At 41.8% G+C, this 144179-nt stretch overlaps 4 protein-coding genes, 1 long non-coding RNA gene and 4 other non-coding genes across 21 annotated transcripts; 6 read left to right on the forward strand and 3 right to left on the reverse strand.

Moving 5' to 3' along the window:
- Positions 1-6641: 6641 nt before the first annotated feature.
- On the reverse strand, positions 6642-6713 carry TRNAE-UUC (transfer RNA glutamic acid (anticodon UUC)). The gene has a single exon. It is a non-coding gene; the product is annotated as a tRNA-Glu (tRNA).
- Positions 6714-10634: 3921 nt separating this feature from the next.
- Positions 10635-10707, forward strand: TRNAV-CAC (transfer RNA valine (anticodon CAC)). Its single transcript has one exon. It is a non-coding gene; the product is annotated as a tRNA-Val (tRNA).
- Positions 10708-22062: 11355 nt separating this feature from the next.
- Positions 22063-22134, forward strand: TRNAE-CUC (transfer RNA glutamic acid (anticodon CUC)). The gene has a single exon. It is a non-coding gene; the product is annotated as a tRNA-Glu (tRNA).
- A 2010-nt stretch (positions 22135-24144) lies between these two features.
- On the reverse strand, positions 24145-51895 carry LOC111750470 (myomegalin). Of its 13 annotated transcripts, none has more exons than XR_010321521.1 (9): positions 51294-51895; positions 46636-46762; positions 37025-37174; positions 35719-35943; positions 32742-32960; positions 31502-31737; positions 27716-27906; positions 27069-27313; positions 24145-25820 (listed from the first exon to the last, which is right to left on the reverse strand). XR_010321521.1 is itself a non-coding variant. In XM_064282505.1 (8 exons), the coding sequence occupies exons 6-8, from the start codon at positions 27891-27893 to the stop codon at positions 24382-24384; spliced, it is 438 nt and encodes a 145-aa protein (XP_064138575.1). In that variant the 5' UTR covers positions 27894-27906; positions 31502-31737; positions 32742-35943; positions 37025-37174; positions 46636-46762; positions 51294-51895; the 3' UTR covers positions 24145-24381. The 13 variants fall into 13 exon arrangements, 2 of the variants coding, with proteins under 2 accessions (XP_064138575.1, XP_064138576.1); XR_010321523.1 differs by having other exon boundaries at positions 35702-35943; XR_010321522.1 differs by having other exon boundaries at positions 24145-24396; positions 25676-25820; positions 32742-35943.
- A 62-nt stretch (positions 51896-51957) lies between these two features.
- On the forward strand, positions 51958-95787 carry LOC100654974 (high affinity immunoglobulin gamma Fc receptor I). The gene is made up of 7 exons (XM_064282503.1): positions 51958-52227; positions 86320-86382; positions 86775-86795; positions 87788-88042; positions 93033-93290; positions 94205-94486; positions 95332-95787. Exons 1-7 carry the CDS (start codon positions 52119-52121, stop codon positions 95463-95465), a joined length of 1122 nt encoding a protein of 373 aa, XP_064138573.1. The 5' UTR covers positions 51958-52118; the 3' UTR covers positions 95466-95787.
- On the forward strand, positions 52018-52089 carry TRNAH-GUG (transfer RNA histidin (anticodon GUG)). The gene has a single exon. It is a non-coding gene; the product is annotated as a tRNA-His (tRNA).
- Positions 95788-98206: 2419 nt separating the features above from the next.
- LOC135230792 (uncharacterized) lies at positions 98207-107315 on the reverse strand. The gene is made up of 2 exons (XR_010321530.1): positions 103083-107315; positions 98207-100071 (listed from the first exon to the last, which is right to left on the reverse strand). It is a non-coding gene; the product is annotated as an uncharacterized LOC135230792 (long non-coding RNA).
- Positions 107316-118881: 11566 nt separating this feature from the next.
- On the forward strand, positions 118882-120141 carry LOC135230789 (histone H3). The gene has a single exon (XM_064282509.1). It carries the CDS (start codon positions 119237-119239, stop codon positions 119645-119647), a length of 411 nt encoding a protein of 136 aa, XP_064138579.1. The 5' UTR covers positions 118882-119236; the 3' UTR covers positions 119648-120141.
- On the forward strand, positions 119672-121339 carry LOC100658765 (histone H2B type 2-F). Its single transcript, XM_023547402.2, has one exon. The coding sequence runs from the start codon at positions 120857-120859 to the stop codon at positions 121235-121237; it is 381 nt and encodes a 126-aa protein (XP_023403170.1). The 5' UTR covers positions 119672-120856; the 3' UTR covers positions 121238-121339.
- The last annotated feature ends 22840 nt before the right edge of the window (positions 121340-144179 follow it).

Below are 144179 nucleotides of genomic sequence, written 5' to 3' on the forward strand. Positions count from 1 at the left end.
TAACTCTTCTCTGAAAGTTTGGTAGAACTCTGCAGTGAAGCCATCGGGGCCAGGGCTTTTTTTTGTTGGGAGTTTTTTGATTACCGTTTCAATCTCTTTTTTTGTTACGGGCCTATTTAGTTGTTCTACTTCTGATTGTGTTAGTTTAGGTAGGTAGTGTTTTTCCAGGAATTCATCCATTTCTTCTAGGTTTGCAAATTTGCTAGAGTACAATTTTTCGTAATAATCTGATATGATTCTTTTAATTTCAGTTGGGTCTGTTGTGATGTGGCCCATCTCGTTTCTTATTCGGGTTATTTGTTTCCTTTCATGTATTTCTTTAGTCAGTCTGGCCAATGGTTTATCAATTTTGTTAATTTTTTTGAAGAACCAGCTTTTGGCTTTGTTAATTCTTGCAATTGTTTTTCTGTTCTCTAATTCATTTAGTTCAGCTCTAATTTTTATTATTTGTTTTCCTCTGGTGCCTGATGGTTTCTTTTTGTTGCTCACTTTCTATTTGTTCAAGTTGTAGGGACAGTTCCCTGCTTTTGGCTCTTTCTTCTTTTTGTATGTGTGCATTTATCGATATAAATTGGCCTCTGAGCACTGATTTTGCTGTGTCCCAGAGGTTTTGATAGGAAGTATTTTCATTCTCGTTGCATTTTATGAATTTCCTTATTCCCTCCTTAATGTCTTCTATAACCCAGTCTTTTTTCAGGAGGGTATTGTTCAGTTTCCAAGTATTTGATTTCTTTTCCTTAATTTTTCTGTTATTGATTTCCACCTTTATGGCCTTGTGGTATGAGAAGATGCTTTGTAATATTTCGATGTTTTGGATTCTGCAAAGGTTTGTTTTATGACCTAATATGTGGTCTATTCTAGAGAATGTTCCATGTGCGCTAGAAAAAAGAGTATACTTTGCAGCAGTTGGGTGGAGAGTTCTGTATAAGTCAGTGAGGTCAAGTTGGTTGATTGTTGTAATTAGGTCTTCTGTGTCTCTATTGAGCTTCTTACTGGATGTCCTGTCCTTCTCCAAAAGTGGTGTGTTGAAGTCTCCTACTATAATTGTGGAGGTGTCTATCTCACTTTTCAGTTCTGTTGAAATTTGATTTATGTATCTTGCAGCCCTGTCATTGGGTGCATAAATATTTAATATGGTTATATCTTCCTCGTCACTTGTCCCTTTTATCATTATGTAGTGTCCTTCTTTATCCTTTGTGGTGGATTTAACTTTAAAGTCTATTTTGTCAGAAATTAATATTGCTACTCCTCTTCTTTTTTGCTTATTGTTTGCTTGATATATTTTTTTACATCTTTTGAGTTTTAGTTTGTTTGTGTCTCTAAGTCTAAGGTGTGTCTCTTGTAGGCAGCATAGAGACGGACCAGGGTTCTTTATCCAGTCTGAGACTCTCTGTCTCTTTATTGGTGCATTTAGTCCATTTACATTCAGCGTAATTATAGATAAGTATGTGTTTTTTTGTGTTTAGTGTTGTCATTTTGATGCCTTTTTATGTGTGTTGTTGACGATTTCAATTTTCCACTTACTTTTTTGTGCTGAGAGGTTTTTCTTTGTAAATTGTGTGTTCCTCATTTTCATAGTATTTGACTTTATGTTTGCTGAGTCATTATGTTTTTCTTGTTTTTTATTTTGAGTTATGGAGTTGTTATACCTCTTTGTGGTTACCTTAATATTTACCCCTATTTTTCTAAGTAAAAACCTAACTTGTATTGTCCTATATCACCTTGTATTCCTCTCCATATGGCAGTTCTATGCCACCTGCATTTAGTCCCTCTTTTTGATTATTGTGATCTTTTACATATTGACTTCAATGATTCCCTGTTTTGAGCTTTTTTTTTTTTTTTTAATTAATCTTAATTTGTTTTTGCCATTTCCCTATTTGAGTTGATATCAGGATGTTCTGTTTTGTGACCTTGTGTTGTGCTGGTATCTGATATTATTGGTTTTCTGACCAATTTCCTTTAGTATGTCTTGTAGCTTTGGTTTGGTTTTTGCAAATTCTCTAAGCTTGTGTTTATCTGTAAATATCTTAATTTTGCCTTCATATGTCAGAGAGAGTTTTGCTGGATATATGATCCTTGGCTGGCAGTTTTTCTCCTTCAGTGTTCTGTATATGTCGTCCCATTCCCTTCTTGCCTGCATGGTTTCTGCTGAGTAGTCTGAACTTATTCTTATTGATTCTCCCTTGTAGGAGACCTTTCTTTTATCCCTGGCTGCTTTTAAAATTTTCTCTTTATCTTTGGTTTTGGCAAGTTTGATGATAATATATCTTGGTGTTTTTCTTTTTGGATCAATCTGAAATGGGGTTCGATGAGCATCTTGGATAGATATCCTTTCGTCTTTCATGATGTCAGGGAAGTTTTCTGTCAGCAGATCTTCAACTATTCTCTCTGTGTTTTCTGTCCTCCCTCCCTGTTCTGGGACTCCAATCACATGCAAGTTATCCTTCTTGATAGAGTCCCACATGATTCTTAGGGTTTCTTCATTTTTTTTAATTCTTTTATCTGATTTTTTTTCAGCTATGTTGGTGTTGTTTCCCTGGTCCTCCAGATGTCCCAGTCTGCATTCTAATTGCTCGAGTCTGCTCCTCTGACTTCTTATTGCGTTGTCTAATTCTGTAATTTTATTTTTAATCTTTTGGATTTCTGAATGCTGTCTCTCTATGGATTCTTGCAACTTATTAATTTTTCCACTATGTTCTTGAATAATCTTTTTGAGTTCTTCAACTGTTTTATCAGTGTGTTCCTTGGCTTTTTCTGCAGATTGCCTTATTTCATTTATGAGGTCATCCCTGATGTCTTGAAGCATTCTGTAAATTAGTTTTTTATATTCTGTATCTGATACTTCCAGGATTGTATCTTCATTTGGGAAAGATTTTGATTCTTTCGTTTGGGGGGTTGTAGAAGCAGTCATGGTCTGCTTCTTTATGTGGTTTGATATCGACTGCTGTCTCCGAGCCATCACTAAGATATTGTAGTGATTTATTCTATATTTGCTCACTGAGTCTTATCTTGTTTTGTTTTCTTTCAGTATACATGGATGGGCTACTAGATTGTGAAAGAATACAACCCTGATGCACACCTTTCCTGACTTTAAACCATGCGGTATCTCCTTGTGCTGTTCATACAACTGCTTCTTGGTCTATGTACAGGTTCCTCATGAGCACAATTAAGTGTTCTGGAATTTCCATTCTTCACAATATTATCCATACTTTGTTATGATCCACACAGTTAAATGTATTTGCATAGTCAATAAAACACAGGTAAACATCTTTCTGGTATACTCTGCTTTCAGCCAGGATCCATCTGACATCAGCAATGATACCCCTCATTTCACATCCTCTTCTGAATCTGGCTTTAATTTCTGGCAGTTCCCTGTTGATGTACCGCTGCAACCATTTTGGAATTTTCTTCAACAAAACTTTACTTGTACATGGTATTAATAATATTATTTCATAATTTCCGCATTCTGTTAGACCGCCTTTCCTTGGAATGGGCACAAATATGGATCTCTTCCAGTTGGTTGAACAGGTAGCTATCTTCCAAATTTCTTGGCATAGACAAGTGAGCAACTCCACTTCCCATTTATTGAAACATTTCAATTCGTTTACTTCAGTTCCTGGAGCCTCGTTTTTCGCCAATGCCTTCAGTGTAGCTTGAACTTTTTCCTTCAGTGCCATGGGTTCTTGATCATACGCTTCTTCCTGAAATGGTTGAACGTTGACCAGTTCCTTTGGTACAGTGACTCTGGGAATTATGCCCATCTTCTTATGATGCTTTCTGTGTCATTCAATATTTTCCCTGTTGAATCCTTCAATATTGCAACCCAGGGCTTGAATTTTTTCTTCAGTTCTTTTAGCTTGAGAAATGCCAACCATGTTATTCCCTTTTGGTTTTCTAACTCTAGGTCTTTGCATATTTCATTATAATTCTTTACTTTGTCTTCTCGAACCAGCCTTTGAAATCTTCTGTTCAGCTTTTACTTCATCATTTCTTCCATTTGTTTTAGCTACTCGATGTTCAAGAGGAAGTTTCAGAGTCTCTTCTGACATCCATTTTGGTCTTTTCTTTCTTTCCTGTCTTTTTAATGATCTTTTGCTTTCTTCATGTGTGATATCCTTGATGTCACTCCACAACTTGTCTGATCTTTGGTCATTAGAGTTCAATGAGTCAAATCTATTTTTGAGACAGTCTCAAAATTCAGGTGGGATATACTCAAGGTTATATTTTGGCTCTCATGGATTTGTTCTAATTTTCTTCAGCTTCAACATGAACTTGCATATGAGCAACTGATAGTCTGTTCCACAGTAGGCCACTGGCCTTGTGCTGACTGATGATATTGAGTTTCTCCACCTTCTCTTTCCACAGATGTAGTCAAATTGATTCCTGTATATTCCATCTGGTGAAGTCCACGTGTATAGTCACTGCTTACATTGCTGAAAAAAGGTTTTTGCAATGAGGAAGTCATTGGTCTTGCAAAATTCTATCATGAGATCTCTGGTGTCATTTCTATCACGAAGGCCATATTTTCAAACTAGTGATCCTTCATCTTTGTTTGCAACTTTCACAGTCCAATCACCAGTCATTATCAATGCACCTAACAGAATTCTTAGTAGTGTTTATTATCAACTTTAATCATGGAATAGTATGTTATAAATATGGTTTTAAATTGCTTAAATGTAATATTTCTTGGATTGTATGAATACTAACAGCAAAAATGTTTTGTAAAATATTTCTACATTGAATTACATTTTTACTTACAACATTATTTCTTAATGAACAGTAGCCTTTTTATTATTTTTCTGGCTCTTTTCCTTTAATTACTATTTCATTCTCAAAAAAGTTATTAATATAGATTCACAAATGTGAATTACCCCAATATCATAGCTAAAACACCAGAAAATTTGGCAAAACCAGCCACTATAAAAACACCAGCAGCAACAAAAACAACAGTGGATGCTTCTAGCAGATATTTCCAGGGCATGCAGACAAAATCACGTGATTTGAAGCATTATTATAACTGGGTAATAATGACAGCTCTTACCAGAGCACATTAGAAGTTTCAAAAAGTAAAATGGCATAGAGTTTTAGCTTTGTAGGTATATTGATACATGTAAGCTGGGCTTACAAAAATGTTTTTGTTGTAAGGGATTTTTTTTTTTTTTTTTGTACTTTAGATGGTTTACAGAACAAACTAGTTTTGTTCATTAAAAAGTTCATTAAACAGGACACATAATGTTTTATGACATTGGTTAAACAACCCCACAACATGTCAATACTCTCCCTTCTCAACCTTAGGTTCCCTATTACCAGCTTTCCCATCCCCTCCCACCTTCTAGTCCTTGCCCTTGGGCTGGTGTGCCTCTTTAGTCTCCTTTTGTTTTATGGGCCTGGCCAATCTTTGGCTGAGGGGGGAACCTCAGGAGTGACTTCATTACTGAGCTGAAAGTGTGTGTGTGGCGGGGGGAATACTCTTAGGGTTTCTCCAGTCTATGTCTGGCCAGCAAGTCTGGTCTTTCTTTTTGAGTTAGAATTTTGTTCTACATTTTTCTCCAGCTCTGTCTGGGACCCTCTGTTGTTAATTACAGGAATATGTTTTATAAAAAATAATAAATTTTTGCTTAAACATTGCACAAAAGTTTTATAAACAATCATTCTGGTGTCACCCCCTCTGATAATACCACTTGGCTTGGTCTGTACCTCATTCCCCACACAGGTCCCTAGTAATGCCACCATAAAACAGGAAGGTGTGATTCAAATACTGGACTGAAATTGAGTGGCATAGAAAAAGAGACACCTCAAGAGCCAGAGGTGGGACAGCAGAGAGGTCCTGAGGCCAAAGGGCTTGAGAGGAAAGAGGGCAGGTCAGGCCCCAGGCAGAGCACAGGGTAGGGCCTGGAGGGAGGGTTCTACTGGGGCGGGAAGTGTGGATCATTTTGAGTGTGTCTGATGAAATATAGAGCAAAACATATGCCTTTTCAACCATTTTATGTGCACAATTCAGTGACATTAAGTTCACCTTGTTGTGGAACCATCACCACTATCTGTTTTCAAATTTCGAAATGTACTGTGGAGTGTGCAATTAATTTTACTCAAAGGATTTGGTCTTTCGCACTGGTTCCCAGGAGGTAATCTCTAAACTCTTGAATTTCCCCAGTGATTGGAGTCTGTAGCTCATGGAAGGGGCTCTAGGTCACACCTCAGAGTGTGCAAGAGGGGCCTCTTCGAGAGGACAAAATGGACAGGTCTCCAAGAGGCTAGTTTAGAGGGATATTGCCAAAGGAAAACAGTAACCAAAACAATCATGGGATTATCTGCAAATTACTCTCAAATGTGGTAGCAAATACATACATATGGAGAGACTGACAAAGCTAATGTGAAAAATGTTCTTTGGTAAAACGTACGGGAAGAATATATGAAGTTAGTATTCTTTCAACTTTTTTTGTTTCAAAATTTTTTGCTAAGGAAGATTGGAGCTTTTGTCTCAGGTTCTACTTTGTTCTCTTGAGATGAAAATTCTGAAAGCGAAAGGTTACAACTGCTCATCGCCTTTCACTTCTTCAAGCCTAGGCAAGGCCCTGGCTGTTTAGCATTAAACGGGGCTAAAGAAGATTCCTGAGGAGAGACGTAGCAAAAAAGCCTTTTTCCCTGACCGGGAATCGAACCCGGGCCGCGGCGGTGAAAGCGCCGAATCCTAGCCACTAGACCACCAGGGAACTGGCAAATAGCTTTTTTTTTTTCTCCCTCCTCCTGACAGCACTGGGTTCTGGGTTCCTTTTGGCAATACCTCGCTTTGAAACAAACTCGGGGGACCCAGGACGCCTACTTTCTGGGGTGCCGCCCTCTCCTCCTGCGATCCTCCCCAAAGGCCCTTTCCTCCCCGCCTTCTCCAAAAGGCGAGCCAGCCTGCCGCACACCGAGAGCTCTCAGGTCGCCACAAGTCTCGGAGCGAGGTGGCTCTTCCCCGCCCTACCTCAGACCTGACCTAGACGTGCGCCTTTGCGTCGCGGGAGCGCGTGGAGACATGGTGGCCGGGACCAGGGCAGGGGCGAGCTTGCAGGGAGGGGGCGCCCAGGGTGGGAAGGGCGCCGAGCATGAGCCCCCGAGAGTCCAGTATCAAAAAGGGCTCTAACGGGTGCAGCCCGGACGGAAAACTCTTTTAAAGAGGGCCCCGGGACCGGAATTGAACTCCAGATCTTTCTCCTAAAACTCGCTGCACCTTTCCCATCATCGTTGAGTAGATTCTGAGACTCATAGCGGCCTTACAGGGAAGGGTAGATCTGCCCACAGTTTCCAAGGAGCGCCTGGTGGATTTGAACTGCCGATCTTTTGGTTAGCAGGCGTAGCTCTTAACCACTATGCCACTAGGACTTCCTTTCCCATCATTTAAAAAAAACAAACCGGTTCTCCTCCGGCACGACTCATGGCAACCCTATAGGACAGAGTAGAAACCCCCATAATATTTCCGAAGAGCATCTGGTGGATTTGAACTCGGATATTTCTAGTTAGCAGCTATGACCCTTAACCTCTACGCTGTCAGAGTGCCTCTCCCGCTTTAGTTGATGGGAGCTCCATCCTTCCATCTACTTAGACAAAAAAATCCCGAGCTCTTCTCGGCGCTGTTCTTTTCCACAGAACCCACATCTAAATAGTTAGGAATTTGTCCCTTCTTGGTCAGATGTGGACGTTGGCCTACACAGTCCCTCCCTTTCTTGAGCTCTGAATCTGGACCAACGACTCTCCTGATAAAGGCGGGACATCAATATAAGGCGCGACCCCGGGCTCGCTCAGACCTTGGGTTTCAGACCCTTAATCCCAGGGTCGTGGTGCTGGACTGCCTTAGCCCTTTTTCTTTGGCTCCGTCCCTCAAAATCAGCCTGTTCCTGGCATGTATTGGAGAGTCAGAGACATGCCTGAGACTCCTCCGCTCGACTTGTCTTAGGAGTCACGAACCCCCCACTCCTTTTGGGTTCTGCCTGCAGAGAAGCTTCCAAAGGCGCCTTTTTTCCGTTTCTTGAACCCGGAGAGGCGCAGGTGTGCGATGCGCCCGGACGCACGCGGTAGTTTGTGGTTCCCCAGTAGCCCGCTCTCCCCTCCACCTCTGTAGGGGAAGAACAACTGTCCCCTTTGTCCTGTTTAGGAGGGACCCAAAGGGTCCTGACGGAGCAGAAAGGCGTTGAATCCTCCCTCTCCTCTGGGTGGGCGGCGGAGGAGGAAGACAGATCAAGGAGGGAAGGAAAGAGGACAAGTACGTTATGAATTTCCGAAGTCAGCATCGTCTGGAACGCGGTCCTAGGTCGCTGGTGAGCGTGATGTGGTCCCATTGTATCCTCGCTTCCACTTTGAACCAGAAAACAAAGCCGCGCGCTCCGCGTCCTGGTTTCCAGTGAGCGGGCAAGTCTGCTCCTTCCCCAGGGTGGGAGCACTTCAACTTCGGGGTGAAGGCCGCTCGGTAAGCACTGCACCAAGAGCAGCAACTGCTAGAGAAAATAGCACGTTTTTCGCTAAACTTTTTTTTTTTTTAACTTTATCCCTAAAGGAAACCATAGGGAGAATAACATTAAAGTCTTTCAGCAAAAGAAACTCTTTGCCTAATGGTGGTTGCTGTGAGGCGAAGGTGAAAATCTGTCCAGACATTGTGGCTCTGTGCAAACCGCCTGCGTTAAAATTAGCTCTCCGTGACCTTGGGTTTTTTGGGACCTGTTCAGCAGAAAAATAAAAAAGGCAAGCAAAATGAATCTCTAGTGTTGAAACATAACTGTCCTTCAAAAAGAATCTCAAGACTGAGGAGGGAGAAAGCAAGCGATCCTGAACTCTGCGTGAGCTGCCCCTGGGTCCTGCGGTTTTTACTCGGCCTCCTGGCCTGGTGTTGAAAAGATTTCAATGCAGGCCCCGAGACTGGCTTGGCCTGTGTTGGTTTTTTTATATTTTCCAAGAGCCAAATGCCCTAAGACACGTGTTTCTGCCTTTGTTAAGGTAGAGCTAAGACATGAAGGTGTGAATAAAGTATTGGACTTGAGTCTCATGGAACAAGAGACCCTGCAAGTGTCCTGGGGAGGTGGGGCTGAGAGGTGCTGAGGCAAAAGGGCTTGAGCAGAAAGAGGGCAAGAGTGCAGGTCAGGCCCCAGGGGGAGCGCAGGGTAGGGCCAGGAGGGAAGGTTCTTCTGCTGTTCTGGGGTGGACTAGAAGTGCGGATCATTTGAGTTTGTGTGATGAAATATATAGCAAAAACACTTGTCATTTCAAACACTTTCTGTGCACAATTCAGTGACATTAATTAGGTTCACCATGTGTGGAATCATCCCCACTGTCCGCTTCCAAATTTCCTCATCATCCTAAACAGAAATTCAGCGCCGTTTAAGCAATAATTGCTGCTTTTTCCTTCCCACCCACTCTGGTAACCACTGAATAAACTTTGGTCTCTATGCATTTGCCTATTCTAGATATTCCATATAAGTGGGGTCATGTAATATTTGTCCTCTTCTGTCTGGCTAATTTCATTCAGCACAATTTTTCTAGGTTCATCCATGTCTTAGCATGCATCAGAACTCTCCTTTTTCTTTATGGCTGAATAAACCAAAAGGTCAGCAGTTCAAATTCATCATCCCCTTCTTGGAAATCCTATGGGGCAGTTCTACTCTGTCCTTATAGGGTTGCTATGGGTTGGAATTGACTCCACAGTAATGGTTTTTTAATGGATATACCGCGTTTTATTTATCCATTCATCTGTTGATGAACACTTGGTTTGTTTACACTTTTTGGATAATGTGAATAATGCTGCAACAAACATTGGTGTACAAGTATCTGTTTGCATTACTACTTTCAGTTCTTTGGTGTATATACCTAGTAGTGGAATTGTTGGCTCATATGGTAATTCTATGTTTAACTTTTTGAGGAATCACCAAAGATTCCCACAGAGGCGGAACCATTTTACAATCCCACCAGCAATGGGTGAGAGTTCCAATTTTCCACATCCTTGACAACACTTGTTTTCTGTTTCCTTGCCAAACGGTTAGCCACTCGACCATTAACCCATGCAGAGGCCCCTCAGAAGACAGGCCTGGCAATCTGCTTCTCTAGGGTCGCAGCCTTGAAAACCCTATGGAGCAGTTTTACACTGCGCTCATAGGTTCGTCATGAGTGAGTCTTAATGACTCTATGGCAACTAACAAGTGCAGGGGTGAATAACAAGTAATGACACTGAGCATTTTTCATAGAAAGCACGGATCATTTATCAAGAACCAAGAGCACTGACTACCAGCGCCCTTAAACGGCCACCGAGCCTTTGGTCCAAAGCTCCGGGGTGGCTGCGTTCACAGCCCCTGTGCGGTGGGGAACTGGAGAACCTCAGGGGTGCTTAGTTCTGAAAACGGAAACCCTAGTGAGCTGCGGGATCCCGAAGCCCGGTTGTGGGCTCCAGAGAGCCTCCCTTCCAGGGTAGGAGCAGAAAACAGTTGGGGCCTAATGGAACCTGCAGAGTCCTTTGCCTGAAGGGATGGTTGGTGTTTTTCCCGAGAGCTTTCTGTAGCACTTTGCTACAGAAATGTAGCTGAATTTCATATGTTGGACACCAAAATACTTGGGGACCGCAGGTCTTACGATATTGATGAACAGCTTTAGGTCCTCCACCGTCCGTGGTTTCCGTAGTGTAGTGGTTATCACGTTCGCCTCACACGCAAAAGGTCCTCGGTTCGAAACCGGGCGGAAACCGCTGACTTTTCCTGAAAGTTAATTGTTAGTCGATAATCTCCAAAAGGAAAAAAAACGAGGGAGGAGGACTCTCCTTACTCAGCACCGTAAACCGGACCTCATTTCTCTGCCCTAAATCAGATGGGAGACCAGGACACAATTATCATCTGGCTCTTCGGAGGCGGGTCACCAAACAAGTCCTCCTTAATATTAGTCTTAGTTCCGGATAGTTCTAAAGGTTTCCTTTCATCGCCTGAACCTTCTCCACAGGCTGAGGCTGAAACAGAGATTACATCTTTGAAGGCGCATTTCCTGTGAGTCCTGCTTGGCAGATTCCACCCTGAGCACAGTTGCAGATTGGATTGATTTGCGTGACAGAGCCAAAGAAAACAAATCTAAATCTGCATCAGGGACTCGTAGCGTCAATACTCTGTACTCACACCAATAAAACGTATGTTTTTTATATTAACACTTGTATGTATACCTCTATCCCAAAAAATCTGCTGAAAACTGTAAGCCTCCATGTGGCCATTTAGGTTACTGACCATTTTAATAAATACAATTCACCACGTATGGTGTAAAGACCCTGGAAGGCTCTCACTCCCTTGCCCACTTTTTTTCTGCTTAATACTTGCACCTCCCAATTCCTCCAAGACCAGTTCAGGGCCACAGCTTTGGACGCTTCCTTCTCTCGTGGATGCGCTTAGGCTTCCTGGCGCCAGATGGCGCTGTTGAGAGCCGCTCAATGGCGGGCACTGGTATATTTGGAGATCAGCCTCAGGGATCTGCCTGCCCTTTACGCACGCGAAAAGCGCAATAGCCCTCGTCACAGCTTCCTGCCAGCTCTATAGGGATTTTTACTCATAACAGTAGCCCTCCCCTGGATCCTAAGACAATGCCCCTAACATCTTCACCACCTTTGGAGTATCTGCCCTGCTCTTGATTCGGAGGTACTCTTCTTGAAGGTTCAGTTACTTGATCTCGCCTGCATAGTGCACCAAGGCCCAGGGCACGAATTACAGGTCAACAGTGACTTTATGATTTTTCTCCTGGACTTCATGGATTCGCCAGGAATATAGGCAAATGTGACAAGGATATTAGTTCTAAAAGCTCCATAATGCAGGAACACACTAGAACCTACTTCTCGCCTTGGAAGACAAGGCCTTCTGGTGTAGCTGTTGCATCTTCCAAAAAAACCAAACCAAGTGAATTTTGATCCCTACCTCCACAATAACCAAAATGATTTCCAAGTGGATTAAAAACGTAGATGTGAAATGGAACCTAAAATAAATTTAGTTGGTAGTTTCATGAACTCAATATAAGAAAAGATTTTTAAAAAATAGACAAAAAGGTTAATCATTAAAGAAAAGATTGTAAATTTGACTACCTCAACAATCTCTGTTCATCAAAATGGAGGCACTAAAAAAGGTCTAAAAACCACACTTTTAGACAGAACACTTTTTAAATTGAGCTTTAAGTGAAAGGTTACCATTCAAGTCAGTTTCTCATAGAAAAGCTTAAACACACATTGTTGCGTGACCCTAGTTGCTCTCCCTGTAATGTGACAGAACACTTCTCCACCCTGTATTTCCCCTGTCCTTCAAGCAGCTCCTGTCCATTCAAAGAGCTCCTATCCCCCTTTACCTTCTCGTCTCGCATCCAGACAGGAGCTCCCCATTTAGTCTCATGTGTCTACTTGAGCTAAGAAGCACACTTCTCACCAGGATCATTTTATGTCTTATAATCCAGTGTCGACTCAATGTCAGTGGGTTTTTTGGTGGTTAATCCAGCCAAATCTTTGTCCAAGGACTTGGCTTCAGGAGTGGTTTTAGTTTGGGGCTAACAGAGAGTCCAGGGGCCATGTCCTCTGGGGTCCCTTCAGTCTCAGTCAGACCATTAAGTCTGGTCTTTTTACTAGAATTTGAGCTCTGCACCCCACTTTTCTCAGGCTCCATCATGGACTCTCTGTTGTGTTCCCTGTCAGGGCACTCATTGGTGGTAGCCGAACATCATCTAGTTCTTCTGGTTTCAGGCTGATGGAGTCTCTGTTTTGTGTGGCCCTTTCTGTCTCTTGGGCTCATATTTACCTTGTGTCTTTGGTGTTCTTCAGTTTTGCTTTGCTCCAGGTGGGTTGGGACCCATTGATGCCTCTTAGATCTCTGTTTGCTACTTTTTAAGACCCCCGATGCCACTCACCAAAGTGGGGAGCAAAACATTTTCTTAATAAAATTTGTTACACCAATTGACCTAGATGTCCCCTGAAACCACGGTTCCCAGATCCCCACCCCTGCTACACTGTCCCTCGAAGTGTCTGGTTGTGTTCAGGAAACTTCTTAGCTTTTAGCTTAGTCCAGTTGTACTGACTTCCCCTGTGTTGTCCTTCCCTTGACCTAAAATAATTCTTGTTTTTTTTTATCTAGTTAGTGAATACCTCTCTCCCTCCCTCCCAACCCTTGTAAACACTAAAGGATGTTTTCTTTTGTGTTTAAACTTTTCTTGAGTTCTCGGAATAGTGGTCCATACAATATTTGTCCTTTTGTGACTGACTAATTTTACTGAGCATAATGGCTTCTAGATTCTTCCATGTTATGAGATGTTTCGAGGGCTTATTGTTCTTTATCGTTGCGTAGTATTCCATTGTGTGAATATACTGTAATATGTTCATCCATTCGTCTGTTCACAGACACCTATGTTGTTTCTATCTTTTTGCTATTATAAACAGTGCTGCAGTGAACATGACTGTGCATGTATCTATTTGTGTGAGGGCTCTTATTTCTCTAGGATATATTCCAAGGAGTGGGATTGCTGGATCGTATGGTACTTCTATTTCTAGCTTTAAAAGGAAGAGCCAAATCAATTTCCAAAGTGGTTGTACCATTGTATATCCCCACCAGCAGTGTATAAGGGTTCCAGCCTCTGCACAACCTCTCCAACATTTATTATTTTGTGTTTTTTGGATTAAGGCTAGCCTTGTTGGAGTGAGATGGTATCTCATTGTAGTTTTGATTTACATTTCCCTAATGGCTAATGATCATGAGCATTTCCTCATGTTTCTGTTAGCCGCCTGAATTCTTCTTTGGTAAACTGCCTCTTCATATTCTTTGCCCATTTTTTAATTGCATTATTTGTCTTTTTGTCATTGAGGTTTTACAGTATCTTGCAGATTTTAGAGATTAGACCCTGATCAGATTTGTCATAGCCAAAAACTTTTTCCCAGTGGATAGGTTTTCCCTTTACTCCTTTGGTGAAGTCTTTGGATGAGCATAAGTGTTTGATTTTTAGGACCTCCCAGCTATCTAGTTTCTCTTCTGGTGTTTGTGCATTGTTAATGATGTTTTGTGTTTTGTGTACTGTTTATGCCAGGTATTAGCGCTCCTACAGTTATCCCTATTTCTCTTCCATGATCTTTATCTTTTTAGATTTTGTATTTAGGTCTTTGATTCATTTTGAGTTAGGTTCTGTGCATAGTGTGAGGTATGAGTCTTGTTTCATTTTTTTGCAGATGGATATCCAGTTATGCCAGCACCATTTGTTAAAGAGATTGTCTTTTCCCCAACTAACGGATTTGGGGCCTTTGTCAAACATCAGCTGCTTATATGTGGTTGACTTTACATCTGGATTCTCAATTCTGTTCCATTGGTCTATGTATCTGTTGTTGTACCAGTACCAGGCTGTTTCGACTACGATGGCGGTATAACAGATTCAAAAGTCAGGTAGTGTGAGGCCTCCCACTTTGATCTTCTTCTTCAGTGACGCTTTACTTATCTAGGGCCTCTTCCCTTTCCATCTGAGGTTGGTGATTTGTTTCTCCATCTCATGAAAAAATGCAATTGGAATTTGGATCTGGATTGCATTGTAACTATAGACCACTTTGGGTAGGACAGAACTTTTCACAATGTTGAGTCTTCCCATTCATGAGCAAGGTATGTTTTTCCACTTACGTAGGCCTCTTTTGGTTTCTTGCAGTAGTGACTTGTAGTTTTCTTTGTATAGGTCTTTCACATCTCTGGTTAGATTTATTCCTAAGTATTTTATCTTCTTGGACGCTATTGTAAATTGTATTGATTCAGCGATTTCCTCTTGCACATTCTCTTTTTTGGTATAGAGGAATCTAACTGATATTTGTATGCATATCTCTTCTATTTGTTCCAGTAGTTTTCTTGTGGATTCTTCAGGGTTTTTTGCATGTAAGGTCATCGTTGTTGTTGTTGTTAGGTACCACTGAATCGGTTCCGACTCATAGCGACCCTATGCACAACAGAACGAAACACTGCCCGGTCTTGAGCCATCCTTACAATCATTGCTATGCCTGAGCTCATTGTTGCAGCCGCTGTGTCAATCCAGCTCGTTGAGGGTCTTCCTCTTTTCCGCTGACCCTGTACTCTGCCAAGCATGATGTCCTTCTCCAGAGACTGAACCCTCCTGACAACATGTCCAAAGTACGTAAGGTGAAGTCTCGCCATCCTTGCCTCTAAGGAGCATTCTGGCTGTACTTCTTCTAAGACAGAGTTGTTCGTTCTCTTGTCAGTCCGTGGTATATTCAATATTCTTCGCCAACACCACAATTCAAAAGCGTCAACTCTTCTTCGATATTCCTTATTCATTTTCCAGCTTTCACATGCATATGATGTGATTGAAAATACCATGGCTTGGGTCAGGCACACCTTAGTCCTCAAGGTGACACCTTAGCTTTTCGACACTTTAAAGATGTCTTTTGCAGCAGATTTGCCCAATGCAACGCATCTTTTGGTTTCTTGACTGCTGCTTCTATGGGTGTTGATTGTGAATTCAAGTAAAATGAAATCCTTGACAACTTCAATCTTTTCACCATTTATCATGATGTTGCTCATTGGTCCAGTTGTGAGGATTTTTGTTTTCTTTATGTTGAGGTGCAATCCATGCTGAAGGCTGTGGTCTTTGATCTTCATTAGTAAGTGCTTCAAGTCCTCTTCACTTTCAGCAAGCAAGGTTGTGTCATCTGCATAATAGGTGTCATCTGCTCATAGATGGATGAATTTACTCTGGATTCTCAATTCTGTTCCATTGGTTTATGCATCTGTTGTACCAGTACCAGGCTGTTTTGACTACGGTGGCAGTATAATAGGTTCTAAAATCACACAGTGTGAGGCCTCCTATTTTATTCTTCTTCTTCAGTAATGCTTTACTTATCCAGGGCCTCTTCCCTTTCCATATGAAGTTGGTGATTCGTTTCTCCGTCTCATTAAATAATGCCGGTTGAATTAGGATCAGGATTGTATTGTATCCGTAGAGCGCTTAGGCTAGAATTGACATTTTCACAATGTTGAGTCTTCCCATTCATGAGCGAAGTATGTTTTTCCACTTATGTAACTCTCTGGTTTCTTGCAGTAGTGACTTGTAGTTTTCTTTGTATAGGTCTTTTAGGTCCCTGGTTAGATTTACTCCTAAGTATTTTATCTTCTTGGGGGCTACTGTAAATGGAATTGATTTGGTGATTTTCTCTTCAAACTTCTCTTTGTTGGTATAGAGGAATCCAACTGATTTTTGTATTTTATCTTGTATTGTGATACCCTGCTGAAATCTTCTATTAGTTCTAGTAGCTTTCTTGTGGATTCTTTGGAGTTTTCTATGTATAAGATCATATCATCTACAAATAGAGATGCTTTTACTTTTTGCTTACCAATTTGGATGCCCTTCATTTCTTTTTTTCTAGCCTAATTGCCCTGCCTAGGGAACTCCAGCACAATTTTGAATTAGAGTGGTGTTTAAGGGCATCCTTGTCTGGTTCCTGTTCTCAAGGGGAATGCTTTCAGACTCTTTCCATTTAGGATGAAGTTGGACGTTGGCTTTGTATAAATGCCCTTTATTTTATTGAGAAATTTTCCTTCTATTCCTATTTTGCTGAGAGTTTCTGTCATGAATCGGTGTTGGACTTTGTCACAAACGCCTTTTCTGCATCAATTGATAAGATCATGTGGTTCTTGTCTTTTGTTTTTTTTTATGTGATGCATTACATCGATTTTTTTTTTTTTTTTTTTGATGTTGAATCATCTCTGCATACCTGGTATGAATCCCACTTGGTCGTGATGAATTACTTTTTGATATGTTGTTGGATTCTGTTGGCTAGAATTTTGTTGAAGGTTTCTTTGTCTATATTCATGAGGGATATTGGACTGTCATTGTCTTTTTTATGTGTGTGTGTGGTGTCTTTACCTGATTTTGGTATCAGGGATATGCTGGATTCATAGAATAGGTTTGGGAGTATTCCACCCTTTTCTATGCTCTGAAATACCTTTGGGAGTAGTGGTGCTAACTATTCTCTGGAAGTTTGGTGGAACTCTCCAGGGAAGTCATCAGGGCTAGGGCTTTTTGTTGTTGTTGGGAGTTTTTTTAATTACCTTTTCAATCTCTTCTTTTGTTATAGGTTTATTTAGTTGTACTAACTATTCTTGTGTCAGTTTAGGTAGCTAGTGTGTTTCTAGAAATTTGTCCATTTCCTCTAGGTTTTCAAATTTGTTAGCGTACAATTTTTCATAGTATTCTGTTATGATTCTTCTAATTTCGGTTGAGTCTGTTGTGATATCTCATTTCTTATTTGAGTTATTTGCTTCCTGTCCTGTTTTTCTTTTGTCAGTTTGGCCAATGGTTTATCAATGTTGTTGATCTTCTCAAAGAACCAGCTTTTGGTCTTGTTCACTCTTTCCATTGTTTTTCTATTCTCTATTTCGTTTACTTCTGCTCTTATTTTCATTATTTGCTTTCTTCTGGTGCCCAGAAGAAATCTGGTAAGATTGTTAGTTTCCTTGGTGGTTACCTTAATATTTACCCCTATTTTTCTAAGTTTAAACCAATTTTTAATTTTTTTATATCACCTTGACTTTAGCTCTATATGAAAAATCTATGACTACGTTTTTAGCCCCTCTTTTTTGTTTTAGTGTTGTCATCTTTTACATAAAGATTTCTCTGTTTCTCTATTTTAAGTGTTTTAGCTTTGATTTATTTTTGTGACTTTTCTATCTGGGTTGATATCTGGTTGCTCTGTCTTTTGTTCTAGCCTGGTGTTGTTATCTGATGGCATTGATTTTCTAACCGGAGGACTCCCTTTAGTATTTCTTGTAATTTTGGTTTGATTTTTACACGGTCCTTAAGCTTCTGTTTATCTGGAAATGCCCTAATTTCATCATCATATTTGAAAGACATTTTTTTCTGGACATATAATTCTTGGCTGGTAATTTTTTTGCTTCAAGGCTTTGTATAAGTCATCCCATCGCCTTCCTGCCTGCATGGTTTCTGCTTAGTAGTCTGAGCTTAGTCTTTTTGACTCTCTTTTGTAGATGATTTTTCATTTACCCCCAACAGCTCTTAAAAGTTTCTCTTTATCTTCAATTTTGGCAAGTTTGACTGTAACATGTCTTGGTGACTTTCTTTTGGGGTCTACCTTGTGTTGGGTTTGATGAGCATCTTGGATAGATATCTTTTCATCTTCCATGATATCAGGGAAGTTTTCTGCCAATCAATCTTCAACAATTCTCTGTGTATTTTCTGTTATCCACCCTTGTTCTGGTACTCCAATCACTTGTAGATTATTCCTCTTGTTAGAGTCCCACATAATTCTTAGGGTTTCTTCATTTTTTTAAAACCTTTTATCTGATTTTTCCTCACATAAGTTAGTGTCAAGTACTTTATCTTTAGTCTGACTAATTCTGACTTCCATTGCCTCAATTCTGCTCCCATGACTTTCTATTGAGTTGTCTAATTCTGAATTTTTGTTGTTAATATTCTGGATTTCTGTTTGCTGTCTCTCTGTGGATGCTTGCCTCCTGTTAAATTTGTCATTGTGCTCTTCTATAATCGTCTTAAGTTCCTCTATTGCTTTGTCTGTGTGTTCCTTGGCTTGGTCTGCATTTTGCCTGATCTCCTTCCTGATCTCTTGAAGAGTTCTGTATATTAATCTTTTGTATTCTATCTCTGGTAATTCGAAGAAATTATTTTCCTCTGGAAGATTTCTTGATTTTTTGTTTTGGGAGCTTGCTGAAGACATCATGCTCTGCCTCTTTATGTAATTTGATATTTGTCTTTGAGCCATCAATAAGGTATTTATTTATTTTATGTTTGCTTACTGTGTCCTAGTTTCTTGTTTTGTGTTTTGATATGCCCAAATAGGCTGCTCATGTGAGCTAGTTTGATTATTGGTGCCTTCTAAGCTCTCAGGTCCTGTCACCAGGTGGTTAGATCTGTTACTAGGTATGTGAGCCCAAGAGTACATTTACTTTTCGTGTATGGGTTCAGCTCAGGTGTCCAGGTAGTCGGTCACCAACTTGGTGGTGCAGGCTCTCACCTACAGTCCTAGATGGGCAGGGGTGATTGGTGTAGGCACAGGTATCTGGCTGCAGTAGAGGGCCAAGCACTGAGCAAGGCAGGGGGCTGACAGCTGCCCTTGTGTGTCTGGGAGGAAGCATGTCCCTGTTCCTTACAGTGCATAGGTGGGTGAGTATTGCAGCTGGACTATGGGCACCCAATGCTGTTAGCAGTAAGGACTGGGAGGCCCCACTCATTTTTGGATGCCTGTCGCGGGTGGCTTGGTGGCATGGGTGGAGTTACCAGTCCTCAGGCCCCTGATGTGGGTAGGTGAGGACCCTGCTTAGTGAGCAGAGCAGTGTCAAATGTCGTGAACCTGCCATTCCACCATATAGCTGATACAGTTGAAGTTGGGCCTCAGGCATATACCCTGTTGTACTGTTCTAATGAGGGCCTACGCTGCTGAAATGGGCCCACACAGGCCTATTCAGCGGTGAAAGGCATTCATAGTTTGTGAACCCGTCATGTCTATGCCTAGGCAAAGGAGCTGTGCCTGCCCTAAGTTTCTGGGTTAGGGGAGCTGGCAGATTACTTTTTCCTGTTTCTTAATTTGTTCCCTCTCCAAGGCCAGAAGAATGGCTCAGGGAGTGTGATGGGTCCTACTTTCCACTCTGGCAAGAATACTGTACATTTTTCAAAGACACAACTTTATTTACATAAGCAAAGTGAAAGCAAATGCAGGTAGCCCCCAACTAAGAATTTGACTTACTACAAACTGCCGTTACTACCCTCCTTTTCTTTCTTTTTTTTTGCACATCTTATTATTAATAATATGTACTACATAAACAATGTTGCAGCAGGTAATTTGCTGATGTTATCATTCTCATGTGTAACTTTTCCAACCCCCAAAGACAAATAAAGGTCAGATTTATAAAGATACTGATAATAAAAAGCAATTATAATGACAACTATAAAAAAAAGAAAGGCGTTTATTTTAAGTCAGAACGCACTGGAAAGGAACCCGTAGTAACTCCGGGACTACCCGTATAGTAAACACCTTAGACCCTGTGCCTTAGGAGTGGAGAAAGGGAGTGGGATAAACCTAGAAAATAATGAAAGACAGTAGTAGGAAAGGACTTTTCTCAGAACACCCACTGTCCTGTGTCCTGAATTATGAGCATAATTTCCTTAATCCTATGTGCCTGAGATCTAATAAATTATATTAAGTAATCAGTAGCATGGAGATTCAAAAAATGCTAGAGAAAAACAAAATTCTATCCAAACAGACCTGTCGGTTGAAAAGAGACAGGAAAAGTTTTTTTTTTTTTTTTTTTTAATACAATGAGGTGGTGGAAATAAGATAAACCATGTTTGGAGTCCCCAACACAAAACTAAATACTACTAATTATTAGTGGGTCTAAATCCTCCCAGATTGAATAGAAAAGTAAAATCCAGTTACAGCAGTGCATTAGACAGAACAGGGTTAAATATTTAGAGCAGTACAAAGCTGTACCAGGCAGTCATCCAACCGATTTCCATTCTGTTCTTTTACCCTTCCCTTGCTTGCTCAGTACTCTTAAGGGGTTTACTCCAGGCACTCTTCCTCTCTCTCTTTTTTTTTTTTTAATATGGACAGAAATCTGGGGGTATATCTAGGGAAATGGATCCGAAGAGAACAGAAGCAAGACTATACTGTTGGATCAGGCTGAGTTTATTTACTGTACAGGCGCACTAAATAGAATTTCCGGATCTATTGTGTTAACCTGAGCAGATGGGAGAGCTTCTAACTGTTCACTTGCTTGTTTCTGCTTTGGCACAATGGAGACGCGTATGCAACTAGACTACATCATGCTCACCAGTGACCTAGGACCCCTTTCCAGGAGAGTCTGACTTCAATGTATTATGGTAGCTTTAGATCAGGAAATTTCATAATGCACTTTTCCCTTTTCATTCCCTTCTTGGTCTATCTTCCGCTTCCCCCGCCCACCCAGAGGAGAGGATTCACCGTCTTTCTGCCCCATCAGGACCCTTTGGGATCCCTCCTAAGCAGAACAAAGGGGACGGTTGTCCTTCCATTACAGAGGTGGAGAGGGCAGCGGGCTACTGGGGAACAACAAACTCACCGCGTGCGTCCCGGTGCATCGCACACCGGCGCCTCCCCGGGTTCAAGACAAGGAAAAAAGGCTCCTCTGGAAGCTTTTTTGCAGGCAGGACCCGAAGGGAGTGGGGGCTTCGTGACTCCCAAGACGAGTGGAGCGGAGGGGTCTCAAGCATGTCTCCGACTCTCCAAGACCGGACAGGGACAGAGCTAAAGAAAAGGAGCAAAGGCAGCCCAACCCCACGACCCTGGGATTAAAGGTCTGGAACCCTAAGGTCTGAGCGAGCCCGGGGTCGCGCCTTAAACTGATCCCCCGCCTTTGTGATGAGAGTCGTTGGTCCAAATTCACAGCTCAGGAAAGGGAGGGACTGGGTAGACCAATGTCCACATCTGACGGACAAGAAGAGACGAATTCCTAACTATTTAGATGTGGAAAAGTAGTTTTAGATGTGGAGTCTGAAGAAAAGAACGGCGCCAAGGAGGACTCGCAGTTTTTTGTCTGAGCATACGGAAGGATGGGAAAACTGCAGGTGCAGCGGGATTTAGGGGTTCAATTCGGGGTCCCGGGACCAGGTTTGAAATATTTCCATCCAAGCTGTCTCCGTTTCCGCATCGGTCTGAGCCCTTTTTGATGCTGGAGATCTCGGGGCTCCTGCTCGGCGCCCTTCCCACCCTGGGCGCCCCCCCCTGCAAGCTCGCCCCCTGCCCTGGTCCCGGCCACCACGTCTCCACGCGCTGCCGCGACGCAAAGGCGCACGTCTGGGCCAGGTCTGAGGTAGGGCGGGGAAGAGCCACCTCGCTCCGAGACTTGTGGCGACCCGAGAGCTCTCGGTGTGCGGCAGGCTGGCTCGCCTTTTGGAGAAGGCGGGGAGGAAAGGGCCTTCGGGGACGATCGCAGGAGGAGAGGGCGGCACCCGGGCAGGTAGGCGTCCCGGCGTCCCCGAGTTTGGTTCAAAGCACTGCTCAGTCGGGTGAAGAAAAAAAGGCTTGTCTACAGCGGTTCCCTGGTGGTCTAGTGGCTAGGATTCGGCGCTCTCACCGCCGCGGCCCGGGTTCGATTCCCGGTCAGGGAAAGTCGTTTTGCAGTATCTTTACCCAAGAATCTTCTCCTGCCCCGTTTCAAAAAATTTTCAAACATAAAAAAGTTGAATAGTGACTTTGTATATCCTTCATGTACATTTGCCAGTGAACATTTTTCACCCGAGGGCAACTAACAACAACGTAAATGTAGGCACTACCTGTCTAGCCCTAGTCACTTCCGGCTCATGAGGTAGGGACCACTTCATTTGGAGTCTTTCTCTGGAAGGAGAGACATTACTCCTGGAAATACAAGCTCCGCTGTTGCTTTCCCTTCCAGTTCTGTGAAGCTCCTGCTTGCTACTCCACCTTCCTTTGCCCCACCTTCAGTCTGAGCTCTTGAAACTGGGCTTGAGAGGACTGAGCCTCCTCAGGCATCCCATTTCCTTGGAGTGCTCTGGTGAGCCTGGCTTGGAAAGGGGAACAGAGGAAGTGAAAATTTGGGTTCTTAACAATGTGGGGCTAAGTGTCAGCTGGACAGTGAGCCCAGCCATGTCCACACCAACATTGTGGTGTAATTCAAAGGTAAAGAGAAGGACCACTAACAGCCCCTGGTGTGACGTACAGTCTTCTGAGTTCTGTGAAATAACAGTGGGGTCTGAATCCCAGGAAACTGAACTTAGAGCCCAGGCATCAGGGGATGTGCCAGGTATATTTGTTTGTGTGTGCAGGCGGCACTGTTGAGGTACTGTGGGCTTCTTTGTGATAATCAACTGATAAGATAGCATCCAATAAAGACAAACACAGAAAAACCACACCATAAAATGATTGGTTTAAAAGATCAAGCCATGCATATCAATTACAGAATTGCAGAACTTTATGGTTGAGTTGTTCCTAAGATACCTAGTTCAGCAAGACCTCCTTTGAGGGATTTCCTGTCAGACATGCCTTGTGAAGAGGCATCTACTCTGGCCTTGAACACTTCCAAGAGCAGACAGAGCTCTCTTCTTAACGAGGAGTGCCACTTCTGTCGTGAACAGTTCTAGTTGTTAGAAATTGCTCTTCATTGAGTCCATTGAGGCCTTCCTGTCACTTTAACTCATTGGTGTTTATTCTGTCCTCTGCTTCTCTATAGAGAAAGTCTAATTTCACTTCTGTATGGTAGCCATTCAAACATTTGATAAAACTTGTGTTAATAACTGGATTTTTCTTTTTGGGCAACTTTTCTTCATAATATATTTTCACTCATCATGCTCTGAGAACTCTAGTTAAAACTATATCTCTTAGAAAAAAGTTGGGTGTCCAGAAGTTCTCTAAAACATGACCAAGCAGGGTACATGGGCCTAATTTACTTCCCTTGGCTCACTTGATGGCATAGTAGTTAAAAGCTACACCTACTAACAAAAAGGTTGGCAGTTTGAGTCCACCAGGGGCTCCTTGGAAACACTCTGGGCCACTTCTACTCATTGAGCAATTTCTGGGCAATTCCTTTGATCTGCTTATTTAGTGTGGCTTAAATTGGTCTTGGTGAACTTGTTCTGGGCATCAGTACCCATCTTTTCTAGGTGATTGCATAGCTGTCTAATGAATATTAATTTACTCTTAATTTACAAAATATCAAATAATGTACTTTTCTACAGATGTTAAAATATATTATTTTCATCATTTTTAAAATTTGACAATTGCTATTTTCTAGGCTTAAGGCAACTCTGTGATTGAGCTTAATGATTTCTTAATGTTTAATCTCACTGAAAAGAAGGCTCTATCATTCTCTTGAATGGAGTTCACCTGGGCCTGGAAAAGTGTCCTCATTTAAAACATTCGTATTTTCTCCTATTATCTTTTTACATGTGATAGCTTTTCTGTTCTTTCAACAGCTCTATTATCCATAAGTGTTTCTCACCTTGTCCCAGCAGTGGTTTCTCTTTTCTAGCCTTCTGGAACAGAGACAGCTAATAGAGAAAATTTATTTTTAACCTTTTTCATGAACTTTAGGCCATTCTGGTTTTGTTCTTTCCTACATGAATTTTATTCTTTATAGACATTCAATAGATATATGTCAACAATAATTTTTAAATAATAATTTATTAATTTGATCCATTTAAATAAAGGCAAGTCTGCTGTCTCCCAGTCCACACAGGAAATGATGTTGCACACCCAAGAATGCTATTGAATAGGACTGGAAAAGCTCTGGACAACGTTCTGCTAGACCATCCAGGCATTGTGTCACAGGAATTCTTGATCAGACCCAGAGGAGTGACTCTGAGTGTAGGAATGAGGGGTTGCAAGGAGGACATCTGGGGCTAACTGGGGAGTACCTGGAAGAGAGACAGAGCTGCAGTGAAGTCTGGAAAGACCTAACAGAATTCACTGTAGTATTGCTGCAAACAGAAACTGACATCGTTTCCCCTCCTAGTGCACACTCAGATGGAAGTGGGGAAGGCAGGGAGTGAGACACTAAGCCAGTATCCAGTTGACAGCCAGGGACCCTCTGGTTATCTCCAAAGATGGAGGAAGAGGATTATACATGAAATGTGGATTTCCCAAAGCTACTCACTCCTAGAGCTGCGAGTCTGGGACGTGTAGGTCGGACCATAAACAGATTGGGAATCTAGACTGAGAATAACTCTTCTAATTTTGGACTGTGTGGGTCTGGGAAATTTTTGTCCTCACCACCCTCCTCTCTTTGCTTTTGCCACAGATAAAAGGAATCTGGAAGTGTCCTCAGCTTGGGATTTGCCCTCGTAAGCCTGAAAACTCCAATTTACTGCCCTGAAAGTATTTTTCTTGTTTTAGAACTGGGGTATGGCCTCCAGGTCCTATCCATGGATACTGTCCCAGAGAATAAAAATAACCAGACAAGTCACACATTTGGGTAACAGGTGCTTTCAAAGATACACTTTCCTGTACCTACCAAAATGTCAATCCCAGCCAAGCAGAAAATCTGGGGGCCTCGTGCACTGGAACAACAGTGTAATGTGACTGAGGCTCAGTTTTTGCAGGGTACACCACAGGAAACTACATTCTCACAAGCAATATCCATGCAATGGAGAACAGGGTTTTTCCCCCTAACTGGCTGCTGCTGTGATGTTGTAGGTATCCTTGCCATCAGTCTTCTGTGCTTGAGAAGGGAAGTGGGATGGGGAGATATTGGCTTCCAAGTGAGATCATCCATGGAGAAGAGTGTGGGAATACCCAGGGAAGTGGTAGGTGATATCCACATGTAGTAGCAGCATGAGGATGGGATGTGGTCTTCCCTCTGCTGAAGTGGGCACCATGGAGGCCATGGGTCTACCACTGGACAATCAGGTCACAAGCCCAGGAGCATCACCAGGCAGTATATATGGAGTTACAACAAAGGGCATGATGTCAGACAACCCTGAGAAGGAGACCTTGCTCTCCTTGAGGGAATCACTCCTGAGCTCTGTTTCCTCATTTATGAAGCGGGGGACGATAGTACCTGCTCTACTTCCCTCTCTAGGCTGATTGCAAGGAACAAATGAAATATTGCACACCAATGAGCTCTCCCCTGAGAGCCCACTCCCTTTTGAGGCTCCCTAGACGTGGACAGAAATCAATGACTTTGGCCTTTCCTACATTTTCCTTGGTCAGCATTACTAAGCACGTGTTCCAGCCTCTCCTGCAGGCAGTCGTTGATGCAGACAGATTTCTCCAAGCACTGGCACAGGCTTTGGATGTCAGCAAGATTCTTTTCCAGCAGGTCGGCCCCTGTCGCGTATCACTAGAACATGGGAGAGGTGAGAGACGGGGAAGCCTCATCACTCATGGGCACATGTAGGGCCTGTCCAGGGCCTCTCTGAAAGATTCCTACCCATCTCTGTCCTTCTGTTAACTTCCTCCTCTCATCTGAGCACCCAGAGAGCACCAAGCAACTTTGTTTAAAGAGCTCCTGAGCTTTCAGTGGAGTACATCTATGGGAGGTGAACACTGGGCTGGAGAATAGGGCTGGGAAACTGTTAGAGTTTTCTTGGTAGGACTAGCCTAGCAATGGGAAAGCTTGGCTACCTCCTGGGTGTGACTTTAATAGCAACCTAGAGGAGCTATCTCTGTACCTCATATCCCTCCTATCTGCTGATCCATGATTGAACAACCTTTAACATCCACCACTCAAAGAGAGAAAGACTGAGGCAAGCACATATGAAGTTAAATCAGGCTGCTGAATAATGACTGGTGCTGAATGTTTTCCTTTAACTGTTTTTAGTGAGCAAGGAAGAACCTGGGAAGGTGTCAGGACCTGAAGATGGAACAGGGGAAAAGGGAGCACCTCCAAGGAAGGAACATGATGCACAAAGGAAAAGAGAAGGAAGCCAAGAGCAGGCTCCAGGACATTTTGCTTAAGGCCAGGTTTTTCTTTGAGAATTTCAGATGTCTTACTACGTGGGACCCAGGAACTAAGCTATTTCAAGCCATTTCCCTACCTAGCTGCACCCCTGGCCAGGGTTCCTGGCTCTGATCCCAATGGTAATGTTTGAGAGGGTAGGATTGGGTTACGGTGTGTGCACAGTGAGCATGTGTGTGTGTGTAGGGGTGGGTGGCTCTGTAGAAATAATCTTCCATAATATAATAGCTCTTAACCCAAGGAAGACCTTTCTCATGGAAGTCTGAGTTTGGCATTCTAGAACAGTCTAAATCTAGGCCTAAGAAGGTTGTGGCACAGAGAAGAGAACACACGAATGTGAGACAGTTCATCCTCCCTGGAAAGTAGTGCCTGAGAATGCCCCTGACCTCCTTTATTTTCCTGCCCAGGGTGAGTCCCTAGGCAGGAAGAATGGCAAGAAGCACTTAGAAAGTGTCAGCCCTGAGCTAGAATCTCACTCTCTGCCTGATCCATAAAGACATTGCACCTTCATCTCATCCACTTCTGTGAGCCAGGATCTAAGAGAGGAATTAAAAAATCCCCTGGTTAGGACAGGAATGTGTTGTTCTTATCATTGGGCCCTATTTCACCAAATGCTCTTTTCTGCTTTACCTGAGGGTTTGGAATTGGACGGTACAAAGAGAAGATGCATGGGTTCCCCGATGCGTTCATTTTCTGAGGCCTCATCTTGTCCCATGGGCCACTGCTGCCATGTTGCCCAAGTTCCAGTGTCCTGTTCAACGGAGTGGTCTGATGCGGTGTGGTACCACTCAGAGGACAGGAGGGCTGGGCAGATCCGGCTCCTGAACGGTTGCTAGGCAGTGTAGCTGAATCAGCAGGAACGGCAGGGCTGGCATCTGTCCAGGAAGGAACAAGAGTGAGAAACAAACAGGATGTCAGAAGTGTTTTATAGGTAATCCATTTAGCCACATTCACATCCTGGGTCTGAAAGATGACATGATTTTGTTGCACTGATGTGGGAGCATTTTCCCCCTCTTCTTTCCAACTCATGCTCCCCACCCCAGTCCAACATCATGCATGTGTTTGATGAATAAATAGAACAGTGGGGATTTGGTGACCAATGAAAGACACACAGGACTAGGAATGGAGAATAGCTACCCAGCACCCCTGGGGCCTGTGCTTGACACTGAGTTCCACTTCTGTGCCAAATCAGATACATCACAGTGGATCTACAGGGCCTAGCTGTGAAGCCTCCTCCTCTGGGCCTAAACAAAGGTATGAGCTGTGTGGGTACTCACTGGCTCCATCCATAGCAGGGTGAACTTCCTGTTCTTCAAACATGGAGGAGGTGGTGCTACTGGGAGGGCCAGGCATGGCGGTCTGGGCATGGCTGCTGGAGAAGATCTGGGGCTGTGTCTGGGACCTCGAATCCCGCGTGGTCTCTGGGACTCCATTCATTTTGTCCGTTTTATGCATCTTCCTTAAGATACTGGCGGGATAAGAAAGAATAAGTGCCATAGCTATACTAATCTGAGGCTCATAGAAGCCCCAGAAGCCAAAGAGACCACTCCTTCACAGAAGAAGCCAAAAAAATCTATTTCTGTTTGGGGGCAAAGAAAAGCAGAGTAGGGCAGGGAAGAAGACTGGTTGTCCAGCGCATTGGCCACAAACATCCTGTGGAAGAGAAAAGATCTTCCAGGCCCTTCAAATAACACTCACGGTTCATTCACAAGGCACCTGGAGGTTTATAGGAGTTCAAACCCCTCTGTGAACATAATCTGTTAAACATATTTGCAGTGGTCCATTTAAAACTGGCTCCTGAGGCAATGTAGTCTCCCGGGTGTCTTGTAGGGGATACCTCCTTTAAATATGTTATTATTGTTAGTTGCTGTCTTTTTTGTTGTTGTTGTAAAAATATATATAGCACAACATTTGCCGATTCAAGACATTTCAGATATACAATTCAGTGATGTCAACTATATTAATCATGTTGTGCAACCATCACCCATTATAGTTGCCAAATTTCCCATCACAATAAACAGAAACTCGCTGCTTTCTAAACAATGACTCCCTCTTTCCCCTTCTGGTAACCACTAATACACTTTGATCTCTGTCCTGGATTGAATTGTATCCTCCAAAAATATGTGTACCAATTTCGTAAAGCCATGATTCCCAGAATTGCGCGACTATCCACCATTTTGTCATCTGATGTGATTTTCCTGTGTGTTGTAAATCCTACCCCTATGATGTTGATGAAATGGAATTAGTGGCAGTTATGTTAATGAGCCAGGACCCCACCTACAAAATCATGTTTTGTCTTGAGCCAATCTCTTTTTTATATATAAAAGATAAAAGTGAGCAGAGAGACAGGGAGCTCTCATGCCACCAAGAAAGTAGTGTCAGGAGAATAGCACATCCTTTGGACCCAGGTTCCCTGCACTGAGAAGCTCCTAGTGCAGAAGAAGATTGATGAAAAGGGCATTTCTCCAGGGCCCACAAACAGAGAAAGCCTTCCCCTGGAGCTGATGCCCTGAATTTGGACTTCTAGCCTACTGCACTGTGAGAGAATAAACTTCTGTTTGCTGAAGCCGTCAGCTTGTGGTATTTCTGTTATAGCAGCACTAGATGACTAAGATAGTCTCTATACATTTGCCTATTCTTGTTATTTCATACAAGTGAGATCATAAAATATTTGTCCATTTGTTTTCAAGGTTCATCCACGTTGTAGTATCTCTCAGGAGTTCATTTCTCTTTATGACTGAGTACTATTCCATTGTATGTGTGTACTACATTTTGTTTATCCATGCTTTTGTTGATGGACATTTAAGTTGTTTCCACTTATGGCTGTCATGAATAGTGCTGTAATGAACATTGGTGTCCATGTGTCTGTTTGCATCCTTGCTTTCAAGTCTCTTGGGTATACATATAGTTAGGAGTGGAAATGCTGGGTCAGTAAGCTCTTTTTTCAAGGAAAATTTGTAGCTGTTTAACACCTGCCAGAACTCCTTAGGCTACCCTTGGATAAACCTGATACACAACTCACTCTGGCCTTTAAACAGCCAGGGCAAAGCAGAGGTGATCTTTTTGGGTTCCGGAGACTCCTAAGACCTAGGTAGTTCACATTTACATTGGCTCTATATTATTAAGTTGGTGAATTGATGTAAAGGTATGAACCAAAAGAATGATAAATAAAATAATAAATAGGAAATTAAACCATCTTGTCACTAAGGATACACAATGGTTTGATGAATAAATAAAACAGTACAATGAACTGTTTGGTTTTTACCGAGTGTTGAGGGTATTTTTTCTTGCTCCTTTGATTTTCTGGTCCTTGCTTTTGTCTTAGTTATCTAGTGCTGTTATAACAGAAATACCACAAATGGGTGGCTTTAACAAACAGAAATTGATTTTCTCGTAATTTAAGAGGCTAGAAGTCCAAATGCAGGGTGCTGGCTCTAGAAGGAAGGTTTCCTCTCTCTGTCGGCTCTGGAGGAAAGTCCTTGTCTTTATTGAGCTTCTGCTCCTGGGCAGTCTTCATGTGGCTTGGCATCTCTCTTCTTCCATCTCTGCAGCTTGCTTGCTTGCTTGTTTAATTTCTTTTACGTCTCAAAAGATGTTGACTTAAGATATATCCACACTAATACTACCTCATTAACGTAACAAAGAAAACCCATTCTCACTGGGATTATAACTACAGGTATAGAGGTTAGGATTTATAACACATAATTTTCGAGGGACACAACTTAATTCATAACACTTCTGAATTCTTCACCAAATTACATCTCTCATGATCCCTGAAAATCTGACATTACCAGAGGGTCTGCAGTGCCTGTCCTGCTTCACTCTTCTTACCTGTATAGTCATCTGAAAACCAAATTCAGAAAGGACCAGTCATAACTCAAGCAGATATCATTTCGAGGATCACAAGCAAAAACTGGATTCTATCTGGGGTAAGAGACATGACTACTTGACGCTTGAGTCCAAGATACTCTGAATTTTCCCGGGAGATCTCAGTTTGAAACCTTAGAGACCTTGCCTGGCAGGCTTTCCTGAGCCCACCAGAAATATCACCATCTCTGCTTCATCTGCCCTGAGTCAGAGCAAAAAGTTAAAAATGTCTTCCCCCCACCCCCCATAGGCACTGGGTTGTTTTAGACCATGGGACACTTGTCCAATGACCTCTGGACCACTCCAACCAGAGCCTTCAAGTCCTGCAACAAGGCGCTCCCCAGATCCTTCACAGCTTTCATGCAGAACCTACTCCTGTCACTAAGCCTGCTCCTACTATGTGCCTTCTGCAGCTCTCAAGGGAAGTTCTATGTAAAAAGCTCCTGAAATAACTAGTGTTCCTACTACCAAGTACTAAACGAGCCCAGTGGTGCAATGGTTTGAACCCACCCAGTGGCAATGTGGGGAAAAAATCTGGTGTTCTGTTCCTGTAAAGATTACAGCCTAGAAAACTCTAAAGCCTAGAAAAGTTCTACTGTGTCACATGGGGTCACTATGAGTAGAAATCGACTCGATGGCACCTAACAAGACCAGTACCAAGATACACAGGCATAACCATGACAAAATCAGCATGATTCCTTGTCATTTTCTTTTGAAGCACACTGATGAGTATTGCATATTTAATTCTTAGAACAACTATGAGAACTTCAGGGGCTGGTATCCTTTGACCTAATTTTACAGGTGAGGAAACAGATCACAAGGAATATTAATCTGTCCAGAGCTAGTCTGATAGGTCTTCAGATGTCTAGTTCAAGTCTCTCTTCACGAGCTGCCCCTGTTCCACCCTTATTTCTGCCAATTAGCTTCAGATAAAATGCCATTACATCCGATGTTGTATCCTGCCCTACCACCCATATTTCACAGGAGAAGCTGATGATCATCATGGCACGCGCCATGTGTTTCTTCTTGGAGCTCCTCACCAGCCTGTCCCGGCCCTGACATGAGCCCAAGGAGGCGATTACAAAGCAGGTTACCAGGTTGGAAAATCGCTTGTGGATGGGGCTAGGAGTTCATGTGAGCCTCAGTCAGACTTTGGGGGAGACTGAAGGCCTTCCCATGCCCCATGGACAACTCACCAGTGCTGAATTTGCTGGCGAGGCTCTCTGCCAGCTGGCTTCCCCTAGCCAGCTGCTCACAAAAGTGCTGTTCCATGTAGTGGCCAATGCTATTGCTGCTGAGTAGCTCCTCAAAGGTCTTTATTGTGTTCTTGACGTGCTGGATGAGAAGGGAAGAGACAGCTCTCCCAATCCTCATCTTCTGCCTTAGGTGAGTCAACTCTCGAGCCTGATTCTGAATTAAGGAATGATATTTCCTAAAGGGGGCAAGAAGAGGAAGAAATAAGAGTGGAAAGGAGTGACTGATAGATTATGGCACATGAGCAGAAGGTACTTAATGAGTATCACCAAAGGAGCCCCCACAGTGAATTCTAGCACATGGTTAGTGGCCTGAATGTGGTCAAAGGAATGAAGGAAGGAAAACAAAGCCTCCCCCTCTGTGAAAGATCCCTTCTAAGACTGTCATTCCCTCTGTCTCATACTTCTAAAAATTGAATCAGGCTTTCTTCTTTAATTCTCCTTTAAAAGCTGACCTCTCTTCAGCCCATAGCCATTTTCATATAGTAAACAAAGCCAGGTGTTCATTGAAAGTTGAGAGGAAAATCAACAAAAAGGTCAAGAAGAGAAAATTGTGGTGGAATTAAATGAACGAGGAGGTAATTAAGAATAAATTTTTCTCTGGGCAAATATGTCATCACATGATTTCATTAATCTCTAGTTATTTGATAAACATTTGTCATGCTCCCCAAACTTGACTACAAGCTCTGCGAAGGTAGATACAGTGCATATTTTTATGTGTTGAGCGGAACCCAGTACGGCATGGATGTATGCCAGGTGTCATTGCATCTTTAAAATAACATTATCCTAAGGCTGTTTTTCTTAAGGCTGTTTTGGAAACCCTAGTGGTGTAGTGGTTAAGTGCTATAGCTGCTAACCAAAAAATCAGCAGTTCGAATCCACCAGGTGCTCCTTTGAAACTCTATGGGACAGTTCTACTCTGCGCTATAGGGTCCCTCTGAGTCGGAATCGACTCAATGGCAGTTGGCTTGGTTTTCTGTTTTGTTTTGTTTTAAGGCTGTTTTACCACTTTTAATCATCTACCCAGCTACCATCTAGTTCTTGAAAACCCTCTATACTTTCATCACTAAGTGGTTGTCTAGAAGGTGGTTTTCAAATTCCTGTCTGTCATGGTCATCTAGTGCTGCTATAACAGATACACCACAAGTGGATGGCTTCAACGAAGAGAAATTTATTCACTCACAGTCTAGTAGTTCACAAGTCTGAATTCAGGGTGCCAGCTTGAGGGAAAGGCTTTCTCTCTGTCAGCTCCGGGGCAAGGTCCTTGTCATAAAACTTCCCCTGGTCGAGGAGCTTCTCTCGAAGGAACCTCAGGTCCAAAGGATGTCACTGCTCCCGGCACTGCTTTCTTGGTGGTATGAGGTCCCCCCCTCCACTTTCCTTTCCTTTTATCTCTTGACTCCTTAACCACAGGCAGAGATTAGGATTTACAATGTATGGGAAAATTACGTCAGTCACAAAATGGAAGACAAACACACAATACTGGGAATCATGGCCTAACCTAGTTGACACATAGTTTTAGGGGACACAATTCAATCCATGACACTGTCTTTAGACCGTACCACAAGGTTTCAGAGCATGTAAAGCCTTAAATGAGGAAAACAGGGGCTCCAGGTCTTATTCTCTCATCATTCAATACATATGTTTTATATATTTGTGCTTCCAAGAATCCATTTGGACAAATGAGTCCATGGCTGAAAGATCTGAATATAAATGCCGGTCCACAGCAAATTAATTTTTCTGTCACAGGACAGGTACTGAAATATAAATTTACAGAGTGATACAACTACTATTCTCCTCAGTAGTGTATTCAAAGCAACTCAAGGGAAAGATTGGCTTCCTTCCTTTCTACTTTCCTTTCTTCATTCCTCCCTCCCTCCCTTTCTTCCTAACTCAATCCAAAATCATTGGTCAGGCTCCAGTAGGGCAGTCCTCATGTCACAGCAGTGTGGCAGAGGCAACCCAGAGGGGTCAGAGATCGACTACATGCGGGGGTTGAACATTGTGGTGAAATGAGATCTTTTAAGTGGCTTTTCACCTTGGTTCTTTGGAAAAACAGCTTGGGAGATTTTCCCCTAAGCCCGGAGGAGTTACCTTTGCCCTAGTTTTCTACCCCAGAGGGTTTGTGGCATTTCCTGGGTGAGCTGTTAACAAGCTGGTTTGATACTTTTTGTCTGGTCCTGGTCTGGAGCCTGCCCTGTTACTGGTATGCACCTTGCAGGAATTAGTCAATAGTCTATGCAAACAAAGTGTCCTTCTAGAGGAGGCTGATCAGTTCCTGGCCCTAGTGGAAGATCCGTGCCTTGAAATTGGTGAGGAGTTTGTTTATACAAGCAGCCAAATCCACAGAGGTTTTTCAGTCAGAAAGAAACAGGAAGAGAAGCAGCAGGAAGAAAAAATTCAGAAGAAAAAAGAAGCAGAGAGAGAGGAGGGAAAAAACTTCCCCAAAGAGCTGTAACACAGGTCAAGCGCTATAACACTGAAGAGGGCAACAGGCCCAGAAGGTGCGGGCCCAGCAGTAGATCTGGGCCAACAGATGGCAGGGCCAAGAGGAGCCTGTCCTGAAGGGTGCCAAGGGGAGCTGAGAGAGCTGTCCTGCACTGAAGAAGGTATGCTTTGCCTAAATGCTCCCTGATCCTGATTCTGAGTTTTAGCCTGTTGATCCTGGCCCTGAGTTGTACCCTGTTAAAAAAATAAAAAAAAAAAAATTTTTTTTTTTTCCCTGTTACTCCCTTCAAAAACCACTTAACTGTAAGTACAGTCTGTGAGCTCTGTGTGACCGTTACAATAAATTATCAAACCAGAACAGAAGTAGTGAGTGCCATGGGAGGGACGGCTGGTGTCAGAATTGGTAAAAAGATTGGAGAATGAAGGTATCTCTGACCCCTACCTCTGAGGGACCAGCTTTGGGCTGATTCTGGTCATTATCCCCTCTGAAGTTAGGTTCTGATGCTACTATTACTATTACCATTTTACAAGCAAGTAAGTAAATATTTTCAAAACATATTCAAGCATGTATTTTCAAAATAGTGTATTGAAAATAATGGGAGTTTTCTCACTGACAGAAAAGGAAGGTACAAAAATGGAAATGGGAAAAGTTAGAATGAATTGTGTAGTACTGGATTACAATTGGAGCTATACTGTAAAGTCACATTGGGTCCCTTGCACTGGGGAAGCCAGCTGCCATGCCAAGCACACTCAAGCAAGCCAGTGATGAGACCCACATGGAGAAGAAGGGAGTCCTACCTACAGCCGGCACAATCTCGCCAGGCATGAGAGTGAACCCTTGAAAGTGGACACTCTTAGTCCCAGTCCAACTTTTGTATAACTGCAGCCTTGGCCATCAAACTGCAACCCTATGAGATGCCTCAAGCTACAGTCGCCCAGCCAAGCTGCTCCCTAGTTCCTGACATACAGAAAACCTGGGAGCTAATAGATAATTTTTGTTGTATTAAGCCACTAAGTTTGGGGATGCTTTGTAACACAGCATTAACTAACTAATAGAGATTTTCTGTGTTTTCTTTAAATGCCCTCAATCTCTGCGTTTACTCTGGCCTGTATCAGGCAGGGGAAGGTGATATCCACAGAGGGAAAATTAACTTCTCTGAACTCATGAGAAAGAGACCACTCGCTCCAGGCAGCGACCTATCCATGTTTTTTCTACAGATAGCCAAGGCTCAGTTGGCAACAGAAGTCTCGATGGTCCTTTAACCACTGTATACTATCACTTCCTTATCACATTGTGTAACTAACTAGCATAGTGCTTTGCCCTATGAACTCAAAAGAGTTTAAAATGATTGAACTAATTTAGAATATGTCATAGCCTGCCCAACAGGACTACTATTTGTTATAGAGAAGAGGAGAAGAGAGTGTACAAGTTCATCTTGTTCCTCAGAGAGACAAAGAAGTTAGGTGTCTGTAGCAGGAATCAGTAGACCTGGATATTAGCCCCAGAACACTCTACTCTGCCACTGCAAACTCAGGCCTGTCATTTTGCTACTTTGTACCTCAGTTTCCCCACCTGTAAACTGATGGTAAAATTTTTTTTTCACCTTTCTAGAAATATGCTAAGTATTGAAATTTACTTTAATGTTGGGATGAGTACTGCAGTCCATAAAGCATTTAACTTATCAAAAAGAATACAGATAATCACTCATTACTTTGGTCATGGTGAGTTTATAAGACCAACTTGTTGACATTCTCTCTGTTTTTCCAGCTGGTTGGCCAGAGCAGAACTATTATTCCTGATGCCATCATTTCTCTTGGAGATCTTGGCAGTGTTGCCCGTTTTGTGCCAGCAGCAAGCACAGGTGCTGGTTGTTTTCTGAGAAGCTGAAATTTGCCTGAGGCCCAGAGTTGCTCATCCGGAACAGGTCACCCAGGTGCTGGAAGGAGCCAAAGCAGGAATCAGGACAAGTGACCCGCAGATAGCATACAATTCCTCTTGAACCTTTTAAACCACCCCTACTTTATTCACACTTCTGTCGAACTTTTTTCATTTCATTAGGTGATTATTGGTTGCTAGAATCAGAGCAATTTCGATAAGCTCAATTTTTAAAATAAGCTTACAACATTGCCAAATAGCGGTTTGTTGGCTAAATTTGCCAGGCTGTCTTTAACGGCCCTTTTCAGATAATGTGGGATTAATCCATTGTACACTTATCTGTAAGTTCCAGTTACTAAAACGCTAAGTCATCACTTCCTTGCCTGTTGATTGGGCAACAGCTTTGGACACCTCAAATTCCACTTCATGCTCCATTGAGTTACTGCCCGATATGTACCAGTTAAATTTCACTGCCCCACAGAATAATGTTAGAGCTAAAATAACCTCAGAGCCTGCTAATCTCACTTCCTCATTTCAGAACAGAGAACACTCAGGACCAAAGAGGCAGAGTCACTTGATCAAAGTTGCACAATAGCCTTTGGAAAAAATAACATAGAGTCCTGGGCTCTCAACTCACAAAGCCTACATTCACTCTGTCAAATACATTAAAAAATTTTATATTCATGTGATAATTCTTAATGTAAGCCCTTTTTACCCTAAATCATGAGAAAATTGCTTGCCTGACTTAAGCTCTTAATAATAATCTCCGTTTCCTGTAAACTTGGTACAGATATGTTGGGCAAGAATAAGGCAGCTCTTTGCTCCCACATTCAAACTCTCGATTTAACCATATAAGGATACCATAATGAAACTCTGATTTGTTTAAGTGTCCAACCTTGAGGAGTGCTGATGACACAGAATATAGGCTGTATCTTATGCATAGCCTTACTTGTAACGTTAGAATAAAACCAAATTATTCTGAATAATATAGTTAACGATAAAAATGAACACTAAAGACTTTTCTCTAAAGAATTTCCTGGAAGAAAGCCCTAAAATTAAGGTACGGAGCCTGGATACAGACCCTGAAAGCCCCTGTGACAACAGTTCTGGCAGTGGAAGTCTCTAAGCAAGGAATCTCTTACCCGCTCTGGGACACAGAGGAGAATCCTATTTCCTTGGGCTGTGTCTTCTGCTCCTTCACTCCGCTCTCAGCAGTCCCCTTCTTCTCTAAGAGCTGATGCATCTCAGCCTTCAGTTAGAGCATTTTCTCATGACGAACACTCTTCTGTCTCCTTGGAAAGAAAGAATGGAAAAGAACTACATCTGGGTCTCCACAATGGCCAGGCTTTCCTCCAAAACTACCTAGCGGAGTTGAAACAAAATTATGGTTTAAAGAATTTAGATTATGAAAAGGATCTCATAGGAGGAAAAAATCAAAAGCACAGAATCTAAGGAGAAGAAAAAGAGTCAAGCCTACAATGAACCCCCTTGAAGAAGTACCTCCTCAGCAATGAGGACCTTGAGTTGGAGGACGGATGCAGCAAATAGGCAGAGATATTGCTATGAAGAGGAACAGGAGAGTCTGGAGGCATTTTAGAAGAAAAAACAAAACAAGAGAACAATAAAATAAATACAAATGGAGTTTAAATTGGGCTGAGGAATGAGTATTTTTAATTCTTATGTTTGACATCAAGTTCCCTGAGGATCCTTTCAGAAGCCAGGATGCCTTTTCATCCCCTTCAAGGTTTGAGAGTCAGAAAGGCAAAAGCAAAACTTGAGATGCCAGAGCTCAAATCCCAAGTCACTGCCTGTGGTCTGGATACCAACAAGAGTGCGGTAAGAAGGACTCAGACTGCCAGGTCTCCAGTCACAACCATAGACTTAGAATGCAGAGGTAGCTAAAGAACCTGAGGAAGTCCTGGCTGATAGCCTGGCATACTCAACACAAGGCTGCCTGTTTTTCCATGGACGTCTATATCAGTGGAGACCACCCCCTCACCAGACAGTTTTAGTATCTGTGTACCCTTTTTCTTTTATTTATTTATTTTAATTATTGTACTTTAGATGAAGGCTTACAGAACAAACCAGGTTCTCATTAAACAATTAGAACACATATTTTTTTGTGACATTGGTTACCAATTGTAGGACTTCCAGTCCTTGCCTTTGGGCTGGTGTGCCCCTTTACTCTTGTTTCATTTTATGGGCCTGTCTAACCTGTGGCTGAAAGGTGAACCTCAGGAGTGACTTCATTACTGAGCTAAAAGTATGTCCAGGGGCCATACTCTCAGGGTTTCTCCAGTCTCTGTCAGGCCTGTAAGTCTGGTCTTTTTTTGTGAGTTGGAATTTTGTTCTACGTTTTTCTCCAGCTCTGTCTGGGATCCTCTAATGTGATCCTTGTCAGAGCACTGGGTGATGGTAGCCAGGCACCGTCCAGTTGTGCTGGACTCAGTCTGGTGGAGGCTGTGGTAGTTGTGGCCCATTAGTCCTTTAGAATAATCTTTCCCTTGTCTTTGGTTTTCTTCATTCTCCCTCGCTCCTGATGGGGTGAAGCCAGTGAAATATCTTAGATAGCCACTCACAAGCTTTTAAGACCCCAGACACTACTCACCAAAGTAGAATGTAGAACATTTTCTGTGTAAACTATGTCATGCCAATTGAGCTAGATGTTCCCTGAGACCATGGCCCCCACAGCCCTCAGCCCACTAATTCATGTGTAAAAATTTTCTGATACTTCCAACTAATCAATTTCTTCAAAAAAAATCTAAATGTATTCGTTTTTGTTCAATCTTGCCTTTGTGTATTAAGACAACAATGTTTTCTCAATGCATTTTATCTTCTTGAAGACAGTCTCAACAAAACCAGTTTTTATGGTTTTTCCTAAATAAAAATTTTTTAACTTCTAGTGATTCTTACTGTTCTTCTCTAGGAACCCTTCAGCCTCCTCTCCCCACCCCCGACCCCCAATCCTTTTAAAACCTTAGCAAGCAAAACTGGAGTAAAGTACTCAAATATGACTAATATATTTAGCATAATGATAACTTACTTTTCAAGTAATATTGGCTTCTTTTCCCTTAGAGTAACAACACGTAGGGATTTCATTTAACATGAGGGTAATTTTAGCCTTCTGAACTCTCACCCCCACCCTCGCCCAACCTTGCTACTTGTAGATGATTGCTTTTGCATTGCTTTAAAATAAAATCTCTATAAATATTACACTTTGCTAATGTAGGAGCCCTGGTGGTGCAGTGGTTAAGAGCTATGGCCGCTAACCAAAAGTTTGTCTGTTCAAATCCACCAGCTGCTCCTTGGAAACCCTATGGGGGAATTCTACTCCATCCTACAGGGTCACTATGATTCAGAATCGACTAGATGGCAACAGGTTTTTGGTTTGCTAATGTACTTTTTAAATTTCTTTCTGGCTACGCAAGTTACTTTCCACTTGGTCAAAGTCCTTAAAATATCTTATGCCTATCTCCTTGAATACGAGTCATAGATGCTTCAAGTGGTACTGACATGTAAATCTGATGGTTTTATGATTTTATTCTGCCCTTGATAAAAAAAACTGCCTTAATTGCCTCAGTAAAATCTAGGCCAAGGAATGAGCAGATAGATAGAAGTATAAGCAATAGTTTTTAGTGTCCCAGCCTCTGAAACTGAAGAGAAGCACAGGGATGGGAGTCATTGCCTGACTTTGCTTCCCAACTCCTAGATGTCTACTTCAGTAGTGTTCTGATGTTCAATAACCAGAACTTCAGGGAGGGAAAGGCCAGATTTATAACATTTGCTTATTTCTGTGAGCCAATTTTAAGCTACCAACGTGACATCACTGAACATGAAGTTGGGAAAAAATGCACGGTAACACACCATTGTATAGTATTTCTACCATGTAAAGACAATAGATGTAAATAACTTAAAGAGCATAGATACTAGTAAAATGTTGTAAAATAATTAGGAAGTCATGAGTTTTGAGTGTTTATTACCTTTTTTAATGTAATTTATTTAACTATAAGTTAATACATTTCAAATTTTTTTTTTAATAATGGCTCTGTCTAACAACTGGCCCTCAGAATTCCTGTAAATTAAACAACAAGCTCTCATGAGCTGATACCAGCTGGCTCCATTCCCACCTAGGTGTTATGAGCCTGAGACTTGGGTGGGCTTCCCTAGTTCTCTCTCTCTCTCTCCCGTGGCTTGCTAGGCTTGAATGGGCAAGTGGTGCCACTTGGTGTGACCACAGCCACCTCCACACATCCTTTTAAGGATTTAAAGAAGATGAAGAAAGGAAGCCTGAAAAAATTGATTTTGAAAGTTGTTGTTCATGCCCAATCCTCCCCCTTACCTCTTTTAGATCGTGTGGTGATATTATGTGATGCTTGTTGGGCTTTAAATTAGCACAACCACTTTGGGAAGCTATTTGGCAGTTCCTCATAAACATACATCTACCCTATGATCCAGCAATTTTACTTCTATTTATTTCCCAAGAAAAATGAATGTATATAATCCAAAAAAGATTTTTACAAGAATGATCATAGCAGAGTTATTCATCCTAGGCAATAACTGGAGACAATGCAAATGTTCATCAATAAGAGAACTGGTGAATTTTTATATTAATACAATGGATTGTTGTTAGTTGCTGTCTAGTCAATTCCGACTCACGGCGACCCCATGTTACTACTCAGCAATTAAAATGATTAGACTACCTATGCTCATAGCATGCATAAAGCCCTCCAAAACAGTAGATTCTGTAAAAGATGCCTATTTAAAAGGAAGTTTTTGAATATCTAAAACATATCTATTTTAATGTTCCTGTGTGATACTCATGTATGATCCCAGTCATAAGAAGTTTCAGAAAAGGCAAAGCTAAATTGCAGAGACAGAAATCAGAAGAGCTTTGCTTTGTTGAGGAATTTTCACTGGAAATTGACATGAGGGACACTTCCTGGGAGGATGGAAATGTTCTATAGAGCTTGATCTGGTTGACGGCAACAGGATTTTTTTTTTATATACATTTATCAAGATTGACCAAACTGTATACTTCATGTATGTGCATTATACTGTTCATAAATTGTATCACAATAAAATATTGTTAGCATAAAAATAAAGTTAGTTATTTTAAAAACACAGATGAAATCACACACAAAACAATAGCTTTTGGCTTCATCCTGATACATATTTTTTTACTTGCATGTATTCTGTGAAATTAGAACAAAAGAGTCTAATATAAATGAGAACTTTTATCGTCCTAGACAATGCTGGGACTTTAGAAATATTAATTCAACTTATTCCCCTCCTGCCATTTGAGTTATTGTTGTCATTCATTTTATTTCAGCATGTATTTTAAATCACACAGACATTATTGTAACTGTTTTGGGCAGTAACATTTATTTATTTACCTGCCTATTTAACTATCCATTGTGTTCTTCATTCCTCCTTCATTTCCATGTTTCCCTTGGGATCATTTAATTCCTGCCTGAAGAACTACCTTTTGCATTTCCCTTAGTGCATGTCATAGTCTCTGAGTGGTGCACACCATTAACATACTGGTGTTAACCGAATGGCTGGAGACTGGAGTCCAACCAGAGCCGCTTTGGAATAAAGTCCTGGTGATCTCCTTCTAAAAAATCAGCCATTGAAAACCCCAGGGAGCACAGTTCTACTCTGACATGTGTGGGGTCAAAGTGAGTCAGAGTCGACTCCAGGGACACTGGGAAGTGGGGTTAGTGTGGATTTGCTGCTTATTTGGAAAGCACTTTATTTCACCTTTACCTTGAAAGATATTTTGTCAGGGAGTAGAATGTAGGTTGGAAATTATAGTATTCGGCCCTTTAATAATGGCTTTTTGTCTTCCTTTTCTGTTGTCTTTGTTCAGCTCCCAATCTTTGAACATAATGTGAATTGTTTCTTCTAGTACTTCTTTGACTTGAATTTTCAGCAGTTTTACAATCGTGTGCTATGGTATGGTTCTCTTGTTTTTATCCTGCTTGGAGTTCATAGAATTTTTTAAACATGTGGCTTAATATCTCATCAGGATTTTTTTTTAATTGGCCCTTAAACCAAAACCAAAACTAAACCCAGTGCCGTCGAGTCAATTACGACTCATTACATCTTTTAATATTGCTTCCAATCTAATTTTCATTTTCTGTAACTTCTAAGATTTCAAATACACATACATTAGGCCTTTATAGCATGACCCCCGTTTTTTTTTAAATTGCACTTTAGGTGAAAGTCTACAGCTCAAGTTAGTTTCTCATACAAAAATTTATACACTCATTGTTATATGATCCTAGCTGCCATCTCTGTAATGTGACTGTACTTTCCTCCTTTCCACCCTAGACTTCCCTGTCCATTCAACCAGTTCCCATCCTCTTCTGCCTTCTCATCTCGCCTCTGTATAGGAATGTCCATCTAGTCTTGTGTATCTACTTGTACTAAGAAGCACACTCTTTATGAGTATCATTTTATGTCTTATAGTCCAGTCTATTCTTTGTCTGAAGAGTTGGCACCAGGAATAGTTTTAGTTCTGGGCTAATACAGTCTGGGGGCCATGTCTTCTGGGGTTCCTCCAGCCTCAGTCAGACCATCAAACCTGGTCTTTTTTATTAGAATTTGAGTTATGCAGCCCACTTTTCTCCTGCTCCAAACATAACCAATTTTTATTCTCATTTCAGAAGTTCCATTTCTTTTAGTTCTCTATACTCTATACTTCAAGCCAGATATTTTATAATTATTTTCCAATTACTAATCCCTCTTCAACTTGGTTCAAACTGCTGTTAAACAATACACTGATTTTTTTTTTTTTAAGTTAGTTGTATATTTCACTTCTAGAATTTCCATCTGATTTTTAAAGAAATTCCTAATCTCTGGTGAATCTTTCCATCTTGTCATCTGTTTTCTTAAACATTATCATTTCTTAAATATATCTAAAGCATATTTTCTTAAACATATCTAAAACATATCATTTCAATGTTCTTATCTGATACTTCCAATGTTTCCATTACCTGTGAGTTAGTTTCTGTTTTTTTCTCTTGTTCTTGTTTCTTTATCTGCCCGAAAAGCATGATTGACCAATGGATCTGATGTGTAAAAAACTATGGAGGCTTCAGATAATATTATCTTTCTCTGGATATTATTCATCCTCTTTCCTGGCAGATAGCAGAGGGGCAAATCACCTCAATCCAATCGTGACTAAACTGAGATTTTCATGGAAAGTCTCAGTCTACATCTCATTTACCCACATTCCTAGGCTGTAGATCTTTATGCTCCCATCTGAGAAGCACCTGTCCTTTGGAGGATCCTCAACTGTAATTTATATCTATCTCCTTTGCACCATCATACTACTCAAAATTCCACTCCTCTTTCAACCACACTCTGTGTGCCTTCCTAGCCACTTCACAATGCATAGTTTACTTTGTAAAGCACTCAGTTTACTTCTCAGTTCACTCCAGGATCTTGGCTTCTCATGCCTGAATATCTGGACAGCTCCATCTGCTTTATTTTTTCTTCCTCCTCAGCCTCAGAAACGCTGGTGGCATAGTGGTTAAGAGCTATGGCTGCTAACCAAAAGATCAGTGGTTCAAATCCACCAGGTGCTCTTTGGAAACCCTATGGGGCAGTTCTACTTTGTCCTGTGGAGTCACTGTAAGTTGGGATAGACTCAGTGCAATGGGTTTTGTTGTTGTTGTTGTTTCCCCCATCTTTATAAGATTTCTTAGAGTGATGGTATTTCCTCTTCCTCTTATTAGTGGCTGCCCTCTACCCAGCTCCTCAATCTCTTGTCCAATTCTAAGAATTAGCAAATACCATAAGGAGAAAAGGCAGGGAGTTAGCCTCCTTTCAAAGAGCTTTTCTCTCTCAGGATCTGCTTATGTAGGTCCTAGCTGCATTCGTAGCTCTCCAAAGACTTCAAACAGAAATTCTTTAAACCATACATTATCTAGTTGTTTTGGGGATGAGATTTGGTTTGCTATAAATACACCAACATGATTGAAAAAAGAAATCTACAGATTTCAGGCAAGTTTCCTACCTTGATTTATTAAAAACAACAACAAAAAACAAGGGATCACTGGTACATACTTGGACTTTCCTCAAAATACTTGGGATACATCTGACTGGATATGAAAAGCTCTTGCTTGAATTGTGTGCAAAAGATTTCTACCATGAGCTAAACAGTTCTCATGGCTGTCCAAGTTCCAAGAATTTGATGAAGTTCGATCCAGTCCCCTGATGTACTGTCTGCACTTTTCATTAGGTCACCATCAAACTCTTCAAGTAACCAGTTTTCCAGATGCCTGGCCATTAATATGGGGGAGGAGGTTAACCAAACCATTTAACAGTTCTAATTTATTTTAGGGATGGTTGAAAGTCCTCACTAGTAAAGTTAGAAATGAAAACAAACAATTTTATAATAGTAGCAATGATAATAATAGCTTTCTCAGAGCATTACTGTGAGATCAGCATGGTTCCTAAGTGCTTTCCCATGTAATAACTTATCTAGTCCACATAACAAAGCTGCAAAGTATTGTTGGTTATTACCATCTCTTGCTGTAGATAAGAACATTCAGGCCCTGAGAGGTTGGGTTTACCTTTTCAAAGGCCCTTTCTCTATGATGGTGAGAGCCAGGACTCAGACTCAGACAGTTTGCCTCAAGAGCCTTTGCCCTTGAGCCATCATGCTCAGTGGTAACTGAGAAAACTTCACTAAAATTTATGTCCCTTCCTTCTTACTCAACCTCCAATATTTCTAAGAGAAAATGGAGATTAAAAGTAAGGCCTACAAAACACTCAGAGCTAATTAATGAAATAAAGAAGAGGAGCAGAAAGAGCAAACAAAACTAATTTGTCTTCCCCAGAAACAGAATACTTTTAAGATGTTCTTTTTAATCACTCATTTTCAGAAGTTTCGTTATAATATGTATGGGCATAGTTTTATTTTTATCTTTCTTGGGGTTCACTGAGTTTTTTGGGCTTAGGAATTAATGGTTTTCATCTATTTAAAAAAAAATTGGCTGTCATCTCTTCAAATATTTCTTTAGCCTCATTCGGCTTTTCCTCTCCTTCTGGAACTCCAATTACACATATATTAGATCATTTTATACTGTTCCAGAGATTTCAGATATTCTGTTCTATTCTCCATTCTTATTGTGTTTCTGTCTGCCCAATTGCTATTAACTCATTCAAATTCACTGATCCATCTATTGCTGTGTATAGTTTTTTGTTAATGCCTTTGAATATGTTCTCAATTTATGATATATTTTCATTTTGTTCTTTTTTATAATTTTCATTTCTCTTCTGAAATTTGTCACCTGATTACATGTATTGTCTATTTTTTGCTTGATAGTCATTACAGCATATTTCTTTTATTTATTTTCAAGTCCTTGTCTAATAGTCCAACACCTAGGTCACTTGGGGGGTTGCTTCTATTAACTTTATTTTTCTTGATTTTATGCCACTTTTTTTGCTTCATGTGCCTCTTGTAATTTTTAAATATATGTCAGTGTATATAAAACAACAATAGAAACAGAAGTAAATATTTACTCACAGGTATGGGTACATGGACTTTTCTATCAGGCTTCTAGTGTGGAGGGCTGAATGAATCTAATGTGTACTTTTGGTGGGTCTTGTCTTTGTTGAACTAATTAGATTCAGTTTATCACTGGTTTCAAATGTTTGGTGTTATGATCAGAACTTTTTATTTCAGCAGGCCTTGAGATCTGAGCACCAGTAATACTCATTTATTCTTTGCCAGCAACTAGCTTTCTGAAACGTGGGAGATATCTTTCTCTTTTACAGCCTGGATTCTAGCTTTTTAGCTTATCGTTGATATAATGACCACTTTAATCCCTGGCATCACTTGCGTTTGTCTGCAGCTCTGGGAAATATCAGTAACAGCAGCAAATTGTTGGTGGCCTTGATTACAATTTTGGGCAGAGATTAAGTACGTAGGTGTGAATAAGTTAATAATATTCTAGAAGACTCTGGAGCAGAATGACAAATCAGCTGGAAATATCAGCGGTTATTGCAATTATTTGATAAAGGAAAAGTAAGAAATTCAAAGAGCTTATAAGAAATAGAACTATGAATAAAAGGACAAAAATGACTATGGAAGCCACCTTGACAATACGTAAGACATTTAGAGAGTTTCGTTATTCTTAAAATAGAAAAGAGACAATGGTATCTATTATTAAAATGCTTATCAGTGAGGGAAATAAAAGAAAATAATTAAGCACCATTTGGTGCTTGGAGAAACATCTTTGCTGAAAATCTAACTAGCTCTGTGATACTTTTTATAGTTCAAGAGAACCTTCTCAGGAAATATACATTGCATTATTATCATTGAATTTCCTCCATTTTTTAAAAATCTATTTTAAAAGGATTTTTTCCCTTTTTGTGTAAAAGGATGAGCCAATTTATGGTTCTGCAAATTAATAAATTTTAGTTTATATAATTGTCAGAAGCTCTCATTTCATTAACATAATTGCCTCATTGTAATGATATAAATATCTTTTCTCTCCTTTCTTTAGCCAGATTTAAACAGTCCTGAAGTTGTTCTGTAATTTAAGATCTTCATCATACTACTAAAGCAGGCTATTGGATGCTAGAAATTCACTTTTCTTTCTGTTCTAAAATCTCTTCTAAGTACAGCGATTCATTAAAGTCGAGAGTTCTTAGGGGGCATGTTATGGATCGAATTGTGTTTACCTAAAATGTATGTTCCCCCATGTGTCTGTTAGTTTGTTGTACTTTGAGGGCTTACGTGTTGCTGTGATGCTGGAAGCTATGCCACCAATATTCAGATACCAGCAGGGTCACCCATGTTGGACAGGTTTCAGATGAGCTTCCAGATGAAGACAGAGTAGGAAGAAGGACCCGGCAGTCTACTTCTGAAAAGAATTAAGCAGTGAAAACCTTATGAATAGCAGTGGAACATTGTCTGATATAGTGCTGGAAGATGAGCCCCCCAGGTTGGAAGGCACTCAAAAGATGACTGGGGAAGAGCTGCCTCCTCAAAGTAGAGTCAACCTTAAAGACGTGCATGGAGTAAAGCTTTCGGGATCTTCATTTGCTGATGTGGCATAACTCAAAATGAGAAGAAACAGCTGCAAACACCCATTAATAATCGGAGCCTGGAATGTGCAAAGGATGAAACTAGAAAAATTGGAACTCGTCAAAAATCAAATGAAACATGTAAACATCGGTATTTTAGGCATTAGTGAGCTGAAATGGACTGATACTGGCCACTTTGAATCAGACAATCATGTGGTCTACTATGCCAGGAATGACAACTTGAAGAGGAATGGCATTGCATTCATTGTCAAAAAGAACATTTCAAGATCTATCCTCAAGTACAGCGCTGTCAGTGATAGGATAATATTCATACACCTACAAGAAGACCAGTTAATGCTACGACTATTATTCAAATTTATGCACCAAACACTAAGTCCACAGATGAAGAAATTGAAGATTTTTACCAGCTTCTGAAGTATGAAATTGATCAAACATGCAATCAGGATGCATTGATAATTACTGGTGATTGGAATGCAAAAGTTGGAAACAAAGAAGAGGACTCAATAGTTGGAAAATATGGCCTTGATGATAGAAAAAAATGCCAGAGATCACATGACTGAATTTTGCAAGACCAATGACTTCTTCATTGCAAATACATTTTTTTCATCACCATAAATGGCAACTATACTTATACACATAGACCGCAGCAGATGGAATATACAGGAATCTAATCAACTACATCTGTGGAAAGACTGTGGAAAAGCTCAATATTATCAGTCAGAACAAGGCTAGGGGCCGAATGTGGAACAAACCATCAATTTCTCATATGCAAGTTCAAGCTGAAACCGAAGAAAATTAGAACAAGTCCACAAGAGCCAAAGTACAACCTTGAATATATCCCACCTGAATTTAGAGATTATCTCAAGAATAGATCTGACATGTTGAACATTAATCATGAAAGACCAGACGAGTCGTGGAATGGCATCAAAGACATCGTACACGAAGAAAGCAAGAGGTCATTAAAAAGAAAGAAAAGACCAAAATAGATGTTAGAAGAGACTCTGAAACTCGCACTTGAATGTTGAGCAGCTAAAGCAAAAGGAATAAATCATGAAGTAGAAGAACTGAAGATTTCAAAAGGCAGCTGGAGAAGACAAAGAAAATATTTTAATGATACGTGCAAAGAGCTAGAGATAGAAAACCAAAAGGGAAGAACATGTTCTGCATTTCTCAAGCTGAAAGAACTGAAGAAAAAATTCAAGACTCATGTTGCAATAGTGAAGGATTCTGTGGGGAAAATATTAAATGACACAAGAAGCATCAAAAGAGATGGAAGGAATACAGAGTCATTACAACAACAACAAAAAAAAAGGTCCTCCTTCAACCATTTCAAAAGGTAGCTTATGATCAGGAACCGATAGTACTAAAGGAAGATGTCCAAGCTGCACTGAAGGCATTGGTAAAAAAAAAAAAAAAACAAGGGCCTGGAAATTGACAGAATGTTAGTTGAGATGTTTCAACAAACTGGAAGTGCTCACTCGTCTATGCCAAGAAATTTGGAAGACAGCTACCTGGCTGACTGACTGGAAGAGATCTATATTCATGCTTATTCCCAAGAAAGTGATTCAAATGAATGGGGAAATTATTGAACAATATCGGTAATATCACACACAAGCAAAATTTTGCTGAAGATCGTTCAAAAGTGGCTGCAGCAGTATATCGACAGGGAGCTGCCAGAAATTCAAGTCGGGTTCAGAAGAGGACACGGAGCCAGGGATTATCACTGCTGATATCAGATGTATCTTGGCCGAAAGCAGAGAATACCAGAAAGATGTTTACCTGTGTTTTACTGACTATGCAAAGGCATTCAACTGTTGTGGATCATAACAAATTATGGATAACATTGTAAAGAATGGGAATTCCAGAACACTTAACAGTGCTTATGAGGAACCTGTACGTAGATCAAGAGGCAGTTGTTCGGACAGAAGGGGATACTGCGTGGTTTAAAGTCAGGAAAGGTGTGCATCAGGGTTGTACTCTTTTACCTTACCTATTCAATCTGTATGCTGAGCACATAATCCAAGACCCTAGACTATATGAAGAACAACGGGGCATCAGGATTGAGGAAGACTCATTAACAACTTATGTTATGCAGATGACACAACCTTGCTTGCTGAAAGTGAAGAGGACTTGAAGCACTTACTGATGAAAATCAAAGACGACAGCCTTCAGTATGAATTACACCTCAACATAAAGAAAAGAAAAATCCTCACAAATGGACCAATAAGCAATATCATGATAAAGATTGAAGTTGTCAAGGATTTCATTTTACTTGGATCCACAATCAACACCCATGGAAGCAGCAGTCAAGAAATCAAAAGACTCACTGCATTGGGCAAATCTGCTGCAAAGGACCTCTTCAAAGTGTTGAAGAGGAAAGATGTCACCCTGAAGACTAAGGTGCGCCTGACCCAAGCCTTGGTATTTTCAATCACATCATATGCATGTGAAAGCTGGAGAATGAATAAGCAGACCAAAGAATTGATGCCTTTCAATTGTGGTGTTAGTGAAAAATATTAAATATACCATGGACTGCCAAAAGAACAAACAAATCTGTCTTGGAAGTACAACCAGAGCGCTCCTTAGAGGCAAGGATGGTGAGATTGCACCTTACATACTTTGGATATGTTATCAGGAGGGATCAGTCCCTGGGGAAGGACATCATGCTTGGTAAACTACAGGGTCAGCAAAAAAGAGGAAGACCCTCAAGGAGATGGAATGACACAGTGGCTGCAACAATGGCCTCAAGCATAACAACAATTGTGAGGATGGTGCAGAACCAGGCAGTGTTTCGTTCTGTGGTATGTAGGGTCGCTATGAGTCAGAACTGACTCGATGGCACCTAACAACAAAATGTATGTCAACTTGGTTAACATGATTCCCAGTGGCATGTGGTTGTCCTCCATTTTGTCATCTGAAGTGATTCTCCTATGTGTTGTAAATCCTACCCCTATGGTGTTAATGAGCCAGGAGTAGAGGCAGTTATGTTAATGAAGCAGGACTCAATCTACAAGATTAGTTTGTATCTTGAGTCAATCTCTTTTGAGATATAAAAGAGAAGCAAGCAGAGAGAGGGAGGGACCTCCTACCATAAACAATGAAGAACTGGGAGGGGAGCACACCCTTTGGACCTGGGGTCCCTGCACTGAGAATCTCCTAGACCAAAGGAAGATTGATGACAAGGACCTTTCTTCAGAGCAGACAGAAAGAGAAAATCTTTCCCTAGAACTGGTACCTTGAATTCGGACTTCTAGTCTCCTAGACTGTGAGAGAATAATTTCTCTTTCTTAAACCCACCCACTTGTGGTATTTCTGTTAGAGCAGTACTAGATACCTAAGATGGGGGGAACCATCCTGTACTGAGAACATTCTTTGCTGATATTGATACCTATTGAGCTCATTAGCATTAGACCAATAAAAATGAAACAATTACTAAATTCAGGCACAACCTGGAAGTAGTGTACTACTAGTAGCCTCATAAGAAATGAAAAAAATTTGAGGTACATAAAGGTTAAGTTATTAGTCCAAGGCCACACGAGGGGGGTTACACCAGGCTCTTATATCCTGTTTCAAGGAATTTCCGCGTTTCCCAACCGTAGAACTAAATTTATTCTCATTAGTTCTTCTGGGAGGATATGGAAGGATGTCAAGTGAGCATGAGTTGAGTGAGTGAATCTCTGGAAACAGCTTGGATGGATTATAAAATGCTTGCTCCTGGGCAGGCTCAAGAACACCAACCTTTTGGCTAACAGCCGAACACACTAACCTATTGCACCACGGAAACGTGAAAAGCTAATTTTACCAATAGCAAGAGAAGCTTAACAAGGCTCTGGTGGCACAGTGGTTAAGAGTTCCGGCTACTAACCAGAACGTTGGCAGTTTGAATCCACCAGCCGCTTCCCCGAAACGTGACCAGTGTCTTTTTTCAAGAGTGACCCTAGGACTCATTAACCGCTAGGCGGTGCCACCCGCCTCCTGCAGTACGGCTGTGCTGCAAAACCTAGGAAAGATGAAGAGATTGGGGATTCGAATCGTGTTGTTCGTCACTTTTGAAACCTGTACGTTGGGTGAAGGTAGAAAGCCAGCCAAATGATCTTTGCCCCTTCTTGCTCCTTGCGTGCCTCAAAAGCTAGCGCTCCCGGAGATGCTCGGGTCCGCGCCGCACCCGCCTCCCGGCCTGAGCTCAAGGGAGACTGAACGCCCAGGGCCTCCCAGGATGGCTCTTCTCGTTGTCTGCCCAGCCTTCACCCGACCGCCCTTCATCGCCAGCCCCCAGGCCCGGGATGGACGCTCGGCCTAGAGAGCGTGGAAGGACATACGCTGGTCAGGGAATGAGGGTTTGCCCACCTGTCGACCCACTTTCGGGGCGAGTGTGATGCTTCCATCTTCTGATTCCTCCTCTGTCCAGCGCCTGAGCTCCACGAGGGCAGGGGTCGAGGTGATGGTCGCTCTTGTGTCCTCCAGCCGAGAACAGGGTCTGCTGGCGCACACACCAGGGCGCTCAATTAGGACCTCTTGAATCGATACATAGTCATGTTTATACTTTTAGTCCTTTGAAGATCTCAGGTTCATGAAAGATTTTCAAAGGGAGAAGTTCTTTTTTGAAAGCCTTTATTTTGGTTCATCGATTTCGAAGCACGCAGTGTCCCGTGGGGCGGGGCAACCGGGAAAGCCGAGAGCGCGGTCTGCGCGGCTCTGCTCCTGGCGCTCAGCGCGGCTGCGTTGGACGAGGTCGGTGGGGTCAGCAGGGTCTGTGGGGTCGGCGGGGTCGGGGGCTCGGTGTAGGGGGAACGGGAAAGGGTGGGCCCAAAAGGGAGAGGACCGAAAGAAAACGGGAAGCGTGGACTAGAACAATGAACTCTCCCAGGAGGCCTGTGCCAAGGCACGGGCCAGATCCTGAAAGACGAGAATTGTTTTTATTATGTATCAGAATGGGGAAGGAGAAAGGGACATGAAAGAAAAAAACGCAAGGACCTGTAGCTGTCCAAAAACAAAGTAGGGCAACATTGTGGACTTTTCCAAATAAAATATGTGAAAGGAACAACAGCCACCATCAGGAGCTTTGTGGCGCGCCGTGATCGTATAGTGGTTAGTACTCTGCGTTGTGGCCGCAGCAACCTCGGTTCGAATCCGAGTCACGGCAGTACCTGGCTTTTGCTTTGGCAAGATTCGATGCGTCTTTTAGTTTTGTTTCTAATTCTGGTACGCGCGCTACGCCCTTTATCTGTGCCCAAAGAGCAGCGTTCACGGTGGCTCCCCAGCACGAAGCGGTCAGGAGAAGGTAAGAAAACCCCTCAGCGCACACACCTGCGGCCCGGTGATCGGGCAACGCCGGGCTTGCTCATGAGTATGAGCATGCGCAGAAACTATCCCCCAAAGTAAAATGCCATCTCCAGAAACCCTGGCTGTAACTTCTACTAATATAATGGTGAGGCCAAAACCCTTTTCTCTGGTTGAGATACTTCAAATGTCAGTGGGGCGTTTTTAGACGTAATGGCAACAGCTTTTTATGTGCATACTTTCGATTTATTTTACAATTAAATCGAATAATATAAAATCTACTAAATGTAAAGCCTAAACTCGATGCTTCCGCACCGCCCCCAATTTTTCTGCTAACAGTACATTATTGAAGTATAACTTAAATTTGAAGTATAACTTACATAGAGTAAAATGCACAAATCTGAAGCGCACGCCCGATGTATTTTAGTAAATGTAACCATCAACTCACAAGAAATCAGTTGACCCCTTTCCAGTCAATTCTCATCCCATCCTCACTTAGGCAAACCATTCTGATTTTTAGCTCCATAGATCAGTGTGGAGCACTCTTAAACGCGGGATTGCTTGTGCCGTAGTGGTTAAGCAGCTGAGCTGATAACCGGGAGGTTGGTGGTTCAAATCTGCTAGTTGTTTATTATTAGTGATCTGGTTCTACCCGGTCTACTTGGCCACTGTGGGTGTGAGTGTGTATGCTCTTCTGAGTGTCTGGCTTTTTTTTTTTTTTTTTTCATGTAACAGTGTTTTTGAGATGCAGCTATGCTGTTGAGTGTATTATTTTGCACTTATTGATGAGTGTTATTCCTGCGTGTGAACGCACTGCAATATTGGGCAATCAAGTTCTTTCTAGTTTTGACTATTGTGAACAAACCTGCTGTGAATATTCTCTTGCGATTCTTTTTAAGAGCTGCACATTCATTTCTCTTCAGGATATATGTTGTAGTGAAATTGTTCTGTCATGGGGTAGTTTTAAATTAACTTTTTAAGAAACTGCCAAACAATTTTCTGTAATGGTTGTCCTGTTTTACCCTCTCACCAGCAATGATAGTTGATCCACATTCTTGTCAGCACTTGGTGTTCTCTGTCTTTTAAATTTTAGCCATTCTGGTGGGTGTGTATAATGATATCTCATGATGGCTTTAATTTGTATTTTCCAAGGGTATTGAACATATTTTCTTATGCTTTTGGCCATTTGGAAATTGTCTTTTGTTAAAAAAAAAAAAAAAGCCTATTCAAGTATTTTGCCCATTTTTAAATGGCTTGGCTTTTATTGACTTCTAAAAGTTCTCTATGTATCCAAGATTTGAGTCTTTTTTTCAGATAACCATATTGAAAATATCTTCTCCCAGCCCGTGGCTTGCTTTATACCTTCTTCTGGTGATTTTTGATGAGTGGAATTTTTAATTCTGATGAAATCAAGTTACTTTATTTTTCTGTTATTTTTAAGGCCTTTTGGCACCCTAAGACATCTATTCTATCCCAGGATTGGGAATATAGGTTCTTATATTCTTTCCTAGAAACTTTAGTGTTATTTTTCATTTCGAAACCTATGATTCATCTCATGACCACAGCACAATAAACCACTATAGAGTTCATGGCTTGCTGACCAACAACCCAGCCACCCCAAGATCCTCTTTATAACCTTTGATGTAAAAACATTCACAACAGTTCCCTGTTCTGCTCCTTGACAGTTACCCTTATGTTTCCATCTATCATTCATCCCCCCTTTTGTCCCTTCTCTTCTTCCCTCTCTTCTTCACAACCCTAGCTGAGATAACCAGAAATATCTAAATCTGAGAGAAGAAAAGCCCAGTGTAATCTGTACACAGGCTCTGGGTTGTAAATCTAGTTTTGCCCTTGTGTGGCCTTGGACAAGTAACTTAAACTTTATGTGCCTCAATTCTTTCTTCTGTAAAATGGGGCTGATAAGGACAGTCTACTTCATCATGTTGTTGTCAGATGTGCCTGGACTTAATAGCTACTTGATCAATAATGTTGTAAGCAGCAGAATCATTGTCATCATTGTCATTATGCTCTGCACTGTTTTTGAAAATCACTGTGCTGATATTTTGCACCTTAAATTAGTCTTGATTCTTCTGGATGTTTCTGTAAATGGAATCGTGGACTATGTACGTTGTCATGTCTGTAGTTTCTTCCTACATAATGTTTCTGAGTTTTATCATCCCTATTGTCGAATATATATTTTTTTATAGTCAAATATATTAGTTTCCTATGGCTGCTGTAGTGAAGTACCACAAACTGGGTGGCTTAAAACAACAGAAATTTATTCTTTCACAGTTCTAGAGGCTAGAAGCCCAAAACTGTGCTGTCAACAGGGCCATGCATACTTCCTTGCCTCCTCATAGCTTCTGGTGGTTGCCAGCAATCCTTGGTATTCCTTGGTGTGATGGTTAAGGTTATATGTCAAGTTGGTTAGGCCATGATTCTCAGTGGTTTGGCAGATATGTAATCATCCTCCATTTTTGTGATCTGATGTGAGCAGCCAATCAGTTGTAAGGGGAGTTTCTTTGGGGGTGTGCATGCATCCAATATATGGATGATCTAGCAAAACTTGCTCTCTCTTGATCCTGTATCCAACTCGCCATCCTCTGTGCACCAGTTCTTGGGACATGAGCCAGCAGCCTTCCACCTGTCCTGACAATTTTGGGTTCATCAGCCACTGCAACCATATGAGTCAGGAGAAGCCTCAAACCTGACGTCTGAGCCATGGATTTGGGACTTGCCAGCCTCCACAATTGTGTGAGCCATTTCGTTGAAATAAATCTCTCTATACGTGTATTTATATATATACTTCACTGGTTTTGCTCATCTAGAAACTTGAGCCTAAGACATTTGGTACTGAGAGTGGGGTCTAGAGGAACAAAATCATAAGGATGAGTTTCCTGAATTGATTCTCAAGCCTGGCTAGACTTAAAGGCACTGATGATTTTGCCTCCAGTAGCAAAGAGCGTACCACTAATCCATGGCATGAGGTGGCAGTATAAATATGCAAAATATCAACATCATTGGGTCAAATATCTGTGAGAGACTAGGTTCTGGGTAACTGCACATTTGATACTTTTCTACAATTTTGTCAAAATGAGAAGTTTAAGGAAGCTGGTTGGTTGGTCCTACTTTCACTAGACAAAGTGGTGAAAGACAGGGATGAGCTTCAGAATCACAGCTCAAGAACTGCATACAAGACCTGAAAGTTGACACTTGTGCCCTGAAAGAAAGTCTTATTTCTTGTAGTAATAGAGCTGATATTGCTGAAAACAAAACTTAGAGTTTTATTGTAAGAGTGGTGAATTAAAATGCCAGTTGAATTACCAACTTAGAATGGTGTCTGATGTTAAAGTGAGAGCATTGATTGGGAAGAAATGGGATCCCGAAACTTGGCATGGGGACATATGGGCAGATAATCAGGAAGCTGGGGACACTGAGCCCCTAAATTCTGTTGAATCACTCCTGCCAAAAGAACCAGCCTTCTTTCTCCCATCTGAAGAGATTACTCCATCTTTCCCTGCTAAGTCACCCTCCCCAGTAAAACTATTATCCCTTCCACCCCCATCTTATGAGGTTAACACAGCTGTGTCTGAAGAGCCTTTATTTGAGATATTTCCTGGGGAGATGCCTCAGGCATCACCTGAGGCAGGTGCCATATAAGATGTTACTGAATGTCCCAAGGACTCACTCCACCAACCATTTTTGTTTCTAGACCTATAACTAGGCTTAGGTCCCAGCGAGCCTCCAGAGATGAAGTACAAAGTGTGATGCAGGAGATGGTATACTACACTCCAAAGAACTGCTTGATTTTTCTCATATATACAAAGAGAAACCTGGGGAAATATGTATGGGATAATAGTGCAAGGAATATAAAGTTGGATCAGTCTGAGTTTGTTGATCTGGGCCCACTAAGCACAGATTCTTCATTTAATGTTGCAGCTTGAGAGGTCAGGAAAGGATCTAATAGTTTATTTGGTTGGTTTGCTGAAGCATGGATTAAGTGGTGACCTACACTAAATCAAGTTGAAGTGACCTGCCTTGGTATACTGTAAAAGAAGGTATCCAAAGGCTTAGGGAAATTGCCATGCGAGAGTGGATTTATCAGGTTAAACCCACAGACTCACACATGGAATGTCCAGAGGACACACCTTTTGTCAAAACTGTGAGGAACAAATTTGTGAAAGGAGTGCCAGCATCTTTGAAGACTGCTGTGATTGCTATTTTGTGTAAGTCAGATTTGAGAGATTCTGTAGTATACCAAGGCAGGTCTGATACTACAACTTGATTTAGTGTAGGTCACTGCTTAATCCATGCTTCAACAAGCCAACCAAATAAACTATTAGATCTTTTCCTAACCTCTTGAACTGCAATATTAAGTGAAGAATCTGTGCATAGTGGGCCCATATCAACAAACTCAGGCTGATCCGACTTTATGTTCCTTGCACCATTATCCCACACCCTTCCCCACATATTCCCCAGGTTTATCTTTGTATATATGAGAAAAATCAAGCAGTTCTTTGGAGTGTAGCATACCTCCTCCTGCACCACGCTTTGTACTTCACCTCTGCCCTAACTGAATGAAGACACCAAACTGCCATGCAGAGCCATAGTAGCGCAGTGGTTAAGAATGCAGCAGTTTCTGCCTGACCTGCCAGTTCTGGGTCTGTCAACCCTTGCAACCATGTGAGTCAGCCGGTGCCTCCAGCCTGACACCTGACCCACTGATTTGAGACTTGCCAGCCTCCACACCTGCATGAGCCATTTCCTTGAAATAAATCTCTCCATGTATGTTTATATATATGCTTCACTGATTTCGCTTCTTTAAAGAATCCAGAGTAAGACACTTGGCTTATAGCTGCACCACTCCAATCTCTGCTTCCTTTGTCACGTAGCCTTTTTCTCTTTGTGTATCTGTCCCTGTGTGTTCTCTTCTTATAAGGGCACCAGTCATATTGAATTTAGGGCCCACTCTAACACAGCTCATCTTAATTACATCTGCAAAGCCCCTATTTCCAAATAAGAGCACTATCTGAGATCCCAAGTGGACATGAATTTTGAGGAGACACTATTCAGCCCAATACACTGAATGCCTGCAACACTCAACATTGAGTCTAGATTTTTCCTGGGGGGGGGAAATGTAATTCATTTTTCAGGCCTTTGGCCACAGGAAAAATTTTTCTTTTTTTATTATTTATGACCATGAAATACAATGTATAATTTGCAATTCTTTGCTTCTTTATAGGGAGATGGAGTCCCAGAGAAGGTCCCTAATGCACTAGGCTGATTATTGACAGTAGGATTGTAAAACGGAGGCTAAGGAAGAATTGACTGTTTCTACATATAAAACAAGATAGGGAAGATGCCGAGCAAAAGTGTAGAGAAGCAACGGAACCTGAAAACTGATTTTAGGGTCTGGCCATAGATGTCAGATTTTGTAGAAAGAGAAGTTAAATGAGTCTTGGTGGTACAATGGTTAAGCTCTTGGCTGCTAACTGGAAAGTTGGTGGTTGAACACACCCAGCCACTCTGCTCCACAGGGAGGAAAGACCTGGTGATCTGCCCCCCAAAAAACCACCTAGAAAATCCTATGGGGTAGTTCTACTCTGTCACGTGCGGTCACTATGTGCCAAAATTTACAGCGCCTAACAACTGCAACTAGCTTGAGATCTAAATCGTAAACTCTTAGAAAACCTAAGCAAGGACCAAACAACGACAGCAAAAGGGGAAAAAAAAAACCATAGAGGAAACAATCAATATTTAAAGTTCCCTTTCTGAGACTTTGCCATTTATTTGTATATCATCTTTCCCATCTTTATAAAAATGGTAAAAAGTGGGCTTCATGTGCTTGTTCTATAATTTTTGGAACATGCACTTATGATAAAAACTATTAAAATATGTATTCGTGAACCTCTTAGACTTAAGTTCCACCAACAGTGCATTTAAAGTAAAATGGGCCCAACCTGGAGGTGAAACCTAACAGGCTGATGTGCAGTTCCTGTGTGTGTGACATTCTCAACAATAGCTTTTTCCTAGCGTAATGGTTTTAGTGTTTCCCCCAACATCTGAAAGTCATCAGGTCAAAACTTGTCAGAAATCGTTTCCTTTGCTGAAGATTTTAAAGTATTCTTTCTTCAAGTAAGGATAGTTAAAAAAAAAAAGTTATCAATTGCATCCTTGGAATCCATAGAAAGCCTGGGGAGAAAGGTGCTACCAGTTCCCTCGCTACCCCACTGGGAGCACGAGGGGTTGCATACTCTCTGACAGCCAGGCCGTGGTTGTCTCCTTTGTCTCCAACTGGAGAGGGGAATGCAACTCACCTTCACCAACGACGGGAGGACAAGGTTCCGGAGGAGGCCGACTTTATCTTCATGGTACCTTCGGATCAGGGAATCACATAGGATTTCTTCCCTTTCCTGTGAACTATTTCCACTTCTCTCTTTCTGCCTTTTCAGGGCCGTTCAATCCCTTGTGGACTGAACCTAAAAGGGGGCAAGCGGTCCCTCCCTATGGGGATATCCGGAGCTCTGACTGACTCGGGACGTTAGTACCGGCCGGTGAGAACGAGAGGAGCAGGGAGGGCAGCGGCTGTACGGAGGTGGGAGGCACTTGGGCTTCACGGGGTTCGAAGAAACGGAATAAATTGCTGCCTGAAGTCTCCTGCAGGCTGAACTGGAAAGGTGTGGGGTTCCTGACAGAGAGAGGATCCGCGCTGAGAGGACCCAGCCCTGCCACTGGTGTTCGAGGACAGGTCCTGCAGAGGCTGGTTTTAAGGGGCAGAACCAAAGATAAGGCGCAACACGGCCCAACCGCACAGTTAAATTGATCTCCCCACCTTTATCAGGGGAGCCAGTGCTCAAATTCAGAGAGCAGGAAAAAGATTGATTGTACAGATCAAGGTTCATAACTCACCAAAGAAGAAACATGATTTCCTAATTAATTTGATGTGGTGTGTGAGAGAAACACCGGCGTCAAGTGTTTTGGCCTGAGCGTATCGAAGGATGGGTGGGGATGAAGGTGGGGAAACTGCGGTTGCAGATGCAGCAGGTTTTAGAGCGAGGACCCGGAGTTCAATTCAGGCTCCCGCGGCTCTGCTTGAAAGAGATTTCCATCCAGGCTGTCTCCATGTCTGCATCTTTCTGAGTCCTTTTGGATGTTGGAGATCCCGGAAATTCCTACACCGCCTCCTTCTCACCAGGGGGCCTTCCCTTCCACCTCCTCTCTGAGATCTGGTCCCCTGCGGAGGACCCGGCCACCACCTCTCCACATGCTGCCCCTGAGCAAAGGCGCATTTCTATCAGGTCTGAGGTGCGGCGGGAACAGCCAGTTCAGAGACCTGTGAGCCTGGCGGGCGCGCCCAGCGCAGAGCGCTTGATGCGTCGTCGCCTGCGGGCTAACGTTTTGCAGAAAGCAAGGAGGAAATGGCCTTAGGCCTTTGGGGACGATTCCTAGACGGGCCAGCGGCATCTACAAGGGCGTTCCCAGAGTTCAGTGAAAATGGTGCCACTGCCAGAAGGTATGAGAAAGACAGCCGTGGTGAAGTTTCCCGGTGGTCTAGTGGTAATAATTGGCGCTCTCGCGGTCGCGGCTTAGTAGGATATTCACAGCCTTGGAAACACTATGAGTTCTCTGTGAGTTGGAATGGACTCCATGGCAGTGGGTTTGGCTTTTTGTGGGTTAGTAAGATATTCTTATTCGTGGCTGCTCCTTGAGTTCGCTGTCTCCCAGATGCTGTGGCTTACTTTTCCCAAGACTCTGGGGGAGAAGTGGGGTTAATGTCCAGGCTAAAATTGAAACTATATAACTAGGATACGTTCCAGAAAGTGGGAACTGCTGGGTAAAATATAGTGTGGATTTAGATACCGATATGTACCGCTCTCCAGTACGTGCCAATTACGCGCCCCAAAGTGTTATGAGGCTTCATATTTTCCCACGCTTAAAACCAACGCTGAAAATTACCAATCTTTTAAATATAATTCTTTAACTTTCCCCTTGACTGATCTCTTCATAGACAAAGAGTTTAAGTCCACAGGAGATAAATAAATTGAAAGAACTATCTAGTATTTCAGCAAACTTGAAGTGGAGACTCCTCTTCTGTTTACCTTTTTTTCCCCAGTAAAATTGGTAGCAATAAAAATGTAAGCCTGGCGCTTTTGTTTGTAGTCTCAGATCTCATTGGTTCTGAATTTTGTGGCTGTGGGCCTGTTGCATGGATATTCTTACGGGTATACTTGACCTTTTGGAGCTTCAGAAATGTGATGCCCGGGAGGATCCTTAAATCCAGAAAGAAGTGTTTTCAGAATTTAATTTTCACTCTGGTGGGCACCTTATTTTGACAAGGACATTAGTGGAGGGACATTTCTTTATTGGGTCATTAATTTCTCCTTGGATTTTTGTTTCTCTGCAGGAAATTTGAGAAAATATTTTCACATCTTACATTATTCACTTTAATTTAGTAAGCATATGCTGTCATGTATTGTCCACTGTACAACGTCACCTGATGAATTAGGTTCAATTATGTGACTATATGTAATTAAAAAAGAGAAATACACTGGGAGGGTGTTCTCTTAGATAGTGTAGTCCTGAAATTAACTGGAATTATGCCATGTTCTCAAATACTTCAGAAGTTTTTTATGTTATAATATTAAAATGATGTTCCATGGCCAACTGAGAGTGCCCATTTTCCTGACCTAGCATGATACACAGAAAGAGTGACAATGGGAAGAAAATGGCCTTTTGAAAAAAAAAAAAAATGGAAGGACTTGCCTAATAAACCTCTCCCTTAGCATTACTCTGAATGACATCAGAGAATCAGAGGGGAATCTCTAACCCTTAAATCCCCCAAAAAGTGTCACTCTTTTCATACTTCTCACACCAGGACAGGTATTGAGCTTCTTATACTAATGGTTGGGGTCACAATACAGTAAAACTTCATAAAAGGAGTGTGGCTGTTGCTGCGTCATGGCTGGTGCTCACCACTTCATCAAGAGGAGCTTCCAACTCTGCATCCTCACCGCTCATCTCCCTTCTTTTTGGCCCTCTTTCTCATAGGGCTTGAATCCATCAAATTTGGTAAAGACTCCTTTTTGCTTAGACAGAAGGCAAACCCCCTAAGGCCTTGTCCTGAGCCATATGCTCCAGTCCAATTTTCTGGAATCCCTCCTTGGCCCTCCCCCATGTAGCATAAGCCCTACCAATAACACATGGTGACTATCCACAATTTGCCATTTTTCTTTGTCTGCATATCTTCCTCAGGAACCCCTCACCCGCACTCCAGGGAAAATACGTCAATGGCAAAACGAGATTTGGAAATTCTTTGAGCTTCTGACCAAACACCACCAGTTAGTACTCTAATCCCACTATTTTTTAAAAAAACAATATGTACCACATTTAAAATACTGTTTATTTTGGATAGTTCAATATGGAGGTAATGGAGATTATTACTTTTAATCTTATTTCTGTCTTTTTAGAATTTTAAGCAGAGACGTATTCAATTTAAGTTCTACTAAAAATATTGCAGATACAATAATTTTAACCCAGGCATGAATATTTGTTTATAATCAAATTTGCCCATCTAACCATTTTTGAATGTACAGTTCAGTGGCATTAATTATATTCACAATGTTATCCAATCTCACCACTATTTCTTTCCAAAATTTTCATCACCTCAAACAGAAACTGTGTACCCAATAAGCAATAACTTCCCATTCATCTCTCCCCTCAGCCTCTGGTAACCGCTAATCTGCTTTCTGTCTCTATGCATTTGCCTATTCTAGATATATCATGTAAGTGGATCCATACAATATTTGTCCTTTTCAGTTTGGCTTATTTCACTAAGCATAATGTTTTCAGGGTTCATTTATGTGTCAGAACTTCATTTTTATTTATGGCTAAATAATATTCCATTGTATGTATATACCAAATTTTGCTTATCCATTCATCTGTTGATGGACATTTGGGTGGTTTCCATTGCCAAACTGTTTCCCACAGTGGCTGAAATAAGACAGTCACAAAAGGACAAATGTTGTATGATCTCACTTATATGAAATACTAAATAGGCAGACGTATAGAGACCAGAGTTTATTAGTGGTTACCAGGTGTGATGGTTAAGATTGTGTGTCGAGTTGGCTGGGCCATGATTCTCAGTGTTATTATGTGATCACTCCCATGAGGGGATCTGCTGTGAGTAGCCAATCAGTTGAAAGGAATTTTCCTTGGGCAAGTGGCCTGCATCCGAATATAAGCAAAAGTTCTGGCTTTTTGCTCATTCTGGATCCTGTGGCTTGCTCCTGTTTGTATGACCTCCAGTTCTTGGACTTGAGCTAGCGATTTACCTGACAACTTGGGATTCGTAGATCTTCACAGCCTGTGAGCAAGAGCCCTGCTCTCTCACCTGCCCATCTTGGGTTTGCCAGCCCGTGCAGCTACATGAATCAGGAGATGCCTCTATCCTGATCCACAGACTTGGGACGTTCCAGTCTCTACAAACACGTGAGCCGTTTCCTTGACATAAATCTCTCTCTATATTTATATGTTTGTACACTTTACTGGTTTTGCTTCTCTAGAGAACCCAGCCTAAGACACCAGGGACAGAAAGGAGGAGGAAAGATGGAATTATTGCTTAAGGGGCACTGAGTTTCTTTTAAGGGTGATAAAAAAAAAATTGGAAATGGATAGTAGGGCAATGGTTGCACAACATGTTGTAACTGATGACACTGAATTGTACATGTAAGAAATATTGAAATGGCAAATTATTTTATATATAAACACATATAAATTGAAGTATTATTAAGTACATATTTCATATATATCCTGGAGAATGGCCAGTGTGCACTGGAGAAGAATGCGTATCCTGCTGTTGTCGGGTGAAATGTTCCATATATGCTTGTTAGGTCTAATTGGTTTATAATATTGTTCAAGTCCTCTATTTCCTTATTGATCTTCTATCTAGATGTTCTAACCATTATGAAAAGTGGTGCATTGAAGCCTTCAATTATTATTGTAGAATTGTCTATTTCTCCTTTCAACTCTGTCAGTGTTTTCATATATATTTGGGACCTGTTCTTAGGTGCATATCTATTTATAATTGATGTGTCTTCTTGACGAATTGACACTGTTGTTATTATATAATTTTCTTCTTTGTCTCTTGTAACAGTTTTTGACCTAAAGTCTATTTTTTTTTTTTATAGTAATATAGCCATCCCAGCTCTCTTTTGGTTACTGTTTGCATGGAATTGCTTTTTTCCATCCTTTCACTTTCAACTTATTTGTGTCTTTGGATCTAAAGAGTGTCTCTTGTAGACAGGACATAGTTGGATAACTTGTTTTTAATCCATTCCACCAATCTTTGCCTTTTGATTGGGGAGTTTAATCGATTTACATTTAAAATACACCTATTCCTCACTTATCTAACATTTCACATTTATGACAATAGTAAAAAATCTACTAGCCAACTATTTTCCACATTAATGACATATGTCTGGCAGTTACAAATGCCAAGGTGCAAGGCAAGAATAACATTGGCTGTGATGTTTAAGGTTATGTGTCAGCTTGGCTGAGCCATGATTCTCACTGGTTTGGCAGTTATGTAATGATGTAATTTTGCAGTTACATAATGATGTAGTCACCCTCCGTTTTATGATCTGATGTGGTCATCCTCCATTTTTGCATAACACCAATTTTCACATAAGGACCTAGTTTTTGGAACGAAACCATGTTGATAAGTGAGGAGTGGGTGTAATTACTGATAAGGAGGGACTTCTGCCATTTTGCTATTTGTTTTCCGTGTCTTATACTTTTTAAGTATTTTTCGGTACCTTATTTCTTTCAATACTACCTACTTTTGTGTTTAGTTGAGTTTTTGTAGTGAATCATTTTGATTCTCTTCTCTTTTTGTGTATATTTTTAGGATATTTTCTTTTTGTTTACCATGGAGATTACATTTAACATCCCAAGTTTACAACAATTAGTTTGACTTGATTCCAACTTACCTTCAATAGCATACAAAACTCTGTTCCTATGCAGCTCTGTCACTTCCCCTTCACTTTATGCTGCTGTTGTCACAAATTATATCTTTATACATTGTGTTTCCAGTAACATAATTTATAATTATTGTTTATGTATTTGTCTTTTAAATCATGTAGGACGTAACAAGTAGAGTTACAAATGAAAAATACAATAAAATTAGCTGTTGTTTTTGTCCATGAAATTGCATTTACCAGAGTTCTTCATTTCTTTGCATGATTTCTAGTTACTGTCTAGTGTCCTTTCATTTCAGCCTGAAGGACTTCCTTTACATTTCTTGGAGGGAAGTTCTAGTGGTAACGAACTCCCTCAATTTTTATCTGGAAATGTCTTAATTTTGCCTTAATTTTTGAAGGACAGTTGTCTTAGTTATTGTCTTAGTCATCTAGTGCTGCTATAATAGAAATACCACAAGTGGATGGCTTTAACAAAAAGATATTTATTTTCTCACATTCTAGGAGGCTAGAAGTCCAAATTCAGGGTGTCAGCTCCAGAGGAAGGCTTTCTCTGTCAGTCAGCTCTGGAGGAAGGTCCTCCCTGTCAATCTTCCCTTGTATTAGGAGCTTCTCCACGCAGGAATCCAGGGTCCAAAGGACACGCTCTACTCCCAGCACTGCTTTCTTGGTGGTATGAGGTACCCTGTCTCTCTACTTGCTTCTCTCTTTTATATCTCAAAAGAGATTGGCTTAAGACACTATCTAATCTTGTAGATCTCATCAATATAACTGCCACTAATCTTTCTCATTACATCATAGTGATAGGATTTACAACACATAGGAAAATCACATCAGATGACAAAATGGTGGACAATCCCATAATACTGGGAATAATGGCCTAACCAAGTTGACAGATATTTTGGGGGGAAACAATTCAATCCATGAAAACAATTGTCTAGTGCTGCTGTAACGGAAATACCACAAGTGGAATGCTTTAACAAAGAGAAATTTATTCTCTCACAGTCTAGGAGGCTAGAAGTCTGAATTCAGGGTGGTAGCTCCAGGAGAAGGCTCTCTCTCTGTCAGCTCTGGGGAAAGGTCCTTGTTATCAATCTTCCCTGGTTGAGGAGCTTCTCAGTGCAGGGACCCCAGTCCAAAGGACAGGCTCCCCTCCTGGTTCTTCATTCTTGGTGGTAGAAGGTCCCCTGTCTCTCTGCTTGCTTCTATCTTTTATATCTCAAAAGAAGTTGATTCAAGATACAGCCTAATCTTTTAGATTGAGCCATGCCCCATTAATATAACTGCCTCTAATCCTGCCTCATTAATATCATAGAGGCAGGATTTACAACACATAGGAAAATCATATCAGATGACAAAATGGTGGACAGTCACACAATACTGCGAAGCTTGGCCTAGCCAAGTTGACACACATTTTTGGGGGACACAATTCAATCCATAACAACAGTTTTGCCAGATATTGATTTCTTGATTGACAGTTCCTTTCTTTTAGCACTTCAAATATATCATCCATGGATGTCTGTCCTCCATGGTTTCTAAAGAGAACTCAGTGCTTCACCTTATTGGGAATCCATTGTATGTAACAATTCATTTCCTTCTTGCTACTTTCAAAATTCTCTTCACCTTTGTCTTTTTAGAATTTTATTATGATGTGTCTCGATGTGAATCTCTTTGAGTTTATCTTACTTGGAGTTTGTTGAACTTCTTGAATGTGTAGATTCATCTTTCCTCAAATTTGGGGCATTTTCAGCCATTATTTTTTAAATATTGTTTCTGCCCTTTTCTCTCTTCTAATTCTGGGGTTTCCATTATGTGTATGTTGGTCCACTTGGTGTTGCTCCACAAGTTCCTTAGGCTATGTTCACTGTCTTTCATTCTTTTTTTTGCTCCTCGGACCCAAAAGTTTCAATTGTCCTATCTTCAATTTTGCTGAGTCTTTAGTCTGCCTGCTAAAATCTGCTGTCGTATCCCTCCAGTGAATGTTTTCATTTCAGTTATTGTATTTTTCATCTGCAGTATTTCTGTTTGGTTCCTTTTTATAATTTCTATCTCTTTATTGATATTTTTACTTTGTTCATGCATAATTTTCCTGATTTCTTTTAGCCCTTTGTGTTTTCCCTGAACTCTTTGGGCGTGTTTAATTCAATTGTTTTAAAGTCTTTATCCAGTAAGACCATTCCGCAGGAAAGGCTTCTGTTGCTTTATTTTCTTCTTTTGAATGGGCCACACTTTTCCATTTCTTTGTATGCCCTGTGGTTTTTTGTTGAAAACTAGATATGTGAATTTTGTAAGTCGGTGACTCTGGAAATGAGATTCCACCCCTTCCCCAGGGTTTGCTGGTTGCTGTTTGTTTTTTATTGTTAAAAGATGTCCATTTGTTTAATGACTACCCTGACTATTTTTGCAAAGACTGCCTTCCTGATCTGGTATGGACACCAAAGTCTATTTTCTTTAATTTTTGTTTAGCTAGTGTTTTGACAGATATTTTCTTGAATGCCATGGGGAGAAAGAATGAAAGGAAGGAAGGAAGGAATGATGGATAGAAGGAAAGAAAGGCCTCTCTGTTATGGATTGAATTGTATCCCCCAAAATATATCAAAGTTCTAACCCCTATACCTCTATGTGATCTTGTTTAGAAAGAAAGTTTTTCTTTGTCATGTTAATGAGGTCTTATCAGAGTAGAGTAGATCCTAAACCTAATCCTTTCTGAGTGGTGTCTTATAAAGGGGAGTACAGATACAGAGAGACAAACACACCATGAGGTGGTGCATGTGAGGACAAAAAAAATAAACCAAACCCACTGCCATCGAGTGGGTCCCGACTCACAGTGACCCTGTAAGACAGAGTAGAACTGCCCCATAGAGTTTCCAAGGAGCACCTAGTGGGTTCAAACTACTGACCTTTTGGTTAGCAGCCATAGCACTTAACCACTACACCACCAGGATTTCCTGTGATGATGAAGTAAGGTGTATTTATAAGCACCAATGCCAGGGACTATAGCAGCCACCAGAAACTAGGAGAGAGGCCCACAGAAGGAACTGACATGGCCAAGACCCTAATTTGGACTTTTAGCTTCCAGAACTATAAAAAAAATATGAGAAAGTTTAAATTTCTGTTTTTTTAAAGCCACTTACTTTGTGGTATTTTATTATGGTAGGCCTAGCAAACTAAGACACTCTTCCAGCCTTCACTAATTGACTCAGTGCTGAGATACTCCCTCAACAATTAGCCAGGCTTGTACTGAGCCTAGGAATCAGGCTGAGGTCAGATAACAGGGTTTTCTCAAGTATTTTCTGATTAAATTTCTCCATATACATGGTGCTTTTGAATGCCCTGATTCCCAGAGAAACTCTCCCTGGCTTCCCCTCCCAGCCTTTAGGATCCTAGTGTATGCCTCTATTGTACTTTTAACCCCAGGCAGCTACATACAGTTACAGTTTTCAGGCATTACTTGCCACTTTTCAGCCCTGCGTGAGTTCTGAGATAGGCTAAACAGAGACCAGTCCCTTATTTCAGTCCTTCAGGTAGCCTCCAGACAGGTTAAAACAGACATATACAATAATTTATGAATAAAGTCTGCTCTGCTCCCTCTGGACCCAGAGACCAGAATCCCTCCTTAGGAATGCAGGCCACCACAGCTTTAAGACAGCTGCTGATCCAGGGAGGGAGTGAGGCATCACAGGTAGAAAACTAAAGCTTTCTTACTGTTTTAAAGTCACCTTTTCCTTGATTCAGCATTTGCTTAGTTGCTGTAACCCTTTGTCCAGATTCCAGAGTTCTGACAAAGTTGGTTCTGCCAGTTTCTGCTCTTTTGGGGGGGTGGGGGTGGAGGTCGGAGGGAATGTTTCTGTTGGAGGATGGGAGCATGGAACTGCTTATGCTGCCATCTTTCTCCAGAGTTCTATGCTATGAAGCTTTTACAAGGGATATTGGCTACTATGAGACATGTATTTTCTAAGCCAGGACAGCTACCACATCCGTTCAGTGTGTTTTGTTCCCTCACATATCAGCTATCTCTAGGGTGAGTGTGTAGTGGGGAAGGGGAGTAGGAGGAGAACCAAGAAAATTTCTCCTGGATGGCTGCGCTGAGTGCTGCATACACTGCTGCAAGGACTACTTCTAAAAAAGAAAAGTTCTTGTTGCTTCCCTTCTGTCTTAGTCATCTAGTGCTGCTATAACAGAAATAACACAAGTGGATGGCTTTAACAAACAGAAATTTATTTTCTCACTATTTAATAGTCTACAAGTCCAAATTCACGGCTTCAGCTCCAGGAGGCTTTCTCTCTCTGTTGGCTCTGGAAGAAGATCATTGTCATCAGTTTTCCCGTGGTCTGGGAGCATCTCGGAGCAGGAGCATCAGGTCCAAAGGACACGCTCTGCTCCTGGCACTGCTTTCTTGGTGGTATAATGTTCCCTTCTCTCCCTGCTTCCTTTTCCTTTTTACCTCTTGAGAGATAAAAGGTGGTGCAGGCCACACCCCAGGGAAACTCCCTTTACATTGCATCAGGGAAGTGACCTGAGCAAGAGTGTTACATCCCACCCTAATTCTTTTAACCACAGGCAGAGATTATGATTTTTAACATGTAGGAAAATCAGAAAATGGAGGACCACCACACATGGCCTAACCAAGTTGACACATATTTTTTGGGGACAGAATTCAATCCATTACACCTTCAAACAAGCTGTAGTGCCTATCCGATATCCTTGAAGAATCTTGTAACCCTGAATGTTTAGAAATCATGAAGCTAAGAAAATTCCCTAGTGGACAAAATTCTTCCAAGTTTTCGTTTGCTTCATAAACAATGTAGGCATCATTGTTTTAGAATCTTTCTGATAACTCCAATATCTCTAATACTTTGGGGAGGGGGGCAGTTTCTATTGCCTGTTGTATTTGATAATTCTCACAAATGGAGCCTGATTTCTTGTGTTCATTATTGTCTTTGCGTATGTGCTACACATTGTATTTTTAAAAATATTTTAAGGAGTAGTTTCAGATCTACAATGAAGTCTTTCTTGCCACGCATCTGGGGGCACTCCCAGTCTGGGACCACCTTGTTGTTGTTGTTGCTGTTAGCTGATGTCAAGTTGGCTCCAACTTATAGTGACCTTACATATATCAGAACCAAGTAAAAAGATGTGAAGGATGCTCTGATCTCAGACTACACTACACTACATTTCTAGTTCATCTGTATCCTAAGACTATAGTCATTTGGGGTCCTCGCTTATGATAGGAATGTTTTCCTGGTAAATTCCTCAACTTGTGCAGAGCCTAGTCTTTTATTTCTAATCCATTCAAAGCTAATGCCTTAATTTGCAGGATCAGGAACTGCCCTTAGCAAAAAAGTAGTTTCTATGCTTGTTTACAGCCCTGAGTTTTAGTTTTTCCTTTACTCTAAACCTGGTAATTATTTATTGTCTAATCATCACCTTGATGTTTTGAAGAATATGTTTTCTATATTTTATCCAACTTCTGTTTGTTTGCAGAAGGAAGGTTCATTTTAATATCGAGTTGAACAGACTCAATGACACTTGAGAACAATAGCCACTGTTATCAGAAATTTATCGTCAACTTTTAAAACATACTGAACACCTCAAAAATAAGATCACATTTTACTGCTGTGACTCTGATTTGAACCTAAGTTTCTGAGGCGACAGATGGAGTACAGATAACAGCACCACCACCATGAACAATGTCAAGTCACAAAAATACAGATTTTATTATCAATACAGAATTTTCTTTCTCCTCTTTTTCACAAGTCTTCCCAGCTATCAGTCTACTCTGGGCCACAAGATCAAAGTTTTTAATCTCAAAATCTAACATTTTTTTCCTTTGGTTCTCCCAACTGGCAACCCTATACCTGCTCAAACTTTACTTTGGAAAAGAGAATCAAGCCACATAATACAAAATCATACATATATGGTTTTTATTTTGTAGTTAGAAGAGTCTGGTAGGCAGATTTACGTGTGTGTATTGGCCAGAAATTGAGCTAAGTTTTCACAATGGGAATAAGAATGCTTTCATAGAATTATCAATGCCAAAATGTCTATCAATGTCAGCTTTACCTATTTAGAGATGGCATAGCCTAGTTTCATCCACTACTTAGAGTATACTCTTTGACATTTTCCAGTGGCCTTGCAATCTTTAACTACACGCCAGAGAACATGGAATTAATGAACACTGGGCTCCAGGTTCCATCAAGTGCTTTGAAATGGTAGAAGTAGGAATTTAAATAAACTGAAGTCCAATCTGCACAGGAAAGTAGCTCTGCTGCCAAAGGAATCTAGAGCACAGAAGCACAGGGTGGGATTTGTCTCAGGATTTCAAGGAAGTGATATAGGCAGCCTCCACTAGCTTTTATCCCAGAGATGCTTCTGGTGGTTGTGACCCTGTAGTGGGATAATCCTGGAACCTTTTCCAACTATAAGCATATTTTATACTTAGAGGACCAACACTAGATAATTTGGTACTAGAAGAATGGGGTGCTACAAATACCTACAATGTGGAAGTGGTTTTGGAACTGGGTAATGGATAGAGGCTGGAAGAGTGAAGTGCCTAATAGTGAAAGCCTAAATGTCTTGAGGAGATTGCTGGTAGAATTATGGACATGAAAGGCAATTCTGGTGGCGGCTCAGAGGAAGTGAGGAGAGCTGTAGAGAAAGTCTCTGTCTTCTGAGAGAATATATATGGTGCCAGCAACAGAATGTTGCTAGAAATGTGTTAAAAGTGCTTCTTATGATGCTTTAAAAGAAAATGACTAACATGTAACTGGACAATGGAATGGCATTTTATGCACTGGCAAAGAACTTGTCTGAATTACGTTCAAATGTTTGGTGGAAGGTAGAACTTGTAAGTGATGGCCTTGGATCTCTGGCTGAGGGGGTTTCTAAGCAAGATCTTGAAGGAACCATGTGGTTTCTCCTTGATGGCTCTAATAAAATGTGAGAGGAAAGAGATGAACTTAAAAATGCATGTGCAAAATGAAAACAAAACCTAAAGATTTGGAAAATTCTGTTGAACAAAGTAAGGACACATGTTCTAGAATGCTTACCAAGGATGTCGCTACACAAACTTTTGTTAAAGAGATTAAGCCTGTGACTAATGGATCTAACCAATTAGCACAGCAGAAAATCCATGAGCTTAAACCGAAGGGGAAAGAGAAGGAATGAAAGGAAAGGACACTATCTGCCTCTTGGGATTCTATAGGCAGGAAGAAGGCCAAAGAAGCTACATCTGTTGTTCTCCAACAAAAGAAAAGAACCATCCCTGGAGCAGCTCAGAGATCAACAAACCTGTTGGAAGGAGCATGGGAAGCAGGGTTTTCTTGTTTTTGAAGAGTAAGTTGTTTCTTCGCCAACTTGTTTCCAGAGTATAGGGCTGCCATTAAGGTATGCCCAGGGGATGGGGCTGCCTCCCAAAGCTGAGGGGGTGGGAAAGCCATGCCCAAGGGGCAGAAGAATGGGCTCTGCCGGGCCCAAGGGAGTCACCACTCAGATGAACTAGGAGAGTGGGGCCACCCAAACCAAGGGAGCAGAGTTGTCATCCCAATGGGCCTGGAGGGCAAGGCTGAAGCCCAGGGCTGAGGAATCTCTACCCAGAATTTAGAGGGTGCGGTCAACACCCAGAGCCTAGAGGGTTGGGCCATTGCCCACATGGTCTCAGAGAAGAAAGGATTATTTTCAAGCCTTGAGAGCCAACGTAATTTGTTCTGCTAGGTTTCAGACTTTCTTGGTGCCTGTTAGCCCTTCTTTCCTTCCAATTTCTCCCTTTTGTAATGGAGATATCTACCTTGTGCCTGTTCTACCATCGTACTTTGGAAGCAGGTAAATTGTATTGTAGATTTCACAGGTTCAAAGATGAAGAGGAATTTTGCCCCAGGATGAAATATGCCTAAAGTCTCACCCATATTCAGTTTAGGTGATTTAAAAGATGAGATTTTGGACTTGGAGTTGGTTTAAGACTTTTGGGATGGTGCGATAGGGTGAATGTGTTTTGACTGTGGATGTGGGAAGGACATGAGTTTTTGGGGGGGGCAGAGGGTGCACACAATCCAAGAATCTGGACTGTATGAAGAAGAACGCAAAGACATATCAACAACCTGTGATATGCAGATGACACAACCTTGCTTGCTAAAGTGAAGAGGACTTGAAGCGCTTACTGATGAAGATCAAAGACCACAGTCTTCAGTATGGATTACACCTCAACATAAAACAAAATCCTCACAACCGGATCAATAAGCAACATCATGAAAAAAAGAGAAAAGAGTGAAGTTGTCAAAGATTTCATATTACTTGGATCCACGATCAACACTCATGGTAGCAGCAGTCAAGAAATCAAAAGATGTATCGAATTGGGCAAATCTGCTACAAAAGACCCCTTTAAAGTGTTAAAAAGCAAAGATGTCTCACTAAGGTACACCTGACCCAAGTCATAGTGTTTTCAATCACCTCTTATGCATGTGAAAGCTGAACAATGAATAAGGAAGACTGAAGAAGAATTGACAGTTTTGAGTTATGGTGTTGGTGAAAAATATTGAATATACCAGGGACTGCCAAAAGAATGACCAAACTTGTCTTGGAAAAAGTACAGCCAGAATGTTCCTTAGAACCTAGGATGGCAAGACTTCATCTTATATACATTGGACATGTTATCAGGAGGATCAGTCCTTGGAGAAGGACATCATGCTTGGTAAAGTAGAGGGTCAGCGAAAAAGAGGAATACCCTCAGTGAGATGGATTGACACAGTGGCTGCAATAATGGGCTCAAGCATAACAATGATTGTGAGGATGGCGCAGGACTGGGCAGTGTTTGGTTCTGTTGTGCATAGGGTCACTGTGAGTCGGAACCAACCTGATGGCACGTAATAACAGCAACAAAGGGTGAAATGTTACGGATTGAATTGTGTCCCTAAACTATGTGTTGCAAATCCTAATCTCTATGCCTGTGGTTATAATCCTATTATGGATTGAATTGTGTCCCCAAAAAACGTGTGTCAACTTGTCTAGGCCATGATTCCCAGTATTGTGTGATTGTCCATCATTTTGTCATCTGTTGTTATTCTCCTAAATGTTGTAAATCCTACCTCTATGATGTTAATGAGGCAGGAATAGAGGCAGTTATGTTAATGATGCAGGACTCAATCTACAAGGTTAGGTTATATCTTGAGTCAATCTCTTTTGAGATATAAAAGAGAGAAATGAGCAGAGACACAAGGAGACCTCACACCACCAAGAAAGTAGTGCCAGGAGCACAGCATGTCCTTTGAACCCAGGGTCCCTGTGCTGAGAAGCTCCTTGACCAGGGGAAGATTGACAAGGACCTTCCCCCAGGCCGACAGACACAGCCTTCCCCTGGAGCTGACACCCTGAATTTGGACTTCTAGCCTCCTAGACTGTAAGAGAATAAATTTCTCTTTATTAAAGCCATCCACTTCTGGTATTCTGTTATAGCAGCATTGGAAAACTAAAACAAATTCCATCTGGGAAGGGGTTGTCTCTGTTATGTTAATGAGGCAGGATTAGTGTAGGGTGTGTCTTAAATCAGTCTCTTTTTGAGATACAAAAAGAGATTAAATGCAAGCTAGCAAGCTGAGATGGGGGAAGATGAGATGCCATGCCACATGAAGATTGCCCAGGAGCAGAAGCTCAGAAGGGACAAGGACCTTCCTCCAGGGCCAACGGAGAGAGAAAGCTTTCCACTAGAGCCCAAATTCGGACTTCTAGTCTTCTAAATTGTGAGAAAATAAATTTCAATTTGTTAAAGCCATCCACGTGTGATTTTTCTGTTATAGCAGCACTAGATAACTAAGATAAGACCCAAGAAACTGAGTTTCTGGCACCACAGCCATCACAGGCCCTTGCATTATCTAATGTTGAATCTTGGAATGATTATTGCCATTGTTTCCTATTTGAATGGTCATCACATTTCCTGTTTCAAAACTGATATCCAGAAGTTAAGATAAATGACTTTCTATACATACGGCTTGGGAACATATTTTCAATTTTTAGGCGGAAGTAGTCCCCAGAGATATCAGATGCAATAAATGCTGGTACATTTTACTCCAGGAGAAACCATAATTTTCTCAGGATAGGAAAGAAGAAAGTTGATGAGTTACACGTTTATAATACCCATCAGATAAGAGTGAAGGATATGAACTGGGGGTCAAAAAAGGGAGAGTGTTTTCTTAAGAGATAGAAAATAGATATACTGAGCAATTGAAACTATGCTATCTATCCTTCATAGCCTATGCAGGAGAGAAATTCTTGCCTTACAGACAGCTGCCAGCAGTGGATACTAAAAAGAAAAATAAATTATGGTCTGACTTAGTTCCCTTCTGATTCATATACTCCTGAAATTTTGAAAAATTTGAAAACATTTCACTCTTTTATTTTTGGCTTCGATTTGGATAATTTCTTTGACCTATTTTCAGGTCCAAATTTGTCCAATATTGGCAATTTCACACGATTCAACCTAATATATTAACCAAATGGGCAAAAATTAAATTTTCTCAGGTACCGCTAAATAACATTCCAATATAAAGGCTTTACCAATTTACTCCTATTGACAGTACATCATACTATCAATAATTTTTACTTTTTCCAATCTGGTGGGTGAATGGGATATTTAATTATTTTGATTTGCATCTCCCTTATTACTGAATAATTTGTGTTCCTTTTCTTCGTCCATTTATTCTGTTTATTTTTTTTTAACTCTTACTAAAACAATAAAAATAAAACCAGTTGCCATTGAGTCAATTCCTACTCATGGTGAGCCCATATGTGTCAGAGTAGGACGGTGCTCCATAGTCAATGGCTGATTTTTCAGAACTAGATTGTCATGCCTTCCTTCTGAGGTACCTCTGGGTAGACTCAAACAGTCAACCTTTCGATTAGGAGCCAGATGCTTAACTGTTTGCACCATCCAGGGACTCTATGACACTTAGTACTTACTACCTGATACGTTTATTTACACTTTATATATTTACTTATCTATTAATTATTTTACTCTCTCACTAAAGAGTAAGCTTCATGAGAGCATAGACTTAGCCTCTGTCATGGATTGAATTATGTCCCCCTAAAAATGTGTGTATCAACTTGGTTAGGCCATGCTTCCCAGTGTTGAGTGGTTATCCTCCATTTTGTGATTGTAATTTTATGTTGAGAGGATTAGGGTGGGATTGTAACACCACCCTCACTCAGGTCACCTCCCTGATCCAAGGTAAGGGGAGTTTCCCTGGGGTGTGGGCTGCACAAACTTTTATCTCTCAAGAGATAAAAGGAAAGGAAAGCAAGCAGAGAGTAGGAGACCTCATACCATGAAGAAAGCAGCACCTGGAGCAGAGGGGGTCCTTTGGACCTGGGGTCCCTGTGCCTGAGAAACTTCTCGACTAGGGGAAGATTGAGGACAAAGACCTTCCTCCAGAGCACACAGAGAGAAAGCCTTTCCCTGGGGCCAGCGCACTGAATTTGGACTCGTGACCTACTAGACTGTGAGAAAATGGATTTCTCTTTGTTAAAGCCATGCACTTGTGGTATTTCTGTTATGGCAGCACTAGATGACCAAGACAGTCTCATTCACCACTGTATCTCCAGTACCTAGAACATTCTGTGTACTCATTAAGTATTAATTGAATAAATTAACAAACGAATGGATGGATGAAAGTTGTAGAGGTGCCTGTAAAAGTGGGTATTAGCTAAAGTCCCAGAGATTTACTCCTGTCCTGATTCTCACATTTTAAGCTCTAGTAAGCCTCTAAAACAACACAGCTCCAGATCACCCCTTTCGAGTGATTCCTGTTCTTAAGTCTCAGGCCTCGTCTATTCATGAAAAATGGATATATCACTTCCTGTGAAATTTCCTATATTGTTTCCATAGTGAATGTTGATGTTGTATTTCATTGGCCCCTCATATAATGATTATTCGGCTAATGACCTTTTTTTTTTTTTTTTTACCATAAAGGCTGTTGAAAAGTTGTACCACTTTTTGGGCAATGACTCTCTTTTAAAAAATATAATGGCATTTTTACCTCAAAATAAATGGAATAAAAATGCTATCTCTCTCTCTCCCTGTGCAAAAATGCTGTAAGAAATTATATTTTCATGTCATGGTTTCAAGCAAAGACCCTGTGTAGAAGGGTTTGTATGGACTCGCCTCTATATTCTCCTTTTTGATGCTGAAGCTAGGACCCTGCAAACCACATCTTTTTTTTATTGCTGATTGTTAGTTTCTTCTAACAGGGGTGTGTTGAAATGAAACTGAGAGGCTAAAGAAGTCATAAGAAACTTCCTGTTTTGCTTCTTGTTCCTATCAGCATGACACCAGCAATGATTTTTCACCCTGGCAGCAACAGTTGTTTCTAGCTTCTTCTCTTTTTTTCACAATTGCAGAGCCAGCATCATTGCATCCCCTTGTAGTGACCGGCAGCAGCCAGCTGGCACACCCTCTTTAGGTTTCAGAGTCCCAACTCCAAAAGGCTCTTCCTCTGAGTTCTTGAGGCACCAAAATTCATTGCTGTCAAGTCGATTCCAATGCGTAGTGACCCTGTAGGACAGACTAGAACTGCCCCATAGGGTTTCCAAGAAGCACCTGGTGAATTTGAATTGCTAACCTTTTGGTTAGCAGCCGTAGCTCTTAACCTTGAGGTACTAACTAGCACCAGTTAAAAAGCACTTCCTCCTCAGAAGTCAGAATCCCAGCTATATGGGAACTTTCATTGAAGTTTCTAAGTTCTAATAACCCCAGCCTCTTACCTCTGTCTCTGGAAGCCTAGGGTTGATACTGCTTCCTACAGGCACCATCTCTATGTCTCATCAGTGCCCCTTTTGCCTTTTCAGACTGCCAATACCTGTTTGATTCCTTGTATTAAGTTCTCTCTAGTGTACTATCTGTTTTCCTATTTGAACTGTGAATGACACAATAACAAACACCAAACCCATTTCCATTGAGTCGATTCCAACTCAGAGCAACCCTACAGGACAGAATAGAACTGCCCCGTAGGATTTCCAAGGAGCAGCTGGTGGATTTGAACTGCCAACCTTCTGGTTAGCAGCCCAACGCTTAACCACTGTGCCAATACTACTCACCAATTTGTCTGACGTAACAGGTTTTAGTCAGAGGATATCAAGTGGAACAACTTTGAATTGCATGCCATGTTTGGATGAACCCTAAATATTATGCTTTGTATACACATGCCAGCCAACAGGGATGAAGAGGTTGCATCTTCTATGCTGCGTGTGCCCACCATTTTCATGTATTTCAAATGTTTGGCCTTGATTTGGTGATAATCTTAACAAAAAAGAAAATATAATCAAGCACATTTAAATCTGATGTTGAATGTCAGCCTGAAAGTCAATCACTGAATCTTCATCACCTTTAAAAAAAAAATCCCCTCACACCCCTCCTCCAACAACCATCATCTACCCTCAAGTCTTCTTCCCCTTCTTTCCTGAGTACAATGAATCTTCATATGTAGCAACTATACTTATTTTTTATTACTTATAAATATTTGATTTAATTGTTTGATCTTTATGTTTTCCATCTGCTGGATATCTTGGGTTAGAATAGAAAGCATCATAATTTTTCCCGTTAAAATAATGGAAATTTTTTGTTTTTTGCTCAACATCTTTTCATTTGGTGGTAGAGTTTTCAGATATAAACTATAGTCATTAAGCAAATATTTGTGTATAAGGCACTTGGATCCGGAAACTGCCAAGATAGACTGTATCATATTTATAATTTTGGATATAAGCTGCCCTCAGGATACAGAAGGGCTGAGAGAACACAAAATGCCAATCAATTATGTGTGTGTTTATTCATTATCAAGTATTTATTGATTATATGAATGTCTTTATAAGCAAGATACAAATGAAGTAAAAGCAGCAATTCCTCCCCTAAAAGAATGTACACGCCAATTAGGGAAATGAAATATGTCATGTGTGTAACAAATAGACCATAAAACAGAATACATGCTAGTCTAGTCCTCCAAACCAAAAAGCCCAGTGCCATCGAGTCGATTCCAACTCATAGCGAGTCTATAGGACAGAGTAGAACTGCCTCGTAGAGTTTCCAAGGAGCGCCTGGCGGATTCAAACTGCCGACCCTTTGGTTAGCAGCTGTAGCACTTAACCACTATGCCACCAGGATTTCCAGTCTAGTCCAGGCACTGTACAAATAAGAGCAGTTCTGTTATGGATTGAATTATGTCCCCCAAAAATATGTGTTGTAAATCCTGGCCCCTACACCTGTGGATGTAATCACATTTGGGAATAGGGTTTCTTTGTTATGTAAATGAAGCCGTATGAGTGTAGAGTGTATATTAAACCACTTGGTATTAAATCACTTTTGAGATATAAAAGAGCAGATTAGTCACAGAAGAAAGCAGACACAAGGGAAGACCTACACTATCTGACAACATCTGAGGCAGACCAGTATACAAGCCCAGAAACTCCAAGGATGGCTGGTTAGAGAAGCTGAGACAAGTATTTCCCCTCACACCCAGCAGAGAGAGAGCCTTTCCCTAGAGCCAATGTCCCAAATTTGGACTTCTAGCCTCCTAAACTGTGAGAAAATGAAATTCTGTTTATTAAAGCTACCCACTCGTGGTATTTCTATTATAGCATGAAATATGTCAAGTGTGTAACAAAAAGAGAATACATAATACTGTAGCCCAAGCACTGTACAAATAGAAGCAGTGACATAGAAAAGGCGTAATAAGAGAGGGGCTTAAAAAATCAAGAGGCCCTCTTAAACAAGACCGTAAAGAAATTTATGAAGATGAGCTGACCCAAGGAAACAGGGAAGCACGTGAGCAAATTGAGGCTGGGTTCTCTAGAGAAGCAAAACCAGTGAAGCGTGTGTGTGTGTGTGTGTGTGTGTGTGTGTGTGTGTAGAGAGAGAGATTTATCTCAAGGAAATGGCTCATGCTGTTGTAGAGCCTGGCAAGTCTCAAGTCGGTGAGTCAGGTGTCAGGCTGAAGGCTGACCAACCCAAGATCTGCAGGCAGTGCAGCAGGCTGCTGGCCCAAGTCCCAGGAACCGGAGGTCAGATCATGATGAGCCAGACGCAGGATCCAGAGTGAGCAAAAGCCCACAAACTTTGCCAGAATGTCCACACACCCCTGAGGAAATTCCCCTTACAACTAACTGGTTGGCTGATCACAGCATGGAGGTGATTACACTATACCACAAAATGGAGGATAACTACATCATTACGTAACTGCCAAACTACATCATTACGTAACTCCAACCACTGAGAATCATGGCGCAGCCAAGTTGACACACAACAACCTTAACCAGCACAACCCCCAATTCCCCTTCACCATTATGTCTGCATTACCTTCCCCTGCCTTCCCTAGCCAACACACCAAAAAACCAAACCAAACCCATTGACATCAAGTTGATTCTAACTCATAGCCAGGGGTATCAGTAGGGTTGATGTCACTGAGCACAGGAACTCATGGCATCACCTCCTCCCCCATGGACCTCCTCGCATACCAAACCATACAGAATCCTTAGTAATGCTGATTATCAATTTTAATCAAAGAATAATATTTGGTAAATATAGTTGTAAATTGCTTAAATGTAGTGTTTCTTAGAATACTAACAACAAAATTGTTTTGTAAAATCTTTCTGTGTTGAATTTCAACAGTATTAGTTACATTGTAAGTAAATGAGCATAAGCCTTTTTTTAATTTTTCTTCTTTTAATCACTACTTCAGTTTCAATACAGTTATTGATATAGATTCACAAATATTAATTACCACAATATTGTAGCTAAAACACCAGAAAATGTGGTAAAAATCGATGACTATAAAAACACTGGTAGCAGCAAACACAAAAACAACAGCGTGTGGTTGTAGCGTTGTCTTGTAGCGCTGTGCTTGTAGAGTGCTTGTACCGGGTGCACACAAAACCACGTGATTCAACGAGTTGTTGTAGTTGGATAATAATCACAGCTCTGACCAGAGTGCTTTAAAACCAAAACCAAACCCACTGCTGTTGTAACCGAACGCCACTCGGGTTCTTGTCCTGTCTTATTAGCCATTGAAATAAGACGGACACTGATTGCAACGGAAACAGAAAGTGGCAAGTTTATTGTCTGCGCATACAAGGAGAGCGTGAGGTTTAGTGACTTTAAGGCCACGTGCTCGCTGACTAAGGGGGCTGGGGACATTTTTGTTTCCAACGGCGTCAGGGGATTGGGTTTGGTACCTGGAATTTTCTGCCTTTAGCCCTCCCATGCCTATATTGGGGGGGGGGTCAGTTGAAGGATGTGATTTCAATCTGTGCCTGCTTCAAGGTGTAACCAGGGCTAGTGAGTGGATGGAGCCACTACCTGCTGCAACTTCCTGCTCAAAACAAGCTTGTGGTTAGCAAGACAAAGAGGGGGGAAGGGGTGTTGATTGGGGTTTTCAATATGGCTGAGCAGCCTGTTTCACTGTCAAGTTGATTCCAACTCATAGCAACCCTATAGGGCAGAGTAGAATTGCCCCACAGAGTTTCCAAGAAGTGCCTGGTGGATTCCAACTGCCGACCTTTTGGTTAGCAGCCATAGCACTTAACCACTACACCACCAGGGTTTCCAGAGCACTTTAGAAGGTTCAAAAAGTAAATTAATATAGAGTTTTAGCCTTGTAGGTAGTGATACATATAAACTGGGGTTATGAAAAATGTTTTTGTTGTCATAACTAACTACAGGAATATTTCTGTAAAAAAAAATAATAAATTTCTGCTGAAACACTGCACAAAATTTTTATAGACAGTCATTTTGGTGTCACCCCCTCTGACAGCATCACCCAGTGCAGTCCACACACCCCTAATAAAGGCACTGCTCATACTAACACTGTAGGACAGAGTAGAACTGCCCCCTAGGGTTACCAAGGCTACAGATCTTTACAGAAGCAGACTGCCACCTCTTTCTCCCATTAAGTGACTAGTGGATTGGAACCACGGACGTTTGGATGCTTCAACCACTGTACCACCAGGGCTCCTCAACTAACCCACAGACATTAAAAAATTGTTGAATTGTTATTTAACCTAAGAAGTTTAAATATAAAGAACGACAGGATGATTTTTATTTTAGCTATGACTCGTTCCAGCAGTAAGTGTTTGTAGTCTACTGGAAATAAGTGCAAAGAGGAAGTATCCACATCAAAATGAGAAAGGAGAGGGACTAGGGAGTAGGCGATGTGCGTGTGTATGAAAAAGAAACCTCTTAAACTCGGAAGACTGGGTAAGAGAGCATCCCATGAATCCAACATACAGGAAATGACCTTTCTACCTGTGAGTTTTCTGAACTGAACCAACCTTCACCTATTTGAGGTACCAAAACCAACCAAACCCATTGCAGTCCAATTGATTCCAACTCATAGTGGCCCTATAGGGCAGAGTAGAACAGTTCTGTAGGGTTTCCAAGGCTGTAATTTTTTTAATCCATACAGGTTACTTAAAGAGCTCGGTTAGCAGTTCGAATCCACCAGCCGCTCCTTGGAGTAGTTCTACTCTGCCCAGTAGAGTCGCTATGGGTTGGAATCCCCTCGCCCACAATGGGTTTGGTTTCCCAGGCTGTAAATCTTTAGGGAAGCCAACTGCCACCTCTTCTCCCACAGAGCGCCAGGTAGGTTTGAACTGCTGACTTTTTGGTTATCAGCCTAGCACTTAACCCCTGCACCACCAGGGCTCCTTCTATTTGTGTAGGATAACAATAATCCTAACCAAAGCAGGAAGAATGATAATATGATTGATATCTGCTAGTCACTGCACAGAGGAGCCTAGGTCGCGCAGTGGTTAAGCCCTTGGCTGATAACGGAAAGATCAGCAGTTGGAACTCATCAGCAGCTCTTCGGGATAAAGAGGTGGCAGTCTGCTTCTGGAAAGATTTACGGCCTGGGAAATCCTATGGGGCAGTTCTAGTCTTTCCCGCAGGGTCGCTGTGAGTCGGAATCGACCCCACGGCAATAGATTTAGTTTGGGTTTAATCCTTGCACACCCAGACATCTAATCTGTTCTGCTTTGTTTGACCTCGTGGTCCATAGTTCTTAAACTGTAGAGGAAGGACGAAAATTTGGGCCATGTTAGGGACAGTGATACTTCAAAGGTTAAAAGAACCAAGACTTGGATCTAAAAGGGAGTAGTGGAATAGGAAAGAACGTGGTTGCGACTTAGAAACCACCTAAGGCCTCCTCAGTTTAGCGTTTGTCATCTCCTTCTTGACTGATGATGGTGACCTTCTCCATTGCTTTTTTCCACAGATGTAGTCAACTCACTTCCTGTGTAATCCATCCAGCAAAGTCCGTGTGTACAGTCATCGACTATGTTGTTGGAAAAAAAGTATTTCTGTTGAATAAGTTCTCAGTCTTGCAGAATTCTATTATGCAACGTTCAAGCTCACTTCTGTGGCCTAGGCAGTATTTTCTAATCACTGATTCTTCTTTGTTTCAAACTTTCACATTCCAATCACCAGTAATTATCAGTGTATCTTGATTGCATGGTCTATTAATTTCAGACTGCTGTAGTTTTTAAAAATCTTCAATTTATTCATCTTTGGCATTCATGGTTGGTATATAAATTTTCATAATGGTTGCGTCGACTCATCTTCCTTGCAGGCATGGATATTAACCTATCACTGACAGTGTTGTATTTCAGGATAGATCTCAAAATGTTCTTTTAATGATGAATGGAACACTGTTCTTCAATCTATCTTTCTTGGCATATGAAACCGTATGATTGTTGTATTCGAAATGCGGATACCAGTCTATTTCAGCTCACTAAAAGCTTAGGATATCTATCTCTAAGTATTCCATTTTACTTTTGATGACTTGCAGTTTTCCTTGATTCATACTTCATACATGCCATGTTCCAATTACTGTTAATTCTCATTTTCAGTTACGCCACATCAGCAAATGAAGGCCTCAAAGGCTTTACTCCATCCACGTCATTATGGTTGACTTTATTTTGGGGAAGCAGCTCTTCCCCAGGGTTATTTTGAATGCTATCAAACCATCTTCCAGCACTATATCAGACAATGTTCTGTTCTTATCCATAAGAGTTTCATTGGCTAATTTTTGGAAGTAGATCACCAGCCCTTTCTTCCTAGTGTGTCTTGGTCTGGAAGCTCCACTGAAACCTGTCCACCGTGGGTGACCCTGCTGATATTTGAAATACTGATGGCGTAGCTCCCAGCATCATAGCAACATGCAAGCCACCACAGTATGACGAACTGACAGATGGGTGGTGGTGTCTAAGTCTACCTTAAGTGAAGGAAGTGAGATACTAAAATGTTGCATCTAAGTAAGGATGAAATTTATAAATCTTACTAATGAAAAATAAAGGTATACAAAGGCAATCTGTTTCAATTGTTTAAGAGATGTTATACAAAACATAATAAGCAATGTTTTGCAGTAAACGGCTCTATACAATTTTTTATACAAAACTTAGTGGTCCATTTGAGCACTTCCTAAAATATATGACCACTAAGGAAGAACTCGAGAAGGAAATGAAAGGTTACTGCCTGCTTTTTACTCACAAAGAGTGCAAAAATAAAGTTAAATTTTGAGTAATTCTTCATGAGATTTAGGTTATCTTGAAAAATCAAATCTGTTGCCATCAGGTTGATTCCAACTCTTAGTGACCCTATAGGACAGAGTAGAACTGCCCCCTAGAGTTCCCAAGGCAATAAATCTTTATGGAAGCCGACTGTCACATTTTTCTCCTGTGGAGTGGCTGGTGGGTTCAAGCCTCTGACCTTTAGGTTAGCAGCCAAGCGTTTAACCACTGCATCAACAAAATATATCAAGTGATTTTTCACAAATAACTTTCTAGGGTAGAGAAGAGAGCAATTTTCATTAAAACGGGCAAATATGACTTTGCACCTTACTTTGAGAAAAAGTGTCAGTGAAGTGTTTTTAGAAGTATGATGCCTATGAGTATGAAGGTGTTAGAAAAGATCGTCAACGTGTGGAAATCCATATAAACATACGGATACAAAGTCTCCTAGTGGTTCTGTGAGCATTAGGATTTTCATTGGTTATTAACGCTGGAAGCTACTCTAACTGCATTAAAAATGATATTTGTCCTGTTATCCCAGTTCTTTTTACATGGATTCAAACTCACATCAGTGGGTATTTCCTCAACATTTGGAAACTACGGATACATTTTTTTCTTTTTTTAAAGTATTTCACCCCTCCAAGTCATGACTCTCTTTCATTTCTCTTCCGCAACAATACCCATTCCCCGTGTTATCCTGATCAATGAAATACATACACTGGTTTTTGAAAGCAACAGCTATTTTACTGCAAAGCGGAAATCGTGTGGGGTGGGGTGGGACCTAATGTTTTACTCTACTGGTAAGAACGTAGAGGAAATCAGACTCCCTGGGTTTGAACCTTGCTTCTATTTTTACAAACTTTGACAATTTACCCAACTCCTCTCTGACTAATTTCCTCATTTGTAAATGGAAATCTCAAGGTTTCCTGCCCATAGATTATTGACATCATTAAATAAGACAATGTGTGTTGAGCATATTTGCCTGGCACATAAAAAGCATTCTACAAAAAGATGCAATGATGATGATGATGATAGACAATCTAACAGCATCGACCCAAATAAAAAAACCCATATTCTTTGAGCAGTGCTGATTCTAGGAGTATGTCCTAAGGAAATAATAAGTCAAGTGTTTAACATAGGCACAAAACTATTCGTAGCAGTGTTGGTAATAACAGTAAAAACTTAGAGAGGAGTTGGTGAAATAAATTGCATCCATACTGTGGAAAACTTTGGAGACGAAATCGTGTAAGCGCTATGAGTCTGGGCTCTGAACATAAATTTCAGTGAGATGAGGCTTCTCCTGTCTCTCTCAGAACATCCTGAGTTCTCCCCAGACCCTTGCTTTTCGTTTGTATCAGTCAGCTATTGCTCCATAACACTCTCAAAATTTCAGTGACATACAGCAATAAGCAATTATTTCTCACTCCTACGTTTGCAGGTCAGCTGGGGCAGCTCCACTTCAGACCACAACGGCTGGGATGGCTCTGCTTCACACCATGGCTGGCTAGCCAGAGCGTGGTCTTGTCGTGACAATGGCAGAAGCCCAGGAGAGTGACAGATAACATGTGAATCTTCCTAAGGCCTAGGCTCAGGATTAGTACAATGTTGTTTCCACACACATATCATTAGTCAGTGAAAGTCACATGGATGAGACAAAGTCAAGGGCCAGGGAAGTACACTCAGCCCCTCATGAGTTTGTGAGGCAGTATAGGTTCTGGGAAGGGTGAGGAATTGTAGCCAATAATTTGATGTACAACACTGTTTGTCATCATTTAAAATTTTCTCCCTGTGGGATTGCTACCCCAGTCTCTTTGCATTCACTGAATTCATTCTAGTTTCTGAGTTTTTTTTCTCTCTTAACAAAATACCTAAAAATATCCTTATACCTTTACAACTTTTCCTCAGGAGCCAACTCACTCTGGTGAGAGCTCCCCGCCTGTACTCTGAAACTCCCTTTTTAGGGACATCTTTGCCCATACACATGAGTAATTTTTCTTTTCTATATTATTTTCATAAAACAGAATTTTATTTCCCTTTAATTTCCTTGGATTTAGCTCAGAATTCATAGTCTTTCTGGGAAATGTCATTTTTTACAAAAATTGGAGGTTGGTCCTCCCTGTGTTCCTTGGAGGAACAGAGGCTGGTTTGTTTTAGGGCAACTTTTGCAGATGAATAACTAACTCTTCACATGCGCCAGTAGAGGCTGGTCTGGAATCATCTGGATTCACATGACCAAGCTTGGGAGGCCTTAGCCCCCTGATTATAAAAATGGGGATTTGCCATGTTCTAGCCCCAAGGAACAGAAGTGGTAGAGGGAGAATATAATCAGAATAGAGTGTCAATAAAACTTTAGCCCCTCCCCTGGATTCAGAAATGTACGTAATCCCCAAAATCAATGCTTCAGACTGGGGGAGATGGGTTAGGAAGCACGGGGATGGGAAGTGCGTACTTCAAGAATTGAGATGTATTTCCCAGAAAAGGAACATGATGAAAGCGGTCAGAAGAAGCAATTTCCTTCCTCTTTCTAATCTTAACTCAGAGCCCCCTGCAGAGCCCCTTCCATGTCTTGCATGTTACAGATTTCACTGTTCCCATCGGCTGTGGAGATAAGATGTGGCTTCTGACTGCTCTGCTCCTTTGGGGTAAGTTGGGCTAAGGGGGTTAGCTAGAAGGGTACAGGCTCTGCCGATAAGGATTCAAAATTTTTCTCACCTTCCTTTGGTATCCTGAGCAAGAATTTAAGATTATGGAGACAACTGTGTGTGCGCTTCCATGGTTTGTTGGTGTTTACTATATCAAGAGGGTGGGAAGGGGGACCGTAAGGTAGCATTAAGCCTAGAACCCCCACGTCAATAGTCACCTTTGGGTTGTTCAGTTCTCCTGCTGCCCTGATTCTGGGAAAGGGGGATAGAGAAAAACTCAAGAGACATAAACCTGGCCCCTCTGAGTCTATATTTATCACATCTCCCCATCTCTCCCTTCTTCAGTATCTCCCACTGACCAACTAATGTCTCTGTTCTCTTGTCTCTTGCAGTTCCAGTTGATGGACAAGTGGGTGAGTGATCTGTAACTTAACTTCTCTTCTTCTGTCTCATTCCTGCTTCCAAAGGATGGGAAACGTTATCCTGAAGAAGGGAGTGTAGGGAGAGGATAGAAAGGAGAAAGATTTAGAATTTATTTTAAATCCCCTATTTCAAAGTAGAGTCCTGGGTGGTACAAATGTCTAATGCTCTCTCTGCCAACCAAAAGGTTGGAAGTTCGAGTCTACCCAGAGGAGCCTCAGGAGAAAGGCCTGGCAATCAACTTCCAAAAATATCAGCTGTTGAGAACCCTGTGATGCAGATGTTTGTTCTGACACACTTGAGTCTTCATGAGTTGGAATTGACACTATGGTAACTGGTTTATACTCAGAGTGTGATTTTGATAAACCTTGATTTTTAAGGTTTCTTTCTAAAGTTTTGTGAATGAGCCCTGACCTTTGGAAGAAATACCTTAATGTATATACAATAGTAGGGAAGGGCCAGAAACCAAAAACACAAAGGGAACTTTGCTAGGTTTCCCAACATCCCCCATCCAGTGTCCTTTACAAGAAAGCTGAATACTTTTTCTTCTCCTCAGAGACAGCCTGGCAGGTACTGAAGGCTCCAAAGTGAGGAGCTGGAACTTTAGTTCCCAAAGCAAATACTAGTTAAGGCTTGTGTTTAACCCTCGGGGACAGTACAGCACCGAGGACAATGATCCAATCAGTTTGTCCTATCTTAAAACCTGGCTTCGTTGCCTATCAAGGATGAGCCCTAAAGCAGTAATTTAACCCTCAACAACCCTAGATCTCCAACATCCAGATGAAGATTTAATAACAGGAACAGAACTCTCTACAGCAGGGTCTGGACACTCTTAAAAGTCAACTTTTGTAGATTCCCACTTACCTATTTTCCAATCTAATCTAAATATATCATTTTTGTTCCTTGTTCTAGCCACAAAACCTTACCGATTCCCCAGAGCCCTTTCCTTTTAAGCCTCTTGGTCTTTTTTTAAATTCCCAAACAGACTCCACGAAGGCAGTGATCACCTTGGACCCTCCATGGGTCAATGTGTTCAACGGAGAAAGTGTAACCTTACAGTGTAAGGGGCCCGGGCAGCCTGGAGACGACTCCACCCAGTGGTTTCACAATGGCTCACTCATTCAGACCCTGACTTCCACATACAGCTTAACTGCTGCCAGCGTTAACGACAGTGGTGAATACAGGTGCCAGACAGCTCTCTCAATGCGAAGTGACCCTGTGCAGCTGGAAGTCCACACAGGTAAGTATGGGATGGAGCAGGAGGGCTGAAACCACAAGGTCTTCTTTTGTATTTTCTCCTTCCTGGGTGCTGGGTGTGTGTGTCCATTTATCTAACTACGAGTCCTAGTCCCTATGTCTTACCAGGTGAAATCAAATACCGCATCTGGGTCTTAAACTGTGTCCCAACAGCACCCCACCTGGGTAGGGTGTCTAGAGTAAAACTCAGGTGGCACAAACAGTTAAGCACTCTACTACTAGCCTAAAGGTTGGAGGTTCGAACACATGCAGTGGCTCCCTGGGAGAAAGACCTGGTGACCTTCTTCTGAAAGGTCACAACCTCGATAACCCTGTGGAGCAGTTCTACTCTACACACACGGGGTCTCCATGAGATGGAATCAATGTGACGGCAAATAACAACAGCAACACTAAGAGTAAAACTCAGGCCCTAGGATTTTATCATTATTCAAAATTATCTCATTTTTTGTTGCTGAAAAAAGTCATGCCTGTACATAATAAATGGTAATACAGAGAAATGTACAAATAATGTACAATGAGAAGTGTCCCTCCCACCCCAAACCCCTAATCTTGAAGTCACCTCCCACAGAAACAGAACTGTTAAATAAACCTTTTTTTTTTAAAAAAAAAAAAAAAAAAACGAACTGTCCCACGCCTTTCTTTTACCAGTTAAAATCTTTTGGAAGTCTGTTGTCTTAGTCTGGATTCCCTAGAGGAACAAAACCAATGAAACATATATGAATATATATAGAGAGAAAATTATTTCAAAGAAATGGCTCACACAATTGGGAGGAAATGGCTCACGCACCTCTGGGGGACAGGAAGTCCCAAATCTGTGGGTCAGGCAACAGCTGAAGACCGCTGCTGGTTCCTGTGATTGCAGGAGCTGACAAACCAAAAATCTGCAGGTCAGGTGGCAGGGTGGAGGCCTCTGCTGGCTCATGGGGTTGAGAGGGATGGAGAATCCCAAATCTGCAGGTCGGGCCAGGAGGCAGCCCACATCTCAAGAACCAGAGGTCAGGCAACAGGAAGAGTGCAGGGTTGAGGAAAACAAGGTGAGCTTTGCCAGAACATCCATTTATTTACTGGAGGCAGACCACACCTGCGAGGAAACTCCCCTTTCAACTAATTGGCTGCTCACATCAGATCACAAAAAGGGGATTACATCCTGTCTGCCAAGCCACTGAGAATCATAGCCTAGCCAAGTTGATACCTAACATTAACCACCACATCTGTTTCTATCCATGGAGAGCTACCTCATACTTTGAAAGTACGCTGTACCGTAATTGATTTGACCATTCTGCCTATTAGTCTAAGGTGCTTCCATCATTTTCCTTTTATAAACAATGCTGCAGTAAACATCTTTATACATATAGCTTAGGGCACATTTCATTGTGTATATGTAAGATCAAATTCGGGACATGGAATTACTGTGAGACCTTAAGTGTTTTAAACTTTGATGAGTAGAAGTGAAAAAAACTCAAACCCACTTAAAATCTGTAAGAAGTTTTTATTTGGTTAAGAGATGAAGATTTCAATACTCTTTAAAACAAAAGGTTTCATTATTCGGGGCAAACTATCCAAATGGATTATTTAGTTATTTGAAAAACAATGAGTTTTTGTAGTTGATAATACAAAAGCTAATCCATGTTGGAGGCAGAATTATATTTCTGAGTACTAGGTTGCTTTGGGAAATACATTTTAGCCAAAGAAATGGAAACGTCGGATGGAAGGCCATATTTTGCACCTACCAATCCTCCTTCTTCCTTTGCAACTTTCACATTCCAATCATCAGTAATTATCAACACATCTTGATGCATGTTTGGTCAATTTCAGACTTGCAGAAGTTGGTAAAAATCTATTTTCTCATCTTTGGCTTTAGTGGCTGGTGCGTAAATTTGAATAACAGTCATATTAACTGTTCTCCCTCGTAGGTGTATAGATATTATCCTCTCACTTGACAGTGTTGTACTTCAGGATAGATCTTGAAATGTTCTTTTGACAATGAACATGACACCATTCCTCTTCAATTTGTCATTCCTGGCATAGTGGTCCATATGATTGTCTGATTCAAAATGGCTAATACCAGTCCATTTCAGCTCACTAATGCCTAGGATTTCAATCTTTATGTGTTCTGTTTCATTTCTGACAACTTCCAATTTTCCTAGATTCATGCTGCATGCATTCCATATTTCTATTATTAATGGATGTTTGTAGCTGTTTCTTCTCATTTTGAGTCATGCCATCTTAGGAAATGAAGACCCCAAAAGCTTTACTCCATCCACATCATTAAGGTCTACTCCACTTTGAGGAGGCAACTCTTCCCCAGTCGTTTCTTGAGGGCCTTTCATCCTGAGGGGCTCATCTTCCGGCCCGATATCAGACAATGTCCCATTGCTCTTCATAAGATTTGCACTGGCCAATTTTTTCAGAAGTAGACTGCAAGGTTCTTCTTCCTAGTCTGTCTTAGTCTGGAAGCTCTGCTGAAACCTGTCCACCAAGGGTGACCCTGCTGATATTTGAAATACAGGTGGCAAAGGTTCCGGTATCACAGCAACACACTAGCCACCACAGTACGACAAACTGACAGACGTGTGGTGGTCAACTTGAGTAGATGTTATAAATTCAGACCTCATGTAAAAACTGCCTAGGTTTTTTCAATTTCCTGTTTTTTCTTCAGTAACAATCCTAATCAGACAACAAGCTTCCTTGCAACTTTTTTAGGATGGCAGTTAGCGTTTTCTAGAGTTTCTAGTTCCTTTTCAATGAAGCCTCCTTGAGTCTCTAGAATAATGCCAGTGGACCATTTCTAACACGCACACCTCTTTCATCACACTTGCTATTGCCAAGTGAGTGTTAGAGCCCTAGCTCCCATCTGGACTCCCCAGCCTCTGCGTCCAAAATCCTGATGGGTGAAGTACAGACTGAAGCCTTCCCAATCTGATTTAAATTTCTATCTGTATTTATGGCATATGGGAATTTCTCTTTCTTTCTTTGAGTTCATCTATACTCAATAATTCTTGGTTATATTTTATTCAGCATATCTTTCTGTGGAATTCAGGTTGCAGGAGTCAGCATTTCTATTACCTAAGTCATAAATAGTTTTAATAGTGTGAATTCAAGAGAAATTTTCCACTTTCTGCTGCAACAAAGCTACATCCAATATATCTATTAGAATTAGCATTTGAATAATGCCTTTTCAACTTATAATGTAATATTCAAAACCAAACCCTTTGCTATGGAGTTGACCCTGTAGGACAGAGTAGAACTGCTCCATAGGGTTTCCAAGGAGCAGCCAGTGGATTCAAACTGCTGACCAGTGGGCCACCAGGGCTCCAGTGCAACATTACTCTTGCCATAAAGTTGCTTTGTTCTTAAAACAATCCTATGATGTAGGTAGTAACAGAAATAACTAATTTTTTCTAGCTCTTTATGTCTGCAAAATATTTTCACTTACTTAATCTCATTTGATGAGATGCCCTATAATACATTCCTTTGCAATAAAATATTTATATTTCTCTTAACATAGCAGGCTGTTTCACATTGCCATGTAAAAGACATCGAAAGGAACATATGATTCTCGCTACTGAAAATGTTCTTCTCTGACTTGTCCACTTAGTGACTTTTTATTCATCATTCAAAACACTGTTCTGGCAAAGAACAGTCTTTGCCTACTTCTGGGAGGAATGGGGGACAGGACGTGAAGCAAAGATATCTATGTGTTTGGGCAGTGTAGTCTTTGAGCACCCCTTGGTTGGGATAGGAACAAGGGAAGGGAAAAGTATTAGCTATATTTAGATGCACCATGGCAGCATCCACGATTGTAAAAATTATGCTACAAATGGCCCTGGAGTATCTGACTTCCATTCTTAGATAAGTCCTGGAGGAGAAAAAGCACTGCTGTCTCTTCTCTTCCTTTGTCCTCTAAGAAACTTATTTTATTTAGCCAAGCCAACTGCCCTTGGGGAAGGAAAAAGTAGAGGAGGCATTTTTGGTTTTACGTAGAGACTTACATCAAAAGGGAGGGTCCATTTGACCTGGAGCTTGTTTTCACTGAGCGTATCACCTATCTGCATATATCTGAGTTTTCCTATCAATTTAGTATGGTATACACATCTGGATATGTTTGCAATTCTGTGTGTCTTAGTATGCGTGGCCCCATTAACAAGTTTGTCAGGAGTTAGAGTGTATTAGTTTCCTATGGCTATGTAACAAATTACCACCAACTTAGCTTAAAACAACATACATTTATTATCTCACAGTTTCCATGGGTCAGGAGTCCAGGCATAGCCCAACTGGGTGCTCTGCTCAAGGTTTCACAAGGCTGCAATCAAGGTGTTGACTGGCCTGTGTTCCTTTCTGGAGTTCTTCCAAGCTCATGTGGCCAGTGACAAAATTTAGTTCCTTTCAGTTGAAGGACTAAAGCCCCCACTTTCTTGCTGGCTGTTAGCCAGGGACTATTCTCAGATCCTAAAGACCCTGATAGTTCCTTGACACATGGCTGTCTTACAAGCCTTCCCACAACATGGCAGCTCACCTCTTTGAAGCCAACAGGAGACTCTCTCAGTCTAATCGGCTGAGACAGAGTCTTATATAGCACAATCATGGAAGTAACATCCCATCACCTTTGTCATATTCTGTTGGCTAAAAGCAAGTCATAGGTTCCACCCATATTCAAGGGGATCATACAGGAGCATGATTCATTGGGGTCGCCTTAGAATTCTGCCTACCACATAAACTGTTGTTGTTCTAGCCAACTTTCAAGATCTGGAAAGGGATGAAAAAAAGGGGTTGTGTGTTGGCTGCTGGTGAAAGATTACTTTTCTCCCCAACAAAGCCAAAGCTTTTTGAGGAATGAGACACAGGCCTTAGAGTCAGCAGAGCTCTGCAGCTAGAATGTTGGGAGAAGAAAAAAATAAAGGCTCTGGGGCAAGCGTTGGGATATTTGTATCTCCTCCACTGTCTGCATCCATTTCGGGTCTGCATTTTTTCAGGTTGGCTGCTACTACAGGTCTCTAGCCGAGTCTTCACTGAAGGAGAACCTCTGGCCTTGAGGTGTCACGGATGGAGGAATAAGCCAGTGAACAATGTGGTTTTCTATCAAAATAAAAAAGGCTTTAATTTTTCTCATGGCACTTCTGAATTCAACATTCCGAGAACCAACATGAGTCACAATGGTATCTATCACTGCTCAGGAAAAGGAGAGCAAAGCACCATGTACACATCAGCAGGAGTATCTATCACTGTGAAAGGTATGGCATCTTAGTGGTCATAGAGCTATAATTATAAGGACTACAGGCATTATCATAAATCATCTAAAATCATCGCTTCAATATACAAGTAAAGAAACAAAGCTCCAGAGAGATAAACTAACTTACTGAAGGCCACATAATAACCAGAGTGACTGGGCCAAGCCCAAAACTGAGGTTTTCTGGGTTCTAGTCCATCGCTCCTTCTAACATACTGCAGTACCTGACCTGTAATCCCGGGAGTCAGTATTGAGGCCAAGGCAATGTGAGGATTCATCTCATCAGTTTTATTTTAGTTGCAAAGAATAAGACTCATTCAAGGTAGCTAGGAGGGTTATTAGAAAGTAACCCAATAAAACCTTATGAAAGTTTCACAGAGCTAGAAACTAGGAAAACATTAGGAACTGGGTGTACTTTTTGTCTATCTGTCAGGGACAATATGGCCTCTCTGGTTCCGCTTCTCTCTGAGCATCTGATAACTGAGCAGCTTCCTCTGTGCCAGTTTGCACATGGTCTCAGACCTCTCTCTTTCGTGGTCTCTCCTCCTATACTTACCAACCATTAGCAGCTTTTTTTTTTTTTTTTTTTTTTAATCCCTTAGCTAACTCTTGTGGGAAAGAAATTATTGTCCCAGGTAATCTTTTAAGCCAGGATCACAAGTAATAAGTTATGAACTGGCTAGCGAATGAGTCAGTGTCCACTCTGGTTGACCACTGCCAGACGGGCAGGATCATGTGACGTATACCATGGCCATTTAGGGAAGTATGAGCTGTGTAGAGGTTTTTTCCACAATAGGGTGTGAGCAATTATGGCGAATGTAATTATGTCTATAGGAAACCCCAAGAAATGCATCTTTGCCAGAAGTGGGAAAAATGTCTTATAGATGCCTTCTTGTCCCCTGTCAACTTTCTCTTTAGACCTGTTTCCACCCCCAGTGCTGACGGCAACCTTATCCTCCCTGTTAGAGGGGAATCCAGTAAACCTGAGCTGTGAAATAAAGTTGCCCCCACAGATGCCTGGTTTGCAGCTTTACTTCTCCTTCTACATGGGCAACAAGATCTTGAAGGGCAGGAACACATCCTCTAAATACCAGATACTAACTGCTAAAAGAGAAGATTCCGGGTCATACTGGTGCGAGGTGGCCACAGAAGATGGAAATATTGTTAAGCGCAGCCCTGAGATGGAGCTTCAGGTGTTTGGTGAGTGAGAATTATTAAGAACAGACTGACACAGGAGAAGCTGCTCCCTTTTCTTTGATGAGACTGAGATTTGCTCAAGGGGATTTCTTGGCCCAGCATGGAAGAAGAAGGCTCTTCAGAAAAGCCCATGAATGGGCCTTTCCACCCTTGATTTAGAACTTCACTCTTTTTCTCATAAACTTCATTACATTTCCTTTCTTTTGTTTTACTTTTATTCCTCTATTTCCTTTCTCCCCTCCTTCCATCCTTTCTTCCTTGTCTTCTTTTTTATTTTCTATCTCTTCACTCTCTGTCTCTATTGTTCTCTTCTTTCCTCTGTCTCTCCCTGTCCCTCACCAACAATATACTGTGTTCCTCCTGTGTATTGTCATCGGTCTGGGGATATAAGGACACTGGGGTGCAGTCCTTGCTTTAAGGAGCCTACGTGGGGCGTTGATGAGCTAGCGATTTTGTGGGTAGCACATTCCCACCTGCTCAAGTGTCTATTTTTAACAAAGGTGAAGAGATTGTGAGCTCCAGAACAAAAGAAAAAGAAAAATTGTTCAAAGAGTTCCAACTCAGCTCAAGCATTTAATGGCATAAGGATAGCAGTTGTCTCTGAAACTAGGGAGAAAGTCTACTGACTGGCCCTGGCAATTAAGTTCTTGCAAGGAGCCTGCCCTCTTGTCTAAACACTTTATAGCCCAGTTGGAGCTGCCTCCTTTCTGCCCCATGAAATTAACAGCCCCTCCATTTGAATCAGGCGTATCAGAAAGTCTCAGTCAACCTTCTCTTCCAAATATATCTCAGCAGGACCCCCCTGGTTTCTAAGTAGTATCGCTTATCTTTGTCTTTCTTTGTTTCAGGCCCGCAGCCACCAATTCATGCCTGGTTTCATGGCTTTGTCAGTGTGGCAGTGGGAGTAACATTCTTGGTGAACACTGTTCTCTGTGTGAAAATACAGAAGGACCTCCAAAGGAAGAGAAAGTGGGATTTATAAATCTCTTTGGCTTTTGGGTATGGGAGTAAGGCAGCTTCTTACCTTCAAAAAGAGAGCTATCTAGAGGAAGAGCTGAAGCGTCAGGAACAAGAAGAAGGACGGCTATCAGAAAGGAGAGACCAGAAGAAGCCCCAGGAGAGAGCAGCAAAGCAGCAGCTCAGTGGGTGGCCATAGATCTGGACAGTCTGATACCCCTTCCTCTCTGTGTAAGCACCAGGGTACAAGCATCCAAAAGTTGAAAGACACTAGAACTATGGGTCCCATGGCATCTGATTAACTCTTAAATAAATCAAATAAATGAACCAGCTTCAACTGAGATAAACCTGGTGATCAGGAATGATTTGAGGTGAGATCTATCTGAAAGAAATTTGTAAAACTTGGAAGTCAAGTCTAGCTTGATTATCCTAATAGGTAGCTTAAGAAGTAGTATATTTTTAGGGACAGGGTAAAAAGGTAAGTGTGTGCAAATGTCCAAGAGATAAGGACTGAATTAAAGAGAGAATGAATATAAGGCAGACCAGAGGGAATAGTATAGACCAAAAAGAAGGAAAGGAAATATAACTTGAGATTGACTTCTGAGAGTCTGTATGAGTGAGAAACCTCACGCTTTTGGTCTCAGGCTGGTCATTTCTTTGCTTTTTGCTTTTAGCCACTCACAGGGAATGCTTCCATACCTCTTACAGACAGACAGACAGACACAAAGTAGTATCACACAGTGAGAAACGGAGGTGCATCGTTCTCTCCCTTTCATTTAAAGCGGCCTCAAAACCTCTCTGTACCCAGAGGCACCAGAGGTCCTGACTGTCCCAGTCCCCTGCCCTACAGGGAAGCAGAATGTAACTGCTGGTTTCTTTAATAAATTAAACCCAGATCGCCAAGTCTGGCGCTGCAAAGAGAAACTTCAAGCAGGGAGGGGCAGAGATGTCAGAAAGCTGCAGCTCTTGCTTCCAGAGATTTACTTTCCTCTTCCGGGTTTCTGGATGATTACTAACTAGCTTCAAGACACACTGATTCCCCACTCTGCTTCTAGCTGGAAGACAAATATTTTCCTTGCTACTCCGTAACACAACTGAGATGAAACTGACATACATGACTAAGACTGTACTAAAAGCTTAGGAAAAACCAAAAGGGGTATAAACAAACCTAGCAATAGGATTCTGGGTTATTTGGCTTACAAAATGTAGCTTATCTGTCAAACGAGGATGCCTCCTGGCCTAGCCCCTGTCTTGGCTTCATATGGCAGAGCTCACCTTTAACAACCATCACCTAGAACACCCCCAAGCAACTTGGGACTTGAAATAGATGCAAGAACACCTGAGCCCACTCCTTCCCTAATCTGTGGACAATGAGAATGTTCTTCTCCCCTTCACCTTCAGAAAAAAACTATAATGATCATCACTGCAGTAGGAGGACAACAACTCCAACATTTGTATCAAAAGAAATGGCCACATATAATAGCAGGGGTTATCAATCGCACAGGATGTTTGGTCTCGTGGCCTGGGTGGGTAGGGAAACAATGAGAACTGAAGTCCTAGAGGAAAGAGACATAAAGACTCTCCATAGAGGACTCTAGCTTGAAGAATATGAAACCGAAGCAGGAAGCGGCATCCACACTCAGAGGACAGACCTCTGCTACCCTCAGAGAGCAGGCAGAATTTCAGGGAAGGGGCTGTCTGGGGACAGGAGGAAGGGCAGACATGGAAATAGAGCACCTGGGGCACTTAGGACTAGAATAAGGCCAGTCGTTGCTAAGGCAGGAAACTCTGGTGGCGTGGTAGTTAAGAGCTATGGCTGCTAACCAAAAGGTTGGTAGTTCAAACCCACCAGGTGCTCCCTGGAAGCCCTATGGGGCTGTTCTACTCTGAGCTATAGGGTCACTGTGAGTTGGGAATTGACTGAATGGCAACACGTTTGTTTGTTCTTTTGGGTTGCTAAAACATTGCGAAGTGCTTATGAAGTGCTTTCTCCTTCCTTCCCCTTTTGTGCTTCCTCTACAGGTTTTCCCATGCTTCTATCTTTGTCACAGGGAGCCCTGGTGACAGTTGGTACCCACCCAGTGGCTTCTCAGGAGAAAGACCTGGCAATCTGCTCCCATAAGGATTACAAAACAACAACAAACCCGTTGCCCTCGAGTCAATTCCAACTCATAATGACCCTATAGGACAGAGTAGAACTGCCCATAGTTTCCAAAGAGCACCTTGTGGATTCAAACTGCTGACCTTTTGTTTAGCAGCTGTAGCTCTCAACGGCTTTGCAACCAGGGTTTCCCCATAAATGTTACAGCCTAGAAATCCGTAAGGGGCAATTCTGTTCTATCACATCGGATTGCTTTGAGTCGAAATTGACTTGACTGCACCTAACAGCAGCAACGGAAACCTTGGTGTCATGGCGGTTAAGAGCTATAGCTTGCTAAACATAAAGGCTGACAGTTCAAATCCACCAGCACTCCCTGGAAACCCTACGGGGCAGTTTTACCCTGTACTGTAGGGTTGCTACGAGTCAGAATTGACTCGATGGCAACGGTTTTGTTAACAACAACATCTTTGTCTCAATTATTTCTTTTATGTACTTAACGATTAAATAATTGATTTTTTGAAATCAATTTGTTAACTGACACTTTGCAGGTTGTCTACACTTATTTCTGGCTTATAGCTATGCCAGGAATAGGTTCATGGGCTCCCCAAACCTGCCTGTTCTCCAAGCCTCAGAGCTAAGTCTAGTCAAGGCCTGGTGGCATCTCATACTTCCTCCAGGTGGGTGCCCAGCCCTCCAACGTCCATACAGTGGAGTTAGGTGCCCTCTCCCTGGCACTTACCCATATTAGCTAAAGGCTCATTTCTCTTTATTTTTTACTACATCCTGTACTGAAAGAGAAACGCTGGTGGCATAGTGGTTAAGAGATAAGGCTGCTAACCCAAAGGTTGGCAGTTTGAATCCACCAGGTGCTCCCTGGAAACCCTATGGGGCAGTTCTAGTCTGTCCTATAGGGTCACTATGAGTCGGAATTCACTTGATGGCAACAGGTTTGGCTTTTTGGTTTGTACTGGAAGCACACACTGGCATCACTTGACTCTGTTGCGGAAAGAGACCCAAAGGACCTTGCGTCCCTTCTTTGCACTGCCGACCCCCACCTTTAGGGAAAGCTTGTATGTGTGGGGCGGGGGAGGGGGGAGGCGTGGTGGCTAACTCCATTTGGGGACAGGGAAACCATGGGAAGAAGTGGAAAGTTCTCTAAGTTCTAGAGACAAATAAACAGTTACAGGGAAACTTTACCTTACAGTCTCATTTTGGGGGATCCCTAAATTCACTTTGTTTCAGACATAAAGACAAATGCACCGATTTGTTCTTCACATCAGCTTTTCAGTTTCCAGGGAGGGGCAAGGCTGAAAAGTCAGAGAGCTAGCAGCTCACCCGAGCCTTTGGAGCAGGATTCTCACTGGGGAAGAGCAGTTATGTCTCCTGTGGTTCATGTGCCACCACCAGTCAGTCCTGTATGCTCTCGGCATTCCCCGGAGTCACCTGCAGGCAGTTCTCCTGAAGGTTTCTAATTCTTGATGCCTGTGCAGGCAGCATCCAGGGCAGGCCAGGCTGCCAGGGAGTTAAAGAGCCATGGTGGGTCCTCAACAAATAAAGGTGGAAGTTAACAAATAAATATCCCCACTTCGTTACCCCTCAATGGGGCTATTCTGTGGTGTGTTCCACACAGTCTCTCAGAGGGCCCTGTGGGACTGAGCCCCAGGTCCCCACGGTGGTAGCCGGCCCACTAGGGCACCCTAGAGTGACTTTCCTCCCTTCCCTGTTAAGTTTCTCACTTCCCTTTGTAACCGAACGCCACTCAGGTTCTTGTCCTGTCTTATTACCCAATTGAAATAAGATGGACACTGACTGCAACGGAAACAGAAAGTGGCAAGTTTATTGTCTGCGCATACAAGGAGCGCATGGGGTCTAGTGACCTGAAGGCCAGGTGCTGGCTGACTAAGGTGGCTGGGGAGATTTTTGTTTCCAATGGCATCAGGGGATTGGGCTTGGTACCTGGAATTTTCTGCCTTTAGCCCTCCCGTGCCTATATTTGGGGGTGGGGGGGCCAGCTGAAGGATGTGATTTCAAACTGTGCATGCTTCAAGGTGTAACTAGGGCTAATCAGTGGCGGGAGCCACTACCTGCTGCAACTTAGTGCTCAAAACAAGCTTGTGGTTAGCAAGATGAAGACGGGGGGAAGGGGTGTTGATTGGGGTTTTCAATATGGCTGAGCAGCCTGTTTCAATCCCCCCTTTTTGTTGTAGGTTTCTCAATTTTGGGAAACAGGGCGCCGTGTCTCTCTAGCTGCTTCTTGTTGGATGGGGGCGTAGAGGTCTAAGGGCTAGAAAAATGGAGCTTTTGTGTTGTCTGAGTTAAACTGTTTTATCTCTCTTTGTACCTATAAAAAAAAAAAACCTATAGTGGCCCTTTATTAGGCTCTTGTCTCCCTTCTTGATAGGGGGATGGGTTGAAATTTCTGGGCAACCATCACTTGGAGCCGGAACTTTTGAATCACTTGAAATGACTCTACTCTTCAGGGGAGAAGGCATCAACTCATTAAGGCATACACCAAGACACATAAGCTTATCTAGAGAAACAACACAAGCAAAGGTTAAAATAGAAATTAGTAAAATGTCTAGAGCAAAAACAATTTCTTAATACTTTTATAGTACTTATTGTATGATACTGATTTACTGGTCTTTGTTTCATCTCTTGAATAGCCACTTAAGTTTTTTCACTGGTACATATTTTTTAAAAAAGCAAAAGTGGGAAGTAGACAAGCATGTTGTTAGAGTCATGTCTTTTCAAGTCTTAAGAATATTACCAGGTGTAAAATGAGCAAAGCCATTGAAAGCTTCACCTTTTCACAAATTGGCTAGAACCTGTGATCTTATATTCTGAATTGCTTTTTTAATGACCATTGGTACAGGTTTCAGTAACGACAGTCAGGAGGATCTTCGTTGGTCCAACAAATTTCTATTTACTAGGTGTTAAGAAAAAAAAAATAGAAAAAGATAAGGGTGGAAAGTCTTTTGTGTTCTGGCTTATGTGAAAGTTTCTCTACAAGACCTTTTCTAAGATGATTCTATTGTTTTTATATCTCAGAGCCCAGTTGATGTGTCCTTGTCAGTCCAGCTCTAGCTGGGTCACATTCCCTATGCTCAAGGACACGTAATAATGACTCAAATATTATTTCTTAAATCATTTCTTCTTTTTGGCTGGAGATTGGAGATACCACATAGATGATCAATACCGGGACTTAGTCAAGCTCCTATAGTCACCATGGCAGGTTCTTTAAACTCACGGTGCTGGTTTTCCACCAGGATCTTAAGAGCGAAGTTCTCATCAATTGTATTGTTGAAGTGAGCAGACTCAATGTACATCAACATTTTAGCCCGAGGCCTTCTTTTGTCTTTTAGGTGTGTAAGAAAATAGGATAAATTTTTATTACGCCTAATACTACCAGGATGTAGACTAAGAATATTACTTGCAGTAGTACAAATAAATCTGGTGTTTGCAAGGGTGTTACAGTGTGTGACCAAGTAGCTTGTTATTCAATGTTATGTATATCTTGTTCTATTTCTCTTGTGTTATTTATCTAAATGTAACAAGAGGTATTTGCTGTAGTACACATTACACTTTCTTGGACTAATACCTAAAAATTTAAGGCTATTTTGTTATCTCATATCACCTTGGCTTAATGAGGTAGCAATCACTGTGGTGTATCTATGTCACTAGCAACATCACTGTGTCTGTTATTTGTCACATAGTGATTGATAAATTTCCTAAAAAGATTTTTCTAATTTAAATATATTGTAAGTAGGAATTAAATTCACTAAACATACCTTGAGTGTTGGACTAATGGGCTTTTTTCTGACTCTCATTTTATAAAGGATGACAAATTAACATTACCTTTCTAGTATTTACTAGGACTATCTAAAGATAATCTTAAAGTTTTCAAAGTGTTTTCATTGCCCAGATTAGCTAGGAATCTAAACAAGAGATTGTCTATGTAAATTTACTATTAGTTGGAAAGGGATCATCTAAATTTGTTTAGTTGAATCTACCACACAAAAACATATCATCTATAAAGCACACAAAGTTTGTCTAGAGAAAACAGAAGGCATAGAAAAATTTATATATGACAAACAAGTTTCTGTTAAAGAATACATGATTAGTAAGATAATACAGGATGGACTTCTCCTGTTGGAGCTCTCTAGTTAATCTGTCTAAAACATATTAAGTGTTTTCCCTGAGGGCAAGCTGTGTCTCTTTGGTTTACTTATTAAGTCATGGGTCACTTTCTCAAAAGCAGAAGTGGAATTTAAGACAAAATGGAGTCTGAGTCATGAGGTTGAGTGGAACTGCCCCATAGAGTTTCCAAGGAGCCCCTGGTGGATTCAGACTGCCGACCTTTTGGTTAGCAGCTGTAGCACTTAACCACTATACCCACCAGGGTTTCCATTTTAAGCCTGTATACCATAAAACATAACAAATTGAAATAAAGTTGCTTTAAATATTCCAAGTTTTCACTTTTACTATTTCTCATTTTTTTTTTCCAATCTAATTTTAGCCCTTAAAGATATCATCAACTGGCTTTGGAAATCACAAAGTCTCAGTTTAATTGACCAATTCATTGATATGCATATAACGTTTACATCTCTGGCTAGGGTTGGAAACATTTTTCTAGGCCAATTTGAGTGTGTCATTCTGATTTTTATTTGACCTTGGTGGCTGAGGGTAGGGGGCTGAGGAGGCCTGATTTTGTCCCACCCTACCTACCTTTTAAATCCAGGTAGAAGACAAGATTAGGTCCTCCTGATTCATTTCCATATGTTTAAGTGCACCTAGGCATTTTGAAAGGCAAAACTATTTCTTTCTCTTTCTATCTCAGAGTAAACTTGGCAGGTCAGTTCTACTAGCCAAGAGATTTTTAACCCTATACTTCTTTCAGTTTTTGAAGCTTTCCTTTTAGCGTAATAGGAATTTATTTGTCTCACGCACTGCAGCCAAGAGTTTTCTCAGCTCTGGGAGAGAACCTCTTTTGAAAATCTTAACACTGTGCCCAGGGTGTTCTCTGTATTGTGATTCAGATCCCAGTCTAGACTGAAAATCTGTTTTCGTCATGTATCTCTCTCTCTTTTTTGTTTTTTTTTTTAAGAAAAAAAAAAAAAAAACTTTAAGGCCACGGAGGGACTCTCAAGCTTATTTTCTTGGGCTATGCTCAAACTGAGACCTACATCTACAACCCACAGCTGGGGTTGGTAATTCTTGGGATTACAGTCTTCTCAGGGGTGAACAAAGAAACCCACCCTTTTCTACATGGAAAGAAAGAGGGAATAAAATATGGAGAGCAAAAGAGCAGAGTGGATACTAAGATGAGAAAGAGGAGAAGAATGTTCCGAAATACAGCAGAGGGAGTTGAACCCCCCAAATCACCAGTGGGGCGAGGGCCCCTTAATTAGGCTAGAGTGGGTCCTAGTGGGCCACAACCCCTATTTCCCTCGTTATGGGGTCTGGTCTTAGGATTGCGCTTGGCTACCCTCTTTTTGCCTAATTCCCCGAGACCAGTGGAACAACCTGGTCAAGCCCGCTTACCTGAAGTTAGAGGCCTCTCCGGTTCGGTTTCTGTTCCGGAGCTGAGGTGGGGACACGGCGGACTTTGTCCTGAGCGGGATCGCGGCAGCCGCCCAAGACTCCTTACCGATCAAACGAGATCTGGGCGCGCCTGAAGGGGTATCAGGGGTCCGGATACTCACCGCCAGGATTTTGCAGTCAGCCATCCGGGCAGAATCGCCAGAATTTGTAACCTAAGGCCACTCGGGTTCTTGTCCTGTCTTATTAGCCGATTGAAATTAGATGGAACTGATTGCAACGGAAACAGAAAGTAGCAAGTTTACTGTCTGCGCATAGAAGGAGCTCATGGGGTCTAGTGACCTTAAGGCCACGTGCTCGCTGACTAAGGGGGCTGGGGACCTTTTTGTTTCCAATGGCTTCAGGGGATTGGGTTTGGTACCCGGAATTTTCTGCCTTTAGCCCTCCCGTGCGTATATTGGGGGGGGAGGTCAGTTGAAGGATGTGATTTCAATCTGTGCCTGCTTCAAGGTGTAACCAGGGCTAGTCAGTGGCCAGAGCCACTACCTGCTGCAACTTCCTGCTCAAAACAAGCTTGTGGTTAGCAAGACAAAGAGGGGGGAAGGGGTGTTGATTGGGGTTTTCAATATGGCTGAGCAGCCTGTTTCACCTTCACGATGCTTTTTAGGATGACGTCCCAAATAAATTACTGGCACGCAAATTTCGGCCTCAACGTCCTCTTTTTGGGGAGCCCAAACTAAGTCAGCTTGGTTGTTTTAACTGGGCCAACTCAGGGACTTCAACGACTGGATTTTATGTTATCTTTTGTCCGTCGCTTTCATGTAACTTGAGCTTTTACGTCCTGAGCCTTCAGCCTTGTTTGGTAAAACAAGACAAATGTGTGGCCTTCCTTAACTTGTGAATTCCTGCTCATTCTTTAAGTCTATTTTCTTTTAAGTTTTTCTGAACCCTCCAGGAATGACTGATCTCTCCCTTTTCTTTGTCCCCAACATTGCTTTGCCCTGGATGCTTGTATAAGGACATTTCAGCGGAGTTTAGTCATCCCACTGTGCTAGCTTTTGGTGCTGGTGGGTGATATAAAAAGATGGAGTGGGGGGCGGGGAATAACCTTATTATCTCAAGGTACTTAAAACTTGATGTGGAAGCAGAAAGTCACAAACACATTTTTATTACTTGCGTGTCTTAATCCTGCACTAAGTTCACAAAGAGAACAAAGGGGGGAGTACACATAGACTGTCTCTCCCTTTCCTTCCTCTGAACTTTCTCCCTCCTTCTCCCTCCACAGGTCGTTAATTCTTCGGCTTTCATTTGTAATTTAAAATTCATTAAAATCGTTACATATTCTTCCTATCGTTTTAAAATTTACTTTTAGATTGCACCATCAATACATAAATCTTTTTTATTCTGCATTTACTCCCAAAATCTCTTCAACCTAGCCATTCCTCACTAGTCCTTCACCTACACCTAGAGCTACCCCAGTGCCATCGAGTCGATCCTCACTCATGGCGATCCTATGGGACACAGCAGAACTGCCGCATAGGGTTTCCAAGTCTGTAACCTTTAAGGAAGCAGACTGCCACATATTTCTCCAGGGGGGCTGCTGGTGGACTCGGCCACCCACCACTCGGTTGCACTTTAGCCACTGCACCGCCAGAGCTCCTTAACCTAGAACTACTCCAGTAGAAATATAATTTTGTAAAGGTGACCCAGACAGCTGTTGGGAGCTAGTGGAATGAGGAAGCCCTAAACCAAGAACTCCTTATCTACCCCCTGGACCTCCTGGGACCAAGGAAACTCCAGCTCAGGACACCCCGCGCCCAGCCCCACCTGCCACAATAAACCGAGGAAAGACTCTGCGAGAACTTTCGACTGAAATTTGCAATGGTCATTATTTGGATTATCTAGGCAAGGCATGAAGGAGCCCTGGTGGAGCACTGGTTAAGCGCTCGGCTGCTAACCAAGGTAGCAGTCTGTTTCCTAAAGGATTATATAGCCTTGGAAACCTTATGGGGGCAGTTCTACTCTGTCCTATAGGGTCGCTATGAGTTAGAATCGATTTCACGCCAATGGGTTTGAGTTTTTTTTTTTTTTTTTGCGGGAAGGCATCCTTCGTGATACTATGAAAAGACTACTCCAGGTGAGACTGGAATTCCCAACCTGACATCTCCGGAGGTTCACAACCTGACATCTCTGGAGGTTGCAATCTAAATCGATAGCGCCTCTAGAGCGCGCCAACTACAGGGCCTTTCAGCACACCGGTTTCGCGCCAGGTGTGTCTCCACTCAGCGGGGATTTGATGTCACAGACATTCGCCCTGCAGAGCAGTGTGACTGAGAGTGAAATAAATGAACCAGACTCAACAGGTCTTCATCTATATACTTCCGCAAATATTTCTCCAAAACTCTCCCTCAGTAAAAAGGAAAGAAGAAACAAAACTGAAAGTCGTGGCCCAGAGCGAGTTACTGAGACCTCCCAGCTGGCACTGGGGAGGGAAATGCAAGACCAGCAGAAGCCAAACTCCCAGTTTCAGGTTATATCCCGGCTGAGTTTAAATGGATGGAAAAACAGACGGATAGAGCGGAGCAGCAGCCGCGAACAGCCGATACGTTGGATAGTAGTCGAGCTCTTAACCACTGCGCCACGGCACTGCAGCATAGCCTTCTGCTGAGCAGAGCCCAGGTAACGCCGATTGGCGGAACCTGAAAGTGACGCTGCTCTGGGGGAACCAGAGCGCCATCTAGTGGAATGCGACGGGTTGGAACTGCGTGCTGCGAGGAGGTTCTGTGAGGCTCGCGTGCCTGAAAGGGAAGAGGGCAGGGCCTTGGCAGGACCGGTTCCAGGATTTACCCTGCAGCACTGTTGGAACCCTGGGGGCACAGTGGTTAAGAGCTCTGCTACTAACCATAAAGTCAGTAGTTCGAATCCTCCGGCCGCTACTTGGAAATCTTAAGAGGCAGTCTTATAGAGTTGGTAACAGTCAGAATCTACTTGATGGCAACAGGTTTGGTTCTCACTTTTAATACAGAATAATGAAAACAAGGAAATTTTGATACATTAAAGGTGCAAATACTTAACTCTGGGATAAAGTTTCAGAATGACTATTTGAGAAGAAAGCCTTACGCTTTGTCCCTTTCATCTCCTGCCTCCTATCACCGTTCACTCCCATCTAGATCTCATCACCTCACCCAAGGTATAGGCAGGTAGTTAAAGAGTGGACCTGGAAGGGACAGAGGGGGGTGATGAGGACCAGTCCCGGGTCTGGCCTGAGCCCAGAACTCACTATTGCTCAAAGCCTAATCTCATTTTGAAGCCTAATTTTGAACCTTATTTCTCAGCTTTTCAGAGCATAGTGTCTCTATTTCTGATATCACAGCAGTTTACAGCTAGGCCTTGGTGTTCTCCTGTTGAACAAAAACAATTTCACAGAACATCAGCCTTAGACAAAGGCGCTCTGTCCATGATGAATCAAGACCAAAAGATGAACACTTAGTTGAGATATAACTGATACACAGAAGCTGCACATATTTAAAGCATAGAGTGTAATAAGGCTTGTCATTTGGATACATCCATGAAACCATCACCACCAGCAGGACAACGAACACATTCACCAAACCTCCAAGGTTCCTTGTCACCCTTTGTAATCTGTGCATCCCAACCCCTGTCCATCCCCAGAGCAACCACTGGTCTGTTTTCTGTCATTGTAGATTAATCTGCATTTAGTAGAGTTTTATGTACACGGCATCAGGTGGTACGCACTCTTTTGTTTGGCTTCTTTCATTAGTGAAATTATCTTGAGATTCATCCACATTGTTGTGTGTGTCAATAGTTTATTCCTCTTTTTCTGAGACTTATTGCACTGTATGGATATGCCGCATTTCCTCTATTCTTTCGCCTGTTGATGAATATTTGAACTGTTTGCCATCTTTGGCTACCACAAATAAAGCTGCTTTGAACATCCATGTGCAGGTCTTTGTAGGACATAGGCTTTCTTTTTTCTTGGGTAAATACCTAGGAGTAGAATGACTGGAACACATAGCAGATGTATGTTGACTTTTTAAGAAACCACAAACTGTTTTCCAAAGTGCTGGCAACACTTTACATCCCAGCAGTGGTCTCTGAGAGTTCCCATTGCCCCACATTCTCACCAGCACTTGGTGTTCCATCATTTTAAACTGAAATGTCTTTTTGGGCAAAGCATCCAAATCTATTGCCCACCCTCCCCCCTCCTTGAATTACTTGTTTTATTATTGAGTTATTAGAGTTCTTAATATTTTCCAGATGGAAGTCCGGATATATGCCTTGCAATTTTCTGTCAGTATCCTGTTTTTTTATTCCTTTATAAACTCTAAACAGTGTTTCTTGAAAAAGCAAAGTTTTAAATTTCCTAAATATGCTTTATTTTTTAGAGCAGTTTTAGGTTTACAGAAAAATTGTGCAGAAAGTACAGAGTTCTCATGTGCCCCTCATGCCACCCCTGTAGTGTTTCTTATTCTCACCACCTTGCATTAGTGTGGTACATTTACTACTATTGAACCAATATTGATACCTCATTAACTAAGTCCATAGTTTATACTAGAGTTCACTCTCTGTGTTATACAGTCCTGTGGGTTTTCCTAAATGCATAATGTCCTGTGTCCATCATTACGGTCTCATACAGAATAGTTTCACTGCTCTTAAAATGCCCTGTGCCTCACCTACTTATCCCTCACCCCCCACTCTGACCCCCTGGCAACCACTGATCTTTTTACTTTCTCTATAGTTTTGACTTTTCCAGAATGTCATGTAGTTGGAATTGTATCGTATATAGCTTTTTCAGATTGGCTTCCTTCACTTAGCAATATGCATTTAAGGTTTCCTCTGTCTTTTTGTAGCTTGATAGCTCATTTCTTTTTATCACTGTATTCATTGTATGAATGTACCACAGTTTGCTTATCCATTCACCTGTTGAAAGGCATCTTGGTTGCTTCCATATTGGGGGCAATTATGAATAAAGCTGCTATAAACTTTCATTTACAGGTTTTTGTGTGGGCATACGTATTCAATTCATTTGGGTAAATATCTAGGAGTATGAGCGCTGGCTTCTATGATAAGCTGATGTTTAGCTTTGTAAGAAACTGCTAGACCTTCTTCCAAAGTGGCCGTACCATTTGGCATTCCACCAGCAACGAATCAGAGTCCCTCTTGCTCCACATCCTCTGCAGCATTTGGTGTGGTCAGTGTTTTGGATTTCAGCCATTTTAATAGGTGTGTAGGAGTCCCCAGCTAGTACAAAGAGTTAAACTGCTCGGCTACTAACTGAAAGGTTGGAGGTTCGAGTCCACCCAGAGGCATCTTGAAAGAAAGGCCTGACAATCCACTTCCAAAACATCACACAGAGAAAACCCTGTGGAGCACACTTCTACCCTGACACACATGGGGTTGCCCTGAGTCTGAAGGGACTTCAGCAACTGGTACTGGTAATAGGTATGTAGTGGTATCTCACTGTTGTTTTAATTTGCAATTCCCAAATGATATAAGATGTTGAGCATCTTTTCACATGCTCATTTGCCATCTGTATATCTTCTTTGGTAAGGTGTCTGTTTAGATCTTTTGCCCATTTTTTAAATTGGGTTGTTTTCTTATTGAATTTTAAGAGCTCTTTGTATATTTTGGTTACAGGTTCGGTATCAGATATGTGTTTTGCAAATATCTTCTCAGTCTGTGGCTTGTCTTTTCTTTCTCTTAATTAAGGGCCATCAGTTTTTTGTTTTTCTCACAGAAATTGACATATATTCCAGGTGTGGGTTTTCCTTTCCTGCCCAAAGGCCTCAGACAGCACCACTATCCAGAGGCTTACAGAGAGCCTGGTCCCAGGAGTGGAATCCTACACAACAGAGCAGCTAACCAGGGGACACACTTCACAGTAAAGTGCAAGAGTCGGTCATGACCACAAGATCCACTGGTCAGGTCACACACTCCAGCCCAGAAGTGACATACAACATTTTTGACTTAACTCATTTGGTCAGAAGTAGTTAGATGACTCCACACAACCACGCAGAGGATAGTACATAAAAAGGTAAGTTGGAAATATTGTGGGAGTGCTTAATACTATCACAAAGAATATTTAATACATGTAAAAAGCATGCCGGGAAAAATCAACTGGCTTCAAAGAGCAGTCTCCCTGCATCGTCGCCATTCTCAGTAATGGGGAAGGGTTGGAAAGTATCTCATTTACCGGTAACTCAGCCTGTTTCTCAATCGCATTTTCAGAATGATTTCAAAAAGATATGTTATTTTACTTCTGACAAATCAGCATAACATCTCCAAGCAAAAGGAATGTATTAAGGTAAGTCGGTGTTTTATATTTTCTTGCACAATTTAGAAGAGGGATGTTGAAAAAAACAAAAACAAAAAAAAGTACTGGCTACAATAAATCCGTTTTCATATTTTTATGCGTTCCTGAAATGTGTAAGCCGATTCTACCGTAAATAACGTACTTAACAACGGTCATCAATACCTTATTTTCGGCTCCACGATTGCTAGTGCAGAGAAACTGGTTCGGGGACACATAGACCACGGTGTAAGTTCGGCGGAGGGATGGCGCTCCAAGTGTATCTCGTGGCGGGCCGTTGGCGCCACCTGGTGGTCACCTGTGCGGCCTTTCCCAGCTGCGCGGGCCGCAGCCGCCAGTGCACGGGGACCGAGAAGACTCGGAAGGCGATGAGCGCTCGTAATCTTGCAACCTCTTCCAGAACCCTCTGAGGGTTTATTTGCTTTCCCAGGACCAGCAGGGGCGAGAAGTGGGCTCTCCAGCTGGCCGACGGCAGGAGGATCGCGCTTGTTCGATTCGTCCTCCAGCTCGAGGGCGACCCCCCAAAAGCCCGGGGTGATTACTTTGCTTACTCGGGGCGGCAAGGGTGAGAATTGGACGCCCCAGTGGGCCAGGTGCAGCATGAAGGAAGCCTCGCAGGAATCCAGGGTGCTGGTTGATCCGCGGCCTCCTTAAACCACAGATTGGGCGGCTGCGCCACCCGGTGGTCGCCAGTGCACATTGCAGCCTTTGCCGCCTTGCGCGGGGGCTGCTGGGAAGAGAGGAGAGGCGCGGAAGTGTGCGTGCTGGGCCGTGGCATTTGGGGACATGTGGGCTAGGAGGCCGGTCACCTGGGTTGGGGAGATCGCTGCACAGCCGTCCGGCGGGAGTCACTAATTCTCGACCTGCCAGGCAGATACATATGACACTTTCCCCCACCCCGACCTCCCCGCTGGTTCCATCATGATCAGAGCCAGAAAGGGACTGTGGCCGGCAGGGCCAGCGGACTGGCGGGCGGGGAGCCCTGAGGCTGTTCAAGGACTGTCCCAAAGTGTGTATTCAGGAACCACCGAGCCTTACCCAAGAGTACAAGGCCTATCCTGTGGTGGCAGTAGTTTCCAGGGCTGAGGTCAAGGCCCCTGAACGGAGCTGATGGGACATGTAGCTAGTAGGGAGGAGGGTCGGTGTTCTTTTATTGGCCCCAGACTCAGCAACGTCAATCCCTAGGGCCTGTTGGACCTAGGGAGGGTTCTCTTGGGAAGGTCCGGGGCCCATTCTGTAACCTTTAGGACCTCCAGGCCTGAGAATTAGGGGTTCTTTCTTACCTTCCAGGCTTGATAGGGAGAGCCCTAAACTCTTTTGAGGACCACAGGGGCTTTTCCTAGGAGAGCCCACTTCTATTCTGGAACACCCAGAGCTTCTTAGTCTGAGGAGGACAGAAGTGGGCCGACAGGTTTGGGGTAGAACAGGAAGATTAGAGTTGATTCAGATCTTTCCTGGCTCCCTAAATCAATAGGGACAAACCCCAGTGCCTTCTGGATTTAGGAAACTTTTCCCAGGAGGGGCCAAGGATTAGCCAGACCTACCAAGGTTCTCCATCTGAGAACCAGACTGAATGGAAGCATAGCTGGAAGCTCTCTGGGAGGGGTTTGGTGGATTTGACAGTCTTCACTGCCAAATTCTTTGGATGCTTCCTTCTCATTCAATAATTTCCCAGTAGAATCCTTCAATATTGCAACTCAAGGCTTGAGTTAGAGTTTTGTTCCACATTTTTCTCCAGCTCTGTCTGGGACCCTCTATTGTGATGCCTGTCAGACCGGTCAGTGGTGGTAGCTGGGCACCATCTAGGTGTACTGGACTCAATCTGGCAGAGGTCATGGTCCATTCTTTAGTTTTCTTCATTCTTCCTTGCTCTCAAAGGGGTGAAACCAGTGGAGTATCTTAGATAGCTGCTCTCAGGCTTTTAAGACCCCAGACGCTATTCACCAAGGTAGAATGTAGAACAAATTATTTATAAACTATGTTATGCCAATTGAGCTAGATGTTCCTCGAGACCATGGTCCCCACAGCCCTCAGCCCAGTAATTCATTCCCTCAGGGAGTTTGGATGTGTCTATGGAGCTTCCATGACCTTTTCTTGTACTGGTTGTGCTAGCTTCCCCAGTGTTGTGCACTGTCTTAACCTTCACCAAAGCTACCACTTATCTATAGTCTATTTAGTGTTTTTCCATCCCTGTCCTTCCCCTCCCTTGTAACCATCAAAGATTGTTTCTTTTTGTATGTAAATCTCTCCATGAGTTTTTAAAGTAGTGGTCTCATATAATATTTGTCATTTTGTGACTGACTTATTTCACTCAGCATAATGCCCTCCAGATTGATCCACGTTGTGGGATGCTTCGAAGATTCATCATTGTCCTTTATCATTGCGTAGTACTCCATTGTGTGTATGTACCATAGTTTGTTTATCCATTTATCTGTTGATGGGCATCTAGGTTGTTTCCATCTTTTTGCTTTTATGAACAACGCTGCAATGAACATTGGTGTGCATATGTCTATTCATGTGATGGCTCTTATTTCTCTAGGATGTATTCCTAGGAGTGATATTTCTAGCTTTCTAAGGCTTTCCAAAATGGTTGTACCGTTTTGCATTCCCACCAGCAGTGCATAAGAGTTCCAATATCCCCTCAACCTCTCCAACATTTGTCATTTTCTGTTTTTTTATTTTGTGCCAGTAACTGGGTGAGATGGTATCTCATTGTGCTTTTGATTTGCATTTCTGTAATGGCTGGTGATCATGAGCATTTTCCCATGTGTCTGTAAGCCACTTGAGTGTCTTCTTTGGTGAAGTGTCTGTTCATTTCCTTTGCCCATTTTTTAATTCGATTATTCGTCTTTTTGTTGTAGAGGTGTTGGATTTTCCTGTAGATTTGAGAGGTTAGACCTTTGTCAAATTTGTCATAGCCAAATATTTTTTTCCCAGTCTGTAGGTTTTCTTTTTAACTCTTTTGGTAAAATCTTTTGATGAGCATAAGTGTTTAATTTTTAGAAGATCCCCATTATCTAGCGTATCTTCTGGAGTTTGTGTGTTGTTAGTTATGGTTTGTATTCTGTTAATGCCATGTATTAGGGCCTCTAGCATTGATCCTATTTTTTAGTCTATGAACTTCATAGTTTTTGGTTTTATATTTAGGCCTTTGATCCATTTGGATTAGTTTTTGTGTATGGTGTGAGGTGTGGGTCCTGATTCATTTTTGTGTGTGTGTGTGGCTGGACGTCCAGTTTTGCCAGCACCATTTCTTAAAAAGACTGCCTTTTCCCCATTTGATGGTCTTTGGGCCCTGTTCAAAGATCAGGTGACTGTAGGTGGATGGATTTACATCTGAGTTCTCAATTCTGTTCCATTGGTCTATGTATCTGTCATCGTACCAGTACCAGGCTGTTTTGACTACCGTAGCTGTGTGGTAGGTTCTGAGTCAGGTAGTGTGAATCTTCCTACTTTATTCTTCTTCCTCAGTAGTGCTTTACTTATCCAGGCCTCTCCCCTTTCCATATAAAGTCAATGATTAGTTTTTCTATCTCTTTAAAGAATGTTGTTAGTATTTGGGTTGGGATTGCATTGTACTTGTAAATTGCTTTGAGTAGAATTGTCATTTTCACAATGTTGAGTGTACCTATCCATGAGCATAGTATGTTTTTCCATTTATGTAGATTTCTTTTGGTTTCTTGCAGTAGTGTTCTGTAGTTTTCTTTGCATAGGTCTTTTACATCACTGGTTAGATTTATTCCTAAGTATTTTATTTGGGGGGGGGGCTATTATAAGTGGCATTTTTTTCCTGATTTCATTGTTCTCTTTATCGGTGTATATGAATCCAACTGATTTTTGTATGTTTATCTTGTATCCTACTACTCTGTGGAATCTTTCTATTAGTTCCAGTAGTTTTTTCTTGGAGTCTTTTGGGTTTCTATGTATAGTATCATATCATCTGCAAATAGGGACAGTTTAACTTCTTTATTACCAATTTGAATGTCCTTTCTTTTTCTTGCATTATTGCTCTATCTAGGACTTCCAGCGCAATGTTAAATAGGAGTGGTGATAAAGGGCATCCTTGTCTTGTTCCTCTTCTCAAGGGGAATGTTTTCAGCCTCTCTCCATTAAGTATGATGTTGGCTGTTGGTTTTGAAAGATGCCTTTTATTACGTTAAGGAATTGCCTTTGTATACCTATTTTATTGAGAGTTTTTTTTTTTTTTAATCAGGAATGGGTATTGGACTTTATTGAATGGACTTTATTTATTTCTGTGGTGGATTACATTGATTTTCTAATGTTGAACCATCCTAGCATACTTGGTATGAATCCTACTTGGTGGCGGTGTATTATTATTATTTGATGTGATGCTAAATTCTACTGGCTAGGATTTTGTTGAGAATTTTTGCATCTATATCCATGAGAAATATTGGGCTGTAATTTTCTTTCTTTCTTTCTTTCTTCTGTGGTGTCTTTGCCTGGTTTCAGTATCAGAGTTATGCTGGCTTCATAGAAAGAATTTGCAAGTGTCCCTTCCTATTCTATGTTCTGAAATAGTCTGGGTAGCACAGGTGTAAGCTTTTCTCTGAATGTTTGATAGAATTCTCCAGTAAAGCCATCTGGGCCAGGGATTTTTTTTGTTGTTGTTGGGAGTCTTTTTTTTTTTTTTTTTTTTGCCTTTTCAATATCTTCTCTTGTTATGGGTCTGTTCAGATTTTCAAAATCATTTTGTGTTAGTTTAGGAAGGTAGTGTGTTTCTAGAAATTTGTCCATTTTCTCTGGGTTTTCAAATTTGCTGGAGTATAGTTTTTCATAATACTCTGTTACGATCCTTTGTATTTCAGTTGGGTCTGTTGTAATGTTCCACATTTCATTTCTTATTTGGATTATTTGTGTCCTTTCCTGTTTTTCTTTTGTCAGTTTGGCCAGTGGTTTGTCAATTTTGTTGATCCTTTCAAAGAACCAACTTTTGGTTTTGTTGATTTTTTTTTTTTCTCTATTTCATTTATTTCTGCTCTGATCCTTATTCTTTCCTTTCTTCTGGTGGCTTCCATTCCATTTTTGATGACTTCTAATTTTCCTAGATTTATACTTTGTACATCCCATGTTCAGAATTTAATGGATGTTTGCAGCTGTTATTTCTCATTTTGAGTCATGCCACATCAGCAAATGAAAATCCCAAATGCTTTATTCCATCCATGTCATTAAGGTTGACTCTACTTTGAGGAGGCTGCTCTTCCTCAGTCATCTTTTTGAGTGTCTTCCAACCTGAGAGGCTCATCTTCTGGCAAAATATCAGACAATGTTCAGTTGTTATTTATAAGGTTCTCACTGGCCAATTAAAAAAAAAAAGTGTGTGTATGTATGTGCTTTAAGTGAAAGTTTATAAATCAAATCACTTTCTCATACAAAAATTTATATACACCTTGCTATATACTCCTAGTTGCTCTCCCCTGAGACAGCACACTCCTTCTCTCCACCCTCTATTTCCGTGTCCATTCATCCAGCTTCTGTCCCCCTATGCCTCGTCTCCCCTCCAGACAGGAGCTACCCACACAGCCTCATGTGTCTACTTGATCCAAGCTCACTCACGAGTATCTCACCAGTATCATTCTTCATCCTGTAGTCCAGTCCAAGCCCTGTCTGAAGAGTTGGCTTTGGGAATGGTTCCTGTCTTGGGCTAACAGAAGGTCTGGGGACCATGACCTCCAGGGTCCTTCTAGTCTCAGTCAGACCATTAAGTCTGGTCTTTTTACGAGAATTTGAGGTCTGCATCCCACTGCTCTCCTGCTCCCTCAGGCACTCTCTGTTGTGTTCCCTGTCAGGACAGTCATCGGTTGTAGCCGGGTACCATCTAGTTCTTCTGGTCTCAGGCTGATGTAGGCTCTGATTTATATGGCCCTTTCTGTCTCTTGGATACTGGCCTTTTTAGAAGTTAGTTGCCCCATCCTTCTTCCTAGTTTATATTAGTCTGGAAGCTCTGCTGCAAACTGTCCACCATGGGTGACCCTGCTGGCATTTGAAATACTGGTGACATAGCTTCCAGCATCACACTTTAGGACTCATCATAATATCTTGTGTTTGGGGCTCTTTTTTCTTATTTAAATTAACACATCCATATATTTTCAAGAAAAGAAACATTGGACTTTGCCGGGGGCCAGCCTCAGCAATGAACAGGGTTACCAGAGGAGGGGTAGAGTTCGGCGAAAAAGAATGAGAGGTAGTGTGTCTTATATTTTCATTTTGCAGAAAAAGAAGCCCTCTTTTTATTTTTTACATGGTCTTTTATATCATAAGCTTACAAAAGCATAACATCGCATGATCAATAAAGGGGCAGTACAAGATATAATCATAAACATCATTTCCCAGAGACATAATTTTCCAAGTGACACATAGTACAGTTCCGCATACACACACAAGTACAATGAGTTTTTGTTTAATTGAAGAGAATATTTTGTTGATATATTTTTACACAAAGTAACAATTGACTTCATACTGCTTTACACTTTATGCTTAATCTTGCAATTCCTTCCACAGTTTTTATAATAATTAATCTTTTTGCAAACCATTGCCACATAGGCTTTGTCCATTTTGTCCAGGGTGGCCAAATTCTTGTAGTCCAGCCACTTTGGGTTACATCATATTGTCCACGATTATGCCAAGGACAATTAGCCCAATCTCTATACCCAAAGACCAGTCAAGCGCAGCAGTGAGCGGGGTAGACGAGAAGGTCGACCTGTAATTGGCTGAGAAATTGGCTGAGAGAACTCACTGCCTTTTGTTTTTTCACTTTTATGGGATCATGTGTGGGTGGTGGTTTAATCACAAAAAGGGCCTTGGTAAATACCAGCATTCCACCATCCTGTTTTTGTTTTCCATAGTTGAGCTATTCGTTTTTCCCCCAAGACAACTTCATGTTGATCCCCAGATAATACACGGGCTGTCCGTACCCGGGATTTTACCAGGGGATTATGAGTAGGACGCCCCCCGTCCAAAGGTCCCTAAATCTATAATGGAATTTTATGCTTATACATTCTGCTATACACAGGCTGAAAATGAAACAGAAACATAACACAGATGACAGAGATATTCCTGACTTTTCAGGAATTCTTCGATGTTTATGCTAGGGGCAGTGGGTGCAGAGGGGTCGCCCTTGCAGCCTGGCTCTTCCTGACTTTTCAGGAATTCTTCAATGTTTATGCTGGGGGCAGTGGGTGCAGAGAGGCTGCCCTTGCAGCCTGGCTCCTCCTGACTTTTCAGGGATTCTTTGATGTTTATGCTGGGGGCAGTGGGTGCAGAGGGGCCGCCCTTGCAGCCTGGCTCCCAGCAGGACTTCATAGAAACATGACACTTGACTGTCTGTCATCAGACCTGATAGGGTAGTCTGGTGTAGTTCTATGGAGAAATTTGAGAAACATTGTGCGATTTGATTATATAATGGGAAAATGCCTCAGTGCTTTAAAATATACTTCCAAAGGCTGATGAAATTGGCTCATTTCATTGCTTTGCTTTGCTTTAGACTATTATGTTGTCAAAAAGCACATTACACAATATAAAGAATTGTAAAGAAATTTATTAGGGCTGATTAAGAATTTGAGTCAGAAAGCTGCTAACCCAAGTTGAAAGTGCTCCACTGAGTTGGGTTTTTCAGGGTGATCATGTACAAGTTCCTCAGAACTTTAAACAAATTTTTGATTGGTTGATATTTACCTCAGGTTAATAAGTCTTACAAGAGTGCAGTACGTGCTCAAAAATCATCCAATGTCTAAACAGAAACCTTGACAAACAGTTACAAGACAAAAACCTGTGAGTCATGATCATAACCCTTTGGAGTCTTGGGAACAAAACATTTTCATTAATCTTTGATTATATCCTGAAAGAATAGGTTTGGAATGAAGGTACAGAATTAATGATCAAAGGAACCAGCCACTTTGATTTCAGTAACTCTGAGTAACTTAGGGATGGAATTTTAAGCTCTTCCTTACGATATTGAAGCCCTGGTGGTGCAGTGGTTAAGAGCTACAGCTGCTAACCAAAAGGTCTGCTGTTTGAATCCACCAGACGTTCCTTGGAAATCCTACAGGGCAGTTCTACTCTGCCATTTAGGGTCACTATGAGTCAGAATTGACTCAACGACAATGGGTTTGGTTTGGTTTCTCACAATATCATAATAAACTATTTATTATGTAGGCTTTATTTCTTTGTTACCAGGATAAGCCATAATTTCTCTGAAACTCAATTTCCTTTTTTGTCAAGTGAGGAAAATAACATTTCAGAGTTGTGGGAATAAAATGAGATTGTGTACATAAAAGAACTTTCAAATACTGGATGGTGCTCTATATATGTAAGGCATTATTGAGAAACCACCCCAGGAGAGGGTAACAGCTGTTTACATTAGTTACACTTTTGCAAGATATTTTATATCTCCTAGAGCAGGAGACTGCTGGTGTCCATGGAGACACTCAAAGATACTAATTAAGCCAACATGTTTTGACACTGTCTTGATTTCTCAGGAAATTTCCTCAAAGTCACTTTTATTTTGACTTCAGTAGGAAGATGATAATTTATACTGCCATCAAGATGCTTCTTGAAGCATATGATAAAGGTTACCACAAGCATGCAATTACAAGTTTTATATTAAATAGTACAATATATTAAATATTACAATTTTTCAACATTCTAGCTTTTTTGGCCCAATCAAGATGAGACACTATCTTTATAAATAAGACTGCTTACTGCTTCTTGAAAAAAGCCAGTGAGATATCAGTAAGTTTTACATAAGCATTGTTTTATGACGTGCAATTTTCAGAACGATACTTCAAAGCATATGAAATAATTAAAAGGCAAAGAATAATTCTTTGTAAAGAATAGAATATTAAACACTTAAGCATCAGAAAACACTATTGAAGAAAACATGTTAGCAACTCAGTAGTCAATGAATAATTTATACGCTTTGAAACTTTAGCTTTTAATCTGGTTGATAAGCACTTTACTATTTACACTATATTGGTAAGCACTTTACACTGTTGTAAAGATGAAATAAATATTTCTGACCTTATTATTCCTTGATTTAGAAGGGTTTCATCTACAGGACCTAACTGACCGTTAATGTAGGAGGTGAAGAAGAGGAAACCGTATCCCGGAAGGTAAAAGCCAAAGGTGAAAGGCTCTAATACACAAGTTGGTACCGGTTGAAACAGTACAAGATAAAATGGCTTTGGCGGTGTTCAGAAGTCAGGTCACTTACGCTCACTTTTTGGTTCCTTTAACTACACAGTGGCAGGCTGTAAATAAATGTTAGCTATGATATTTTTAAACCACACAGACAAAAAAGCAGCAAACCAAACCCGTCGAGCCGATTCTGACTCATGGTGAGTCTAAGCAGAGCTGCCCCGTAGGGTTTCGAAGGAGTGGCAGATGGACTCGGACTCTAGCAGCCAACATTTACGGTTAGTAGCCAAGGTCTTAACCACTGCGCCGCCTGGGTTCCACAGGATAGCGGTTACAGTAACCGGTAACTTGAAACATGGAAACCTGGTATCTAGACAGGTATGCTTGTATCCGGAAGGAGCCTGTTAAAATATAAATACCGAGCGTGCAAAAACACTTTATAAATTGCATTTACAAACGTTACATTCATTTAAAGGAACATGTCTGAAAAAAGTAAAACTGTGATCAGTAAGAGTGCAGAAAAGTAGCAAAAGGGGAAGGAAGTCAGGAAAGAAAATATTAGCATAACAATCTTCTCCCAATCAGAGTCTAGCTTTTTTGGCCCAATCAAGATGAGACACTATCCTTATAAATAAGGCTGCTTAGGCGTCTTGAAAAAAGCCAGTGAGATATCATGGCCCGTACTAAGCAGACTGCCCGCAAGTCGACCGGGGGCAAGGCCCCGCGGAAGCAGCTGGCCACCAAGGCCGCCCGCAAGAGCGCGCCGGCCACGGGCGGCGTGAAGAAGCCGCACCGCTACCGGCCGGGCACCGTGGCCCTGCGGGAGATCCGGCGCTACCAGAAGTCCACCGAGCTGCTGATCCGCAAGCTGCCGTTCCAGCGGCTGGTGCGCGAGATCGCGCAGGACTTCAAGACGGACCTGCGCTTCCAGAGCTCGGCCGTGATGGCGCTGCAGGAGGCGAGCGAGGCCTACCTGGTGGGGCTGTTTGAAGACACGAACCTGTGCGCCATCCACGCCAAGCGCGTGACCATCATGCCCAAAGACATCCAGCTGGCCCGCCGCATCCGCGGGGAGCGGGCTTAAGGCATGCATCTTTAAGTAGGCAATCTAAAGGCTCTTTTCAGAGCCACCCACATTTTCATCAAGAGCAGCTGTACCAGTGTTTCAGCTGATGTTGGTTTACCCGTCTTAGTCTTCAAGGGTTTAGGCCAGAGGGATTAAGGGAGACAGGCGGTCGCACGTGGCGGCTAGTGAAGCCATGAAACCAGAACGCGTGGTGCTTTGTCGACTGGCAGACGCTAGAGGGAGCAGTAAAGGCATAGTCTAGGCAGTTCCTGCCAAGTCCGCCTTTTACTTTGCGCTCTGGCTTGTGGGCATTTAAAGTCCAGATCGCCAGTCTTCAATAATAAGGGGAAAACATGCAAAAAGATGGAATCTACATAAGCAGTCGTCTATAACACGTTGCAAGATGCTCCTACAAGGTGCACTCTGAATATAAAAGTTAACACTATTTGAAAACAAACATCCTGTGTGGTAACTGTTGGGATGGGAATCTGGGTCAGATGAGAGGTGAAATCGTCTTGCTCCAAGTAGTTCAACCCGATTTAAACTCAGGAAAAGAATGGGGGCAGAAGATACTGCGATGGGTCCTGAATGTGTAAGATCCGACCGGATGGACATGGGTGGAGACAAGTTCCTTTAAAATACTATGAAACCTCTCTTGGTTCGCGTTGGAAAGTGTTACAAATCTTGTTTCAGACTATCTTCCTTATTGTTTAATATAGGCGGTGCAAACCGGAGTTGGAATTGATTTCCTTTGTTTCCTTACGTGTGGGCTGAAGTATTATTGTTCTCCCCTCCCCTCCCCCCGCCAAAAAATTCCACAAAGTATATAGGTGTAAAAGATGCAGAAATACGTTAACTTGTCTTTAGTTGGCGCTGCAGATCTTCCTTATACAGCTCTCCAACTGAAAGTGCAAACCAACTCACACACACAGAAAAATCCCAAACAGGTGAAACTACCTCTCTACGTAATTTACTGGTTAGGGTGAAATTGAACCTTTTGATTGGCTATTAAGGCTTTTGTTCTAAAGACCACTAAGGAAGAGCAAGCCGAAGGCTGTGTACGTGAACTCCACCCCTCTATGACGACACTATTGTAAATTAGCCAATAAAAACGCAGCACTGTGGTGAGTCCTTATTTGCATATAGGCTCTATAAGTAACGCAGCCGCAGCTCGTTGTCACAGACTCTGGATTGCGTTTTCTGGGTAGTGGTGGTTTTCACGGAGAAATGCCGGATCCTGCGAAGTCGGCTCCAGCTCCTAAGAAGGGCTCCAAAAAGGCTGTTACGAAGGTGCAGAAAAAGGATGGTAAGAAACGCAAGCGCAGCCGTAAGGAAAGTTACTCCGTTTACGTGTACAAGGTGCTGAAGCAGGTCCACCCGGACACCGGCATCTCGTCCAAGGCCATGGGCATCATGAACTCCTTCGTCAACGACATCTTCGAGCGCATCGCCGGGGAAGCGTCCCGCCTGGCGCATTACAACAAACGCTCGACCATCACGTCCCGGGAGATCCAGACGGCCGTGCGCCTGCTGCTGCCCGGCGAGCTGGCCAAGCACGCCGTGTCCGAGGGCACCAAGGCCGTCACCAAGTACACCAGCTCCAAGTAAGGGCATGCAAGAGATGGAGTGGATCTGCTGTTTTCCCCCTAAAGGCTCTTTTCAGAGCCGCTTAAGTTATCTTAAGAAGGCGGCTGTTAACATTTTGAGGTGTGTTTTGCTTTTTGTTATGTGAGCTGGAGCTATAATAAACACTGCTCTGGCTATTAATATTGGGAGCATTATACTGTCTGGTGGTGTCATCTACTGGTACGAGTCAGCTCTAGCAAATAACGCAAGGTGGGAGTTACTTTCCCTAACGTACAGGTGGAAGGTTCTTGGTTCCCTAACTTTTCCTTCACTCTTAATGTTTAGTTAATCGTTTATCCTCAGCGTAAGTCTTCAGGTGTCGGAAAACGTCAGCACGTGAATATCTTTAAATCTCCTTGGTCTACCTGTAAATCCTGATCTGGCCACCTTCCCCCAACTTCCTCTAGCTCAGTGATTTCTAATCCTGGCGGGAGATAGTTTCCCCTACTACCATGGGCTGTTTAGTAGTGTTTTGAGACATTCTTTTGGTTGTCAGGACTTGCTGGTGGCTAGGGATGCTACTAAACCCCATGTAATGCGTGAGACAACCCCCCAACAAAGTTTTTTTTTTTTTTTCTTTTATAATTCCTGGGAGAACTCCCATCTATAAAAGAATTAACCCAAAATGTCAATCCTTGTGACGGGGTAGAAGAAACCCTCTGCCAAAGCTGTCCAAGAATTGAATCCTCATTCTCCTCAAATCTCCCCGTAATCAGGCCCAGCTGATTTGGTGAAAGCTGAGCACTTCATAGACTGATTATTTACGCGTCTATCTCCTTCACAAAAGAATTATCCCTGACGGGACTAGGATCTTGGTTCTATATATAACAAGGAAGCCCTGGTGGCGTAATGGTTAAGAGCTATGGCTGCTAAAAAAAAAAAAAAAGATCGGCAGTTCGAATCCACCAGGCCCTCCTTGGAAACTCTATGGGGCAGTTCTACTCTGTCCTATAAGTCGCTGTGAGTCGGTTATCAACTCGACGGCAGTGGGTTTGGTTTGGCATATAACAAACTTCCTGATTGCTGCACACGTTCCCAGGTGCCTCTCCTGAAGCTTCCTGATTGAGTCAGGTTGAAGGTGGGGCCTGGGGATCTGTGTTTTTTAGGGCCCTCAGGTTTTGTTTTGTTTTGTTTTAGCAACTTTAGGGTATTTGCTGCCGTAAGGTTAGGTCCTCAAATGTTATCAACCTGGGAGTGTGTCAGGGTCCTTATGTCTGAGAAAAGGAACAATTTGAGAGTGAGTGGAGAGTGAATTCATGGTATACTGAAAGCCAAAATTAATATGCAGGATGACCTCTCAGTTCAAAACTTCCATAACTCAAGATTGATCCTGACAAAGGCTGGTGGATGTTTCATTTATCAACTAAAATACACCCTTGAAGCAATAGGGAAATCTTAGTTTACAATTTACTTGACTGTCAAGTTTTGAAATTAAGCCATTCTTCATAAATTCAGGGGAATTTACATGGCAATTTTGTGCTTAAAATGAGTTTCATTATTAGTTTTATAATGCAGGAGCTCAAATTTGCATCCAAGTAAAAGTTGCCTAAAATGTGCTACATACGGTTTCCTTCACTGAGAAATTTAGATTTAATTGAGTCATCTTTCTCTGACCTCCTTATGGCTGCAGAGAAGAGGTAGAGAAAAATGACTCAACTGAGAATCTAAATTTCCCAGTGAAAGCAAAGAAATCATGAAACATATTTTTGGCAGGAAACTACTCATTAAGGGAGAAGGCCAGGATGGTCTGTCCAGTCTCCTAGCCTAGGAAGCTGAAGTCCAGGGGCTGTCTTCTCCCTGAGCACCAGGGACTATGTCTCCCACAGTTGCGGAAGTTCAGGCTTTGTCAGTTGGCTCACCTATTTGAAAACTATCGTTTACCTATTACCCAAAGGGTTAACTCTCAACTCTTTATCCTGAAACTAAAGGCTTTCTACTATTTGGCCAAAACTCAATTTCTTAATTACTCCTTTTTCCCAGTCTTCCAGTTTAGCCAAAATGTTCTACTCACTCATCCGTATAATACGTCTTGTCTTTTTCTGTGCTTTTGTTCCATTGTTCTCCTGTTAGTACTCTCAGTCATTCTTCAGACTATTCAAAGCATATCGACCTACCAATTCTTTAAACTCTTGCTCAGATCTCACTCTGTGATGCCCTTTCTTACCATTCCAGTTCACAGGGAAGTCTATCTCCTTTGAACTCTCAAGGCCTTGCTTCTTGCACAGTTAAATAAATTGTGTAGTTTTGTGAAGTTTCAGCTTTGCTCCTTAGTTACTTACCTCTTTCCTTGTGTTTACATTTTCTTGTGTTTGTGTTCTACTAATGGATATGGCCCATTCTTACACTTCTTGGTATCTTCCACAAAGGCTATCCCAGTGCCTAGTATAAAATAGCTTCTCAATGAAAGTTTGTTGACTGATACCCAGTCCACAGAAGACTAGAAAATTGATCTGAGGGTGGCAGGTTCAAATATTCCAGTAAGTTTTTTTTCCCCATTCTTTCTTCTTTATCCTGGAATATGCTTTTAATTGCCATTTAATAATTACTGACACAGCTAAAATGACTGTTAGAGATCAAAAAGTTGTGAAAGGGGTAGATAAAGTACTGCGCTTGGCAGCTTTCCTTCAGCCAATGTACTTTTATGGCCAAGACAGTGAGATTAGAGTGGAATTTTTCACTCTCTGAGATGCTGGAGAGATGATCTGCTTTTCCAGTGTTGCAAGCAGGATGAGGAAGTGCGTACCAGAAAATGAAAAAAGTGTGCGGTATTAGGATAAAAACAAAAAAAAAAAAAACCAAACCCACTGCCGTCAAGTTGATTCGGACTCATAGTGACCCTAGAGAACACAGTAGAACTGCCCCATACGGTTTCCAAGGCTGTAATCTTTACAGAAGCAGACTGCTACATTACTTTTCCCGCAGAGTAGCTGGTGGTTCCAACTGTCAACCTTTCAGTTAGTATCCGAGCTCTTAGCCACTGCACCACCAGGGCTCCTCAATATCAGGAAACGAGGCTTTAAGTGTCAGATCTAGAGAGCATTGCCAATGTAGACATGGGCTTGGCCTGGGTCAGGTCAAATGTCATCGAGGTGAGACCTTGGTCAAGTCATCTTTTCAAGGATTGGTGTGTAGATTGTGGTATGCATGCAAAAATCTAGAAGGATGACAATTTAATCTGTTATGATTTTTAGACAAACATCTTGTCATGGATTGAATTGTGTCCCCCCAAAAATATGTGTCAACTTGGTTAGGCCATGTGTGGTTGTCCTCCATTTTGTGGTTTTCCTATGTGTTATAATCATAATTTCTGCTTGTGGTTAAAGAGGATTAGGGTGGGATATAATACCCTTGTTCAGGCCGCATTCCTGATCCAATGTAAAAGGATTTTCCCTGGGCTGTGGCCTGCACCACTTTTTATCCCTCAAGAGATAAAAGGAAAAGGAAGCAAGCAGAGAGTGGAGGACCTCATACCACCAAGAAAGAAGCACCAGGAGCAGAGCGTTTCCTTTAGACCTGGGGTCTCTGCGTGAAGAAGCTCCTCATCCAGGGAAACATTGATGAGAAGAGAGAAAGCCTTCCCTTGGAGCCGAAGCCCTGAATTTCAACTTGTAAACTATTAGACTGTTAGAAAATTAATTTCTTTGTTAAAGCCATCCACTTATGGTATTTCTGTTATGGCAGCACTAGATGACTAAGACACATCTCATTTTAAACTGACTACAGTTCCTAAAGCTGATCTAAAAGTAAAAATACAACAGAATTTGGATACATATAATTCAAGCATAGGACAACAGATGGGGAAAAAAGTATACAATCACTATGTGGGAAAAAGTAGGACTTAACCAAAGAACATCAGTCTTTTAACAAGGAAAGAACAAGATGGTTTTGGAGAATTACTAGATATCATTGAAGATCCTTTTCTATATTTTGTAGCTATAACTGAACCGTCATATGACTTGGCAAAAAGTAGAAAACCTGATAAAACCGTCTAGATCCCACAATGTCAACCAACTTTTGAAAACCCAAAAGCAGGTTGTGTTTTCTTATTCATCAATTATATTTTGGACAGAAAACACAAGCAAAGCAATAAGGGGTTAAAAAGGTATACCTGTATCTAAGAGAGAGGATTACACCCATATAAAGATAATTACAGCTCAAGGCAGAGCTTCGTGAGGAGAACTTCTGTATGCCAGGTACTGTGCTAGGTTATGGGGATACAAATATGTCCCTCCCACCTGCCATGAAAGTCCATGGGGTTCAACTGGAAGTTTATTTGTGACCAATACATCAAGCATCTCTGGGTATTTTTTAAAAGTTTTAATTTTACCCAATTTTGACTAATCTTTTTCAACTTTTTAATCATCTGATTTGGGTAGATGGAATTCTCTACCATTCCACCTTCATTCTGTGATTAAAACCAAAAACCAAGCCTGTTGCCTTCGAGTCAATTCTGACTCGTAGTGACCCTATAGGAGAGAGTAGAAGAGCCCCATAGGGTTTCCAAGGAGAGGCTGGTGGATTCAAACTGCTGTCCTTTTGGTTAACAGCCGAACTCCAGGGTTTTTTTTGGATTCTGTGATTAGAAGCCCTTAATTCTGCACACCTCTTCCAGGAATTAATATTTTTTCTTTTAAAAACTTCCTCTGTTTTTACAAATTTCGTTTTCACGTAGACAATTATTTTATGTCATCACGTTGAACAGCTCTGACTGTTCCACCCTCCTGCCTGCACAGTTCAAAGAGATTTAAGCCACTTCACACTCAGTTCACAGCATATTCAAAGTGCTGGAGTTTGTTCCCTGTGGTCCTAGCTTGAGATTTGATTTTCCTGTTCCCTTTGAGATTAATTTTCTTATTTTGTTTTTTTGGGTGGGTGGTGGTGTGTGACTCTCACAATAGTGGGAGCATTAGTGGTTCAGGGGTAGAATTCTCTCCTTCGATGCAGAAGACCTGGGTTTGATTCCCAAACAATACACCTCGAGTACAGCACCACCAGCCATCTGTCAGTGGACGTTTGTGTGTTCTTATGATGTTGAACAGGTTTCAGCGGAGCTTCCAGACTATGACAAATGAGAAAGACAGACCTGGAGATCAACCAATGAAAACTGTTGATCACAACACTCCAATTGCAACAGATTATGGGGGTACGCTGTAGGGCTGGGTAGAGTTTCGTTCTGTTGTGCACAGGGTCACCATGAGTTGGAGCCGACTCTGTGGCCGCTAACAACAACCACAACAACATAATGGTAAATGAATAACACTTTTTCTCAGTCACCCCAAATACAATTTATCAGAAAATCCTGTTGGCTCAAAATATGCTCAGTATCGAACCATTTCTCACTACCTCCACTGCTATCTACCTGGTCCAAGCCACACCATGTCCCCTGCATATTTACAGTTGCCTTCTGATTTCTCTGCTTCTGCCCTCTCCCTTCTCACTCTGTTTTCCACAAAGCAGCTAGAGTAACCTTTTTGAAAAGTCAGATCTTGTCACCTCACGCCCTTCTCCCCAACTGAAAAACCCTACAGTGGCTTCAGAGTCAAGGCCCACATCCTAACAACTGCCCCCATCTACCTCTTTAACCACATCTCTTAACCACTTTCCCTCTCGCTTGCTCCATTTCATCGCACTTGTCTTCCGCTCTTCCTCAAATACACCAAGGTACTCCTATCTCGAGGCCTTCGTACTCGGTATTAATTTCCTCTTCTGGAAGGGCTCTTCCCTGAGACATTTGTATGGCTGACTCCCTCATTTCTTTTAGGCTTCTGCTCAAAAGTTACCTTATCACCTTCTCATTGAAGCCTTCCCTGACCATCTAATATAAGATAGCAGGTTCACCCCCTACCCCCCAACATACACACACACACACACATGCACTTCTTATCCCTATACCTTGCTTAATTTTTCTCCATATACCATCAGAATAATGTATTTATTTACTTATTTGTTTATTGCCGAATCAGAGACTGCTAGTTTTCCATCAAAACTGCTCTTTCCAGCTTACTTTAATTTCCTTCCTGGGTAAGTGGCTTCACAATTAAAGGCTAATTCACCAGCTTCTTTTGCATCTGGGTGTGTCCATGAGATAAAGTTTTGGGCCAATGAGATGTAAGTGAAAGTGCTATGTATTTATTTCTAGTTTGTGACCTTAAAAGGGATAGATATGTGTTTCTCTTGCTCTTTCACCTTCTCCGCTGGTGGGGCACAGATGTGATGGCAGGAACTGTGCAGCCACCATGGATCCAGAAACAAGTCATGTGATGAGGGTGGTAGAGCTGCCCTGAGAAAACTTGTATCTTGTTTAAGCCATTTTTTAAAAAAAGGTTTGTTTGTTACAATACCTTAGACTGCACTATTACAAATACACTGTCTCCCCTCCTACCTCCTTAGAATAAGTCCTGTGAAGGCAGGTACTTTGTGTTGTTCACTGCTCCATGCCCATCAACTAGAATTGTACCTGCAGTACAGTAGGCACTCAATACCTATGGGATGAATAGATGGATGAGGGAAGAAGAAGTAGTTGAGAGGGAGGGAAATGGGGTTGTATTTGTGAGAGGTCCAAGACTGAATTTAAGAAGTAGGGATTGTTTGAAATCTTTTGCCCTCTGAACAGGGAACAGCACTATACAGATGGACAGTCTGAATAACGTTGCAGCCACCATGGTCCACAAATCAGTTTAGAAGATGCATATTAATCAGTCACTGGGTGTTTAAGGACCCTCACCTAAGCTAACTTGGAAGCAGTATGAAGAACAGGATAGATATGAGCTGTTAGGAATTTCCCTAAAAGAGTCAAGAGATCATAGTGCGTCTGAACTGGAAGGAATCTTAAAAATCAGTGATTAGAGTCCCTTCATTTTACAGAAGGCTATGAGACCCAGGGAGACCCTGGTGGTGTAGCGGTTGAGTGCTATGCCTGCTAACCAAAAGGTTGGCAGTCCAAATCCACCAGATGCTCCTTGGACACTCCATGGGGTGGTTCTACTCTGTCCTATAGAGTCACTATGAGTCGGAATTGAGTGGATGGCAACGAGTTTGGCTTTGTTTTGTTTTGGTTTTATGAGGCCCAAATGAGAAGAGGAATCCCAAACGTCAGTAAATTCCGCACAACACTTGGGTCCCTGATAATTATTTAAATCATTTCAGACTCAGTATAACTGATTGCTGTTACCATTATCAAGGCTAATCTAATCTACCTAGGTTCTGCCAAGATCTCCCTATCTGGAACACAGAAGAGGTAGTAAAAGGAGGAACCCACGTAACCACAGCTCTCATGTGATCGCATATCATGCTGAAGACAGCTTAGAAGCAATAGATGTTGGAGAGTCTTCTCAAGGTCATAAACTCAGAGCGGTGTCCACAACATCGGCCACAGTAATTCTGGCTCTTTCTCCCTTGCACATTACCTTTCTTAGCAATGTAATAGAGGAAGCACTTGATGAAAAGGCAGTATGCTGTACATGGTGATGAGCATCAACCTGGAGTCTCAGTTTCCCCACTTAAGGGGGAGGGTGGAGGAGGCCGTGTTGTATGACTTTAAGAATATTTCTTTACTCCTCTGAACCTCAATTTTATGCTCCAAGAAATGCGAAAAGTAATGGAACTTACAATCTAGGCTTGTTAAGAGGATTAAATGAGGTAATGCACTTAAAGCACTCAGTACAGTGCGTAATACCAGAAACTAAACCCACTGCCATCGAGTTGATTCCGACTCATAGTGACCCTGTAGGACAGAGGAGAACTGTCCCACAGGGTCTCCAAGGCTGAAAATCCTTACAGAAGCAGGCTGCCACATCTTTCTCCTGTGGAGCAGCTGGTGGGTTTGAACTGCTAATCTTTTGATTAGCAGCTGAGGACTTAACCACTGTGCCATCAGGGCTCCTTTGTACAGTGCTTAATACCAAAAACCAAATCCATTGTTGTTGAGTCAATTCTGACTCATAGTGACCATATAGGTCAGAGTAGAACTGCCCCACAGGGTTTCCAAGGTTTCCGCAGAAGCAGACTGCCAAGGAGCAGGCGGTGGGTTCAAACTGTCGGGGTTAGCAGCCAAGTGCTTTAATCACTGTGCTACCAGGGCTGCCTCAGTGCCTAATACCGTACACGGTAAATAATCAGTGCCACTCTCGTCACTCTTATGGTCAAGGAGGCACTTGCATGAGTAGCATTGTAAGTCTGGAGCACCTTTCCTTTCCCAACGAGTGGTGCTTTAATGGATTTCTAGTGATTTGAAAGTCACCTCTGTAAGTATCTCACAGCAACAGACCTTTATTCTAAAACATTATCCAAGAAGCAATTCTATGATTTGCTTGTAGGATTTCTAGCTCTGTCGAACAGTATCTACTATGTGGCCCAATAGGAAAAAAATGAATTAGCAGACAAAAGACCTGCTTATAGTGTCTGCTACTAGTGCTCTGTAAGGGCCTATAGAATCTTTAGTAAATACCTTTTTTTTTTTTTTTAAATAAGGTGATGTTTGCAATACTTCACATCACAAGGCAGGCTTGTGAAATACTTGTATTAAACGCTTCTATTTCTGAGTTGAAAGCCCCAAATTTTGAGAATTTAACACTCTAACAGCAAGCCAAATGAAGAGAAATTATCTAGGACACATTATTAAGTAGCACAGGACACACCTTACTCTCAAAAAGAGAATGGGTAAATAATTTGGGAAACGCCTTAGAAATTACAAAATGGTTTTGGTAGAGTCAGGCCAATGACTTCTGAGTTGATCATTCCTGCCTGTTAAATTATTTAGTATTTTTTCCACTCTGCATTTCCAAGATGAAGCTCCTGTTCCTGTCACCTATTCAGGAACCAAAGGTTTTCCAAGAATATGAGGAAGACCTTTTCTTATTTGGAAACTCTGGGGGTGTAGTGGTTAAGGGCAATGGCTGCTAACCAAAAGGGCAGCAGTTCGAATCCACCAGGTGCTCCTTGGAAACCCTGTGGGGCAGTTCTACTCTGTCCTGCAGGGTTGCTGTGAGTCAGAACTGACTCGACAGTAATGGGTTTTTTGGTTTTGGTTTTTCTTTATTCAAACTATACTCCAAAGCGCAGCAGACAAGTAAACTGACAGAGTTCCAAAACCTCAAGATTTATTTTCTTAAGTCAAGAACTCACTACAAAATAGTGACATATTTCAGGTGGTTCTACTAAAAAGAGGTATAAGAACCTAGACAGAGTTTCAGTGCCAACCAATCCAAGGAACTTTCCTATAGATGGCCAAAGCCAGAAATATACAGCAAAGAAGTAGAACTACTAGAGCTTGAGCAGTTCCTTAGTATTCTGCCTTGGAGGATCCAAATCTGGATGCCAGTTCACTGTCCTAAGTATGGTGAAGAGGTGTAGTGGCTTGGGATTAGTTGAATATTAACAGCCAGAGAGACTGGAGCCTGAAGCAGCATCAGGACCCAGAAGAAGGACTTCTTGTGGCAAAAAAAAAAAAAAGGAAGAATGTAGATTAGTGAAATGAAAACAAGGAGCAAACTATCTTCATTGCTTCACATGATCAAAGGCAATAATTATAAATTACCAGAAGATAGGGGAAAAGCCAGATAATTCTATTGATATCAGTGTTTTTAACTGATAGCAAAAGATATCAGTTTTAACTGTAGTATACCTAAAGACATCAACTTTATTTTTCCTTGGTAGTGAAGTTTTAACTTTGGGTATGTCTCAGTTTCTAGTTGATGGGATTATCATTTTGAAATGCACTGAAGAAAAACTATTATGCCAGGAGGGAGCGTGAAACAGTCCAGACACCACAGGTATAAGCCTGAGCAAATGTTGTTCGGTGTTCTTAGGAAAATTCCCTATCTTAAACTACTTGAATTTCTCTCTGGAGATGTATATTTCATTTGTTGTTGTTAGGTGCAGTCGAGTTGGTTCCAACTCATAGCAACCCTATGTACAACAGAATGAAACACTGCCCGGTTCCGTGACATCCTCGCAATCGTTACGTTTGAGCCCACTGTTGCAGCCACTGTGTCAGTCCATGTAATTGAGGGTCTTCCTTTTTTTTCGCTGACCCTCTACTTTACCAAGCTTGATGTCCTTCTCCAGGGACATGGATGACATGTCCAAAGTACGTGAGAGGAAGCCTCATCATCCTTGCTTTGAAGGAGCGGTCTAGCTGTATTTCTTAAAAGACAGACGTTTGTTTTTCTGGTTGTTGCTAAAGATTTCATTTAGTTTGACTAAATACATATAAATACAACTTGGTTACTCAAGACCCGTATTGTGACATGTCAAACAATGAGTCAGAGAAAGGCAGGTTCGTGATTAACTTGTGTTATGTATAAAGCATAGGATTAGTTCCAGCAATGGAATATGTCTCTCTTTCTTAGGTTTCTTCACTCTCCTCTCTGCTACACTAGGAAATTTTAATTAGAATTACTTTACTTATTTAAGCATGTTTGTATGGATTTTTTCCTGTTCAAATTCTTCTTTTCATAATTTTTTCACATTAATATCAAAGACTTTGGTAATGAAAATTCTTAAATGATCCCCCCACCCCCTGAAATAGTGGGTATAAGTAGAAAAGTATACAATTTTAGGATTTGCAGGAGAGTTAGCCAAGATAAAATCTGGTTTCCAGCCCTTAGCCTAGATTAAAAAAAAGCTAAGGAAAGAGTTCACTTGCCTAAAAAAAAAAGGGAATTGTATTTCATGGTATTTATATTTGTGGAGATGTGTTTAGATGGAAGGGGGTATAATACAGAAATCTTCCTAGATACTATATGCAAATCATTTATAGTGAGAAAAACTAAGGGGGTATGATACAGAAATCTTTCTAGATTACTACATGGAAGTCATTTATAGTGAGAAAAAGTGGAGTTGCAAAGATTGGAAAAGCAAAACAAAACAAAACTTGTGACCATTCTTCCTGGTATGAGGAAATAATAATATATGGATTATAAGCATGACTGAGTCATTTAGATTGAGCTGACAGACGGAAATATGACCATGTCTAAGTGTCCCTTTAGCAGCACAGAGATGTCAGATGAAATACATTTGATCCTTCCTGGCAGTGTAAGAGGGAAGGTGTGTTCCCACAATCTTCTGAGTATGCAGTTAGAGAGTACATTAGTAAAGAGTGCAGGCTGTAAAAGACCTATACAAAGAAAACTACAAGACACTACTCCAAGAAACCAAAAGAGACCTACGTAAGTGGAAAAACATACTGTGTTCATGGATAGGAAGACTCAACATTGTGAAAATGTCAATTCCACCCAAAGTGATCTACCGATACAATGCAGTTCTGATCCAAATTCCAATGGCATTTTTTAATGAGATGGAGGAACATATCACCTTCATATGGAAAGGGAAGGAGAACAAAGTGGGAGGCCTCACACTACCTGATTTTAGAACCTATTATACTGTTACAGGGCAGGGTCTTCTAGCTCAGGACTAAGTCCTGTTTAGGTTCTTACCTTCTTCTTACCAAGAATGACCAGGAGAGGCTCAGAGGTTCCACATGAACAAAGGTTTATTAGGAAAAGGCTCACACGAGGGAGAGGTGGAGAGGGGTTTTCACCTATGGTAGCCTCTAGTCTCTCCGTGAACGAAGTGTTTCTTAGGGCTTGTAAAAAGGCATTATCTTTATTCATTAGATGGGTGGAGATTTCTAGGAGAAGGGGAGGGATTATGAAAATCAAATGCATGTGTAGTTGGAATTCAAGATGGATTTCCTCACAGAGGTTGCTGGAACTAAGATAGAGTCTGTCACAAAGGCTGCTGGCATGTCAAACAGGACTTATTCTGGGATGTTGCACATGCGAGATGTCTGGATCCTGGTTCGGGTCCGGCAAGGGGATTTTTGTTCATGATTATCTCATGTGGAAGGTCATTCATATAGGTTACCTTGATTTTTACTGCGCATGCTCTGCACCTGGTGGGGAACTTGAAAAACAACTCAGGAGGGTTATCAGTAATATATACCTGTAGGGATAGGAAATATGGCCCCTTATCTTGTCTAAACACCTAGTTTGTTAGTCACAAGTAGTCCTCGAGTGCCAGAAGTAAAAGTTATATGATGGTCTGCACTTAGGTTTAAATTCCAGGAATACGGTGTCAAAGGCCTTTTAATTATAGCCATCCCGATCTCTTGCCTGTTGCAAAACCATCATAGTAGTCAAAACAGCCAGGTACTGGTACAATAGACAAATGGAACAGAATTGAGAACCCAGATGTAAATTCATCCACTTATGAGCAGCTGATATTTGACAAAGGCCCAAAGTCCATTAAATGGGGAAAAGACAATTTCTTTAACAAATGGTGTTGGCATAACCGGATATCCACCTGCAAAAAAAGTGAAACAAGACCCATACCTCACACCATGTACAAAAACTAACTCAAAATGGATCAAAGACCTAAATATAAAATATAAAACAATAAAGATCATGGATTTAAAAATAGAGACAATGCTAGGAGCCCTAATACATGGCATAAATAGTATACAAACCATAACTAACAATGCACAAACACCAGAAGAGAAACTAGATAGCTGGGAGCTTCTTAAAAATCAAACACTTACGCTCATCAAAAGACTTCACCAAAAGAGTAAAAAGAGAATCTACAGACCGGGAAAAATTTTTTGGTTACAACATATCTAATAAGGGTCTAATCTCTAAAATCTACAAGATACTGCAATACCTCAACAACAAAAAGACAAATAACCCAGTTAAAAAATGGGCAAAGGATGTGAACAGACAGTTCACCAAAGAAGACATTCAGGTGGCTAACAGACATATGAGGACATGCTTACATCACCTGCCATTAGAAAAATGCAAATCAAAACTACAATGAGATACTGTCTCACCCCAACAAGGCTGGCACTAATCCAAAAAAAAATAATAAATGTTGGAGAGGCTGTGGAGAGAATGAAACACTTATTGCTGGTGGGAATGTAAAATGATACACCACTTAGGAAAATGATCTGGCACTTCCTTGCCATTGTTAGGTGCCATGGAGTTGGTTCCGACTCATACGGACCCTATGTACAACAGAGCCAAACACTGCCATGTCCTGCACCATACTCATAATCGTTGTCATGTTTGAGTCCATTGTTGCAGCCACTGTGTCAATCTTTCTCATTGAAGGTCTTCCTTTTTTTTGCTGACCCTCTACTTTACCAAGCTTGATGTCCTTCTCCAGGGACTGATCCCTCCTGATAATGTCCAAAGCATGTGAGACATAGTCTCACTATCCTTGCTTCTAAGGAGCATTCTGGTTGTACTTCATCCAAGACAGATTTGTTCTTTTTTTAGCGATTCATGCTGTATTCAATATTCTTCACCAACACCACAATTCAAAAGAGTCAGTTCTTCTTTGGTCTTCCTTATTCATCGTCCAGCTTTCAGATGCATATGAGGTGATTGAAAACACCATGGCTTGGGTCAGGTGCCCCTTAGTCTTCAAGGTGACATCTTTGCTTTTCAATACTTTAAAGAAGTCTTTAACAGCAGATTTGCCCAATGCAATGCATCTTTTGATTTTTTGACTGCTGCTTCCATGGGCGTTGATTCTGAGCACAATTAAATGTTCTGGAATTCCCATTCTTTGCAATAGTATCCATAATTTGTTATGATCCACACAGTCGAATACCTTTGCATAGTCAATAAAACACAGGTAAACATTGAATAATAGTCATATTAACTGGTCTTGCTTGTAGGCATGTGGATATTATCCTATCACTGACAGCACTGTACTTCAGGATATATCTTGAAATGTTCTTTTCGATGATGAATACACCACCACTCCTCTTCAATTTGCCATTCCCGGCATAGTAGACCATATGAAGGCCCAATTCAAAATCACCAGTACCGGTTCATTTTACCTCACTAATGCCTAGGATATTGATCTTTATGCATTCCACTTCATTTTTGATGATTTCCAATTTTCCTAGATTCATACTACATACATTCCATGTTCTGATTATTAATGGACGTTTGCAGCTGTTTCTTCTCATTCTGAGTGGTGCTACGGCAGCAAATGAAGGTCTTGAAAGCTTTTCTTCACCCATGTCATTAAGGTCTACTCTACTTTGAGGAGGCAGCTCTTCCCCAGTCTTCTTTTGAGTACCTTCCAACCTGGGGGGCTCATCTTCTGGCACTCTATCAGATCATGTTCCGCTGCTATTCATAAGGTTTTCACTGGCCAGTTTTTTTCAGAAGTAGACCATCAGGTCCTTCTTTCTAGTCTGTCTTAGTCTAGAAGCTCAGCTGAAACCTGTCCCCCATGGGTGATCCTGCTGACATTTAAAATACTAGTGGCATAGCTTCTAGCATCACAGCAACATGCAAGCCACCACAGTACAACAAACTGACAGATGAGTGGTGGACTGCAAACTTACCCAATATTACATTCCACCCCTCACTCAGAGACACCCTGCAGCAAAGGGATCCCCCATTCACAAAAAAGGAAACCCTCAATATGAAGATGAGCACATAACAAGGAGTCATCAAACGTTTGAGAAGAGTCACCAAAATGAGAGAACAAACTCAGCAAACAACAGAACTCAAAGAAACAGTTAACAGTGCAAACAGAAAAAAACTATAAGCTTTTGGAAATTTAACATTTGGTTTTTGACATATAAACACAACAGTAGAGCAGAATATCCAGAATAGACACGGTTTAGAGATTATAAATGACCGAAAGATCAAGTTCAGAGATTTTCCCACAACGACATATAAAGATGGAATATGTGAAAGAAAAGTTAAGCGTGGAAGACAAAGATGCTCCAAAGTTTATCCAGTAAGTGTTTGAGAAAGAGAATAGAGGAAAAGCGAGAAATAAAATGCAGGTTTACCAAGTAAGGTTTGCTGAATGTGTACGTACTTCACAACTTTAGGAAACACCATTTCAATCAAAATCCTTGTGAGTGGTGTCTCCTGCTGTTGTGCAGGGCACAACCCAAGTGGCCAAACATGGTGGTCATGAGGAAATAAAGGAATAAAAGGAGGAAATTTCTCAGGATCTAAATGCATATGGAAACCCTGGTGGCCTAGTGGTTAAGAGCTACGACTGCTAACCAGAAGGTTGACAGTTTGAATCCACCAGGCGCTCCGTGGAAACCCTATGGGGGGGTTCTACCCTGACCTGTGGGGACGCTATGAGTCAGAATCAACTCAAAGGCAATGGGTCTGTTTGTTTGTTTGTTTTAAATACATATATACATGCATGTGTTCTCAGACTGTAGCCAAAAAAAAAACACCAAACCCAGTGCCCTCAAGTCAATTCCAACTCATAGCAACCCTATGGGACAGAGTAGAACTGCCCCATAGAATTTCCAAGGAGCGCCTGGCTGATTCAAACTGCCGACCCTTTGGTTAGCAGCTGTAGCACTTAACCACTATGCCACCAGGGTTTCCAGTAAGTTTATATTCTACAAAATTAAAAAGGATACTTGGAATTCAAACCCAGATAATATGAACATGGGAGACGCTGGAGGAGGGGAGTGAGAGTGAAGAGAGGTAAAAACAAGCTAAGTAAGATTTATGTAATATTCAGGTGGAGGGATCTAGATACTATAATTCTAGAAGATATTAGAAAAATGTAATTATTATATATATATAGTATAAAGTAATGGTTAAGTGCTACGGCTGCTAACCAAAGGCAGTTCGAATCCATCAGGCGCTCCTTGGAAACTCTATGGGGCAGTTCTACTTTGTCCTATAGGGTCGCTATGAGTCGGAATCGACTCAAGGGCACTTGGTTATAGTATAAAACACTAAAAAAAGGATATCTCGTATTCATAAAAGCAGCAATTCATTAAGGAGTGATCATGCATTGTTTTCACTAATCACAGGTACACACCTATACATGTACTCACAAATGTGCACACAGGATTTTTGATAAGTCAACAATCATAATGATGACATTAATACGCCTTTCTTTGAATGGACAAATCAAGTCAATGAAAACTTACTGAGGATATAGAAGATTTGAATAACATAGTTAACAAGATTAATCAAATTTATACTTATACCATCTTACATCCAAAATAAGCACATTATTTTCAAGTTCACATGGAGTATTGGCAAAAACTGGCCATGTGTGAGATGGCAAATGAAATCTCAACACGTGCTGAAAAAGCTGAAACCATATAGGACATGTTCACTGATGATAATGTAACAAAATAACTAAAAATACCCTCCTTCATCCATACTCCTAGGAGGAAGCACATGGGTTAAAGAGGATATCAAAATGAAAGTCATATACTCCTTAGAAATAAACAATGACAGCACTACATATTAAACCTATTTACAGAGGTCAGAGGATGATTTGTGGCTTTAAAATGTATTCATGAGAAAACAAAAACTATTGAAAATAATGCATTAAGTTTTTAACTCAAAAGCTAATGAAGGGATAATAACAAAAACCTAAGAAAAGTAGAAGGAATAAATCAGGATAGAAGTAGAAGTCAATGAAATAGATCATACCTCCCCATCTTCCAAACAGAATCAATAAAACAAAGGCTGATTCTTTGAAAAGAAAATTAAGTGGTTAACCCTTTGGTAAATTTGACATTGAAAGAGGAAAAAAAGCACACAAATAATATCTACAACATTAAACACAGACGATATTAAAAATGATATGTATATTTTGATACAAATAAATTTGCAAATGTAGGCAAAGATATTTAATTTTCCATACAAATTACCACAGTTGTTTCAAGAAAAGTAGAATGCCTGAATAGAATAAAAAAATAACCATAGAAGAAATTGAAAAGGTAGTCAAAGATCAACTCTTAAAAAACAGCACCACAGTTTTACCAACTATTAAGGAAAAGACAATATTTATGTTATATGAATTGATCAAGGTAATCTAAAAAGATAAAAAGTCACCCTAGCAATATTATGAGGCAATGGCAGCAAAAGATATTATGAAGATTAAGTGAAATAATTCATGAAAGAAACAGTGTTTGGTATATAAAATTAATACAGGTGTCTTAGTTATCTAGTGGTGCTATAACGGAAATATCACAAGTGGATGTCTTTAACTAAGAGATATTTATTCTTTCACAGTCTAGGAGGCTAGAAGTGCTAGTTCAGGGTGCTAGCTCCAGCGGAAGGATTTCTCTCCCTGTCGGCTCTGGAAGAAGGTTCCTGTCATCAATCTTCCCCAGTCCAGTCACTTCTCAGCACAGGGACCCCGGGTCCACTGGATGCACTATTCTCCAGGATCTTGTTTCTTGGTAGTAGGAGGTCCCCCTGTCTCTTTCCTTGCTTCTCTCTTTTATATCTCAAAAGAGATTCACTTAAAACAAAACCTAATCTTGTAGATTGAGTCCTGTCTCATTAACATCACTGTCTCTAATCCTGCCTCATTTACATCCCAGAGGTAGAATTTACAACACATGGGAAAATCACTTCAGATGACAAAATGGTGGACAGTCATACAATACTGGGAATCATGGCCTAGCAAAGCTGACACACATTTTTAGGGGACACAATTCAATCTTTAACAATAGATTAGTTGTCATTATGTATCACTCCACATTCAGAGTGAAATGAGAGATAATTGGGACAAGAAATTGCACTTCAAGAATCTATTAAGCATAGGGTAAGATTTGAATTCCAGTTTGTTGTGCCCAAAGCCTGTGAAATTTCAGGATATGATTGAACTCAACTTAGAAAATGATTATTTTCTAAAATAATTATGGCACTTAGAAGTTTATGATAAATACCTGTTTCTTCCCTTCAAAGCATTTTTCTCCTGTTCCAGAAGAAATGGGCCTTAAAGTCACAGCCAGGTGCTAGATGAGTACCTTTTTCATCACTGTTTCTTCAAAATTAAATTATCTCTTCAAAAAGCACCGCATTTGGGAATTCATCTTTAATGTATTTCTCCAGAATGCTTAAACCAATTATTTCTAATCTTTCTTAAAGATTTTCTTTCTACATTAACTCACATATTCTGTTGGGAGGGCTCTTTCTCTTTAGTATATCTTCCCTCTCCACAATTTGTTCTTTTCTATCCTAAATCTAAGACTAGATTTTCCCACAAGTGACACATGCTTAGTGTGATATGGAGATGACAGGTGAAGGCAGAAGGATAAGGTCCTTACCCTTTGGGGTTCTGACCCCATATTTAGAAACAAACTAAGAAATGGGGACTACAAGGAGAAGGGCAGCAAACACAATTTTACTGGCTCCCGTTTTACTGCCAGTGTGCATTAATGAAGAAGTCTATATGGAAAAGACCTTGTTGGATGCCCAGATTTTCAATTTATTAGCATTTTCTCCCCCCCCCCCTTTTTTTTAACATCCTGCTTTCCATTGCCAAGCTTAATATACAGTTCCTCTAGGTCTTTCAGTTTTTACACTACTATAGCTATTAAAAACCCATTGCTGTCGAGTCACTTCTGACTCATAGCGACCCTACAGGACAGAGTAGAACTGCCCCATAGAGTTTCCAAGGAGCACCTGGTGGGTTCGAACTGCCGGCCTTTTGGTTAGCAGCCATAGCACTTAACCACTACACCACCAGGGTTTCCATTATAGCTATTACACTGGTAATAATCACTTCTTAAAATTCAAACAGTATCACTTATAATAACTCACAGACATAATCTGAGAAGCTGGACTATATGAAGAAGAAGGGACATCAGGATTGGAGGAAGACTCATTAACAAGCTGCGTTATGCAGATGATACAACCTTGCTTGCTCAAAGTGAAGAGGACTTGAAACACTGATGAAAATCAAAGATCACAGCCTTCAGTATGGATTACACCTCAACATAAAAAAAAGAAAACAAAAATCCTCACAGCTGGACCAATAAGCAACGACATGATAAACGAAGATCAGACTGAAGTTGTCAAGGATTTCATTTTACTTGGATCCACAATCAACACCCATGGAAGCAGCAAAGATATTAAAAGGTGCATTGCATTGGGCAAATCAGCTACAAAGGACCTCTTTAAAGTGTTGAAAAGCAAGGATGTTGCCTTAAAGACTAAGGTGTGCCTGACCCAAGCCATGGTATTTTCAATTGCATCATATGCATGTGAAAGCTGGACAGTGAATAAGGAAGACTGAAAAGGAATTGATGCTTTTGAATTGCGTATTGGCAAAGAATATTGAATATACCATGGACTGCCAAAAGAATGAACAAATCTGTTTTGGAAAAAGTACAACCAGAAAGCTCGTTAGAAGCAAAGACGGCATCTTATATACTTTGGACATGTTGTCAGGAGGGATCAGTACCTGGAGAAGGACATCATGCTTGGTAAAGTACCCGAACCCACTGTTATCGAGTCAATTCTGACTCATAGCGACCCTGCAGGACAGAGTAGAACTGCACCATAGGGTTTCCAAGGAGCACCTGGCGGATTTGAACTGCCGACCTCTTGGTCAGCAGCCGTAGCACTTAACCACTAGGCCACCAGGGTTTCCTGGTAAAGTACAAGGTCAGCAGAAAAGAGGAAGACCCTCAAGGAGATGGATTGACACAATGGCTGCAACAATGAGCTCAAGCATAACAACGATTGTGGGCGTGGTGCATGACGGGGCAGTGTCTCGTTCTGTTGTACATAGGGTCGCTATGAGTAGGAACCGACTTGACGGTACCTAACAACAACAACAAAATTCTAACAATACCACTTATAATAACTTACAGAAATGAAGGACCTACGAGTAAATGTAACAAAGGTGAACAAGACCTCTGGAGAGGTAATTAGAACACTGTTGAGAGACATTAACAACGACATAAATAAACAGAAAGTTACACCATTTCATGGATTGGAAAAATCAACATCGTAATATTAGTCCTCCCCTTTTGTCTTAGTCATCTAGTGCTGCTATAATAGAAATGCCACCACAGCTTTAACAAAGAGAAGTTTATTTCTTCACAGTGAGGTAGGCTAAAAGTCCAAATTCAGGGCATCAGCTCCAGGGAAAGGCTTTCCCTCTCTGTCGGCCTTCTCATCAATCTTCCCCCAGAACAGGAGCTTCTCTGTGCAGGGACCCTGAGTCCAAAGGATGCACACTGCTCCTAGCACTGCTTTCGTTGTGGTATGAGGTCCCTCAGTCTGCTCGCTTCCCTTTCCTTTTCACCTCTTGAGAGATAGAAGGTGGTGCAGGCCACACCCCAGGGAAACTCCCTTTACATTGGATCAGGGAAGTGACCTGGGTAAAGTAAGAGTATTACAATCCCACCCTAATCCTCTTTAACATAAAATTACAACCACAAAATGGAGGACAACCACAGAATACTGGGAGTCATGACCAACCAAGTTGACACATATTGTGGGGGGGACAAAATTCAATCCATGACACCCTGCCCACAAAGATCTACAGATTTGATGTAATCCTACTCCAAATTCAACAGGCTTTTTAGGAGCATTTGACATAGTTGATCCCTCTTTACTTCTGAGGCACTTCTCTATATTTTCCTCCTACCTCACTGGCTACTACTGGTCAGTATCCTTTGCTGCAGCTGCCTCCACTCAACCTCTGAAATTTGGCATGCCCCAGGGCTCAGCCTTAGGCCCTTTTGTGTTTCCTATCTGTACATTACTTTTACATTGTCTCTTCCCATGGTCCTAAATACCTCATGGACGTGATGATTCTCAATTTTTTTTTCTCTAGTCCAGGCTTCTTCTCTGGTCTAGATTCATATATCCATTGCTTTTTCAGCAGTTACTCTTGAATGTCTCAGTAGGCATCTTAAACAAGATGTCTAATACAAAACTTTTGCTTCTTATTACCCCTTCCACCTGCTCCACCAATGAGCTTTTTCCTAGCTCAGTCAATGGAACCACTTCACTGCCAAGGCCTAAGATCTAGTTGTCCCTGATTCCTCTCTTTCCCCTAGTCCCTACATGGAATCAATTAGCATGCCTTGTTAGGCTCCTACAGAATATTTTGCAAATGTGACCACTTAACAGTTCCACTGCTACTATACGAGTACAAGCTACCAGTATCTCTTAACTGGATTCCTAAATGGTTTCCTTGTTTCCACTATGTCCCCATACAGTCCCTGAGGTCTGCCTCCAACTAAGCCTGGTGGCAGTGAGGACTGTCAAATCCACAAAACCCCTCCCAGAGAGCTGCCAGCTATGCTTCCATTCAGTCTGGATCTCAGATGGAAAATCTTGGTAGGTCTGGCTAATCCTTGGCCCCTCCTGGGAAAAATTTCCTAAATCCAGAAGGCACTGGGGTTTGTCCCTACCGACTTAGGGAGCCAGGAAAGATCTGAGTCAACTCTAATCTTCCTGTTCTACCCCAGACCTGTCAGCCCACTTCTGTCCTCCTCAGACTAAGAAGTTCTGGGTGTTCCAGAATAGAAGTGGGCTCTCCTAGGAAAAGCCCCTGTGGTCCTCCAAAGAGTTTAGGGCTCTCCCTACTAAGCCTGGAAGGTAAGAAAACTCACTCACTGCCTTCGAGACAATTCTAAGAAAGAACCCCTAATTCTCAGGCCTGAAGGTCCTGAAGGTTACAGAATGGGCCCCGGACCTTCCCAAGAGAAACCCCCCCTAGGTCCAACAGGCCCTAGGGATTGACCTTGCTGAGTCTGGGGCCAATAAAACACCCACCTTCCTCCCTACTAGCTACATGTCCCATCAGCTCCGTTCAGGGGCCTTGATCTCAACCCTGGAAACTACTGCCACCACAGGATAGGCCTCATACTCTTGTGGGTGAAGCTCAGTGGTTCCTGAATACACACTTTGGGACAGTCCTTGAACAGCCTCAGGGCTCCCCGCCCGCCAGTCCGCTGGCTCTGCCGGCCACAGTCCCTTTCTGGCTCTGATCATGATGGAACCAGCGGGGAGGTCGGGGTGGGGGAAAGTGTCATATGTATCTGCCTGGCAGGCCGAGAATTACTGACTCCCGCCGGACGGCTGTGCAGCGATCTCCCCAACCCAGGTGACCGGCCTCCTAGCCCACATGTCGCCAAATGCCACGGCCCAGCACGCACACTTCCGCGCCTCTCCTCTCTTCCCAGCAGCCCCCGCGCAAGGCGGCAAAGGCTGCAATGTGCACTGGCGACCACCGGGTGGCGCAGCCGCCCAATCTGTGGTTTAAGGAGGCCGCGGATCATCCCCCACCCTGGCTTCCTGCGATACTTCTTTCCTGCTGCTGTGGACCTGGCCCACTCGGGCGTCCAATTCTCACCCTTGCCGCCCCGAGTAAGCAAAGTAATCACCCCGGGTTTTGGGGGGATCACCCTCGACCTGGAAGGCGAATCGGACACTCGCGATCCCCCGGCTCGCTTCCACCCGCCTGCCCCCCTGCCGTCGGCCAGTTCGAGAGCCCATTTCTCGCCTCCGCTGGTTCTGGGAGGGCAAATAAACCCTCACGGGCTTCTGGAGGCTTGCAAGAAGGCCAGCGCTCACCAGCTTCCGCGTCATCTCGGTCCCCATGCACTGGCGGGGGCGGCCGGGGCCGAGGGAGGCCGCAATGTGCACAGGTGACCACCAGGTGGCGAAAACGGCCCGCCGCGGGACACGCTTGGAGCGCCATCCCTCCGCCGAGCTCCGACCGTGGTCTGTCCCTCCCGGAGCCCCGTTCTCCGCACTAGCAACCGTGGAGCTGAACATAGGATACTGATGACCGTTGTTAAGTACATATATACGATAGAATCCACTTACACATTTCGGGAACACAGAAACGATTGCTCAGTGGCAGCAAACAGATTTGCAGCCAAGTAAAAATATATGGATTTACTGTAGCCAACAATTCTTTTTTCAAAAATTAATGAAAACGTTTCTTCTGAATTGTGCAGGAAAATATAAAGTACCGACTTATCTTCAATACATTCCTTTTACTTGACGATGTAATGCTGATTTGTCAGAAGTAAAATAACAAATCTCCGTTTTGAAATCATGCTGAAAATGCACTTGAGAAACAGGCTGAGTTATGGGTAAATGAGATACAACCCTTCCCCATTACTGAGAATGGCGACAATGCAGGGAGA

The sequence above is a fragment of the Loxodonta africana genome, chromosome 3, assembly GCF_030014295.1.
Source record: "Loxodonta africana isolate mLoxAfr1 chromosome 3, mLoxAfr1.hap2, whole genome shotgun sequence".
In the NCBI taxonomy this organism is placed as follows: Eukaryota; Metazoa; Chordata; class Mammalia; order Proboscidea; family Elephantidae; genus Loxodonta; species Loxodonta africana.

Excerpts from the sequence above, each read along its gene's own strand:
- LOC100654974 (XM_064282503.1), top strand. The coding sequence starts at position 52,119 with ATGCGTCTTTTAGTTTTGTTTCTAATTCTGGTACGCGCGCTACGCCCT. Across the intron at positions 52,228-86,319 it reads CACGAAGCGGTCAGGAGAAG|ATTTCACTGTTCCCATCGGC; the intron begins GTAAGAAAACCC and ends TGCATGTTACAG. Across the intron at positions 86,383-86,774 it reads GACTGCTCTGCTCCTTTGGG|TTCCAGTTGATGGACAAGTG; the intron begins GTAAGTTGGGCT and ends TGTCTCTTGCAG.
- LOC111750470 (XM_064282505.1), bottom strand. The coding sequence starts at position 27,893 with ATGCATAAAACGGACAAAATGAATGGAGTCCCAGAGACCACGCGGGAT. Across the intron at positions 27,314-27,715 it reads CCCTGCTATGGATGGAGCCA|ATGCCAGCCCTGCCGTTCCT; the intron begins GTGAGTACCCAC and ends CTTCCTGGACAG.
- LOC135230789 (XM_064282509.1), top strand. The coding sequence starts at position 119,237 with ATGGCCCGTACTAAGCAGACTGCCCGCAAGTCGACCGGGGGCAAGGCC.
- LOC100658765 (XM_023547402.2), top strand. The coding sequence starts at position 120,857 with ATGCCGGATCCTGCGAAGTCGGCTCCAGCTCCTAAGAAGGGCTCCAAA.